This window comes from Amblyomma maculatum, chromosome 3, assembly GCF_055883805.1.
Source record: "Amblyomma maculatum isolate TAMU_Amacu chromosome 3, ASM5588380v1, whole genome shotgun sequence".
Taxonomy (NCBI): domain Eukaryota; kingdom Metazoa; phylum Arthropoda; class Arachnida; order Ixodida; family Ixodidae; genus Amblyomma; species Amblyomma maculatum.
Genome location: NC_139346.1, coordinates 160,207,640 through 160,351,818, shown reverse-complemented (window position 1 = coordinate 160,351,818; position 144,179 = coordinate 160,207,640). Strand labels below are relative to the sequence as shown.

The 144,179-nt window shown below is 48.2% G+C and overlaps 1 protein-coding gene across 1 annotated transcript; it reads left to right on the top strand.

Annotated features, from left to right (window-relative positions):
* The first annotated feature begins 37,526 nt into the window (after positions 1-37,526).
* tnc (tenectin) lies at positions 37,527-142,165 on the top strand. Its single transcript, XM_084597050.1, has 22 exons — positions 37,527-37,545; positions 38,343-38,398; positions 72,801-72,915; positions 98,788-98,826; positions 101,811-102,005; positions 111,111-111,173; positions 111,728-111,916; positions 112,720-112,776; positions 113,301-113,486; positions 114,820-115,014; positions 116,095-116,289; positions 117,058-117,114; positions 117,238-120,003; positions 122,042-125,479; positions 125,941-126,123; positions 127,182-127,328; positions 128,968-129,156; positions 130,918-131,754; positions 133,610-133,657; positions 134,599-134,778; positions 135,290-135,400; positions 136,788-142,165. Exons 1-22 carry the CDS (start codon positions 37,527-37,529, stop codon positions 136,961-136,963), a joined length of 9,441 nt encoding a protein of 3,146 aa, XP_084453176.1. The 3' UTR covers positions 136,964-142,165.
* Positions 142,166-144,179: the final 2,014 nt, after the last annotated feature.

Here is a 144,179-nt window from a genome sequence, read left to right as displayed (position 1 = left end):
AGCAGGCCGGTCTCTCTGGCGAAAGGCTGTGCAAAGCGAGCTGCCATTTTTTTCACTCTCTTTCGCTCTCCTTCACTTTATTACTTCTTGTTAATGGTCTTGCTCGAATGGCGCGTCCATCCAGGATGCAGACGCTTTCACGGGCGCCCGCCCGTCTGCCCCCGGAGCTGCTTTCGGGAGTGCCTTGCCCTCTCCTAGCCTGACTTGGCGCAACACTGCGCGCTAGGTAAAAAATGAATCCCGGAATATAGGTTGCGAGGTAAGTGGGTGATTAGAGTGCGAGCAAGCGGTGAGTAATTAATCACTCGACACTGGTCTCAGATCGAACGGCTAAGCATTTTCAAAGCGCGGCATCGCTTGTTTGCATCTGCAGCCGTGTTCGCGTTGATAAAAATGTTCTCCTTCAATACAAACCCTGATAGCAAAATCCGGGAGGGAGCATCACGCGCATGATAGCTCAGTGCTCGAGCGAAAGGGGCACGAATAGTAGAAGGCTGTTATTAACATATCACAGACTAAACATGTTGCGTAGGGGCGGATGCACATGCTCAGCTTACACGTTTAACGAAAGGTCCTGCTCTAAAGGTCTGTCGTATTTGTTTTTCTTTCAAATGTTTTATCTGGGACAGGTATGCACATCCGGTAACGCATTGTAAATAGTGTCATGATACGCCACGATGTTTTACTATTTTTCTGGTCAGTCAGCTGCGTGCTGTTCTCATGATATCGTGGGATTATTAAGGTTTCAAAACCTATTCTGTCCACCCCCGTATTTAAGTTGAATCGGTGCGCTTTCTCATGCTCGAAATGCATCAATTTCAATCTGAAAAGGCATTTCATACCTGTTAATCTATAGAGTAAAACCAATCTGAAAAAGCATTTTATATGTAGTGATCCATAGAGTAAACTGCGCCATTTTTACCACACATTTCAGCTATGACAAAAAAACAAAAACCAAATTTAGCGTGATTCGGACATATACGAATTAGGTGCGCTTCTGTTTTCACTTCGGTTTTCGGTCGTGCATGCTCATTTGCATACAATCGTAATGTGCCACGTTATGCAAAAGACCACCCGACGTATAGACATAAAGCCCCGCTTTAACTACGCCGCTCGGACACGCCTGCGTGGCACAGGAATAGCGTGTCTGAATGAGGATCCAAGGGTGCCCGTAGGCGCCATTCCTGACTTCGAAGAAGTTGGCTGCTTCTGCTTCCTGCTTCGAAGAAGTTGACCCAAGTTGACTGCTCCTGTCAGTTCGGCCATGACACGTGACCTAGCGACGTCACATAAACCATAAACCTGTCGTACGAGCCTCGCCGCTTCACGAGCCTGGAGACTTCATGCATCACGCAACGGATGAATGGCGCAGCTGGGCATCTAGTGCTAAAACACCAAAACGGACCACAATATTTTAACTCCTGAAATGTTAAAGAAAAAATTTAAGGGACGCTCCGGTTTTTAAGGCACGGCGCGACAGCGATACGGGCTTCTGTTTGCAACAACTCTTGCGAATCCTCATTCGCCTATATGCACTCTCCGATAATCGGGAAGACACCGGAGCGCAAAAAAGATACGTTGACGTAGGAAGGGAACAGAACGAGCACTCTTCCTATTCCTTTTCTACGTCCGCGTACTTTTTTTGCGCTCTGCTATATTCTTGAATACGCACCAACAAGTCCAACCAGAAGAATTAACTTATGCGCTCTGCTAGTCGCCTAATCCCTAATACCTTGAGTCTGATTTATACATCGCCATGTGCGTACAGTCTTTAACTCTTAAGCTATTATATTATGTGAAAGAGCGCCTAACATAGATGTAAAGCTCCGCTCTGACCACGTCCAAAAGTCTGGGAGGGCTCGATTCCCATCTCACCCTGTAATTTTAAAGAAGCTACCCGAGTTGGTGGCTCCTGACAGCACAGTCATGTCACGTGGTCTCGTGACGTCACGCAACCCGACGACCAATCAGTGTCAGGCTATATTCCACCTGCCAACTACAACCTGTCAGAGGCACGCTCGTGATTTTTTTGCTCACAACTCTGACGTCGACGCTATATGAGTTTTGAAGAGAAAAATTGCAAAAAAAAAACACAAAGATGTGCGGCGATTTTGAGTCTCTCAGTGAATGATATAAGATAAGATAAGATAAGATAAGATAAGATAAGATAAGATAAGATAACATAACATATTTGTTTCTATTGAACATGGTGTAGACGAGGTAAAAAGCCGCTTTTCGCAGCTTGACTGGACCTCGTCCTCTACAAACAGCAGCGTGTCACGCTGTACAAAATACCCAGCCACAACCTAATAAACAGCACAAAAATGTGTGCTGTTTGAAAAACGTTTCTAGGGACATTTACACGAGAGGAATCAACATCATAAGGTAAAAAACAGTTGCGACCTCTACACGAATATGAAATATTTACAACACAACTGATTCATAACTGCAGCGAACAGGAAAAGGAATACGGGTAAATAAAATGAAAATGCAGAGTGTGAATATTTGCACAAAACTGAATGTAGCAAGTAGACATCAGAAGGGGACTAATTAAAAAAAGAACACAAAGTACGTTCTACGTGCAATATGTGATGTTAAATATCTGAAGGGGTATTACTTTTTGTTGCGGCACGTCTGCAGAGCACTGACAGTCGCCAGGCAGTCTAGAATAGTATCCCATCAGCAGTTTATTAAATAAATAAATAAATAAATAAATAAATAAATAAATAAATAAATAAATAAATAAATAAATAAATAAATAAATAAATAAATAAATAAATAAATAAATAAATAAATAAATAAATAAATAAATAAATAAATAAATAAATAAATAAATAAATACTTGTCATACTCTAAAACGCCGAGAAATTATTGAGTGGGGTGGGCAAAGAAACAGCAAACGAAAAAATAGATATACCGCGGCAAATATGCATAGCTAGTATTTGATAATATGCAATGTTGAAATAGAGAAGAAAATTGAAAACATACCAAATCGCAGCCCTGCGGTGGTGGTGCAGTGGTAAGGGCGCTCGACTACTGTGCCCAAGGATGTGGGGTCGAATCCCGGCCGCGGCGGCCGCTTTTCGATGGAGGCGATAAGCAAGGCGCCCGTGTTCTGTGCGATGTCAGTGCACCTTAAAGAACACCAGGTGGCCGATATTTCCGGAGCCCTCTACTACAGCGTCTCTCATAGCCTGAGTTGCTTTGGGACGCTAAACCCCACAAACCGAACCAACCAAACCAAATCACAAAAGTAACACAAAACTCAATAAACTGCATGGCAGAAACAAAGCAAAGGCGAAACTAGACTAGCTAACACATGGTATTTCATAAAATGAGCCTCATCAGAGACTGACGATAATCTCAAAGTAGGTGCAATCTTTTCATGTGTGAGAAATTAAAACATATTCGATCGTGTTCGTGCGGCAAAAAGAAAAAATCGATCCTGTCTTGCGCTGATAATCGTGACACGAAGAGAGCGATAGGTGGGTGCAGTTATCTGATAGCACGTATGTGCAGCGGCTGGTGATAATAATCTTTTGGGAAAGGCATAAGCGTGAACAATTTTTCTTCTTCTAGAAAAGATAAGGAAAGAAAGATTTTATTGCTGTAACAGGCACTGTCCGGTTATAATTCTAAAGGATAAAACGAGCTACGTTATTCTGAACGAGCTCTAATGCAACCTGATGGGGGTCCCAAATGGGGACGCTGTATTCTAATTAAGGAAGAACAAGTGTTTTGTAAAGTAGTAATCTTAATGAGGCCGCGGCGGTGCTGCAATTTCGATGCAAATAATCGAACTTGAATTTAACGCTGCTAATAATTAGTTCGATGTGCGAGTTTACGAGCGACAGCCTTAGTTTTATAAGAGAGTTCTCTAACTGCGCCCCGATGGCTCCTACTATCACATTGCGTGAGAACGGGGTGCTTACCAAACTATCTTGCCATTCCGTGTACTCTACTTGTATACCTCGTTGTGAACGTGAGAGCTTTTTGTTTTGTTTTTTTTCGTCTTGCACGCACTGACTTCCATGCATGTGCAGTGCGCTCCGACATTCAAGTTGGTTTCGGGATCAGCAGGTCTTAACTGGCCTGCAGGCTACACGAATCTCTTTTTATGCTCTTGCTCCCGTCTCGGCAAGGCTTTTGGGCCAGTGACGCACGTGACTGGCCGTTCGCTACAGCTCGCCTTTCCTCGCCTTTCATCTTTATTTGCCCGGGGCTGCATCTTTCTTTTTTTTTTTTTTTCCGCAGGCGGACCGCTGAGTGAAATGTTGGGCACTTGTTCTCCGTCGAAGCAACAATATCCTCTCCACGCTAGCTTCTTTAACGGGTTCGCTTGAAGCCAAACTCTAATGCAAATGTTCAGAAAAAAAGAAACATATATATATAAGGGAGGGGAACTCGCGCATCGGCACAGGAAAGAGAGGTCGATAACTTCAACGTTCGTGGAAAGTTCTAACACCAAGATTCCGCCTATACTGAGCCAGTCGAATTCTTCCTTGACGGCGTAGCTACTTTTAAGAGGCATAAGAGAGAAGTGAAGGAAAAGCCATAAAAGATGGAAAGGAGACGTGCCCTTGACATCGCTGTCTGTAACCTACTTGCAACTCTCTAAACACGAATTACCCTACAAGGGAGTAAAAATAGAGTGGGATGTCCTGTAGCGCACTCCCTATAGGAGCTGGACAATATTTTTAAGCCGTGGGAAACATTTTCGCACACCAAATATAATAATGGTAAACTATTGACCGCCGCGGCATGTTCTCATCACATTCATTTGATTTAATTAAAATTCGCAGGTGGAAATTGCAGTCATCACTAGACCTTTAGGTTAGCGCTTTGAGGAGATTGAAAGCTCGTTTACGATACAGTTACTACGAGTCCTTCGCATGTTTTGAAGTGAACATCCACTTTAGTTACGAATCATGTTATTCCACATTTTTAATGATGTACAGCCTTTATGAAAAGTTTACAGCCCAGAGGGTTTGCTTTTAAGCCGTATAATATGACTTCTGTAAAAATCGTGGAAGTCCTAGCCATTGGAGAGGGTAGGATGAAAAATCTTGCCTTCAGCAAGTATGGAGACCTGGGAATGCATTACGAGCCACATAGTATCGCTCAGAAGTAGACCTCCTGGGCTGTAAACTTTTGATAAAGGCTGTACATTTACCCTATAGGACGTGGGAAGCATACCCTGCTTCCGATAGGGAGTTCAGTAGAGGACAGGTATTATTGGCGTATTTGTGATTATAATAAATGAGTTTATTCTTGACGATCATGCGAGGTGTGTTCCTGGACTCGCAAGAAGAAACCTCTCCTTGCGTTCACTCTGTCATTGCCCTTATGCCCATATTCTATTACGACCTGATTCGAGTGACGACCTAAACAATGAAGATTCTGTCTACTCCCCTTTATCCCCATCCATGGCCATGAGCCTTCCCATTCTATAAAGGACATTCAATCAATCAACTACGACCTACTGCTCATTCAAGGCGTATGGAATCAGTCAGTGATTCAACATAAGCAGATGACTCACTCAGTAGATGCAGTTTTATTTTCCAGGAATCCGGAAAGGTTTTCAGTGCTAAAAGATGTGCACACAGTTGGAAAACGTTTCTGGGGGCATTTACACGAGAGGAGTCAACATCATAAGGTAAAAATCAGCTGCGACCTCTACACGAATATGAAATATTAACAACACAACTGATTCATAAGTGCAGCGAACAGGAAAAGGAATACGAGGAAATAAAATGAAAATGCAGGGTGTTAATATTTGCACAAAACTGAATGTAACAAGTAGACATCAGCAGAGGACCAATTAAAAGAGAACACAAAATGCGGTTTACATGCAATGCAATCAGCACTGAGCGGCAAAATATAGCAACAGTATTTACCAGGACTGGAGACAAAGTTCAGGTCACATTAGTAAAGATGAGATATTTAAAAAAATGATATCGGTTCAATCTGCAAGATACAAATCCTGAGCTCTTTCGGATTAAATCCGGCACTGGGCCAGTATATGTAGGGCATAAATCGCACAGAATATGAGCAATAAATTGTTGGTTGGTTGGTTGTCAGTGCACGTTAAAGAACCCCAGGTGTTCGAAATTTCCGGAGTCCTCCACTACAGTGTCTCTCATAGCCTGAATCGCTTTAGGACGTTAAATCCCACAAACCAAGCAACAAACCAATAAATTGTATATTATAGTTAGTTCTGGTGAGCTGGACTTCCCATACACCAATGCACCACAATTCCTGGAATAATTTTATATTTTGCAACAGAGCTAACAGCTTGCCAGTTAGCTGACATAATCCGGAATCTCCAGTGTAACGGATTCCACGAAGCCTAAAAAGCAATGCAACACCTACTCGCTTATAGCGAGTGCAACGGTGAAGAGCCAGTATAGTCCTAATCCGCATACCGTCTTTTCCTGCTTCGAATAGCTCGCAGCCTAGCCTTATACGCGTAATACTTTCTATTACAAATGCATAAGCCAGAAAACTTAGGACACTCCATATCCTTTATCCACTGTCGCACAGCCCGACTGATCCGTCCGCGTCTCTGGCATTTGTCTCGGACTTTGATGAAACGGCCCTTACTGGCTGTGTCGAACATGCTACAGCTTTTCACGGCAGATAAGTTATTCGCCGATGTTCGATGGGTTCCGTTCCACCCTGCGCACGAAGCCGCCACCAAACGGAATTCGAAGATTATCGAACTTGGATTAACTTTATCGGGACCATCTTCAGGACCAGAGACCGAAGAAGCGAAGCGAAGCGGATTCGTGCATCCGCATTACGAAGCGACGGTCGCCTCAGTCACTCCCGAGACGCTATACTACGAAAAGCGCTCTCTCTCTCTCTCTTCCTCTCCAGCCACGTTTACGTTCGCCCGGACCGACTGGAAGAAAAGAAGAAATAAACCGCCCGGATTTTTGTGAGACGCCGCGTTTCTTAAGAGATTCGCCCGTCAAAACGTCGTTAATCTGCGACCCTAACTTGCCCCTCGACGTGATTGCAAGACGGAGGAGCGCATGGTATACCTTTTCTGGATGTGACTCTTCGGGTTGCACTCAGCCGGCTCGTGCCTTGCAACATCGTTGTTTTCAGCTACGGCGCTGTCTACTTGCCGACCGTTTGTCATGAAAGTAGCGTTTCGCCTTAGAAAGCCGCGAGTTTTCTTAAGCGTATGATTCATTACTATGGCATGAAAGGAGGAAAAGAAAACGACAGTGGAGGACACAGTAAACCCTTTTACGCTGGCAAAACGAGTCAGCTTTGTAAGGGCATACTAGACCCAACCTGTAGCGCTTACTGTTTTGAAAACATGTATGTCACTGCTTGCTAACAGCAGCTATTGAAGCTGTCTGATATAAAATTAGAAGAGATCAGTTCCTACTAATAAAGAGTGTCAAGCTATCTTTGGTAATGTTTGATAACGTGTAATAGGAATGCGGAATTATCAGCCCTGTAGCACGAAAGGGCTCTTTGGATGTCGGTGAAATAGATGCATTGCAGTGGAGGTGACCAGGACGTATAGCGATGAATCGATACTGATGAACAACGCTTGTCCACCAATCAGAAGTGTGCTCCGAATGACTTGCAAATTGCCTCACGTCGTCTGGAAAGCTGTTTGTGGGTAACGTAAAAAGAGAGCGCAGAAAGTTTTCTAAATAACTCTGCTCTGAATGTGTTGCGCTGCGTAAAAGTCGTACAGAAAGAAATAACAAACACCGTGTTATGGAATGTGGTCTCCTATTTTCTGTGGCGAGATTTATTCAGTAGCAAGACCACCGTACATCGTAAGAACTTTCCAGAATTCGCCAAAATTGTAACGCAGAGTGCTATAACTATTATTTCTTTATTACCCCAAGATGTATTCAAAGCTGGGATGTGGGGCAATGCCACGTATGGAAGCTGGTAAGAAAATTCATAACGTTGGTACGTTACAGGCAGCGTTGTGTTATATGTAAAGACTACGCGAACACGGCGTCAAACATTTTCAATGAAATAAGTGTATAATGGGGCAGGGAGCAGAAATTTCAAAAGCTTTTCATCGGGCTTTTATGTTCATATTTAACCACCTGGGCCGTTTGGAGCCAGGGCTGTCAACGAGAGATAAAAAGAAATGCGCGCGAATTCTTTTTAGAAACCAGCGCAGACGTTTGATTGACACTCACGGGAGCTACAAAAAACGTCTATATCAAATTTAATTCCGGCTGTCATGATGAACATTTTTCGACTAGTCTTATACCTGCAGCATCATGCAGGATGATAATATTTAAATCGAAGTAAATCTACGATACGGTTTGATGTCGTGTTTAACCAAGAACTTAACAAATGGTTTTATGTCTTAGTGTCGCGTATAAGTATCACGGCTCTCAGCGTCCAATGCGCCCTTCCGAAATTTGCCTCTCATTGCCAAATAGCTCGTATCGGTCTGTTCCATCATTTTTCAGGACTACTTTTCTGCATCGCCTCCAAACTGCAATGGCCTTTCCAATCTTATCACTACAATCATCGACAAGAGATAGCTGAATGTTGAAACGGACAAATTCATTTATCTAGCTATTTCTCCAAAACACTCAAACATTGCAAGGTGCCGGGTGTGACTCTCACCATAGTGATAGGTAGAGATTCTTGATAGGTTCGAGTTATTAGCGGAACCAGATTAAGAGTGTAGTTAGGTAATTCAAACCCGCTCCTCATGTCATGTCTGAATGTTTTGAACCTTTGAGGGAATGCACTAACAAGTAATATAAATTTTAAATCGTATTAGGACAAAATATTTCATTATCTTTTCTTGCGAGCGGGCAGTAACTTCATTGTAGGCAATGCCAGCTACGATAAAAACAAAATGTCGTGCTGGTCAGCTAACCCGAAAGTTATGCAAGCTGAATGCAGGAGTCAGGTACATCACTTGTTTCACCCAAGGGGTAACATTACAGTTGCCAACTGTTCCGTGATCAGAGTTGGCAGCCATGTCCAGTGTATTGGAAGTGCGAACTTAACGAAAACCAGGACGCGACGCTGGAGTCCTGCCTCGTTGATAACTCTGTGCTTTTGGATACTTTATTGCCAACCTGGAGAGGAAGCAACGTACTTTCGTTCTTCAAGATTATCTTAGGTTTTTACGCACGGCATATGCTAGCGTAAACGGGAAAGTTCAATATCGGCGACTGACCGAGATGAAGTAATGATGTCAATCGCGGTAACTTCCCTGATTCTATCGATAGAATCAGGGAAGTTGCCGCAATTGTTTTAGGTAGGGATTCAAGGTAATATGGTGTACTGAACGAGGAAGGAGGTAACCTTCCAACAAATACTGTAGGCGAATTAATACAACTTGCACGGGAAAAAAAAAACGTATACTGGTTGAAATTAGTGTAATTTTATGTGTATAGGGAAGTGCCAGTCAAAGTCGACAACTTTGAGCATCTGCTGTGAGCACTCCCCACGAGCGGGTTAGCAGAAAGTGATGTTCCACATTCTTGCAGCATGGTCGCACTGCCTTTTTTAGACTAATTTCATTTTAATAATTTCTCTGCAGATGTGACACTGCTCTCCACGCATGAGCATTTTTGGGCAGACGGGCGATTCTTGTCAATACTTCTCCTATCTATCAGCTATTCCTTTCTCCCTTCCGTCTGATACTTTCAAAACCCTTCCGTAAAATTCAACTTTATTTCGACAGCGTGCTTTTGACGGAAATGTTTACGCAAGAAAACTTCCAATCACTTCGCATAAGAGCACGGGCCAGCTGCAGCTTCACCAAACATGTGTACAGCTGTACCACCGTTACATGAAACAGAACTCTTCTCAAACAGGAAGTGCGCGAAGCCTCTCTTGCCAGAATGTTCCCCCGAAATCATACAGCATCACTACCATTCCCTTTAAAGCGTTCTGTGTAGGAGAAAATGAAGGTGCGACTTGAAGTGAAACGAGTCTTACGGCATGTATCAGGTTCCCCTGACTTGCTCCATTTCGATTCTATATGTGCGCGCACGTTTCACCGTCGCCAGCCTCATTGCTCTCAGAAGGTCACTGTTTCTCCACATCGTGGTTTCGTGAGGCAAGACAAAAAAATCATTGTGCAAATGTTTCCATGGCACCTTTCCGGTCGCTGCGCTAGTGTTGAATGTACCGTTAAGGAACTTAGTGCGTGCGATATGACGCGGAACTTACGCAAACCGACAAACCTTCTGCATCCCCTCGCGCGGTTTCGCCGCCACGATCTAGATGACCGGCGCGCGATCACGGACGCGTCCAACATCCCGCGTCGCAGAGCGCCCGGTCTTCTCCGGCGCGGACGTTCACACAACCCGCCCCGGCTGCCGCCGAACGCATCACCATCCTCCCTCCTCCGATCCCCGCCGGCCAAAGTAGGCGCCGGGACAGCGTGCTTGCTATTTCGGGCTCGCTGGCGCTCGGCGAGCGCCATCTATCGAGCGCTCTGTCGTTCCCCACAACTTCTGCCGGTGTGCTACCTGCGCTACTACTACTCTCCCCCACCACCTTGCTTCGCGCCCTCGCTCTCTACCAGCTCCCCCTCTCTCGCTCTCTTCCGGCGCGTCCAATGGGAAGCGCGCCGGGAGCCCCCCTAATTGCCCCCTGGCGGAATCCGCGGTATTTAAACGTGCAGTCTCCCCCGGACCGATCCCAAAACATCCTCAGCACTGGCCTTCCGCACGGACCCGGCCAGTCGTCCAGCACGAACCCTGTGCCCGGTCCCGTCCATCCGTACGGCCGGACCCCCACCTCACCTCCCCCTTCTCTCAGCCGCATCTCTCCTCCCCAGCGCGCGAAGGACGTTCCTCACGGATGTGACACTTGGGCCGCCGCTCCCGAGTTAGCGGTCAGTCGCAGCCCAGCGGTCAGCCAGACAACATCTCTCATCATTGGTCCCACACCGGCACAACCCACAGCCAGAGCTGGCAGCCGCGGGAAGGTGGAACAACCAGCGAGTGTTTGTGCCCCAGTGTTGAGACCCACTTGCTGTAGTCGTCATCATCGTAGCCAGCGGACTCGTGGAGTGACTTGGTGAAAAAGAAAGCATCTTGTGACTTGACCACCAGTAGCGGGAGAAGGTGTACTTCTCCGCAACACCGTCGCGTCGCGCTGTCATCCCACCACCCCGGGACAATTCCCTCATCCTTCGAGCTGAAGACAGCAACGTCACTGCAACGGACGTGGAGTTTACGAGGTAGGTTGGCAGGCCGGCTTGTAGTGCCGAGGCCCTCGAAATTTTTTTTCACATCTTGAGAGCGAGTTGTGCACTCTTACAACTAGTGGTGCTGCTTCCCGAGACTTCTCTGCGTGCGCGCGTCCTGCCAATACGAGACGCCCATGCACAATATTATTTCACTTTGCACGCGTTTAATACGCTCTGTCATCAAAACCGTTTTCTAGCAAACAAATTCGAAAAAAATATATCGGCGGACACCTCGGAGGTCCCCGCTTCTCATTTCTGTTTCCGCATGGCGTGTACGATTCAGAGCAGAGCAAAGCCATTTGAAGCCATGCGTAGGAGAATGCATACGCTCACGGTTTCCGCCTTCAGGCAAGTGTGGACTTCATTAAAAAAAAAAAAAGAAGAAACTGAAAGGATGCCTTTCTTGCATAAATTTTGCTAATTGACTGTGACAATAATTACCTACGATATTGTAGAGGGTCTATTCTCTATAACAAAATAAGCTGCGGTAATTGTTTGTCATCTGTGCCATCATTTCTGCAAATAAAACGTAGTCAACAAGCTGAATAGAATCGGGATTTAACAACGCTGAATTCCTGCGAGCTTTTCTTTTTTGCCTACCAGATGAAAAAAAAAAAAAAGAAGAAATCATACAAATTAAAAAGCTCCGTTTTTGTTTTGTTTTTTACTCGTGTAAAGATTATGTTTTTGTTCTTCACGGAACCTTCTTCTTAATATTGTCGCCTTCTTATTCGCCTTAATATTGTCGCATGTCGCGTTTTCATCAATAAGACAAGAGGAAAAAATATGTTCAACAGCGTTGTTTCCCATAACAGAAATATATTTGCGTACATAAAGTGTATCAAACGGCGATAAAATCTCTTACATCGATGTCTTAGTCACTTAGAAATATCACCCTATGAAACCTTGGCACCGTTACGGCTTACAAGATTACCGTGACGCCGAACCATGGAAGGGACACTTTCGAGGAAAATGCGAGCGCAAAAAAAAAAAAAAAAAAAAAAAAACAGAATCACTCGAAGTGAAACACGTCTGTCCGCGCGATACCAGCTTCTCCGGAATAACAATGCAGTGCACAACTGAAGGTCGGTCCGTCACCTCTTTCTCGAAGTGCACTGACTCGATTGTGGCAGGAGGACCTATTTAACCAAGGCCACCCGTAAGTCGATATTTCCACGAAGTGCAGAGGACTGCTTAAGGTCGCCCCGGTCGTCTTGAGCAATTAGGAGTAGGCGCATGAGGAAGCCGGCGTGGGAAATTTATTACACCGTCTTTTACACGGTTTAACGCGCTATTAAGCCGCCGCCTACAGGACAGCGCGGTTTTACCCGCATTTTAACGGTCTTTTCAACGATGCCGATGTGGGTTTGGTTGGAAGTGCTTCTTTTGTGCCTTATGCGGGGGTCTTCTCCAGAGAAGTTTATGCGTACATCGCACACGGGTAGAAGTTGCGCAAAATATATATAGTTTATATTTCTAGGTGTGTTCTGTTCAAATAACCACTGCTTCATTAAACGACATTAGGGAGTATGCGTAGAGGTAGGTGATGCACATGCCGAGGGAGCAGCAAAAAAAAAAAATTAATACGCCGTACCGTTTTGATAAGTGAGAAGAGAATCGCTACTGAAACAGACCGCGTGCTTAAAAAAAACTCGCAACACTGCCAGATGACGACGCTCTGCACTCCCAGCGCAACTTCCCAACTGTTATCGCGGTGTAGCCTGCATGTCCTGAGTTTACGAGTATTGCCGTCACTCATTTCATAAGAAGCTTTTGTACTATAACGGACATATCCTTTATTCTGTGCCGCTTAGTCATTGCATGAGGAGGCTTAACTCTAGAATACGGTTCACGTAAGTTAGACAGTAACATTGAAATTACTAATTTGGTACAGAAAATAAGTGAAAATTCTTCGATTCGAACAAACATGAGGTGCGCCGATAACGAAGTCCCCCATTACACTCCAAACGTTCACACCAGATCTCGAACAAACGCCTACGCGCCTGTCGTACCCCTGCAGAACTCCCCTTGTGCCACGTGCGAAGCCAGACGCATTAAGGCACGCCTGAACGGCAAGACGAGGAGGTCGGGGAAGGGGGCATATTACGTACACGCATACGTATGTATACTACACAGCGCAGGAAAAAAGTGAGCGCTCTTCTCCAACCGGCGGTTCTTCTATCATCCCACCAGGCCGTCTCCCTCTCTCGAAACTCCTTCTCATGCGAACTTCCTGCACCGTATTTCATCGCCACTCGGCCAGAATCGACCAGCGTACGCACACACAGCCGAGGTTAGGAGCCGTTGTTTCTGTCTGCCCGCCCCGAAGAGGGAACGCAGCGGCAGACAGAAAGAAAGCACAAGACTGACTAGTCGGGAGAGGAAGCCGCGCGCGCCTAGTAAGGCAAATAAAGGAGACCTGCCTCGTAAAACACGTCACAGGGCAAAAGAATAAGAAGACCGCCTCTCTCGAAGGTGCGGCACCCCTATATGTGCGTGTGAGTGAACGGAAAAGAAAGCAAGGAGGAGGGAAGCAGAAACAAAACCGAGCTGCAATGCCGGAGTCAGTGACACTGCAAACCCCCGGCGAAGCTGCCCTCCGGGACCGGTGTCGTCCACGTAGTGGGGGCCTTACAGTGAAGCCAGCCGGTCGAAAGAGCTGCGCTGTGCTCTGGTCGTGTTCCATGATTGTATATGGTTAAAACGTTTGAAGATGAGAGATTCCTTCACGTGCAGGTGTTGAGGCGGAAGAATTACTTCAGCTGGCAGTTAATATGAGTTTGAAAGAAACGTTATTCAAGCAACAAGATTTGCCGGGCTAGTTGGTTCATATTGAAATTGTGTTAACTGCGCGAAAAAGTTGGACAACAGGAAGAAACACATACGATACTTAGACACTTAAGTGTCGTATGTGTTTCTTCCTGTTGTCCAACATTTTCGCGCAGTTAACACAATTTCAAGTTATTCAAGCGTTGACGCGACAGAAAAATAAACAGTGCAAGTACGCGGTGTTGAATGAGAACGGTTTGTCGTCATGTTCTTATCGGAAGAGATTTTTCCTTGGCGTTTTCGTGTTTATTTGACCGAGAGAGACAGTTTCGCTACGTTTTTTTTTTTATTATTGAAAACGTTCTGCGTTGCCTCAAGCCATAACGTTTAGGCGTACCAGATGTTGATCGAAGTTTATTATTTCACTCTTTCTTCTGTGACTTTCACGATATTCAAACACACCCCTTGCTTTTTGGAATCAATGTTCAAAAAAGAGTCACAGGAATCACTCGCAACTGTACGTGGCAAACATTATTAACCATTCATGCATCCTAAAGCAAAATTATACGTAAAAACTATAGAGACGCACACAAGGTTGGCATGCAGCTGCGAACCCTTCCATTATCCCCCCCCCCCCCCCCCCCTCTCGTGACTTTGCATCGTTCGTAACGCGTGATTGTTGAGCGTTAACAACGAAGGCGCACTGACTAGGCTAGAGTTACGTCTTGGTTCAGCGCAGCAATTTATTGTGAGGGAACACGATAGGACAAGTGCGAAATAAAGAAATACTAATAGAAACTTGGCCGGCATATCGCTCACGTTGTGGGCGCGGACTGCAGGTGAAACCGAAGGGCGAAGACCGGCTTGCTTGTAGGTGCAGCACTTCGCGGCGGTTTTTGTGCGAGCGCATCAAAAAGGGCGGAGGACCCGGCGACTTTCTCTCTCATCGAGTGCCGGCGCGCTAACACAGAGGCTCGTTTGGGACGCTGCCAGTACGAAGTAGCGTGACCCTCTAATGAATTGCATGTTTCTTGGACGCGGATCCCGATGAGAGCGAGAGATTGGCCGTAGCAGGTGGGTAAGGCGATACGATCGACTTCTGTAACTGCAGGAGCCGGAGTGAAGCGCGCGCGGCCAGCCAGGAGAAAGAAATTAGCCGTGAAAGAAAAAAATGATGAACAGCGTTTGCTCCGGCGCGGAGTCCTCTGTGACGACATGGTGCGAACAGCAATTTACTAATTACGGTACGACGGCGTGGTAATTGACAGGTTAGGACGTTATACATGCAGAGTTAGCTGCCAAGCCGAGAACATATACGCCGCGTGCTGCTTGTTTTTGACAAATGGTGTACGGCAACCAGCTAAGGGTGGAGCTAACGCTTGGTCTCGTCTCGCTTGACGCTCTTTTCTGGGAACTTTGGAGGGGAATAACGAAAACACGTAGGAAATTCGCCTCCTTGGAGCGAATTCCATTGTAACGCAGGTTCACGAAAGTCGTTCCTAGAGCAACTCTCGCTACTCTTCACTTCATAACAAAGGAAAAGCAGCGATGTACAGCTGTAGTGATTAACTTTGGTATTACTGAGGTGAATGAGCTTTTTCAAATTTGACCATGAATTGGCGCGAGGTGGAAGCGTCGACTTTAGTCCAATCTGTTGCTTCAGTGTTCTTCGCTGTGCATCGGAAAGAACGTGCGTGTTCTTTGGTAATATGAAACAAATGCGCCAAAATAGCTTGTAGTGTGCTTCTCTGACGCTAGCTTGAGAGTCCCTTACCCTCTTCTGCAGACCCGTGCTATGGAGGCAGTGGCGTGAGATCTTCCAATACAGACGTTACTCGCACCACTAAATTATCACGGGTGGGTCATGGAGTCGATAATAGTAGTAGTATTAAACTTGAAAAAAATGGGGTTAAAAACGTCGCGAAAACAAGGACGTTACGACACATCACAGACGCTGACAGGGCAGCCAAAACAAAACCGAGCTGCAATGCCGGAGTCAGTGACACTTCAAACACCCGGTGTTGTCCTCGTAGCGGGGCCTTACTGTGCCTGTGTTGTGTCACCACATCCATGTTCTCGCGATGTTTATATCCCCATTCTTCACGCAAGTAGCCCGTCAGGATTCTCTCTTGTAATAAACTTGTTTCATATGCAAGAAAAACGAAATAACCGGAGGACGCTGGCAACATGCAAACGCGGAAAAACAAATTCGTGCGAATTATTCCTGTTACCCGAAGATAGGTCAGCGTCGCAGAAACGGGAGCGAAGCAATCGCGTGCACGTTTCCGCAACTGCAGTCAGTTGTACCACGCAGACACTACCACGGCTCAGTGACTTTCCTTGAGACGTACGCTACTGACCGGTATACACTTGCGGCCAGCGATGATGATAAACAGCTGCAATATACAAACCTTGAATCATTTTCTGTTTGTAAAAGCCTGGAAATACAGCGCTATGGAGTTTTCCTGACCTTAAAGGCGCTTCCTGAATGCAGCGGTTATTGATCAGAGTCGACCCTGGACAATGCCGATGCTCGAAGTCAATAACCATTCAGAACAAAACTTAACGCCAGTGAACACCGAATTGAGTAGGGTTGCGGTTAGGTAATGTCCCCTTCCCAACTCTGCCAAAGTGGCATTGGTGAGGAGTGAGGACCTTCCGGTTATTGTATCGCGGAGCGAACAAGCCATCGCCGGAGCGCTCAAAGTCTTTTTCTCAGTGCTTCCAACCTACAAGCCAAGCCGCTTCCCCTTTGTACGTGCGCGGTAAGAGGCATCTCGCGCCGCGGAGCGAGAACGGGCTCAGAAGGGCGCCGCGCAGCCATTCGGAACCCCTCCCCTTCTCTCCTGATTAGCCTGGTGCCTGAAAAAAAAAAAAAAAAAAAAAAAAAGTACCCCTTGATCTTTGCAGGTATTCAACCGAGTCAGTAAGCCATACAGAAGGAATGCTCGCACACCACGGTTGTGGCTATACGCCAGAAAAAAGAAATAAAGAAAGAAAATGAGGGCGATCCATGAGCAAGAACAGCAGGGGCAGCAGTCCACACACTGCATAGCTCGGTATTATACTTTGTCCTTTACGGGAGATCCCTTGCCGTTTGCGGCAACCCGGTGAACTGGGAGAGATAACGCAATTGCACAATGCGAAACGCCGCCTCCGGCGGTACAACGTCTCCATTTGAGTCTTTCGCACGCTTCGATTCTTTTGTTGTTTGTCTCTGCTGTGTTTGTTTTTGATCGTTGCGGATTACTCTCCTATTGGTTGTGCGCCCCCTACGACACGCAACGCTGCTCTAAATCTGTAGCTCGGCAGGCGGTAAACCATCGGAGCCACGGGGATTACCGATGCGCGCGCCCCGGTGTGCCGACTGCTGCTCGTGTAACCTGTAGGCCAGCAGTGCAGTACAGCAGGCGTGTCTTTGTTCGTCACAAGGCAACGAGAATCGACAGATAAAAAGAGAAGACACGAAGTTCTTCGTGCCTTTTAAACTGGAGCCAAAGCGGTTGCCATATCAGTATAGGGCGCATGCTTACGCGACGCTAGCGATTAAGAGATATCGCGGCACTTGCTACAAGCGCAAGCAATCAACTGCGAAGCCGATTAATAATAGCGTCTGTCTGGTCGGTGTCTGCCGGGGGGTTGTCGTCCGAGACCCCTGCAAATTATAGCTGATCAAAGCACGTGGCTGAACCTGAACCCGAGGGGAAGAAACACGCCGTAATGAATCCACTTTTTAATTAGATGTAAGGGGATCGCGATTTTAACCTACTTTAACGAAATTGCATAAGCTTACTCTTGCTGCACTATACCAGTTACATGATGTCGACTTTCTCCGCTCTTAGCGAGATTTAACTGCTTGCCTTCGTCGGTCGTGATCGCCATACTGTGTTAGAAAAGCTGAATGGTACTTGCATGCTAGCTTCTCTTTCGGTTGCTTGATCAAAAGTCTCTCCGAACATGTACTAGCAAATACCAATCCAAAGAAAACACGTAATTAGTTTCAAATTCAATAATATAATCGGTTTATAGCCTTTGAGGCCTCATCAAGACTTTGAAATGTCAGTATACCTAACCGATGACAACGGTACGCAATAAACCCGCTCCCGTCCCAGAAACTCAAGACCGATCGAAGCGTACGGAGCCCCTACAGCCTCACCATCTTCTCATTCTGCCTCCGACGTCGGCAATTCGAAAGCGCGTACTCGACGGATGACTCACGCCGTAGGTAACTTACGTCACATCCAGACGCGAGCGTGCGTCTTAAGACGTCGCAGCAAGCAGTCTGTTGCCGACGCAGACTCTTGGTCGGAGCCGATGTATATACGCACTTCGTGTACCAGACGCCATATACATACACGCACATAAGAAACACGGAGCTCAGCGCGGGCTTGTCCACGTCACGAGACAACTCTGACCGTTAATTCAATACCTCCGTCGGCGAGAGCCAACGCGGCCACAAGACGAACTACTACACAAACGCGCGCGGTGCAGCGGCTGTCGTGCTCGCGGTAGCCTGAGCGAACAAGCGGGCACCCCCCGTCAAAGGTCGCTCTCTCGCTACGGGGCGAAGAAGCCACGACCGGCCGGCTGGCTGCTTGGGCTGCTGCAGACATTTTATTCCCCTCCTGTAGTGAGCACGGCCAGGCCAGCTGTGCGTCTCCGCCGGCTTCTGTGACGAATGCATTCGCTAAGATTCCCGTCTGAGTTCCTGCCGATCTTCGGTGGCGCCGTCGGCGACTCACGGCGGCACGCCGTCGAACGGGCCAAGAGGAAGGAGAGGAAGGGAAGGGATCCTTCGGCTGGATTAACGCGAGTCCGCCGCCTCTGCGCCGGAATGCTGAATTCCCACTCGTCGTCGTCCCGCGCGCGCTGCTGTTGCTTCTTCTGGTGCCTGCGGTTCCGCGGTTCAGCCTGTTCGTTAGAGTGCAGCTCTTCTTTGTTGTTTTCCCCTTGCCTGTTTGTCTCTCTCCTACCGTCTCGGGAGACGAAAACGCTTCTTTTTTTTTCCATTTCTTTTTACGGCACTCTGTTGCTTTGATCTTTCCTATTCGTAGCGGGTCCATCTCGGCAGCCAGACTCTCGCTCGTCGCTGTCGCCGTCGCAGGGGTCTTCGATAACCGAGCCGAGTCTGTGATGCCCCGCCAGGCTGCTGCAGGCGCAAAGAGATAACAGGAAGGGTAGCCGCTGCAGGTTCTTCCTTCGGCCGTGTACACGTCGGCCGAGAAGTGCCGTTTCGTAGCGGTTTCCAGCGCCTCGGTGGCATCTCAGCACGCCACCTCTCCCGCTTTCTCACTTCGCCGACACTCCATCGCCCTTGCCTCTGTGCTAAAGCGGCGAATTGTGATGGCAAGTCTTGAGCCTGCCGCCGACAACTCAGGGGCAGAACTTTTTCTGTTCTTTGTTTTATCCGCATGCCCCTCCTTTGAGCTGCTGTTTCTCTCTGTCCGGCTATCTTCCTCTGCTCTTTTTCCCTCGCATCTTCCCTCCGCGATCGACTCTTGGACCGTGTATTTGCACCCACGCAGGGCTCGCCGGAAGCCGTCCAACTCCAAACCTGTTCGCGGAGTACGTTAACAGTGTTGCCACCTGAAGTGCCCCGGTATAGGGCAATACACTCCCAGCTCTGTGCTTGTGTGTGTATGGACACAAGAGTTGAATGAGGAGGGCTGGGTCTTCTCTCCGTTTCTTTACCTTTGGCTGCCACGCTCTGTTCGGCTGAAAGCGGCCGCCTTTCCTGTCGCGGCGGTTCCGCGAACTCGTTCACAAAAGGCGGTTCCCGTCGATATATGCACAGGCGTGCGATGTACGTAGGTCATTACACCGCCCTACAAGTACGGTTGGCGCTCTATGCCGGGCTCCTCAATGAAGGTCAATACGTTCGTGTCCCGACTTGAGCCCGGTTGGTTTCTCACACGTCGTCGAAGCGTGTTACGGTATGTCTCGTCTGCAGCAGTTGCGTGCGCGAACCATATTGTGTGGAGGTTTTGTAAACTTTTGTTCATTCTATGTTTCGTGGCCTTAAACTAGTTCGAACCATTCACACGAAAAGAACATCTAGAAAGCTGAACCGGAAACCCGAGTAAATAGCGAACAACGCTTCCGTGACTCCCAAGTGGTTGTATTTTATAGCCGTTGTCGATTGTGCTGTGAGCTACTACATTGCATCACACAGGAATCGCCGCTTCGGTTTGTAAAGCTCGTGTACGTATGAATAAGCGTTGCATGTAGTTAAAGCATAGTGCCAGTATATCCCAATGTGCTCGAAAGTTTGCGTGCTGAACTGCTTATAGTTTATAGGTTTTCCACTTATAGCACTGCTTTTGAACTTAAAAATGGCCTTTCATTGTGGATAAATATAGTCGCTAAGCAAGACAATTGTTTTGAGACCGAATAAGAAATAATGCGTATTATATTGGCCTCATGCTATGGTCTATGGAATTATTACCATTGATAAAGAATGAAGGAAAAAAAAACGTGTAGCGAACGCGGAAGTACTTAAAAATGCACAGTTATTTTTTATATGCATTCTTTTGCCGCCTGCGCGCACGATTCATATTTCACGTTTGTCATAATCACGAGAGCCTCCGCCACCGCACCCACAACCTCCACTGGCAAATGGCTGCCACAAACGCGTCCATAACCATAACGCTTTGACATTACACACCTGTAAACGGGCCACGTATAAAAACAAATCGACGAGGCTTCCGAATTCTAGGGTGACGTAATGGCCAGCTGACTCGTCCCCGGGTCGGAACAAAACCAGGGCGGTGAAATCACGCGGACGAAGGGTCACCATCGTCAAATAACAAAGAATAACAAAAAAGAAACAAAACAACAAAGAGATACGAAGGAATCTCGGCTTATTTTCGCGTCTGGCTCGACAACTGCGATCAGCAATTGCCGAGAGGTCGGCGTGTAACAGCATCTCCCGATTCTGCGAAGAGAAGTGGCACTTCCTCGTATGACGTAATCATTCCCCAAGAGCGCTAGCTTTGCGGAGACCGCGCGGTCAGAAAAGCAGTAGGGGGGAAAATCATCGACAGAAGAAAGAACAACCGCACTGGGGACAAATAGGAATCCCCCGTTTCCTCAATACGCTGACCCGTTTCACGCGGACGTTCAAGACCTCTACAGAAAAGAAAAACAGAAAGCGTGATGGAACGTACAGAAGGCAGGAGAAGAAGGGGGAGGGGGGGGGGGGGGGTACATGTGGATTGGGGCACTCGAACACACCGTCTAGTCGGTGACAGCTAGCCGCCGGGAGGGCCGAAGAAAAGCGCTCGGAACTTAGCGATGATGATCGCGTGCGGTGAAGCGTTCGTATGTATACTTACCGCTGTCGGGGCAAGGGAGCGCCTGCCGAGCGTTTTCATATCGTGTCTTCTTTTTCATCCGTAAATTTTTGCACGCGGCCATGTCAGGAACCTCACTGCTGCCACAGGCGCATCTTACACACGTCGCTCGGGCCCACTACCGAGCTGACCCTCATTCTGAGTTTATGGGTGCGCTCGAAGATCCTCATGGGTTTGCGGAAAACGCGCGAAGCACAGCTGTCTAAAAGCACGAGGAATGCGGCCAGCTAGCTACTGTCGAGGTGGAAAGTCCGGACGTATGATTTCCCGCTCTTATTGCACTTCAGGAGAAAGAAAACAAAATAAGAAGCACGAATGCAGGAAGCGTTTCGAATGCACAATCGTTCCGTTAACCCGGACCGTAGGTCGTGCAGAGCATCGTCAACATCCTCTGTCAAATTGTCGTGTTGACCAGCAGTAATTTGTGGCTGCATGACAGCGCCGGTTTACGACACATGTCAGGTAGCGTTTTAAATTGAGCGTCAAGTGTCGTTTCGGATCAACAGAAGCGCGAGCCCGAATGGCACAGCGAGATAATTCTTTCGTTTCAGGGTTCTGCATAAAGCCAGAAATTTACAAGGTCAGTGTGACCTGGTCACTTCAAGTACCAGAAGCTGCAAAAAAAAAAAAATGATATTTAGCGCGAGCTCTCGCTTACAACGCGAGGAACTGACAAGCAATACCTCCTGATGTAACGCTGTTGATAGGGGTCACGGGGTGAAGAAACTTAAGCTGACCTTAGTTCGATAACGTCTATGCAGCCGCGACCTTCAGCAGAAGATGCCACTGTCACCCGGGATTCTCCGTAGAGATTAATTATTAAGGCGATAGCCTTTAATGGCTCATGCTCGCGGATCGTGTCCGTCTGTCTGTAATGCTTCCGTTACGTGGGAGGATTTAGCTGGCAGCTGACATGGCCGATCACTAACTGGACGTAGGGCTTCCTGACATTACGTCTGGCAGGAGCGGTCAACTCGGGGTTCTCTATTCATATGGGAGGGTGATGTCAGTATCAGCCTGCCAAGACCTTTGCATTCACGTTATCTCTAGGCCACGCAGGCACGTTCATACGACTCGGTTAAAGCGGGGGCTTTATATGTTGGCTGGTAGCTTACGCTATCGCATAATCACGAAGGTGATCAGTGAAAACAAACAGAAAGAGGTGCCGTAGTGGAGGGCTTCGGTCCATCGCGCGATAGAGGCTTATACCTCATCGCAGTTCAGTGGTCAAAAGTGCCCCCTCGAATTTTTTTTATGCTGCTCACATCATGGATGTGTAACAAGGAAGGCTAAGTCGTATGAAGCCACTATAGAAGCGGGCTGCACAATTCATGAGGGGAGCCTCAGTCTGCTCATCTCCGGAAGCTGCATCAGCGGATTGCTGCTTAGAGTTTCGTAACTAAAACGATTAAATGGAGCACACATTACTCTCGCGACATTGTTCTATAGACTCCCACCGAACGAACACTTTCAAAGATGGGGGCTGCCGGTTTACTGCGTTATCTTCACGGCGTACACAGGGACGCGCATAAAAAAAGAACGAGGCGACCAAGGAGGAGGAGGAGGAGGAGCAAATCTCGCGTCGGTGGCAGAAAACAAAGAAGAGCGCGCACCCGCTCGGCGTGGAAGGCCACACACTGCTTCACCTTCCTCGATTGTCTGGGGTGTCGACTGCGGCACTCTGCCTGCTTCTTCTTTGCTTCCTTCCTCTATACTGCCGCTGCCTCCTGTACCGGTGCACGCTGAGGTGCCGCTGCTTCGACCGCTGATTCTGCCCTCTCACCGCCGCCGAGCCCGTAATACCGCGGCCGCTAAGCCTCTTTTCTCTTCCGAAGAGGTCGCCCTTTTCAGAGTTGCCGAGGTTGTCTGGAAGAGGGGGCGAGAGGGAGGAGGATGTGACTCCTAGCGAACTTCCTCCGTGAGGAGGACGTGCATAACCTCCGTTCCTTTCGCGGTCGCCTCTTCTGTTGTCTTTCAATTCGCGTTGTGTACGTGCCTGCGTGCTTGATACTCCTAATTGCGGCCAGAAGCGGCGAAATTAATTGGCCGCTGGCGCGATTGTGCCCCACCTCTCTCTCTCTCTCTTTCTCTTCGTCTCCCCTCTGCAGGCGTCCAACACGGTAGGCGCTGTGTCATCAGTGCCGCGACATATTGAGCCTTAATGCGGACGCCGCACACTCGCCGACCTCGTGCCGTGCCAGACAATGCGAGAAAACAGGCACGAGTGCATGACGACTCCTGTCGCACAGACGCCGGTTACTTCGCTTTCCCCAGGCTGAAGGCTAAGAAAACGTCGAGACATCCCTCCCGTTCCTCCTCCTCCTCTCGTCTCATTAATGTCCGCAACCGTGAATAGTTCTGGCCTGTCCACGCCGCAATGTGTGCACGGTGGGTATGCACCTGTCCGTCCATCTGTCTGTCCGTCGGAGGCACTACAAAGGCGGGTCGAGGTTGACCCGCCTACTCGTAGTCTTTGCGTGTATACAGTATTGAAGCGCGCGCCATATAAACACGCCACTTGACGTTTAATGTCCTGTCCGAGGAGGAAGCGCGTAGTCAACAACACGAAGTGATTTAACCCTAATTAGCCCTGGGGGGTCACGTAAGAGAAATTGACAACGCGCTTACGGTAACGCATGTGTCCTTCGCCGGCGTCACTCAGATATCTTCTCTCCTTCCTTTCGTAAAGCGGGTATGACTGTGGCTAGTCCTCAATTACGCACGAATTAATTGCATGGATCTCCAGCTGTTGCACGAGTTCTATATATAGCTGTCGGAACCGCGTCGTTTTGTACGCTGGCTTCGGCTTGGCACTGAAGTAACAGCGCCGTTCTATATATATATTTTTTTTTCTTGTCCGGGAGGAATTATACATTGCATGATGACGAGTATCAGTGTGTTTTGACAAGAGGGTTTTTGTTGATACGTGTGATCAGAAAGGGAGTCACATGCCGAGTGACGTGCGCTCGACAAACGAAAACACTCATAGCTCTATAGCTTCCCGCGAAGAAGCTTGACTTTCTGATATTTTTTTTCGGCCGACTGTCAACTTGATTATGTATGCTGTGCGTGTTTCACTACAACTGTCAGTTGCTGAAGGACTACCCCGCACAACGCCAGGCATCGGCACAAATGGTTTGTCCGAGTAACAAGTCCGGAACCTTCTCTCGGCTATGCTTGCCAGTGAAGTTGCACAGTACAGGTAATTAAGCGTACTGGTGTTTTTCTTGGGACACGTGAGCTAAGTCACATGAAGAGGAAGCTTGCCTGTGAAGTTTGCTTATCTCAATTTCTTCTTTTATTTTTGGATGAACGTCGAGGTATTCAGAACAGCAGCTTAGGCAAGTTGGTTATCCATTTGTGACAAAGCAGCGCGGAACAACGGGACAATACACAGGCGTTGCTACGCTTATTCTTAAACGCCATCTCTATATGGCCAATAAGTATTGCTGTTCTCCCTATTTAGATTCGACAGCGCTGTTCCAAGCAGTTGTTGAATATAACGTACGAAATCCGCAAATATGGGTATCGCGTAAACGTCATACAACCAATGATATTGGAATGTTTACGCAGAGGATCTGACCTTCATATTTGCGCAACGGGATTTTATTTCCTGACATGGTTTGTTCTAGAAAGAGCATGTGGCCTTTTTGTGGAAGAGTCCTCAATTTCCGTATTTACCATGTATCTCGGGCATGCACGCTCCTTATTCAATGAACCTGAAACTTGGAAGGTTTCAAACGGGTTAAACTCGCATAGGCGTGCACCTTCTCAGTACAAGGCGTTTTGCCTGACTCAAGCACCACAGGCAAGGTCACACTGTCCACTGGAAAGCAAAACTAAAGACATTCATTTGCTAAATGGGCGTTTGCATTAGGGCCCTGTAGAGCACCAACGGCCAGAGCACAGCCGCAGAGCGAGTCTTTAAACCTCCATCCAGTTGCTCGACACTCTCCCGTAATGCATATGCGCTGTAAAGAAACTCGTAAAAACAAATCTAACGGTCGAAATAACGCTCCATGTTGTCAGGGGGCCAGGCGAGAGTACCACCACACATCGTAGGTGCGCGAAGCATGGCGCGAATGTCAAGTGCTCCTTAAACAGTGCTTTGTTTTAGTTTTGAAACAAAAAAGAGAGGAAGAGGAGGAGGATGTTTCAACCAGCAAGGCAGCGCTACTGCTTCTGCTACTCTCGCAGAACCACGGCGCGAGACCAAGAAAGAAAGAAAGAAAGCCAGGAAGAAGTTAAGGTGTGCAAGTTAAAGCGTGGCGTGCGAAGACCTGCGGGTCGGTTGCGGCATGTCTCCCGTGGCGCTGGTCAGGTGGGAAGGAGTGAGTGAGGGGGGGGGGGGGGGGGGGACGTTGTGAGGGGGGGGGTAGCCGCTTGTTGTGACGCGGCCTCGAAGGCGAGAAAAACACGAGAAAAAAAAAAAGAAAGACAGTAAAGTGAAACGTGCCAGCAGCCGCCACTCCTTGCCCCCCTGGGCACGCAGCGTCTGCAGACGCCTGTCTGTGATGACCCGGTCGGAGCCAGCCAAAGGCCTGACCGTTGTGTCCATGACGGGTCGTGAGTCCCGCTTCCTTTTGCCTACCTCCGCGGTCTGCCATGTGCTGCTCGGCACCGCGGACGCGCCCATACTTTTCCGATAGCTGCTCCGCTGGCTCTCCGTGCCGCCGCGTTAAAACCGTTGCTGCGGCTTCTGCTTTGCGCTTCGCTTAGTTCAGCCTACGTGTTTCGTTGTGAATTTAAGGGTCGTGCATGGCCGAAAACAACGGAAATAAACTTGGTCGTTCTGACTTCTTTCTTTCTCTTTCTCTCTCTCTTCCTTTTGCAATAATTCAAATCCAAATTAGAAGCAAATAATAGTGAGCCCTTGGTGAAGCCGTTTTTTTTTTATCTCTCTCTCTCTCTTTCGTTTGCTTACACGTTCCCGAAGCATGCGGAAAATCTGTCTTAGCGTTGGATGAATGCGTTTCCTAGTGCAATCACTGATTTTAGAGATTACTCATGCCGTTTCAGTCCACGGGCCCAGCAGGCTAAAATTTTAACGTTGAGAGCTGCAGTTTATAAGTTCTGAGACTATGTAAAATCCACTGATTTGGTTTGGCTTACGTTGTTTAACGTCTCAAAGCGGCTCAGGCTATAAGAGGCAGTGAAGGGTTGCGGAAATCGTCCGACTGGGGTTCCTTAACGTGCACTGACATCGCACAACACACAGGCACCTCGCTTGTCGACTCCATCGAAAAGCTGCCGCCGCGGCTGAGATTCGATCTCGCATCGTTGGGCACAGCAATCGAGCGCCCTAACCATGCACTGCGCCACCGCGGCTGGTGACGCAAAGTCCACTCTGCGACGAGTGAACTTATACGAAATCCCGACGAAGATGTTTGGAGGAGTGCCGGTGTCACAGCACGAACTAATATCAAAGATCATCGCATCCTAATCCATCAACGGATAAGTATTTGGTGATTGTGAATCGTCACCGACGTACTCGAACAAAATCCCCAAGGACTGCAGCCCACTGCATAACGCTTCATCTTCAAAGTCTCCTTTTGCATGCCTCGAATAAATTGTGCACGCAACCACGTTACCCAAAGGAAAGGGGGGGTTAAGCTACATTTTCAGCCAAGCTGTCAGCGCCTGAAATATCTCACCGCACACGCGTAACGTCTTTTTATAAAACTCACTCGGCACAGCGTACGGGCAAAGTTATGCAGAAAGCCGTAAATAAGCTTGCACCGGTGCTGGAGGACATGCCGGTGTCGCTTTTGCTTCTTGCTCGCGCGTTTTCGGAGGCGAACGTTCTCAGCGCAGCGCGGCTCCATTAACCTAACCTCGCCAGACGAGACCATGCAAGCAGCGTGCCTCATTCTCCCCCTCGCCCAGGCACCTCCATCTCCAGCAACAACAGGAAGAGTGGCAGTGCGGAAGCTAGGCGTCCCCTTTCCCCGCCCCTCCGTTAACGCTTTCCTTCGTCGTCACGCATTGTATACTTCGTGTCTCGCGCAGCATTCAAGCCACTTCTCGCGCGCTTCTTTCTTATTGCTTCCCTGGCGTCCTTCTTGTTTTCTCTGCCGCGCGCCTTTTAAGTGATGGCGGTGCTTCGTGAGCGGCTTGAACGATTCTGGACGGAGGAGAAAGCACGCGGAGGCGGAAGCCCAACTCGCTCAGAACGTGTCTCCGCCATCCGACACCTACCGCAGTGCGGAAAAGAGAGAAATAGCAAGAGTAGGGGGGACGACGGCAACGACAATATGACCGTTACCGCATCTCTGGCATGCGGGAATGCCAGAGGTGTATGCACCGACAGAAGCGACGCGCAGCGTTCGATAGGGGCGTCGGAGTTTATCTCGAATAAGGCGACTCGGCTAGAACACTGTAACTCGGCAAAGAGAGAGCATTCTATCAAAGTTCCGAAAATATATGTTGCACAGGAGGTGAGAGTTGAGAAGAATTCAGCTATGCGAGGCAAAAAGAAAGGGTGTCGGGGGTGGAGAGAGATTCGGTAGAAGTTGCTTTAGTTTAAGCGGTATTTTATTTTATTTTCACCTAACTATTGCGTACAGATGAACGTCAATATAAGAGGCAATTGCTTAGAAAGAGGTAGTTTTTAAATCAGTACATTTTTTTGTGTGTGTCCACTAAACTGTCTAGGATAGTGGAGGGCCATTTCTGCTAGGAAGGCGAATTAACAAATCGTAGCCTGTACAGCACGCGGCCTATACTTCCTCTGCAGTTGTGACAGAACGCTTTTTCCACTCACGTAGTCATCGGGAAGGTAAGAGCGCGGCAGAGATTACAGCTCAGGTTTGTATTCACAGTGGTAGGGGGCGCGGTCATGGAGTGCTCGTGGTGGCACTGATGCTCTGGATTACTTCGGCTAATTAACGAGCAGACAAGCATAGCCCTTTCATTAAATCTAATAAAGCGTGCATAATTCCACCTTAATCATATGCTAGAATAAAATATAGTGTACAGTCACGTGGAGCTCCTGCATAGACTTTGACATTCAGCGAGCAGTGGTAGCAAATATGCAATATTACTCGAGGCCCAATGCGTGAATGCTATCGGCAGTTGTAGTGCGCAGTTTCGAGCAGTGCACGTTAAAATACAAAATAAAACTTCGCAACTGGAATGAAGATTAGCTATAGGAAATTTCACCAAGGACGTTGCGACGTCCTCCACTTGAAATAAGTCGAAAGAGTGACTGCTCCAGCTTAAAGACTAGCGCACAAAAATTCAGTAGCCCTTGCTGTGGGCCTTTAAGCGCTGAACTAAGGGAGTAAAGCGCGAAAGCGCGAAAGGCTCTTTGGTCGCCAGGAGCTGCAGCGACTGATGGAAGAGGCGACGCTGTCAGAATGTGTTTGAACGCTGGTCGACCGACCAGTAAGCGCTGCACAGCGCGTCAGCCTTGCCCGCTGCAAGTCTCTTTCCCCTCAGCGATTCGCCAGTGCGGTCACTTCCTAGACGGCTTCGAGGAAGCCGGCGTCTCGCAGGAGCGACTTCCCAGCTCGTGCTGGCGCTGCTCCGAAGGGGAGGTAGGAAAGGGAGAGCTCCATCCTTCACGGCGCTCTCGCTGAACTTGACATTGAGGCCGCGGCGCGGTCCAAGTCGGTCACTCTCCTCTCAGAGCGCCCGCCTTTCCAACGCTCAACCCTTTCCCTGCTCCGCCGCTGACGGCATTCCTCGCCTCTTCCACTGCACCGTCTTCCTTCCTTCCTTGTGTTTGTCATCTACATCCACACTTTCTTCCTCTTCGCGCTCCTTCTCTTCCGCCTTATCGTCCCGCCTTGTTCCGTTTCCTCCTCCGCTGCCCGTGGCTGCGGCAGCACTCGCTCGGAATGGTTCCGCTTCACATCGCGTTGCTTCCGCCGCTGCTACCGGGGAGAAAACAAGAGGCTAGCGGCGCGTCGGTGGAACAGCGTCTGAAGGCCGTGCTCCTCCTCTTAACTCATCTTCATCCTCCGCAATTGTCGGCGCTCACCCCCCATTCACGTTTTTTTTTTCTTACTTCCTCTGCGCGAATCAATTACTGCACTGCTTGTACACCGCGTGGAGATTGCCGACCACCCGTCGGCCGACCAACCACTACCTTCGCGCAGCCCTGCATTTTATTTATTCTTATTCTTATTTCCTTATAAGGTCGATCCATCTTCAGGCATGCTGCCTACGTGCATATAACGAAGTAACATTGCGGAAGTGATTTTTCTTCTCTCTTTTTTTTTTTTCCGCGTCCTAGTGTGGTGCAAAGTCGTACCACGTGAGATAAATGTAAAAATATAAAAAAAACGCGAGAAGTCTCTGCTTATTTACACGATTGGCGCTTGTTGGTGTTAGTGTTTTGTTTTGTGTTTGTTCTGCGTTTTGTTTTCGTATCGCGGCTTCTGAGACAGCTCTCCTGACACTATACACTCCTGTAAACAGCTATGAAATAGTAGCATTCCCTACTTTATACAGACTATATAGGTAGTGCTAGGGAATGTCTGTCGTGCCTTCGTCAACCAGCTTTTTCCCGTTTTTCTGAACTGGAGTTCAGACATCCGTGCTACCGTGCCTGTTCAAGGCTCTCTTGATACGCTGCTCGCGATGGTCACAACGTCAGCCCAGCATCTTCCAAGTAATAAGCCATGCTGCAAATTATGGTTCGCTACCATTTCTCTAGCCCAGAGCTGTCTATTAGTACTACCCCCCCCCCCCCCCACACACACACACACACCACAACAAATAAGTACACTGCACATGTGAAGACACTGCAACAGGTTGCCGATTAGCTAAAGTGTTTGCCTTCTGCGGAACATTTCCTTCAACACTAATGACTTTCAGCACAGAATGGGGGACTTTGAGCAGCATATGCTTGAAGAATACGGGTCTGTGCCGCTGTAATCACACATTGTAAAACCACAAGATATATTTCTCAACAAAGTAATAACAAACGCAGCTTACACGCCACACATACTTGACAAGTGGTTTCTCGGCAGACAGGAAACACTCAAACACATCATATGCACCCACTGTCAGGAACAGTGTACTGCAGACCTAAAACACCTTATATGGAAATGTCCATAGTTTTTCATGAGGAAGAAACAAAATTTCGCATATTCCACACGACGCCATGCCCACCCTAGCAGATCAGATTCTATCAAGCACCGCAACACAACATTCCATTGCTACATACGGCAGTGCGAGCGACCTGCTTCGAGTAGAGTGATAGAAGTCGGTTTACAGCGCGCAGATCGGCAGCATGGTAAGCAACGAGCAACAGCTTAAAGAACCGTGAAGACAAAGCTACACTCCCATTCCTCCTAACTCCTTAATTACCCAAACAGCGGCCGAAAGTTATCCCTTCATTCAGATAAAGGATTCATTCATTCATTCATTCATTCATTCATTCATTCATTCATTCATTCATTCATTCATTCATTCATTCATTCATTCATTTTTCAAGTGCCTCGATCATTCTGCAGTGAGTGGAGGGCAATATCGGGTACTTCACGAGCAAATTCGACAACGCTCTACATTGTATAAGATCGCTAAGACAAAGTAGAACAGCCAGATAAGAGGCGAATTAAACTAGTGTTCGAGGTCTTGACGCCACGGAAAAGAGGCCAACTTGCGATACCTTGTCATTCAGAACTTGCCTACCAGCGTGAGAAAAACTAAACCCTAGACCACGGCAGTCGACAGTGGCCCCGGAACTGACGGCGGATTGTATTTTTGATGCACCTTACGAGAGGCATTTTCCTACTGAAGGATGACCGTTCAAGCGTGCAGGGCATGCGGCACAAGGTAAACAAGGGTGAAGCGGGTAGGAAAGAAGCGAGTCTGAAGAGAGAGGAGTGCCGTGAAGTTTCGGTCAATGGAAACCTATTGCAATACGGCAGAGGGGGACCATTTTCAGGATTGGAGGGGGGGGGGGGGGGAGGCGGGTCGTCAATATCCTGCCAGGCGGTAGAGCGTGCAGAGCGCTGTGCGGACGCCTTCACCTGGGCAACGTGGTGCGAACATCATAGAGCCTCGTCTCGATCAATTTGAGCGAGGAACGAACTCCCACGCCTCGCACCTCGTAAAATAAACAAATAAACAAACGAGCAAGCAGCAGCAAGAGCGTGCGAAAGAATACAACTGCGCATTCTAGCTGTGTGAATGGGCGGTAGCGAAGACGCTGTACAGAGCTGAATGGTAGAGGAAGCAGCGGTCGGTCGACGTGCACATCAGTCCTGGTACAGAAGGAGCCGTAGGAAGAGGTGGAGTATTAGGAAACGAAAACGTGAAAATATATGAAGCTGCTGGTAGAGAGGGTGTATATTTTCTTGAAGGGGTTGCAAGAAAAGTAAAAAAACAAAAAAAAAATAAAACAGAAATGAATAGATTGGTTGAGTTTGAGGAACCGAAGCGGGTTTGCGTCGCAGAGATGCGGAGCTTAAACGTCTTCTCACGGCAAATGGCGGGTATGCTATATGCGGCGGAGTGAGAGATCGGAGGAGGCCACCATGGTCGGGATACGATGGAACGGTGCACTCGCCGTGCGGCCGGCGACGGCAGGATCCGTTGGCTCCTTCTTTTCGTTCATTCCGCTGGGAGAGCTGGGCGAGAGAGCTGCAGCAGCCAGCAGCCGCCGCGCCAATCCGGAAGCAGACAGGCGGGAATGCGCGTCAGTCAGCGACTGGTCCTCGCGACCTGCCTGCGGCTGGCAAACACTCCAGCAGCCACTGACACCGTCCGCGGCCACCATCACTTGTTGACTCGGCCCCTGTGCCGCCGCATGGCATGCACCCCGTTCGCGACTTGCACCGCCAGGTGGGCCATAGATGCACTGGTGGACGTCCCCAGAAAGACAAAAAGAGCTAAAGCGAACAAGCATAAGCAGTCGGGGCCAGCAGAGAGGGGGGCCCTGTCTGGCCGCGGGCACCGTCGTAGAGGCTCCTCGGTCCACACTCGGTGCCAAGAGCCACGCCTTCCAGCTCCGCATGCGGCAAGGCAGTGGCCGCGCGTTGCTATATACTATCCTCGACCGCGGAGGAGGCAACGGTTGCGCGAGCTGATCAGTTATACGTGCCCCGGGAACAGGTTCCATCGCGCCGCTCGGCCTCGCCTGGAGGAAGTGAGAAAGTGAACGGCGATATATAGCCTGAACTGAGGACCGCTGGTGCGTTGCCTCAGGTCACTGCGTTTACGCCTACGCACGGCTCTCTCTTTGCGTTTCTTCACCGGCGCAACCCTTGACCCGGCAGTGGTCTGCCGAACATATATTGCTGGTCAATGATCGGTTGGGAAGAGATGATGCTTTACCTTCTGGCCCGGCTACGGAAACGCCACTGCGTGCGTGGCGGCGTCCGTTGGCGGACGTTGGAAAATTGTCAGTTCTGTCCGGGCGCAAGGGCGCGTGGAGAGGACATAGCAGCACAAAAATGAAAAATCACATAAACTGCAAGCTTGTCTGCATCCCCCTCAGCCAGCACGCACATTTCAGGACATGAACGACTCCTACGCAGACGACATTGTTGATCGTGTGCAAAATGTTTGCAATCGATTACGGGGAAACCGAAAATGTCCAAACTAATATTTATTTATTTTTATTTATTTATTTATTTATTTATTTATTTATTTATTTATTTATTTATTTATTTATTTATTTATTTATTTATTTATTAATACCGCAATCCTCTACGGGATTTTAGAAGAGTAGGACACAATAACATGCATAGTAATTTGGCAATAAAGAGGCAATATAACAAGGATACAAAGGTAAATAAAAAGCAAAACTGAAACAAAATAAATCATTGCAAACAGCAACATTATAATGATTACACAGATGTTACAGATCGAGGCGTGTGCAAAACAGCTTCGTATCAGCTACTAAAGTTTCAATGCTTCCATTCTACCGAAAAGCCGTCTGGTTCGCCTCACGAGTATGTCGTTGACAGGTGGTAGTTGGCAGGTGAGCACTGATTGGGCGGCGCGTCACGTCACGTCACAAGACCACGTGTCAAGAGCTGCCAACGTGGGCAGCTCTTTTGGGCCTACCGGTGCCTTTAAACCCCGAGTCGGAAACGCTACTACTAGGCCATGATGCAGATAGCTTAATACGACTTGGTTAAAGCGGAGTTTTTTTTTTTTTTTTTTTTTTATCTTTCTCGTTCCTCCATACTTCGGTAGGATACGTAATGCGAAATCTCAACCGAAGTAAATCAGTTAAAATCAAGCAAAACCATGAAAAGTCAAGGTAAAGCATGCAAAACCAGAGCTACTTGTTCTAACTAATGATATTTCGTGGTTAACAAAGTTGAACAGCTCGGCCATGGTTTCAGTGCTTATCTAAGCCTTTATACGTGACATATAAGAGGAAGCAATAGTCATACACAGAAAAGAGAACCTCTTAACGCATTATGCACAGCCCAGCTGCCCCGCTCAAGCTAATCCGCCTAAGAAATGTAAAAAAAAAAAAAAAAAAAAGTAAAAAAAAAAAACTCCTTTCAAACGCGTGATTAATGTTCATCTTGCTGTCTCGTTAGGAACAACCTTGCAATGATTGAAGGTGGAGTACAGGCAAAGCTCCGCACTTTAACTAATGCCATGTTTGCGTTATGGCAGTTCAATCATAAGTTGCGTCACATTAGCTAGTTGTAACTAGTTTATAGATGTAATCGTGCCCCGCTTTTCTTCTTTTTTTTTTTTTTTCATTTTGCAATTTTGAGCACTCCGTTATCACTACCTACACTGCAGCAGAGTGTCCTCGAGGATGTTGCAAGCATGTCACTTTATAAACCTGCTTATCACACTCAACCGTGGTAATCATGAACTAAGGGAAGATTCCCTACTTCGCATTCGAAGTATGTATGTATACATGTATACCTTTAACCTCCAATGATCAGTTCATGCATTCCTGCACATCTGCGATAGTCCACGGAGTACGGAATATCCAAGCCAGGTCGGGGCTACGTAAGTACGTGTGAGTGAATCTCGTAGGTAGCAGCCGTGACACGTGAACATGCGCCGCTTTGAACGAAAAACAACAACCCGTGTCCATGCAGTTGGGTTGCGCCGTGAACACCAGAGCGAGTGGACACATCGTGGTTAGCAGAAAAGGTGCTACAATGTATAGCACGCGGGCCATTTCTCCGCTTCAGAGCTCGGATTCAAAAGGAAGCCACCGGTCTAAAAGAAAATAAAGGGGTTAGACGCGAAAGAAGAAACGACCGGAAGTCCTTAACGGCCTCCGTTCGTGTTTTTTGCGCGTGGCGCAGGGCTTTTTAGCGCGCATACTGTATAACTCGGTTTAACGGTGCTTTATTCGCAATGTCATTCGAATTGGAATAACCGGCTTGCGAGGCTCTCGCGCATATGCTCAGTCTGCGCGTCTAGAATGTCTGGCGTGCCATTCCACTCGTCTGCCTTGCGTGGTCGTTGCTTCTTCTATTTCTGACTATGTGCGTGTGTCGGGGGTCCATGCCGGGACTGAAGGGCCCTGAAGGCCGAGACAGACGGCAAGCGGCTGCGAATATGTCACATTAAGAGCGTCTTGAGGTGGAGGACGATGCCACAGAGACGAACGAAAAAGAAAATAAACAGGGATAAAAACAGACGAAAACCGGGGAGGGCGCAGTAATATGATGCGACACGCCGTCTCATTGCCAGCAACCGACATACGAGGGCCGGGCAAGAGTTCACTTTTTTGTTTTTCTTGCTTCCGTTTACTCTGTTCTACTTGCTCTTGAAGCCCATGACCTGTGGAGGAATGCAGCAGGTTGTGATGACTGCACTGTAAAGCTTTGTGCTTAAGGGTGCCCACTTCTAGAATACAGTTTGAAAGTTGCGTTTCGTACAGACGGTTAAATTCAGGGTATGTTTAATGTGCCTTCAGGCTGCATTAACGCAGTCGCGAAAGTGCCGCTAGGACACCATTAAACAAGCGGTGACCTTGGGCGTCCTTGAAATGCATTCAGTGCAGGGCCCGAAGCCATCTGCTAAAAGCTACAGCTAGGACACCACTCAGCAAGCGGTGACATTGCGCTCCCTTGAATTGCATTTGGTGCAGGAACCAAAGAAAACTCGTTCGAAGGTTAAGCTAGGGCCCCGCCGGGGTGGTGCAGTGGTAAGACGCCCGACTACTGTGCCGGAGTTCCCGGGTTCGAACCCGACCACGGCGGCTGCGTTTCGATGGAGGCGAAACGAAGTGGTGTCCGTGTGCTGTGCGATGTCAGCGCACGTTAAAGATCCCCAGGTGGTCGAAATTACTCCGTAGCCCTCCACTACGGCTCCCCTTTCTCTCTTTCCACTTTCACTCCCACCTTCCTCCCTTCCCTTGCGGCGCGGTTCAGGTGTCCACAGAGGAAGTGTGACAGATACTGCGCCTTTCCCTTCCTGTGAACCAATTATTATTATTATTAAGGTTAAGCTAGGACGCTACTCAGGAAGCGGTGATCTAGCGCGTCATTGAATTGCATTCCTAGGAACCAAAGCCAATTGTTTGCATTGTACTTTAATTGTAATGTATTGATATCTCACAAAGCGCGTTTTTATAGCTGGACTCAAGTTCTCAGAATACAGCATGCATAGCCCTGACGTCACGCTGCTTTGTCAGGTGTCAGCGATGACAAAACCTCACACGTGACTTTATTATTCGTTCTTTAACTGTCATGTCTAGTTTGGTCGGACCTCATACGCTGGCGGTGTAATTAAAGAACATGGTAATGAAAAACCCTATCCCTTCTGGGCCAGGAGGCGGCATTCTTTAGTAAAGTGTTTAATGGATGTTGTGTCGCCTCTAGCGGTGCTACTGGCTCCTGTGTTTTCTTATCATTGTTTAAAAAAAATGCACCCTCAAAACAAATCTAACAACCGTTTCAAAGCACTTTAAAACAAGTCTGCAACAGACCAGAAAGTTGTTCGACATCTCAGCATTTATCAAAGTTATACATATTTCTTGCATCATCTTTCCTACATTCATATATTTATGCACCTATTTTTCATGGCTACATATATAGTTATGGTAACATTTCATTATTCGCACATTTTTCTGATTACACTTCTGTCGTATACAGCCTGTGCAGCCTGTGATTTGTGGTAACAGGGTGCGACACACTCTGTTCTTATTACTGCGAAGCTGCTTCAATCCATCGTTTGCTATTCTTCTTCATGTTCATTCCAAGAATTATTCGGACGGTGTTCTATCCCGGTATTTGAACTGATTAACCATTTCTTTTATTGCTCGCTTTCGATTCCGAATTTCTAACTTCATAGGCCATCATATACCTTGGTGGTTCATCATGTATATAAATTTGGACTTATTGTAAATAAATTTCAATGAAAATTAGGAGCACGATGCACATAGTTCCTTACTTTCTTGCTGTATTCTTAGCCGTCTCAGCACTGAAATGTAATTGGCCGAGGAGGCTATTCTTTCGCGGTCTTTCGGCCTCTTTCGACACGCTGAGCACAGACGTTTATAGCGTCGGTTTGAGCAACCTTTCAAACTGTTTCTTTGTCTGAAAAAGGTGCAGAAAAATGGCAGTCAAGAAAGATGTCCAAAGTGTCATCTCACTATGAGATACCTTACGCGACCGTATACTTTTTTTTTCTCATTGTTTCTTTTTTGTCGCAACCTCAATAAAAAGAAAACAAAAACTGAAAAAACATCCTGCCATCGGCACCGGGAAATTGCGGGTGGCGGCTCAGTGATGTAGACAGTTAGCGGGCCAGCCGCGCAAAAAGAACCTGGTAACTGAAGTAAAGTAGACATCCGCATAAACTCGCAGGGCACGTGCGAGCAAGGCGCATACAGAAAATCAAGCAGAGAAGAAGGGGTCGCTGGCGCACTTCTCCATTAAGGTGCGTTTTCCGCTGAATAAATAGACTCCGAGGACAGCATAAGCAGCGCCGTCGTCTCGGCGACGCCGGGTACGCCACATTTTCCAGAGATCCCGCTCCTGGCTTCGCCGGCTGCCGTTCAGGGCATCGGCGGAAAGCACGGCGGAAGTGTGCCTCGCGTGCCTACCTGGATGAGAGGAGGGATGGAAAGAGGGGAGGCGAAGGGAGAGGTAGGCAGGGGATATAGAAATTATGCATAGCACTGCGGATGGCAAGGCAACAAGGAGCAAGCAACAAGAGCACAGCAGGCTTGGTGACAACCGCTAAACTGAAGTGGGGGAATGTGTACTCTCGGTACAGAGGGAAAATTTTCCAAAAAAGAAATGACCGAGAAGGAGGCCCGTGAGATGAGGGAAATACGAAAAGAGGAAACGAGGAAAAGTCACAAATGTGATGCTCGAGCGCGACGAGACGAAGTGGAAGAGGAGCAGTAGCAGGAGCGAGGAAGTGAGGGGGGGATGAGAAAGAGTTGAAAATGACGCGATGCTGTACGCTGCACAGGACCGAGAGAGAAACGGAAAAAACAAAGCGAAAGAGAGAGGAGAGGGGTGAGCCCGCTTCGGAATCGTCAAACCACATTCCCCAATTCGCCGTCGCGTGCCACCGAGAAGCGGCTTGCCGACGCCGTCACAGCCGCCACCGGTCTTTGCGGCGTTTCTGCTCTCCGTGCGTGTTGGTGGTAGCCCGTGCGCAGTATAGTAGCCCGTTGAGAGCGAGGAGGATAGGGAAGGGAGAGCAGCGAGGAACACTCGAGGCACGCGACCGGGCAGGGCGATATGTCATCGCGGCGGCTTGGCGCGTCGTCGTCTTGGTCTTGGTCGTCACCGAAACCCGCCGACAGCGAATAAGAAGAACGAGCAGGCAGAGCCGGTGCGTGCGTGTGTACATACATGTGTGTATACGCGCACCATGTTGAGCGGTTTTCGATAGATGGCCTGCTCCGCCGATAGACGAGGGGTGATCTGCTAGTTTGTATAACCTCGGCGTGAGAAGGAGGCGGCACAGCAGTCTCCGCCGCCAGCTCAAATCGAAGCGCCCGCCGTCGTCGTCGCTGGCGCCGGCGTTCGCGATCGGACTGGTACTCCGCATACGCTCCGCAGCCCGTCGCACCCCGGATGTCTGGCATTCCTTGTGTTCAGCAAAGGCGGCGTCGGATCGGAAGTCCCGCGTGCTGGAGTACGACCGTGCAGGGAAGGTGAGTGAGCGCGCTCACGTGCTGCCTACATGCCGACATCTGAGCCTTTGACCGAGTTAACGTGTGAGACCTTATTTTTCTACGAGTACTTCTTCCTTCGTCTCTTGCAGCGGTGGGGTGCTCTCTTCCGATTAATGAAGCCATTCTAATTTGAGCGCCATATGGAGTCAAAACCAGAGTAAATAGGTGTACCAGTCTCTGTCACTGCATTACCCGTGTAGAGACAGGAGATTAAAAATTTGACTCACTTGCGCTATAAGCCAGTGAGGATATGAACAAATATTTCCGCAAATGAAACCAATCCTTAATTGAATCGCTAACGTTGAGACACAGTGAAACCGCAGGTGGAACTTTAGCTCAAATAACTATCTGGGTAAGGTTGGCTGTTATCGCTAAAAAATACACACAAACAATTGAAGGGAATTTGTTACACCTTTTGCGAACGGGGCGGACTTGATATTACGAAAATCTTTCCGGCCGTGGCTGCACATTCTTGCTATCGTATATTAGGTTTATTTGAAGTTCGTAGTCTGAACAGATTCGCCACTGACGTAAGAAATTGGCTCTGCTTAGAGCCAGTTAGAATGAAGAGCCTTCGCCAGTGCCATTAGGATTAGGTATATAAATGATGCAATCAAAGAGTTGAATGTGCTCCGTCAATGACAAGAGAAGAAAATATTCTTCTGGAACACAAGACGCGCACGTACACATAACTGAACGAGGTACAGAAGTGAAGCGTGTATTGTATGGAAAAAGTTTCAATTCTTCACGCGGGAAAGTTGATCTTGTCTCGTTAGTAACTTCATTAGCCTCATCTGTAGGATAATGTATATATGTAGGGGTCCACACCGGCGGTGGCAGGAAACAAGATCAGAGCTCTCAAGGAGCCCAAGACGGTAGCGTTTTGCCACCGACGCAATGTACTCAACATTCTTTTTTTTTGTTGTTTTTTTTTGTTTCGAAAAGTTTGCCACGAGGCATAAGTTGAGAAAGGGGGAATGGGATGCAGGAGATAGAAAGTTAAAAGAAGGAGTGAAGTCCAGTTGCGCTTATGTATTCGCAGAGGTTGGCAGTGTAGCGATTGTCCATTGTCCTTGGCTTGCACTGCCAAATAAAGCATTCTGTGGCTGCACTCATGTCACATAGCCTGATATTTCATCGACAGTTTACTACTTTTTTTTTTCTCAGTTTACATTTATACGGCGACTTAAAAATCCTCGTTTAAAAGTAGAGCTCGCCTTCTCTAATAACAAGCAGATGGCTGTGCTTTAACCACTGACCGCAATAGCTCCTGCAAAGAAGGTAAATTACCAACTGCGGTCCCTGCGGGAACGGTGCATGTGATGGATTTGCAAGCGTGTTGGGGGGACGAACTCAAATTAAAGGACCTGTGGTGTATCATGTACGCGTGTGATAAGCTCCTTTTCGTCGTCCGAGGACGACGAAAAGGGCCAGTGAATGTGATGGAGCTGTCCGATCAATTCAGTCAGCGCCTTGCGCTGGGAAGACGAGCGGGAAGTCGTGTAAACGAAATCAAGCCGCTCCCGTAGCACCACCAATGAAGCATGCGACCACTACCTAGCTATCATGGGAGGGGTCTGCAAGGATCGAGAGACTCGGTCCACCGAGACACACCTCCCTTGGTCCCCGTCGACAGGAAAAGAGCTAAAAATGAAATTAGCACATAGTAGTGTACACTTGCTGTGATCCGGTTGGGTCCAGTAATAACATTAGACGGGAAATTGATTGCCTCCGCAGGAAGCTAGAATTGAATGAGGAGATGCAGCGAATGTGCTGTTCATTTCTTGACCGGACGCAAATCGAGGCACGTGGAGATCTGTCTTCAAGAGTAGCAAAAATTATAAGACTCCGAATATCTTCTGTGCAGTATTCCCAACGCTCTCAATCAAACTCATTTCGAGCGTCTTCTTTATTTACGTCCATCCAGATGGGGCTTGACTTGCCCGTTGACACTTCTGTACGGATGTTTCGCCTTCAGTTCTTATCCTTGTTCTGTAAAATGGCCCGTGGTCCGCCCATAAGCGCGCTTGCAATGTGTGCTTCAGTGTTCTGGACGGGTGCCTGGAAATTGTGTTGTTTCTCTATGACGATCGAGTTTTACTTTCTTTTTTAAAATGTTTCGAAATCATACGCTAACGTTGTTTGGAGTGTGCCACCACGTGTGTACAGCGATACTATTAAGGCGCACTTTGGGAAGATGGGCGAGGTGAGAGGATCTCTTTAGGTGGTGTTCTCACAGTTGAAGAACCCCCTTTAGTTATCGCTATGTCACATTTAGCACATTACTGAGCACCTTGAGGTGATGATGACCATATAGTGATGCAGACGACAAGAACAACGGCTGCAGTAGTAAGAAAACTGAGAATAATATTAATAGCAACATTGACTACAAGAAGACGCGCTCAATCATTTTGATATGTTGCCCACAGTTATAACTCGTCCTTGCGAACGCAAATCTGATGCAACCAAACGTACTTCGACCTGCGTTGCCAGGTGCGACGTTTCTCAAGGCCACTGAAGTCACGGGGGAAAATAGTAAAGAAAAGCTCTGCTCGGCGGAAACTTTTGCTTCGTGTAAATCACTGCGGTGGCTTTCAACAGCCGAATAGCTGCGCAATGTCACCGATGAATATATACCTTTAGAACCGTATTTCTAACCCAGCTCTTCAGGCGAGTATTGAGACACACACAAAAAAATAATAATAAACGAGGAAGAAGAGACAGGTTTTATGCGCCGAGAGAGGACGGACGCGACCAGACTGTCAGCAGCAGTGCGATATCGTCTCCTGCGTGTGTTTCGCAGTGCATGTAGATGTATGCGCTACGCGTGCCCCGTCCCGTGGCGACTCCTGAGAGCGTTTTCTAGCTTTTTCTCGTGCGGATCGGCATTTTTCCAGGAATACGCGAAGTGGAGGCGCCGACCCCAGTTAGTGGCCGAGCCCACGCGTGCAGGCGAGGTGTTCTAGTTAGGTTAGGTTACGCAGAATTTTCTTACGATGCGTCCCTCATTTGAGGCTGCACACTGCTAAACTTTTTGTTAACCATGAAAAAGACAAGCAGAGAGAGAGAGAGAGAGAGAGAGAGAGAGATACAGGGTAGTTAGACGCCAAAACTAACAAGAACGGAATGTTAGAAATGGTGAAAGGGATTCATAAGCCACTGAGAAAGAAACGACACACATCCCTTTGCGACTTCAGACTGGTTAGTGGCAATGAACGCGGGGTCCTTGACCACCGCTCTTTCTTCGGGCACCATGCGGCCATCTTCGCTGCGGTCAACCGCTTGCTCTGTACCGACCCCTCCTTCCGATTCGGCGGAACGGAAGGGGCCCCTGTGTTCGCCAGGAAATTAGACAATAGTTTTGTATAAAGAGTATCAATTTAGTAATGAATCTTGTTCCAAGAAAAGCAGAGTTCCGCGGTCGGTCCTGACCTCGAGGTAGAGAAACTCGTGGCGAGGTCACGGCACCACGCGCGTACCCTAAGAGCGCCTCTTCTTTCGCTTACTCTTTCTCGTGGAGTAATTAGAGCGGCGATCATCCCGATTAGCCGGAGAGTGGTCATCCGGGAGGCAGGCATGCCCTCCACTCGCGTGGAAGGTGGTCGTGGGAACAAAAATTAGGATTCCAATTAGCGCGGCTAGACGATGCTCCATCACCGACGAAGGACTCGCTCTGAAGCGGGGGAATAACCCGGTGAAGGGTGCGGCGATCCGGACAAAAGCGAGCCGAAAAACAAAAAACAAAGCAAAGCAAAGTGACTATATTTAAGGCAGGAACGCCATTGAGAGTGACCCTGAGAACCCGGTACGACTTGCGGCGCCTTTGTGGCAAGCCGACGAGCACCCCAGCTATTCCACAAACTGCTACAGACTGCTGATTCGTTTCACTCATTAAGGAGAACGCAACGGGTGTGCAGCTTTGAACATGCGTTTTTCTTTTGTTTGTTTTTTTCTCAGCTGAAAAGGATCCGCGGGCACCTTGTATATGATGGTGGTGCCAGGGCAATGACGTGCTGTGCCTTAATTTTTCTTTTCTTAGAGATAAGGGGGACGGGGGGGGGGGGGGGGGGGGGGTCCAGCTCAGTAGTTTATCCGGGAAGCGCCTTTACCTCAAAGTGTGGCGCTGTTATGAAAAGAATTTCACTATAGACCAATTTCTGAAATATCTGCTACCTAACTTTGGCTACCTGGCTAAAACCAAGACGAAGAAATGGCGCATCAGCCGGACATCCGGACATGTAATACGAAAAGAAGGCAAACGTATACGTGACGGCGGGAGGCGGAGTCACGTGACAGTAGCTGCAGATGGCATAGGACGGGGAGAATTGCAGGAATATGTGACACGCGTCTGTCCTGCAGTAGACATATGTAGGATATAGTATACCTTCCGAATGCCTGTTTTTTCTGACCGATTTGAACGAGTGTTAGGTCAGTTTTGAATGGTTTTTGTGTGGTTTAGCTTTTGGCCTTCGATTCTACTCGTCTCGACTTTTTCAACGACATATTATGACTTGACACATTAGCCTAACGTTTAATTATTAATCACAATTACCTAAAGAACGGTTATCAACTCAGACCTATTAGTATAGTACAGAAGTACTTTGTATAAGCTATCTAACGATATATGACTTAGTGATTTAGCTTAACGTTCATTTTAATCACAAGTCACTAAATAACGGCAATCACTTAAGGCCTATAATTTCTACAGTGCAATTACACTAGACATAAGCTATCGAGCGATGTAATATCTGCGTTTAATATAGTCGACATAAGTTACACAGCTACTGCGGACACATCCTATACAAGTCACGCATGATAAAAATAATGCTACGCATTAAGAAACCGGCATGCATACGGGACGGCGGCGTGCTCAGTCGGATCGAGCCCACTCACAACAGGACTCGCACAACGAAGACTCAGCGTGAAAGGTTGACGTCTCGAACAGCCATCATAGTGTGAAATTCAATAACACGGAATCAACGCACGGCGTTGCATAACGATTTCTCAGTTTAGATGTAATGCGGGAAACATAACGTTCCCGTAACTGCAAAAAATAAATAATAATAATAATAATAATATTTATGTAAGAAGTATGTCCAGAAGCTTACAACTTAAAATCAATGCGAAATAAATGCTTTCCTCTACCTAATTTCTATACCATCAGGGGACATTCTTACAGTGTGCCAAGCGTGAATCCAATGACTACTTTAGTTTTTCGCACTTTGCAAAATCATTGATGTGTTTTGTTTTGTTTTTTTTCCTCAGTGCCCGACCCAAAATTAGGTGTCACCCGCAAGTTCCTCGTACTTTATTCAGCGATTCATCACGCGAGGTCATCACAATGACCTGAATATAGCCGCTCCTAAACTGCTAGAAAGGTGCCCGAGAAAGAAACACATTAGGGCCTCGTAAATTATGCAAAGCTGTTCCTGACCAACGCGCGCGCGCCGCGCCCTTCCTAACCATTAACCTCGAAGGGTTAAACTGCCGTGCTCTGAAGCGACACTTCCCGTCCGTCAGAAGAGCAGCCAAATAATGTCAAGAGTGCGTGAAGGAAGGGTTATGAAGCACGGGAGGTGTATAGCACACTCGAGTGCAAAATATTTATACACCTCTCTGTTCGGCGAGTTCCTTTTGTGTTCCTTCCCTTTAGCGTCTGGTCGGCGGTGCTTTCCCAAACCGAAGACCATAAAACGGGTGGGTTCTAAAACTCTTTTGCGTTTCCTCTAACAGCGACATGTTTATTGAGCCGCGTATGTGTCCTTTGATTTTTTTTTTCTGTGATCCTGTGGTGTGCTGTATATTTCGTATTCTTTTTCAAATGTTTACAAAAACTACAAATTTAGCGGGAAGAACGACAAAATCCCATCAATAGATTTCCCGTGGCAATTTGCAATCGGCAAAAAGGAAACTGCTGCTTGTGACCTAACAAATCACTAATAATCAGCGTTCTAACGCTACTTCAACTGCTGTTGTGTCTAGTACGACCTTCACCGTTCGTGTTCGCCGGGCTGAACACTTGCGTGGTTCAAAGGTTAACAACAGCGGCATCAATAAGCGCACGATGTCTCCATCCCTCACTTGTGTGCTTCCGGCAAGCCAAATCAAAATTTCATTCCCCTCTCTTTAATTTCATTCCGGCGGTTCTCCGCGCCGCTTCCATCGCCTCGCAGCGTATACGTGGGAAGGTTTAACCCCATCTATCCCGAATGGGCTTTACTGCATATAAAAGAACAGTTTCGCCTCATCCATTCGGCGCGTTCGTCTTACTCCGTCTTGCCGGAGCACGCCTTTTCGGTCATAATTTTCTTGTCAGTGCTCGACTCCTCCTCACTCTCAAGTTGCTGCCGGAACTCGCATTAGTCTTCACAACTAGCCGCCGTTTAAAGCAAACAGACAAAGTTCACTGCGTCAACGATCAAGCACCAGCAGTCTCGCGCGTCCGTGAAGGATTCTCTCGAGTCAGCCGCGGCAGCGTACGCGGCGGTGGCTTCGGGGCTCAATTAAATTGAACGCGTTGACCCTTCATCTCCGCTGGACTGTCCTTACAACTTTCCCACACCCTCCCATCCACGTCCATATCCGCTTCTGTCTCCATCTTTTCTCCGGCACCGCGCCACTTAACCAGCGCGCGAGCAACAAAAAGAAAGAAGGCCGCCTTTCATATAACAGGCTTGATCGTACGGAGTGCATACGCTCGTGGAGGCTTTAAGCGGGAACGATGAAAGGGTGACTGCATCCGACTACGCAGTTCGAGTAGAGAATGTGGGCGTGCTGACAAACATACGCGACTATTCCGCGTAGACGTGAACGCATACACTACACAGCCTGTGCTGCCGGCCCGTTCCAGCTATACCACGCCGCACTATCATCGGTCGGTGCAGTCATTTTCCCATTAGATCCCGTTCGCAAGCGCTACTCGTCGGGGGACGCGGGGTGGTCGTTTGTCAAACGAGCAAACACTAGGCATTCTGTTGCGCCTCCGACACGGCTGGCAGCGCTGTGTGTGTATACACAGACGTTAATTCCTGGGCCGAGCATGGCTGCCGCACACGGCCGCAACAACTTGTGCACTCAGTCAGGGTGAACCCATTAGGCTGAAGAAGAGGGAACGGTATTTTTGTGTGTGTGTGTGCTGCCTAGCCAAACCTTAGCGAAAGGCGGTTCTCTTCTATACAGTGTAAATAGGCGCGCAACAATAGTTCTTTTTGCGTGCTAACAAGCGTCGAATGGAAAGAACTTTTTCTCCTTTCGGTGGGCTGCCCCTCCCTCTCATTCTCTTGTAAAGAATTGATGGATGTCGGTACTGCGGGCTTTGCTGTATACGAGGTAAGGGAAAACGGAGTAAGTTAGCGGGCGTAAACGTAATAAACGGAACTGAGCGACGGAACTTGGCGAGCGTTGTTACGTTGGGTGTTTTTGATAGGCATCCTGCGGCTTTTGCACCTTGCGTATATGCTGAATTTTAGAAAACTCCGAGGGCGATGTCCGGTCTTTACGTAATGGTTCCACTGATGCGCTGTTCTGTGGGCGCTGTCCTGTAAATATTTAAGAGAACAGTGGGGCGGTAACAAAAAGAGGCTCTCTCGGGACTGGTGTGTTATCCCATCTTTCGATTGTAGGAGATAATACTGTGAGCAGGCCGTTGCATTTCTCTTTTTCTTTTCTCAGCATATAAATTGCGCTCGTTTCTCTCGCAGCTGAACTCTTTAGAGAATGACTCAAACATTTTTTTTTCCCGAAATTTGTCATCTATTTACGCTCTCGGAATTCTACCGTTTCGTGCGCGTTGTGAAATCAGTTATAAGGAAGCCCCTAGTAAAGTTATAATGCATGGTAAATGCAGGGTTTAACTTGAGACGCAGCAGTGGAAGGTTTCTGTTCGCCTTTACCACGGGAGTCTCCAATGACATCGCAAAGCACTCGAGAATTTTTGCATATCGCCCCCATCAAAATGTGGTTGCTGATGTTGGGTCTCGTAACCTCGTATTCTGCAGAAGCACGCCTTAGCTACTGAACAACAGCACCCAGCACTATCCTTGGAACGTCATATTTCGATTACAACTATCATGCAGACATGACAAAACTCATGCCTACGCGCACATGAAACAGTCTGGCGTAAGTTTACATCGAAGCAAGCAGCCGTTTGTGCAGTGTGTTCATGACTTTTGCTTGAAACCAATATGAAGAAATGGATAACTCTATACGTACAGCAACCTGCCTTGTATGTTCCTTATATTCACGAAACAGTCACATAGGCAAATAACAGTGGTTATTTGGGTGATTTCTCACAGCGAAGTTATTTGTTCCGTATACTGCATCTCAGATATGGAGAACTCGTGCCACAAAAAAGACCACGAAAATCGCATTGCTCTGAGGATTTATCTGACAATATACCACTGGAGTAAAACATACCTCTGAGACTTTTCTTCGCAGCGATTTATTTGAAAAATTTCAAAGAACACGAACAACTAAATCTAACACCTCAAAGCACTTCAAGGGATGAAGAACTCTGTCAGGCACGCATGAATTATACTCTACGATGAACCTGATATTGACCGGCACATTCATGTGTACCGTGAATGTGAGGCTCTCGCATACTCGGCAAAAGCACGAACAGTGAGCAGCGCTCAAAAAGTGCTGCTACCTTTTCACTGCGATCACATTTCGTGGTACTCGTGTTCCGAATAATTCCTTCGATATTTCCCAGAAAATGCAGCTTTATTCAAAAACATCCAGATCCCGCGCGTGATTGCGAAGTGGTATATCGAATTTATACGCCGCTTCAATAACGAGAAGCGTTACCCCGCCTTCCACTAAAGAGAAGCGATATGCGCCGTAAGCCGAATCTCGAGGAAACCGAGCTGACATTGGCAGCTTGCGAGAAAATCCACTGCCAGAACGTGCACTGCCTGCCGGACATTTAAAACCAGTGCTGAAGTAACCGACTATACGTCAGGCTTCTATAGAAGGAAACCAGTTCTCGCGCATACGTGTGCTGCTTCCTCCGTATACGCTCGCGGTTGAAACTGAAATGCAGCCTGCCGGACAACGTGCAAGATCCCATACAGCATGCCTGTTCTCGCATACGCGCGTCTCGTTTCTTGGTTTCGCCTTGCCTCCTCGCCTTGTCCGGTACTTGGTATATAGAGACACGCGGTGGTGAAAGCATCTATACAGTCTTATCACCGTGCTTCCTTCCCGCGTTCTGCGTACCTGTGCGATCCTGACACCTGCGCAAAGGGTAAATGAAAGAGGCTTGGCAAGTCGGCGACAGGAGCTCACTCCCGTGTCATGGCGGAGATCATGTGTTTTTCGCCAATCCTCGAGGTCGCATCCTCGCGGAAGGAATAACAGAAAAGGCAAAAAGATCTTTGAGAGGCGCTGACAAGTAGCAAATGTCACCCCGCTTGACGCTTTTACAGGCGATGCTGGAGGCTGACTCGCTGCGGAGAGACGGGCAAGTCGACGTATAGGCGCTTTACGGGCATCGCCGGTAAGCGTCGGTGTGTGAGTGCGTCCTCGCGTAAAATCCCTGTCTAGAAGCGAGGCCTCTTCTCTGCCAAGAAGAAGACAGTCAGGTGCATCAGACTCTGCGTTCGTTCCTCGCTGCGTGGCCGCAACGTGGACGCCGTAACAGGAAATCAAATCCGACGTCTTTCGCGTTGGTATATAGCCTGCGCCCGCGTGCGCAATCGATCATTTTACGCCGAGCGCGTACTTGAACGCGCATCTCTACGCACAGGATGCGTACGTGGTAACCTCTGAGCATCTTGCATGGTTTTAAAAAGCACTCTCGAGCCTAGTAGTCAAAATTTTAGCGTAAAAGTCGGCAGCAAAAAAGTACTTAAATTTCGTCGATTTGTACAGCGTGTGCTGCGTCAGTTTCTCTCCCCGTGGTCTCAATAATTAGCGCTAATTATTTTACGTTACGCCGTACCAAAACAAAATTTGGTCTCTTGGGGTGTGTAGAGCGTTGGCATGTTTAATTTGCCCTCAAGTGTTCTTGAAAAGGATTATCGGATCATGTCACGTAAAAAGCAACACTCGAAGAACGCAATATTGAAACAGAACCGCAAGACGCTAGAACATTTCTTCGAGGCCTCCAGCATGTAGCGAAGCGCTACTATGTGACCTCACTTTGAAGCGCACTGCTTTAGTTTTGCTTTGGTAGCCACCTGAAGGACTCCGGTGGGGTTTAAAGCAGCGCCTTATAGTTTGCCTAAGTGACACACGCGCCAAGGTTGTTTTTACCGAAAAACCAAGGTAACCCAGCGTTCCTGAACGCACGTACCCAAGTGAGATATGAATGCACGCGATTACTCCGGTTAACCATCCTCTCAGCAAGCAGCTAGGCCCGTAGATAACCTTGCGCCTAAAATGCGCCGACGCGCAATTAAGAATGACTCATTTGCTTTACATTCTTGGTCCGCAATGATGGCGGCTTACCCCTCCAGTGCCTCACGGGTATCAGCGGTGGCGGCTTGTTTCAAACCAGTGTCTCTTTCTTGACGCCGCAGTCCTTGGCAATTACGTCAGCTTCCGTGAAGGAGTAAGCCACGCTGAACAACTTAATTGCGGAAAAAAGTTTACTATCGCCGTCCGCCTCGCTAGCACCAGCTTTCGCTGTGTCCTTACAGCCACGGTTGTAGGCACGGTAATATGCGCTGACAAACGCGCAAAATAAGAACAGCAGAGCCGACCGTAGCCGGTTATGGCCAACGTTTCGAGAATCCTTCCGACCCGTCATCTCTTGAAATTTTGCCGAGAAACTCATCCGCGCTCGACAGCCTAGCAGGAAACGGCCGCTAGCTATACCCGGATTCAGGAATATGTCGTCGTCCGGCATGTCCGACTGCATTGAGACTTTACTGGCTGGGCCCAAACATCCCGTCATCAGTGCCCTTCGCCGCCGCCTCTTACTCTGTAATAGCGTCGTTTGCGGGTGGGTGGGCACTGCCTAAAATACCGGCCACTCTGGTCGCGGGCGGACGCACACCAGTAATCTCGGAGCGAGACTATAATCATTCCTCCCCTCATACCTCTTTCTCCCTCCATTCGTGCACGGGGCCGTCCGGAGATGGAAGGCAGACAGTCCTGTGTGTTTACGCGATGCATTGCAAACGCTGCGACGCGTGCCGATGTCGTGCTCCGCAGTACCGCATATCTGTCGGAGAAATGAAAGATAGCAGTAGAAAAGTACCGGGAAAGAAAAAAAGATAGCCGGTGAATAGAGACACTGTGATGCAAGGTTGGACACTGCGAGCACGCTGCAAAAGGCGTTCTGATTTTTTCCGAGAACATGCTCATAAAACACTTTTATGTCTACGTCGGGTGTCCTCATGCTATTTGCGAAAGCCGCCGCCGAGGACGTGCAAGCACTGGATTTGCGCGCGTCACGAAAACATCTACGTGGGGCCTCAGTGCTCGAGCCGTAACGCCTATACGAGCTCACGAGGAGGTGGAGATGACGATTCCCGGTCTTCAGCGCCACAAATGTGGGATGACAGTTTCCGAATCGCGCTGACTAAGTGTGTATAACGATTCCATTTGATGTGGAGCCGCTCGTGTTCAAGGTGGAAGCAGAGGCCTATCGATGTTACTTTGCGACTGTGAACCTGTGGTCGTCGTCTCTCTATTGTGAGCATGTGCTAAGACTATTGCTAATCCGTATACCGGTCACACCCAAAGGGTCGAGAAATCCTTACAACTCGGTTTACACTGCAAGGATAATTAGAATCTACTGAGTGAGGTAAACGCACGATACACTCGCGCCAAGGGTGCGGCTGGCAGGTCAAAGTACCCTATCTACCCCACGATAAGACATAGCCGCGGTTAAAACAAAGACGTCAAGAAAAAAGGAAGACAGGGGATCTTTCGTTGGGGCAATGCTTCCATTTCCTCCAGCATCCTACAGAGCACATGTATAGAAACAAAGGTGTGGTTTGTCGAGCAAACAGAGTGGGGGGCAAAGTCGCACTCTCGGATGGTTGCTCCTCCGCCCGGAAGCACTCATCATCAGAGTCGATACCGCGGCTTGACAGAGGCTGTGAAAGGAAGGAGTGGATAGATTTTTTTTTTCCACCTGCCACAAGGAACAGTCTCTCTCTCTCTAGTCTCATTTATGTTTTCTTCCTGGGTCAGCCTGCACTAGCTGCCCTGTTCTCGTGTTTGCATTGGTTCATACGCAAACAGCCCATTCAGCAGGATTCGTTCCGTGCTTCGATGACATCCCTCCGCCCTGTTCACCTTCCGCAGGGAAGAGGGCATCGTACGCTGCGCACTCGGCATCAGGGAGGAACGCTGGCCCCACCAGTGTTGCCAGTTTGCTGAAGTGTGTGCAGGGTTTCTCGCGTGAAAATGCTGTTTGGCGGGGTTAAAAAAAGAAAGCTGCGCAGAGAATAGAGACTACAGGCGGTATAGCGCAGATCCGCAGCTACACGATTGCAGGTAAATATCGCAGGCTTATCGTCTTCAGTTCTAACGGACTGAAGGGGTCGGAAACTGAATCGCGAAGAAAAAGAGAGAAAGAAAATGAAAAAAGAAAAATGTTCAGGCTACTAGGTTACAAGAAGTAAGAGAATTCAAGGTCAATGGCAGCATCGACTGTTTACTCACTTGCTCAAGTTTTGAGCTAGAGGCTTAAGCTCTTTACATTATCATTTCCGGCAGCTTATTAAGTGGGAGTCATTCGGAACTCGAAATTGCAGGACTTTGTTGTCACTTACGCTTTTTATACCAACCATACTCCACCTGAGATTCATCTAATTACCCTAGGAATGTTATGAGACCCAAGTACCTTCAGCTGCGAAAACAAAAAGTTAAATGTATTTGTAAGCGGCTTAATACACACCACTGCTAGCACAATTCTTTCCTGCCGTCTCTCAACGAAAATGCGAAGTGATCACATAGCAGGGACGTACAGTCAATCCTCGCATTCGTTTCATACCGCAGAATTCTGATGTTATACCTTAGAGCGCCAAGATTTTTAGATTACATGAAGTGGCAAATACTTCACGCACCGCATTAATTACAAGAAGCAGCCGGATGCTTTCAGCGTTTAAACGCGAGAAGAAACAAAAACAAATATGCTTCCCTTACCGCGGACAGGGGACTGGAAGAGCATGCATATACTACACGGCTCCGGTTATGTAAAACACACGTGTGATTCACCTTCCCAAAGTGAGCATGACGCTATAAAATGCGAAAGATGGCGGCTCCGGCTAAACAGAGACACAATAGCCCGCAATAAAAGCCTAGCGTAAGGACAGCGCGAAGCGGTTGTGCTCAAGGACGAAAAGGTCGAGCGAAAAACGTGCTCCGGTGCGAGAAAAAAAAAAAAGCAATTTATTTCTGTTACTTAAGGAAAACCTTCGGGCTACCGTGATGACGGATTAGATCCCTCGCGCCCTCGGTGTTTATATGTGGCGCCGAAAGAACGCGGCAACGGCAGAAACAACGGAACAAATTGGCGCCCATTCATTCCTTGCCCCTTGGCACAAGATCTTCGTTTCACCGCGGAATCGAGCAGTTGTGCGGCCGAGCACGAACGTGGTTACCCGCGGAATCTTCGCCCATACCCATTCTCGTCCGATATTCCTCTTTCCTTTGCATCGTGCGAGCATTTATTAGAGCCCGGCCGTTTTGTATCTTTCCGACTTTCCTTCTTTTCCCTGCCTCGCCAAGGACCGTGCCAAAGGTCCGGGGACGCACGCAACGAGGGCTGGGCGTCACCGACTGTGACGTCACCATGAGAAGGCCGAGTTCCAGCGTCGGCAGCTGTCACCGAGCCCGTGTCTGAGCGCTCGCACATGCAGGGCGGGGAACAGTAAACTCGAAATATTTAATAGCGTCACCTTGACGTCACAACCAGGCGTCCATAATAGCAGAGAAGGCAACAATTCTTTCGACGCGAGAACGATAAGGAGCTTTTTGCACCGAAAAGCCGACGGAGTCGGCGATGTAGTCCGCCTGAAAAAGAAAAAAATAATAAATAATAATAAGTCACCATACGGACGCTTGCCTAGTAACATTAGCATATTAGAGGGACCCAGTGAATGTTTTGCGGTGTGTATGTGTGTGCCGCAGTAGCATGAGTGTGAGTGCTGCAGTGGTGCGGTATATCGTGCACTGTAATTCGTGTATCAGCCCCGTGGAGAAGGCGCTATCACGAATCTTAAGCGACCTCCAAGTTTTTTTTTTTTTTTTTTTTTCGCTTGCGGTCCCAGCGGCTAGGTATAACTTACGTCCGGTCTGGGTTAACTGGTAGTCGACAAGAGAGCCATGTGCCCTGCTGTGGATGTAGGTAGGCAGATGAGCGATGCTGATGCTGGTGTGTTTGTTGATGACGATGGCTTAGCCAGGAACATTTAAGTGAGACCCGAAGAATGTAAGCAGGTTCGACGGTCGTGCGCGATACTGACATCTATGCTGAGCGAGCCAGGGCTCCGACCGAGCAGTCATCTGTTCTCTCCTAAATGACACATCTTCTATACTGGCTTTGACGTCACGGCTACTTCTTATCGAGCATTGTTTCGTTTTAAAACGTGAGTCTACGCCACACACCTCTTCTGGAGAGTGTTTACAGATTTCCCGGAAAAGGCTCAGCGGTGTCGTTCCGTGCGTGGCACAGCGTCTCCGGCCACAATCGGGCAGCAGCTGACTGCGAGGGAGCGCCTTCTCTCGCTCGGGCTCTCTTGCATGTGGAAGCGCGTGTCCCTGGACATTCTGGGACGGGGCCAAAGGATGAGCCGCTCTTGTCTCCCTCGCTCGATCCGCTCAGCTGAGCCAGAGTGTGCAACAGTAAGCAGGAAGCCACGACCGTGTGCATGCAGATAAGGAACAAGTGGTACTGCACTCTACGTGTGCACCTCACCGCAGTGCTCTTGTACGAGAGAATGCACAAGAGTGCGGTATAGCTGCTGGTGTCTCGAGTTTTACTGTCTTTCATTTCATTTTGCTAACAATCAATTACGTGCCAACCGCCCGGAAAAAATACACCGTTGCACGAATGGCTTCTTACGTCGGTTCTTTATTTACCAGCAAAAAAGCAAGTCCTTCATCCCCCGGCCTCTTTTTTTTTTTTTTTTTTGCTGCTATAGTTCGTTGGCGAGTATACAGTCAATGGCATGGTGAAAAGTACTTCATTGGCAGCTAGTTTGTGGCATGATGAAAGTTTCGCCTTGGCATAACTACTATGTACTATGATGACAGCTGCCAACCGGCGGGAACAGTTTGACATTCTGAAAACGAGATGAAGGCGAAGCATGTATCGAAGAGGATGTGAAACTTGGTTTGCATTGATGCTGGCATTTATTATTTGCACATCTTTGCGTAATGAACGCTTCTAAAAATGTGTGAGGAAACTCAAGAGATGCCTCTTACTAGTGCTGTTTAAATATCCATCCTTATATGGACCTGGAATGTTTTGTGTCTATCCACTTTCCTTCTTGAAGTTTCTTAATGGAGTGGCGCGACGTGGTATTAACAGACGTGTGTAGTTAAATGTCCCCTTGCTGTATGGTCCTTAATATTCGAAGCTTGTGTCTACCAAAATTCTACATTTTAAGGCGAAAGCCTTCAATGTTTCATGCGTTGTCCGGTGTCGATCCTGTCCTGTACCACTATAGCTGTCAACCATCCTGGCTTAGTGACGCCGGGCACGTGAGAAATGTATCTTAGTTGTCCTTGTCTAGCGCCATGCCAGCGCGGCCACCATGGGGACCGTCACCGCCAGTTAATGGGATAAGGATAGTGGCTGTCAGTGATAGTGATGATGATAATGATAGAGGTGACTATGGCGTCACCAGGTGATTCACGCATATATGAAGCTGACCCCGTCGGGCGTCCGATCCAGGCGTCTGTGCGGCGCCTTTCGTTTGGCGCTTCTTCGAACGTCGCACCGCACAGTAAACAGAATCAGATGCAGTCCAGCAGGCATCAGCGGCGTTTCAAATTGGTTTACAGTAAAAAAAAGGTGCAGTATCTGTCACAATTCTCCGCGGTCACCTTAACCGAGCCGTAATGGAAAGGAGGAAGGTGGGAGTTAAAAAAAAAAAAGAGAGAGAAAGAGGTGCCGTAGTGGAGGGCTTCGGACCACCACGCAATAGCGGCTTTCGCCTCTTCGCAGTTTAGTGGTCCAAAGTGCCTCCTAAGAATTTTTTTCTCATTTCTTTTTTCGAAGTTATACAGCATTGGGTATCCGGAAGGTGCTGTGTTTGATGCTGAATGCTGCCGCGTAGCCACCGCTTTACAGAAAGTAGAAGCTTTCCCCTGTCCCGCGGTGCTCGTCTCCTCTCAGGTTTTCGACCCGCCGCATGCAGACCACGCCCCGACATGTTTTGAGGTGAAAGCCTTAAATCTTTATGATATGAGTGTCGTATACAGGGCCTGTTGCCAAGAACTGTGGACATAGCTTGTCACCAAAGCACAGCGTGTCCTCATTAACTCATTAATAAGCAAGAAAAAAAAATCTTGAGCCCGCACCAGGGCTCAAACCGTCAACCTTCGCGTGTCTCAGCCAAGCTCGCTAACCACTATTTTATGCTGACATCCGGCGAATCTATCCATAATTCTTCTCGTCAAGCAAAACGACGCTAGAGGGCGTTGAGGTCAGTAATGTTTGCAGTATTTATTCAGGCCAGGGCACATCGTTTGAACCCACACGTTATAAATTTGCCGGCCACCAATACATAATCATCAACAACAGCAAGAACAAATATATAACAATAAAATTAATAATCATTAAGTAGATACGAACAAAAAAATCCGAAAAGATAGAAAATAAATAATGACGCGTCTAGGGTCACAATAGCGGCAGTAGCACTGCAGCCTCCAGTGCTGGCTCTGCAGTGCCTTTTCGCTAAGGTCCTTTAGCGCAAGTGACATTAAATCATCATCATCATCATTTTCCGCAGAGTCCTCTCCCTTGAACCCTTGCTAAGCAGCAAGCCGGTGCAGCAACACAAGCCCAGCCATCGTGAATCTCCGGTAATGGCATGATGGATGCTGCGTTCAGGGCGCTTCGCCTCGAATCACTCCCACCTCGCTGCGCGGCGGTGCGTGTATACGCACACCGCAAGACGTCATCATTCCGTTCTGTGCGGGGCTCGGGTCGAGCTCGCAGTTTTCGGCGTGCAACACCGATCGTGCCCAACGGATTCGAGTCGCAGCGGGAGGTACGCACGCGCCGATCGACTACGGAGATGCGCCACGCGCATCCCGCTGAGGCGGGCGTATACGTTGCCGTGGCACGGTACACATGGGTGTTCTGCTTGGACAGGCTGTTTTGCGATGAGTGAAAGTGCAGAGTGCCTTGTCCTCTCATGTTATTCGTGACTGCGTCGCTGTCTTGCTCCTCGAACAAGCAGATGCATTGAAGCGCGCTGCTTTTGAACGCTGTTACAGACAGGAATGAGTTGGAAACTGTTTAGAAGGGTAACTTAAGGTGATTTCAAGAATCCGCGACAAATTTACGTGATTTCTGAACTACAGGCAGCAGAAAAAAGGCAGCAACTTACTCATAAACAGCAATGATTGCCTGAGTGAGTGAGTGAGTGAGTGAGTGAGTGAGTGAGTGAGTGAGTGAGTGAGTGAGTGAGTGAGTGAGTGAGTGAGTGAGTGAGTGAGTGAGTGAGTGAGTGAGTGAGCGAGTGAGTGAGTGAGTGAGTGAGTGAGTGAGTGAGTGAGTGAGTGAGTGAGTGAGTGGTGAGTGAGTGAGTGAGAGAGAGTGAGTGAGTGAGTGAGTTAATGAGATTGAGTAGCGAGTGAGAGTGAGCGAGCGAGTGAAGCCTGCAAACAGTAGCCTGAGTTAGAAATAGGTGATAAAACTCCGTTATCCAGGTACTCCAGGGCGCGGCTATCTGTACTGCTTAGTGAGCACGTGGTACCCGAATGACGCCATGAAAATTGGAAGCCTATCGGCAAGGTCACTTGCACGTTGCCAAACTTTACAATCTCCGTTAAACTGGAGGAAAACGTTTTTGCGCACGCATATAGAAGAAACACAAAGTGACGAAATGTATGGCTAGATATTTCTTGCGTTCCGGGGAAGCCAGGAGGGACTTCGTGCGTAGACTTCACAGAGGGCCCCAGCTGACTCGCTGGTCGTTGGGAAACCACTCACTTTCGCAAGCGATGAAAGAACACCGCCCGCGGCTAAATATGCCAGCTCGAGCTTGTTGCCTCCCGAGGCAGTCGTTCCACATTCTAAAGCGGCCGAATCCACGTGCGTCCCGTCGTCCGGGAGCGCAGCCAATTAACGGCGAATAAAAGGATACCCTAAGTCATCTCAGTCGCACGTATATGCAAGAGGGATGACGCATCCTCCGCCTTACATGGCGCCATGATGCTACTTTTGTTCGTATGTGCATCTTTTGTTTCCCAGCCCAATCGGGCCTAGAGGACGACTTGCGTAGTATCAGGAAGCTGGGGCGAGAAAATGAAATTACAATAAATGAAGACCACCAGACTAGTATATAGCAGACTGAACGAGACGGCGGAAAATGTGCTGGGCGCATTCATTCCCTCAGGCGAGAATGAGTGTTCGCGGAACTGACCAGCGAAAAGAGAAGACGCGCGTGTCTGCTGCGTGTGAGCGCGGGACTGGAGACGAAATGCCTAATTAACGCCAAGTAAAATAAAAAAAAAAAGAGGAAAAGACTGCTCATGTGGTCAGACGGGTAGGTACTGCCCGCCAAGGCAAGGCCTGTGATTCAGAGACAGTAAGTGGGTAAATTGAACGCTGTACCATCTTTGAACGCCGCTTTCCTCACTATGCATCCCGGCTCCACGCACATAAGGGCTTTCCTAGAGTTTTCCGACAATTTCCTTCGGAGTTCTGTAATGTCCGCCGGAAAATCATTCAGCGTATATGCGCCGATAGTTCGAAGAACGAATGGGAGTTGTCTTCACGGGCATCGCGAGTCATCGGCAGAAATTCTGAAGTTTCACATTTTTCACGCTTTGTTACAACGAGCCAACCTCATTTGCCACTCTCAACGAGGATGCGTACTTGCCTATTCTTCGAATACATTTCTATATACACGTAGTTCCATTCAGCGATGCTGACCTCAACTGCAAACGCACTCACGAGGGCCAAGCCGCGGTGGCTCAGTCTTTACGGTGCTCGACTACTGTTCCCAAGGACGCGGGATCGAATCCCAACCGCGGCGGCCGCCTTTCGTTGGAGGTGAAAAGCAAGGCGCCTGTGTACTAGTACGGAGTATGTGCACGTTAAAGAACCCCAGGTGGTCGAAATTTCCGGAGTCCTCCACCACGGCATTGCTCAGCGCCAGACACTTTGGACGTTAAACCCTACAAAGCAAACCAAACCACTCAGCGATAAAAACATCTGGTTCTATTTACCCGATGTGGAGTAGAAATAATCTTTTCTCGAATAAGAATTACTGAGGCACACCTCTTTTACAACCGCCGTCCAAAATGGGAATCTCTCATAACGCCTGTCGCTTGTGCAGCTTTGAGCATCGGACATCCAGCATGCGTTCTTTTTCGCTATCCGAAGTCTCTTCTACTAGTCCTATGGCGCGCATGTCTCACAGAGGACGCTATATGTTTTCAGCGTAGCAGATCCCCCCAGAAAAACAAATATTAAGTGCCCGTGTCCTGGTCAATTATCTTTGGTAAGAACGTTCACAAAAAATTTTATTCAGACAGCTCGTTCTATATCATCCGTCGTGTAAAATTTAAATTAAGGAATGCTCATGCTAAGTTAGAGAAAATGACGTCACGGTTGCTACCAATGCAACTAAACAGTGACGCTTTCACAGCTCAGAGAAGTAAGCCTCTACACTATTTCGCGCTAGCCGACACGGAATTCCTGGCCGTGTACGGCAAACATACTGCGTGTGGCTTCAGGCACGATGCGTCACGAGGGGCGTCGTGAGCTACGGGCCTGTCTTCGGGCGTCTTGCACGTCCGGCACGCGTGCTTGCATACGTCACGAGTGACGCTGCACGTCTGGCCAGCGGTCATTGGTGGCTGAGCGCGCGCGCGCTGGAAGGCCGAAGAAATGGAAAACGCGCCGCAAGTGGGGGCCCCAAGGACGCGTCCTTGGAGTGACTATCCGCGCCGAGAGCTGCGCACGCTCGTGCCTCCGCTTCCGATCCGCGCCGCCTCGCGCCCGAAGACAGTTCCGCCGGAAGGCTCAACTGACGGAGCTAACTGCTCGCATGCCTGAACTCTGCGTGGATTAATTTGAAGTGTGCGTCGGGGAGTTATGCGAGGAGGAAAGCATTCTCGAACTTGCGTAGGCTCAGCGCATCTGAAAGCCTGAGGCAAGAGTCCCGTTTCCAGAACTCCATAGCCTGGTCGTTGAAAAAGAAGAGGAGCCCTAAATAACTGCTGATTTGCTTTCTCCGAAAACGATGGGTGACAAGCTGCAGTCCGGCACCTACACTGTTCTGCAAACACTTGCTTCCTGTGCTTTTTCCGATGCCATTACTATTCGATTATTTTCTTTTCTTTGGTCAGTTCCGTCGGCGTTCTTTGATGCGTCAGCCAGATTAGATACTGATCGCTCAGGGTCACGGTGACGCAAAGCATCTAAAACTCCAATTACATCTAAAAATACCTCACAGCTTCATAAATTTATGCTGTCTCTCAGCCTGTGAACAGGACAAGCAGTTCGCCGCAATTTCATAAAGCCTGTTTTCTCTGTTAGGCAAAAGAGCCTTTGCCAGTTCAACCAGGCAACAGCACAGCTGGACGAGTCGTGACTCGTCCAGCGTCGTCGCAAAGTCAGACAGGCCGGAAATCCGGACTTGCCGTGGGACTGCAGTGATCTCTGAGAAGTGAACTTCATCAGTGACAGTGAACCTTTACGTCTTTCGACACGCTGGCTTAAAGCGTTTCGCACTTGAAACAAGGCATTTTCTGAGTTTTCGCGTGTGCAGGACACGACTCGTTTTCAGTTTTGAACCCCGTGAAACACGGTAACTCGAACCACCTTTGCAGGCTGAAGTGTTCGAAACTATTTTGCCCCAGAAGGAGCGCAGCGGGGGTTTGCGGAGCCTCTTCCAAGCGCACACCCCTGTGAGAGCCGGGCGCCAGGCCGGGGGACGCTTGTACCCATTTTTACCGGTGGGTGTCCGGCGGCGGGTTTCGAACGAACCACCTCCCGCAGCCGAGACGGACGCCCTAACCACTAGGCCACGACTTAATATTAATATTTAATTTTCGTTAAAAATATTAATTTTTTTTTTAGGACTGCTGCAGCTGAGGCTCTAGGGGAGCACTTCAGGTGAGGGTCAAAGGGAATACCTTTGAAAGACAAACAGAACCACCTTTGCAGGCTGCGAGGTTCGAAACTGGGTTTGGGCCCACTGCGGAGGAGGGGCGCGCAGCGGGGTTTACGGAGCTTCTCCCAAACGCACACCCCTGGAAAAGCCGAGCGCCAGGCCGGGGGACGCTTGTACCCATTTTTACCGGTGGGTGTCCGGCGGTGGGTTTCGAATTAATAAATATTAATTTTTTATTAATCTCACGCTGATGGGCACGATGGAAGACACTGACACATCCGACGCGCTGCTAGAAAGCAATGACACCGGCTGCCAAGGTAGTACTTATTTTTTTTTTTGCTAAAATCAGTATTGTTGCCGAAAAAAAAGTAACTAAATGTTACGCTAAACAAAAAAAAAAAAAGGAACACGTGACCACCCTACGTTACCTACGAAAAAGGCGAAGAAAAAAACTACGTTACTTTGCCGTTATTTCATAGCCATGCATTTTAATCACTGCGTCTTTGCTGCAAGAACTTTCGATAACAATTTTATAAAGCTCGTATTTGACGTAAAACTTCTAGCTCAAACAATGATTTTACCCGAAATACCGATTTAACGAGAATGCTTTGCACAAATGTGCATGAGCTTTGCAATGTTATATTCGCCTAAAGTACTTTCTAAGTTTGCGGCACACGGTGAGGCCATTTTCTGAATTTGACATTAAACACAAAATGACACTTCATCAATTCTAACTTCACAGAGAAAGCATTGCTCAACTCTGAAAATTATTTACAGCAATTCTGAAAAAATGTGACGTTTGAAAATTCTCGGTGTGCTTCTACTAACAAAAAAGCCACGCAAATTGTGTAGAAATAAAAAAAGTTTTTATTGGCATAGTCCCCCCAAGAAATATATTTGCGCACATAAACAATCTTTTTTTCTCGAACCTGTATAGTTACCACAAAATACGCGAGTGTTTATTTGAAGCTGTTCAAGGCCAGCCTCGCTCCCTCGAGAATTCAATTACTACAAATGTAGCCGCAGTTGCATATAGAAAAAAGAACAAAATTTGTTTTGAAAGAAAAGTTCATAAACACCGCTACAGTATTGCAGGGACTGCTTTCTAAGAAATTCAATTTGCTGTTGAATTTTAGTGTCAGGCAAGTGTGTGAATATGTGTTCGTGCAAGTGTTGCTTGCTATGTGGGTATTCTGTCTTTTTATTTTTAATCGTGTGCTTCCTCAAGGGCAGGCATTTTTTACATGCATGCGCGCCGCAACAAGGGTCGTCGAGAGCACCTGTACATTTTGCTTATTTTCAACATCACTTTAGGTGACCTGCACTTTTTTTTTTTTTTCTGAAAAAGGGGGTGAAGGTGTGGCGGGGACCCTTACAGAAAAACGTTATGTAAGTACTTTAACGGTCACAGTTCCGAAATGGTAACGATTACATTACTGATTTACCGAAGAAAGTAACGCGTTACCGCCAAAACTGGCTAAAATCCACTAAATTGTGTGGTCTCGGTCCCTTTGTTGTCCTTCCAAGTAGCCGACTAGCGAACATCGCTAAATGTAGTTCATGCAACAAGATCTGGGTGGCGCTATAACTCATACCGAAGGGGAGGCATGAGAAACGAAGCGTTTCCCCTGCTCATTGTCACCCGGCGCCTTCCTCGCGTAGGGCTTTCCCGCATTCTCGTCTTCGCTTTAAACGGAGGCAAGGAGATGGCGCAGCGCAGTCAGAGACGGATGACACCATCGCCTGCGCGCGGTCGTTTTCTCCCTCTTCGTCTTAACCCGACGGCAAAACAAAGGGCCGGGGTGAAGGCAACGCGTGCTCGACCCCCAAGGACGCCGGCGATGTGCCGCAATTACGCTTATTCCGACGCGACTGACGCCGGACTCGCCGGTGGCGGGCAGGGCTGCTGTACCCCATCGCAAGGCTTCCTGTACACGCTTGAAAACGCCCAGAAGAACGCTGATCCCGAACGCGCTAATACAGCCTAATGCAGAAACACCGTGTTCGCTCATAGGATTGCTTATGAGGAAATGGAAAGCGTAGCACTTGTTTTATTCTTTGAGGACACCTGATCCACGGCGTCAGAGAGGCGATGACGGAGAAGGGAGATGAAGAATTAAGAAAGGGAGAAAGAAACACGGTGGTGAAATAATCCGGTCTAATTTCGATCAGCTTAGCGTTTGCCTTATCCACTGACATCCCATAGAACAAGGAAATCTTACGGCTGTCATGACCGGGGTTTCGCACCGAGTCGTCGGGTCCTGCAGATGGAGGAGTCAACCGCCTTTATACTGGAGCCAGTAACACATATACCTCCGACTGTATGTCGTTATATGCAAGTGTAGGCGTCCACCGAAAAGTGAGACTGATACAGCGCCTTCCTTTCCATGTAACAACTAAACCATCCAACTAAAAAAAAATATCAGGTTAGGTTAGGTTAGGTACTTGATCATGCATTGGGCTCTTTTGCTTAAAAGGTCATACCCTGGATAGTGGACCTTAAAGCCTCCCATTGCTCATAAGGTGTATCGGCTGTAATTAAAGTATTAGGTTGTTAGCACACACCCATGAAACATAGAAAAGTGTGGTGTTATTCATATAATGTGTGTGACATGATGTAGGAGATAGTAGCTGAGTTTCTTGATGGATAAGTTTGGTTGTTGTTTTCAGAAGTTGTGCATTGAAGCCTCTGCCCATGAATTATTCCAAGTTCTTATGCGTTTTTTTTTTTAAAGAGTGGTGAACCTAGGGCGTTTGAGGGCAATCCTGAGAGCGCCGGGTTTGATGTTCGCAAAGTTCCATCACCGAATCTGTTTTGTATTCACTTCTTTCAGCGAGAGGAATAATAATAATAATAATCGGTTCACAGGAAAATTAACAAGGGGAGATACAACACGAAGCATTGCTTAGTACATTTCACTTCCATTGAATCTTGCATCTATGGTCAATTGCTAAGATGATACTCACGAAAACCAACCACGTTGACTTTCTGATCTGCTTATAATCACCATAAAGCTCCATCCGCCTGTTGGAAAGATCAAGATCGTTCACGTCCCCTCACACATGGTTGAGCGTCTTTATCTGTGTTTTCACGGACGATCTCATATTCAACGAGCCATTGCGATTCAATCTTAATGACACGTCTTTTCTGGCTGATACATACTGACCCTTTACGACGACCGCCTCCACCGTGTGTATAAATAATCGCTCCTCACGGGCGGCGTCGTTAACGACTCAATCGAGTGGCCACATGATGGGGGCGATCGTTTTGATACTAGTTAATAAATCGTTGCCAAGCCGGTAAGATTGCTACACCGCGGGTTGTATACAAGCTCGCGTGGAATCACCAGATTCTATCTGATCACCCCGCGCCACGCTTGGAGCACGCTTTAGCAGCCAGCGCTACAGGAACCTTCCGTGGCGGCAAACCTGTTTGCGCGTTCGCCGCCGCTCTGCCTGCATGCCGCGCACCCACTATGGGGCTGGAGCACGGCCAAAGGAAGAGGAGACACTTAATGCGGCGACGATAGGGCGGGGAAACGCGTCCGCTCTGGCCATGTCGCTGTCTTGGTCGTTGTGCCAATTACGTAATTGTCGGAGAACCCACCTGGACAGAGCTCGTTACTTCATTCCCCGAGTGTCTGTTTATCTTTTTCATTCGAACTTGCACGCTTTTTTCTCGGCATCTAGCTTTCTGCTTTCACAGACCAGCTACTTCTCCTCCTTCTCCGTCATCAAAGCTAGCACAATCCGCACCTCTCCCTCCTAAGCTATGTATTCTGAATTGTAATAAGAGAGAGAACGATAGTACACGCTGGGCGCCTTCAAGTCGGGCGTGTTGGCTGTTTCGTCAGCTGACAGAGACCCGCGTGCAGAAGACGGAAGGCGCGTCGGAGAAATGACAACCTGCCGCTACGTACTACGTGTACGTATAAACACACGCTCGGCGTAAAGGCGGCCACTCGGGAATGAGCTTTCTCTCTTTTTCGCAACGCGCGGAAATTTCTGGCACCAGCTTAATTTCTTCGTTCTCCTCTTTCTTTTAAATATATATTTTCTTTCTTTTCATCCTCACCTTAGGTTGCGGCAAAAACGGGCGCTGCATTTTCTTTTCTTTTTTCTTTCTTTCTTTCTTTCTTTCTTTCTTTCTTTCTTTCTTTCTTTTTTTTTTTTTTTTGAGAGGTGACGCTTCTTCCTCATTCCTCGCGGGTTCCTCTCGCTCGCCAGCGAGTGAACCACTATACTCGTGAGAAGGGAGATCGTGACGTCCGCTATGCTGGCGTCGCGAAAGTCGCAAAGGACAGTTTATGTGACAAAACAAAAGAAAGAGAGGTGAAAGTACATTTTTATTTTTGCAAACCCTTCATGGTTCTCTTTGCTTTCTCGCCGTTTATCTAGCGCAAAAGTTAATACTGTTTCGTTCCATTTAACTGTTTTTTTTTTCTTTCTTTTTTTATCTGCGAAGGCCCTCAAGGGGCTTGAATGAGGGCAGAAGTGTCCACTGCATAAACGCGCACTATAATTTTATATACGGTCGCAAGGGAATGCTTTTCGGCTCTGAGTAAACTTTGGCCCGCGAAATTCCTGCAAGCACTATCCTGTGAATGAAGTTACACTTAACTGCCCATTGCACCCTGAGGAAACTGAACAGAACATGCCCCCCCCCCCCCCCCCCCCCCCTACTCCACAACGCGAGTTTCAGCAACCTTCCCGTTTTCCCGAGACAAACAGCAGGAAAAAATATAGCTTTGAAACGCAACAAGACAATGGAATTGCTTTAACTGTTCTCGCATATTACGATAAACTGTTAAAGTGGTCGAATGCAGCTCGAGCAATGATTTGTGTGAAGCAGTATATCATCCCATTAACTATAAATTATTTTACACGTGCTTCCCCAGCCTAAGTAAATGGGAAAAAGTACCGTACATTTAGTTAGGAACCCTTCGAACTTGGAACGCTGTGGACTACGCATGCAGCTCGTAAAGGAACTTCATTGGCTGAATTCCGATTGCCACAGGTCGAAGAACGAAACGACTGCCCCGAGAGAACCTGTCGAGCTTTGACAAACAGCGCGAGATACCAAACCAAGCGCTTCGGTACGACGGCACTTTTTTCCAGGCCAGTGAAAGCCGCTCGGCTTCTGTCTCTGCTTTGCTCTCTTCCTTTCGAACTCCTCAGAGAGGTCATGCACACCGGCGGACGCATGATGCGTCCACTCGCTTGCACGCCTCTTCGGAGGTAGGCAACGCCTCGGTCATCGTCGTCTTCTTCTGCTGCCTCCTAGGAGAGGGAAAGAGAGCGGGAGTGTACAAACGGCCATCAGTGGAGCATGCGAGCTGCTCGTCAGGAAACAATTTCCGAAGTCCCTCAAGCAGAGAAAGAACGCCGGACGCACTCGAGAAAGTGAAAGTGGCCGTCTCGTTGCTGTTTCTGGTGCTGCATCTGAAGCTAAGGAGACAGGAGAGCACATATCTGTACCACCTTACCTTCCTTGCACGCAGGCAGGCCAAAAAGCGAACGCTGTCAGTGTCCCTTTTGCTTTTCTTTCAGATGAGCCTTGATTTTTTTTTTCTTTTTTTTGAGGCACTGGCAAAAACTTTTACCTCCTTTTTTGTCGCCATTGTGTCTGGAGCAGGCTGAACACTTCATAACAAAAGCGTGGGGCACCGGTTTAAAAAAGATCCATAAACAAAAACAAAGGGAAAACGAGGAGCACGAGGGTTTTCCGCAGGTTGCTATGGTGACCGCGAAATAATTCTCATACGCTCAGAATTCTCTATAACTGCTTAATAAAGCCGACATTGATGTGCAAAGTGACGTTAAGATACGGCCCGTTAAGTTTCTTTAATAAGATTAGGAAGTCATATGGAGGGTTCTTTCCTTCGGCAGTCATCTTCGGTTACATAACCACAGCCTTTACCGGCTAAAAGAATCCGACTGTCTGCAACCAAATTTGTCTAGCCAAAGACTAATTTTCGAGGAAAATACAGAAGTGCCCATAGTATCGACCGTTGATGTCTGGACACACTCGCTCACTCGAAGAGCTGATTAAACTACTTTTAGAACACCGCTTCTCCCAGGACAAAGAAAACGCAAGGACTGGATTGTCGTCACCCTGTCCCCAGACCAGGCCTTGTAACTGAGCACGTCCTTCGCTGTGGTCGGGGCAGTGCATCGGAAACAACTGAGACGTACCACCTAGCATTTCCAAGAAGAGCATCGCCTTGCACGCGTGTTTGTCCAGCCGCGACGCACCTCGTGCACTGACCGGCGGCTCTTGATTCGCATGGGCGAACAAAGGCTCTCTTTCGGCCTAGGCTCCACGTCGGTCGTCTCGAAACAAAGGACGCGTTGGCTCCTGGGATGAGCGCGCCTGCGTGCGTGTGAGCCTGTGTGCGCGGACAACGACGCCCAGACAGCAGCCGCCGTTGCGAGAGAAGAAAGAAGCGAGCGATCGCTGACCCTTCGCCGGAGACGCCGGACGGACGGACGGAGCTCCGCGCGTTCACTTTCGGCAGTGAAGTCATTCGCGCTCGATTCTTCCCGGACGCGGGATTCTTTTTCTCTCAGTTCGCTCGTCGAGAGTCTCACGCTGAGTGAGGACATCGTGATGTTCGCGCAGCAATATTCGCTATTACCTTTGCAGTGGAACTTCGCTCGCGATGATACTATGGGATGCTGCAAAGAAAGCGCAGCGGAGGCGGACCCTCGCTGAAGAAGCTTCTGGGTTCTTGTTGTTTCGGTTCTTTCCCTCGTCTACGGGTCACTGTCGATGCGCTAGTAAAAATCAAGACGACAAGCACTGTAACAATGCACGAGTTGTTATATGGAGTAAAAAAAAAATTTCAAAAGGTAAAAACTTCTAGGATCCTTTTGCTAGTGATTGGAAGATATATCACCTGGTTCCCTAAATAACTACCGGTCTGGCTCGTGCCTCCATTGGCTTGACGCTGGCTTTGCAATAATTGCTGCGCCTATAATTACTTTTGCTACTGCACATCTGAGGCACATCAGTTCATTTTTGCTTCGTAGTGGCGCTTGAAACAGCAATATATCCTGTTCCTTTGACACAGTGGCCAATTGGTCGCGGTGCCTTTTAGTTCAGTAGAACTCTAAATAAGGTTTAGTACCCCAGCGGGCTCGTTAACCACGTTCGAGAGCCCTACTGTAACGTAATTGCCTCTGTAATGAAGGTAAGCAATTTGCCAGGCCGGCCATGCTTACACGTGTAAATTATTGCCCTTACACGCGTTACGTGCAGGGAGCCAAACTCAGCGTTCAGTCTTAGGGCAACGAATTATGCATCACGGCCGCTTCTAAAGCAAGCACGATGGAGGTCAACAAACCTGCAGACATGAGGGCGAAACCTTCCAATAGAAAGAGGTACTAATCTAAACGGCGTCGGCTCATGTCCGCCTGATAGTTTTGTATAACAAAGCTAGTCGCCGTAACAGGACAGTCTTTCTAGATCATTAGACCGCCTTCAATTAACTCTGACCGTGAGCCGCGCGCCTTGGAAGCCGACAACCACTAGTACCGGAGGAGGAACGAAGACAATAAACTAATACGAAGGAAGAAGGTTATAATCCCGGAGCAGTGCACTTTCGCTTTCTTTCTGTCCACTGAGAGAGCGGAGGATCGCCTTCGCACGCAGCCTGTACGCACACGTGCAGAGGCGGTCAACAATGCGCTAAAACAGAGCGTCCGAGCACAGCCGTCATTTATCAGGCGCCGTCGCGTTTAGACTTGTATGAGCTCGCGCCCAGTGAGTGAGTGAGAGAGAAAGAGACGGTTTTTTCTTCTTTTTTTTTTTTTTGCACAGCGTGCACGTACGTGGGCGCATCCCCCTCCCCTTCCGCATCTTCGCCAGTTCCAGAACAATTTTCCTATCGCGCCATTCCCCTTTTACGTGATGTATAGCCCGTGTAATCGTCCGGCATTTAAGAGTCACGCGAACCCTCTCAGAGCTATAACATTGCGCAGCGGCCGGAAGATAGAGAGAGAGAGAGAGAGTGAAAGAGAGGAGGTTGAATGGGAGAGAACTTTCGTTAGTGGGTCCGGTATGTGCAGTATAAAATGGAGACCAAACTATCGCCGTTTTGTTCCTTCTCTCTTAAACAGACTCACTCGCAAACGACACCAGACCACGAAATGAGTATCCGTTCCGAGAGCCGCGCCAATGCGGCTTCGACCGGCGTCGAACAGCTGAAAACGCGTGTGCGTGCATAGTATATACTACAGCACCCGGCTGGCGCCGCGTGCTTTCACGAAGTGGCCGCGGCACGAAGTGGTTTCACGAGCTCCGTGGGGCGGCAGTTACAAACGCCCCGGAGGCGTCTCCAATGGCGGCAAGCTCCGTCCGATTGCGTTTCGTTAGAGAGAGATTTCTCGTCGCGCGGACCGACTCTGTTCCGCATACCGGTTTCGGTACTAAGATGCATAGAGAGAGAAAGAGGTGCAGATACCTTCAACACTGCAAGTACGTAGAGGACCTCCTTGACTCTTCCGTTCGGTGAGAAAGAACTTCCCGACCAGACAGGATATTAACGATCTTGATCACTCGGAACCCGCGGAGAGGCAGGGATATTAACGACCCCGATCACCGGACGCGCAGGGGGAGAGCAAATAGAAAAGAAAATAGCGAGGTACGGCGACAGAGTGGAAATACGAAAAGTTGTGAGAGGAAGAGAGGTGGAGTGAGAGCACCTTTAATGAATCGCCCGGTCTGAGCTTGCATTTAATTCCGAGCTGTACAAGGGAAATAGAGAGAGAGAGATGTGGAAGGCAAAGAAGGAGCGAAACGACCGAGCGCAAAATGTGCTCACGGCTGGACGCTTCTCGCTGCATCAGCCAGCTCCGTGTCGGTGCACTCGGGCATCGTGTAATGCCTTAAAGGAAGATGGGGCCACCGAGACGACTCTCGCGGCACCGGAACATCGGGGCCGGCTCCTCTCCGGAACGGGGCGGTACCCACGGCCGGCGTCGGCGGAGTTGTTATGTGGGGAACACGCGGGCCACAGAAGAAAGCAGGGCCGAGTACAGTGCGTCTGTGTGTCTCGGACGAGGAGAGTAAGGCACACGGCAGAGCACGTTGTGCTGAGCGAATGAGCGAGACTTTTCTTCAGAGGCCAGCTGGTCTGGTTCAGTGACCGATGCTTTATAGCCTCTCTCTCTCTTACTCTGTCCTGGAGAGTTACTCTGCGACATGGTGTCAGAGGAGATCGAGTCGCGCAGGGCACACTGACCCTTCTTGTCACGAACACGCACTTCAGGATACTGCGGCTACGAAGATTTTGCATTGTCGTGCATATCTCTCCTGAAGAGATTGTCAGAAAGCAAGTGCAAGTAAAATTAGGTGCTTCGTTGTGAGATACATAAGTTGGCTCCCTTCTGGAGAGCTTTTTTCGCGTACGTGTGTTTGTGATGTGTAATGTCCTCTTTGTGGCAAGCTTACCCTCGTTTTGCTTTGATGAGAGTGCATGAGCTTTGTTGCAAAGAACTTATGAACATCTTTTTGCTGCTGCTGCTGCCGATGTCGGCTGGCGTGGTTTTCAGGAAGAGTTGCGATGAATTCGTGGTGACAGCTTTCCGTGCTTTACTCGCAGATGTGCGCGGACGTTCCGCTCTGTCTGAAACGTTTGATACTTAAAAAATGCATACGGATACTTTCTGCAGTACTTTTTTTAGGGGTAAAATAAGAATAAGGGCAACAACCGGATTTGTGACTGTACGCTCCAAATGAGATACGAGCTGCAAGAACAGCGGCCTAATTAGGAGGCTTGCTTGACTTTTGTCGGGTGCATGTGTATATCGCAATCTTTGCAACCTTTATGTAACACCCCAAAGGGGGCTATTAACGAAACTGAAGTGAAGTCAGCCGTTACACAAGAAGTCAATGCCCTGCATGCTTCAACCAGAAAGAACTGCACATTACAGCCGCGAAATTCTGCTTTTTTAAGGCGAAAGCCTTCATTGCCTCATCGTTGTCGTCAGCAAAAGTGTCACGCTTTTGCGGCGACTCTGATTGGTCGAGACGGGATGACGTCATGGAAGTCTCGACCAATCACAGAGCACCACCACAGTATGCGCGAATGCGTGCCTTATATGGCCACATGCCAATCAATTAGCAATTACTAATTAATAAGCAATTAATTAATAACTTTTAGTTAATGACTACTTAATTAATTGCTACTCAATATTTATTTACTAATTAGTGACAGTTACTTCTGAAGAATTACTTGTGTGAATTAATGTTGCGCACCTGGTAAAATCAACCACATAACAGTCAAAAATACAAGGAGCGCGATCTCGTCGCTGCCAAGCTGACTTCACTGAATAAATGCACTCGCAGAATGTGAAAGAGTAGTCGCTCGCTTTAATCGTAGCAGCATTCATCGCTACATGCGCAACAGTCGCGTAGCAGAATGCAGCACTCAAGCTTTCGCTTTTCATCACTTTAGTCACCGAAGTGTTCTCGAATTGTTTTCTTTTATAAGTATACCGGGGTCGAAAGACGGGCTTGCTTGTATTTGATTCAGGTAAAAGCCTTTTATGAGGCGAATATTGCGTGTTCGTCGATGACAACTGAAAACAGTAATTGCATGCAGCGAGCGGATGAAGAAATATTAGGCGATATTACTTCTGCCCTTTTGTAAGACTTCAAGGAACATTTTATCTACTGAAAAGTGCAATGCTGTATACACCTAGAGAGAGAGAGATAGAAAGCGGCAAAAAGAAAAGAAGGTCGGTGAGGGCGATTCACGCACTGTCTCATCCCGAGACACTCGAGTGACTGCCTCGGACGAGTAAGCAACAGGCGATGCGTTTGAAGGTGAGCAGCGTCACGTCCCATGCACACCTTGCGTCGCGCTCTGCACACACGAAGCGTCGTCGCCGTCGCGTGCGCGCGCCAGAAACATCCTCAATGTATAATTCACGCCGCACTAACCTGGACAGCAAGCACTTCGTATCGCCTGCTGTTATGCCCGCCCCACAACGACTGCGGTGACACGAGGAGGGTCCTCCCTCTGTTATTTATCGCCCGGGGAAGCTCTTGGCATTCGTCGTAGTGTCGTCGAGGGGTCGTTGGAGGACCGCTGTTGTGAGCACCTGTGCCGACGCGCGACTCGTCGCAGCATAGCAATTACAAATCGCATTCAACGCCATGCGGATGGCGTCCCTGAAGAGAGAAAGCTAAGATGGCGAAAAACAGCCGATATTGAGTGCAAAGCTGTGTGTCGAAAGTCGGCGTGACAGTTCCACTTTTGACTTGCTAAAATGTTATAGCTTTCCCTTTCGAAGCAGGCTGACATAAACAGATTTACAAATCTAATGCTAGTACTCTTGATAAGTTTGCCTTTTTCTTTTTACTTTTGCATTTTGCATTTTTTGCATTTTTCTTTTTACAGTGACACTTATTTATCTGTGAACTGACAAACTGGCAGCGCAGCTACTGTCTCTCTGTAAAACCTCAATGTATTCTATATTTATTTGCTTTATGTGTATTCCGTCAAGGTTGGGCATCCGTTCAAGAGCGGGGTGGGTACAAAGACGTAGGTGACTAAAGAAACACCAAAACTAGTGTTCCGACTCACACGTTATTACCAAAAACTTCACAAGAAAAAGGTGTGTGGTTATAGGCGAGGCTGTTATGTCTTGCAGGTTAGAGGTTTAAGTCCAGGAGTATCAGTGTAAAGGTTCAAGGGCATGCTAAATTAGGGTGCTCATGACTTCATACGTTGGTGAATTAAGAATCGACCACCCCCCACCACGATTTCGTTAAGGGACAGATAATCTGTATACATGAGGAGAGTGGAGTCTTCGAAATATTGAAATACATATGGGACTGGTAACTTTGTGGTGGCGCAGCTTTACTGGCTGCAAATATAGTGCCATTATGCAGCACGCATTCTGTGGGCTGTGAAAATTAGAGAAAATAAAAAATTATAGAGGGTCAGCTATCTATGAACCAAGTTTCACGAACGTATGCTATTGGCCGCAGCCGTTGCTGCCGCTTCGATCCTGGCCCGCTTCCGCGCTTGATAAACTTCTCGGGAACGGTAGACCGTTGACTTCACTTCGTTCGATGGTCTGCCCCGCGCAGCTGCGATCTCTTTATTTAGAGGCAATGCTTTCGTCTACAGCACTTTTTTTCACGCCGCCTGGTGGATTCTCCAAACACTTAGCTCGCGGACGTCGCTCGCACTTGCCCAGGAGGCACATGTATAGGGCGCATTTTACCTACGTTCAATAAAGGGGTGGCGGAGGTAGAACTTGATGAAGACGATGATGTTCACTGCACAGCGCGAGAGTGTGTTGCAGTTTTCCACGAGGCGCGGTCCGGTGCGATCTCATAGTGCTCTCGTGCCTGGACCGGAGAAGCTGTTCTGTTAGTACTGGCGCGGGTTCCAAACCCAGTCGCGGCAATGTTTTTGCGGGGCAGCTATGGCGAGGCCGAAACTGTCGCATGCGCACTACCTAGAATGGAGACAACGATGTTGGCTGCACAGCGCCCGAGTTCAAGGTCAAATGTTCGGAGCCGACCTTGACGTCTAGCATAGGAGAAGTGGAGTGCACGCTCTAAAATATTAAATGGTCGCTACAACAATTTACAAGAACTTCCCTGGTTTGTTTTTGCTGTAATGTTGAAGTTTGTCGTTTTGAGGTCGCCATCCTGCAGCGAAATTGTTCAAGGTAGTGATATTAATGGCTTTGTGTTTGGATTCTTTATTTGCGGCTATTTCTATATATTTGTGTCTTTTTCTCTTTGTCATTGCTGTATATATTGTCCTATTATGTATCCCCCACTCCCTTCTCTCTCTTGTCTGCAGTAGCATGTCTTTCTTGTATTGATGCGATAGCATTCATACTCTCACCACCACCGACCAATCATCGGGTCCGAGCTTTGTTGCTTGTGTTTTCAGAATAAAAAAAGTACGTCAGCGGATTGACCACAGGTATTTAGTAACCGTGCGTCTTAACCACTGAGTCACCGCGGCGTGTTTTTTTGTTTTTGCCCTTTGTAACCAGGTTTAATGTTAAACTTTCGCCAGCTTTTCATCGCGAACTGCAAAAGATGTTTCACCGGTTATTTTTAACACTGTTCCTTGCCTTCTTTTCTGCAGGTGACGAAGAGACCCCCAGGCCAGGCCATGGGGCTACGACACCTCATAGCTGGGCCCACGCTGCTGGTCGGCGTGGCCCTCCTATCCGCCTTCTGTATATCCACAGTCTTATCAGGTGAGACTGAGGCCCAAGAAATCAGTTTGCCTCCATGTGTACTGAAGCACGCGCGCAGAACAGCACCTGGGACACCGCACATTCAATGCTGGCGTACATGCATGCACAACATATATAGTTAGTCGCTGCATCCCTAGCGAAAAACCCGTATGGGTCACAATAACCTAATACAGATTCTCATACTAAACTCATACATATCTCATACAATCTCATATATTTAATTCTCATACGCTGAATGATATTTGTATGAGATGGTATGAGATTTGTACGAGATTAGTATGAGGAACCTGTATGAGATTATTGTGACTCATAGGGTTCTTTTCACTAGGGATTCCACGTGTTCTCTTTTCTTCTGCTGCGCGGCCACTGCTGTATATGCATACTACTATGCTGCAGCAACGAACGGAGATGCACGATTACTGCGCCTCCACTTAGCACCTTATTATGTGCTATCCAAGCCGGTATATAGCTTGACAATTACAAGCACCTTCTCAACTACAAGAGGCGCATATCGCGATTATGTAGGTCGAGTACAATTGCAGCACGAGTCTAAATCATAGGTTATGAATGTGCACTTGAGCTGTAATTGGAAACGCCTGAATGTTTTAATGCCCCTGCATTATCGCGAGAACATAATGTTATAATAGTTTTTTCACTGGATAAAACCGCGCAAGTTGATGGTTTGAACGTCGATTTCGAAAATTCGCACTTCCATATAATATACAATCGCTGCAATCAGGCTCCCTAATTGTCGACCGTAGGGAGCTAGGATTGCGGTTTATTGCGAAACTCACTACATAGCGCCAGTTTACGCAACGTGGAATGTCTACCCCAACCACTATGAACATTCACCATCGTATACTCCGTGGCGTGAGTGAGTGAGCTTATATAGGATGGGCAATAACGATGTGCACGTCACCGAACGACTAGGCCACATTTCTCCAGCAGGTGTTGGTTCCTGGGGTGATCATTCTACGGAGCAAAAAAAGAGAGAATTCAGTTCCTCCAAAAGAGAAAACGAAATGAGGAGCGAGAAACAGAGAGAAAGTGCTGCAAGTGATGCAGGTGAGCCGCGCATACGAAGCATTTTGGGACAGAGTCGTGAGCGACGAGTCGCGCTTGTGAAGAAGAATAACTTCTCCTCTGCTTCCTGGGGCACGTATCATCGTCGTGAGTTTCGCGCGCAAACATTTCGTGACGTCCAAGGCCAGCTGAGGTCGTCGAGCGTCGCCTCCCCGTAAATGGTGCGAGGCGGAAAAAGGAAAAGCAGGAAGCGAAGGTGCGTGGTGGCAGAAGAGCTGCTGAGCGTCGGCGACCGTCTAACCTTCTTCCAACGACCATTATCGCGGGCGCGCGTTCTCTGCGACTTCTTCTTCTTGGTCGTCTTGGAGTCGCGTGTCGCCTCCTCGGCTGCTGACACGCAGAGTGCGTGACAGTCGGCCATTTTTATGCCCCGTCGACCGACGCGACCAGCCCCGAAGGCGTGCGACCGCGCCGCCTCGGTGGCACGTTCACAAGCGTTCACTTGGGAGAGACCTCGACGGGGGCGACCCATTCAGCGCATACACGGCGTGCGTGTAAGAAGCCGTTCGCACGCTACGTGCGTACACTACGCCGCGAGTTTCTGCTATCAGCGCCAGAAAACACGCCGGAGGGTTCGAGCAAGCGCCCTATCATCGCGCCCGAGAAGCTTATCAGGGCGTCTTCGGTTGCGAATGTTGCGCAATGTGTCTTAGGTTCTCGGCGAAATCCAAGGGGCGGCAGCGCGCGCGTGTGGTAGCAAACAAAGAGAGTCAAAGACGCATGTCCTCTAATTTGCTTCCGGCATGTTAATCGACCGCTCTGCTTGCATCTGCCGCACTTGACCGAGCGTGCTGCTGCGCAGATATGCGAGAGGGAAATGAGTGTTCGCCTGCCCTAATCGTTGCTCCAAATAAGACACCACGAAACGAAATTCTACACTTCGTTTTGCTATACTAGGATTGGACGTCTCTCGAAACCGAAACCATGCACATCAATTCAAGTGTTCGATAAGTATTAGTGAGGTTTAGAATTGGGGGACCCTATCATTTAGGGAGGTAGGTGAACAGCGAGCGTGCCCAGAACGGTATACGCTGAAATGAGCGGCAAGGTGTGCATTATGTTGTTAGAACAGGGAAGCTATTCTGTTAGGTGCAGCCGAATTAAACTTTCTGTCCTGAAAGGCGCACCTTTCGGAAGAATGGCGATGGACCTCGACAAACTGCCTGGCCAACTGCCTAGGGAGGCCAGAAAGAAGTTCTGGCAAACAGTCATCAGTTACAAAAAAGAAAGGTCGATGGTCGATGCACACTAATTGGATACACAGCTTGGTCAGCCCAGAAGAACGAAGAATCCTGGTTCACCGCATGACTTTCATGTAGCTCAATGATCATGGATGTAATATTTTCCTTGCCAGTACAAACAAAACAAACAAAGGTTATAACGACCATACGGCCGCACCATAAACAAGAAGTTCAAATCAAAACAACAATTGCCGGCAGCCCATTCAGGTACTTTTCCATCCACGGATGTCCTGCCAAACCCACCCTTCTCTGCTCACTTGGTCAGGTGTTCCGAGCGCGACGGGAACGACTCCGCCGTTTGGAGAATAAAGAAAAGGAGGCAGTGGAATGACCCCGTTCTCTCGGAGCAACCCAGAAACGCTCGCCAGTGGGGTGCTGATCATGGCCAAGTGCGGTACACAAACAGCTAGCAGCCGACATCCGGGGATAAGGGGGGAAGGGAGGCGTAGTGAGGAAAACCTTCCTCTTACATCGTTGTCGTTGCGGATGCGGCGTCTAATGCACTCTCGCTCTCCGTTGTCGCCTACGAAGGCCCACTGTGTGTACGGCCTGTCTCGGAATAACCCCGTCGAGGAGTCGTTACGTGGACGATGGCACCTGGTCCAGGGGGCGGCGCCTCTGCTGCGATGATGACAATGGTAGTGACCGCTGCCGCAGGGGCAAAGGGATATACCGCCGAGGCATTGACTTTATCTCGAGTTTTTCGTGCTAGCGCGTGCCTTTCTGTGTTTGTGTGTGCACTGAGAAGTAACGCGGCTGTTTTCGCAGAAAATGATGCGCGCCGGCAAAAAAAAAAAAAAAAAAAAAAAAGAAGAAGAAGACGGAGTCTAGTACACGGAATGTGACCCGTGACGCGCATTGTAGCACGCATGAGCGGATGAACTGACCCGCGCGGAAGAAGGGTGGAGTGGTGCGGCATTCTATCACGGCGCACGGTGTTACTGTGGCACGGTGTCCAAAGGCGCACTCTTTATGAGTTCTTTATGCCTTGTATTTTTGTAACTGCGCTCTGCTCCTCAGTCGGTTTGGTAATGGAGGCTCTTGGAGTGGAGTCTGTGCTGTCATCTTATGCAAGTGGTTGCTTTTTTTTCTTTTTCGTTCGCGTGTGCCGGCTAGGCGCCTTGTCACTCGAACCGTGCTAAAAATAAAATTTGCCGTTGGATGAAAATCACTGACTGAGCATCTAGAGAGCGAGAGAGAGAGAGAAGTCAGCGTACATATGTTTGGGATGTCAGAAGAATTTAATAGCACCGACATCTTCAATGCACTTATCAATTCCGAGCATAAAAATGATACTCGACTGACACGCCTTTGTGGACGTTAATCTTCGAAGGTGTATTGTTAGTGTTTGTGACTAGCAAAGGACTGCTGCAAGCATCTTTGTGTCGCCTGAAAGCAACAGAACGTCAAAGCAATCGTTGATAGCTCGTCAAAGATATGCTTGTTTCCTAGCGCGTTCATTGCACAATATTCGTTGTGTGGACCACCTCCGCTATTGCAATGCATGGTTGAACGTTTCCTTTTTTTTTTTTTTTTCCGCTTTTCGTCTCTCTGGTAATGCCTGAAGCAGCGCTGTTCTTACTTTACTGGGATTGCCAGCAACTGCAAGAACAACTCCCCAGAAATTCCAGACACGAGGATTTTTCAGCGTGAAGATGTTTATGAACGCCGTTTTCATCATCTCATCCTTTTTTTTTTTTTTTGGCATGCAGTAAGATTGCACCATAACTATCAGTATATCTGGGGATCCTCATCGGAACTGTTTAATTTCTGATCTTCGTGGTCGAAAGCTTATCCTGTCGGTTGCCCGCTCGCTGCGAGCTCAGGTCTAGGTACGCGTCTGAAGATTGAACATTCCCTACAGCATTTCCTAGCCAGTGTCGGAATATTCTGCAGTTGTTTCACAGCTAAAAATGATGTAGACTAGAGAAAGATTGGCAAAGGAAACAAACTATGAGGTGGACTGACAGTCTTATACTTATAATTATAGAAAAAGAGAAATACTTCTTTTTTCTTAATTTCTCTACCTCACAACCAAAGATGCAAAAGCTGGGCGATTAGGAAAACAAGTGACCTTGGAAGAAAGAAAAATAATTGTGGCCCTGATTCGGCTTCGATCCCGCCTCAATGTGAACTGAACAGATCAGTTTCGCTGGCCACTCACTGCAGGGGAGCCCTGTGTTATCGCCGCATCCGATCACCCAGTATGTTTACTGCCCCTCTCTTGCGCTTTTATTTGATGTCGTTTGTCTTCGTCAACTTCCATTCGTGCGCGATGGATACAGAACACACCGGTGCCGGTGGCCTGGCGCCGTAAGAACGCTCTACGTTTTCCAGCCTTAACGTGTCTCTCGAATGTGCTTTCGAAGATACTATATGTTGGCGGGGGGAGCCAAACCGTCCCTCAGTGTTTCTTTTTTCTCCCCCCTCCTCGGGCTTGCCAACGAGTGGCGCAGAAAAACGGACCCCCATGCATCGTCGTTCTGCCGAACGGTCTTGGAAAGACTCCCCCGTGCGGCGACAGCCGCTTAATCGTGAGCGCGCGCGGGGGGTGGCCAGCGGCGGCAGGCAGGTATCGAACAGGAGGACTCCCCGCGGAGCGGCCCGTCCGACGTCGTCGCGGGCGTCACTTTCCCCGTTCCGGCGGCGGTGGAGTGACGTAACGCACCGACGGGAAGAAGAGAAAGGCGCCGCGAGTGTCATGGTCGCTGCACCTTGACCCATTTGCGGGCCGACCACCGTCCCTCCTCCTCTTCCTCCTCCTCCATCGACGCGCCGCCGTCGTCGCTTTCGCTTTCAGCCCCGCTTTCGCTTTGGCCGGCCGCGGGGGGAAGTCGTCGTCAGTGCTCGTTTGTGTCGCCAAGTGGGGAGACGCCACCGATGCTGCTGCTGCTACTTCGGGCTCATGGTTCGCGACGAATTCGTGCGCTGGGACACTTGGGCGCACGGAGCTTACCCCCAGGACATCAGAGCGAGAAAGAGCTAGAGGAAAACCTACAAGAGTAGAAGAAACTTACTGAACGAACGCTGATGGCTGTCTACCGCGTGATTGTTTTTTTTTTTCTCGTCCGTTTGTATTTCTTCGCTCACTTTTGGTATCTGATTCGCGCGCACGCGTCATTTCGTTCGAGAAGGCTAGAACCGTGTGGAGTGGATGTGGCAGTTAAGGTTTAAAAAAAAAAAAAAGCGCGTCGCCTGACAAGGCGACTATGTTGGCTCATCAGCTATGCATCGAACTGTAAAATAAAGGAAAATGCAACATCTAGTCAGCTGTAAAAGCTGCTCTTTCGGGTTTCTAACGTGCCAGGACCTGATCCATACTTGTGTATTAAAGACCGTACTCGACGGCCGCCTTCCGGTGGTTGCATTACTCGATGCTTTTACAGTGGTCTAGCATATATATATATATATATATATATATATATATATATATATATATATATATATATATATATATATATATATATATATATATATATATATATATATATATATATATATATGCACTAGCTTAGCAGACATGCGCACGCTTTTTTGTAATTCAAATATATTTTATTGTTTTTCTGCACGCGCTTTTCATTCTAACGGGCAAAAAACGACGCGCTACCTTAAGTCGCTGGGAATATGAGTCTGGCGACAAAGCCGGAACCAGCGCTCCCCCGCTTGAAAATAGCGCGCCTAGAAACTATAATGGCTTGTAAATACGCCTCTTTAAATAATTTTACTGTCACCGCGTGAGCAGATTTCTGGCAGCAATTGGCAGTCCTGAAGGATCGAGAGAGGACATCCGCTAAGCGCCGCTCCCAACAATTAAATATAGGCATCCTACAGGAGTGTAAACAATAGGAAATGTCTTCGCGGAAACCCTCGCTGCCTAGTTGAAGCAAATCGCAAGAAGGAGCTCCGATCGTCTCTCCTTCTCAAGAAAGAAGAAGCGAAATCGCTGTCCCTAGTCTTAACGGATGAAGCCCAGCATTTGGCGGTTCAAGGATGTACTTCCTAATGTTCAAAGGCCTTCCGAACGTAAACCCTTGCACAGGTACCGCACGCATATGCGCCTGCAGAATTACGCATTGGGTATGTACATGCATGGTCGCCAAAACAAAGCCCCGATAGGTGCGAAAATGCGTTTTTTTTTCTTCTTTTTTCTCTGCCACGCGCGCTCGCTGAAATCTCATGCGTCACCTCACACAGACGCGAGGTCGAGACCCGGGCGTCATGTTTATTCATTCTTGGCAGCAACGATGTTGGGGCTATCCAGCACGTATTGTCCAAGGCTCTCTTTGTTTGGTCGGCGCCGCGCAGATTTTCGGGCTCTGGGTGGATTATACGTAGTACTTTCATTCCTTATCCTCCAAAGTGAGCGAACAACGTGCAGAATAGCGCGCGAAACTGCGCCCTTCCTATATAGTCTTCGGGGGTCGTCTGACGTAATGTTCATGTATATTCATGGCAAAATTGAGGTATTCTTTGTACGAGCACTACTTCTTTATCTTTTTTGTTTCAACACTATGATAGCGCTGCTTCCTCGTGCTTGACAAGCTCTTTTTTGTTTTGTTTTTCAGCATTTCTACATGACAAATATATGTCCATTTTTTTCCGCCTTTTAGGGAAAGTTGTTCGTTTATTCCGAGTCAGCGGGGACGTAGTATTACCTATGTTTGCAAGCTCTATGCGTCCAAGAACAGATACAGCCCTCAAAGTGATGGCCTTGTGAAGCACTCGAATGCGCCTTTTGGAAACCAAGCTGAAAAGAGGTGTTATTTTCTGCACCCGTCACAGTTTTCTTAGACGCTGAGTTTTGTTATTGACTCGCAAAAAGTTGAACGCCTAGCAGATAAATGTCATAGCATCCGACTAGGAGATTGTGATATTAGCCAACGCGCTCCTATATGCAGCTGTGGTAAATGTTTGACATGATCTAGCAGGAGAGGGTTCCACGAACGGACACTGAGGTTGGACACATAAAAATCGGCGATGTAACCCCTACAGCTTTCAGTTAGTCGTCCGCACTTTAAGCATTCCACAACTTGCGGTACCACATCGCCACCTCACCCGCCTCCCTACTGCACCGTATATTCCTGTTCCACGCACGTGCCAACTGCATTCCCCTTGTCCTGTCCGGGCCGAACATGTGAACGGTCCGACACACCCTGTCCAATCTCGAAAATCTATATACACCACCCTAAGCGCTTCGATTCTGTCTCTTTCGTGAAGTTGGAGATTCGGCGTCATACATTACATCCCGGCGCCAAAAAAGAAAAAAAAAAAATGAAACCTGATATTTTCCATCAGCCGACCCCTCCGATCGCCCCATACATCGGCGTCGCCCAAATCGACCTCGAGACATCGGCCTCGCCGGAGGCCAAGCGCCGGCACCGGTCGGATATTTCACGCCGAAAAGAGCAAACAACCGCGACGCTTCTCGAAGCGTCTATGTCACGGCATTCGCGTTGGACGGCCGCTTCTGCAGGCAGAGGCTAGCAAGGCAGGGTCGATCGTCCTTGCCCATGCACAGTCCGCCTGGTCGAGGTAGTTGGCTATATGCGCGTGGCTCAAGTACAGTGAGCGTTTTCATATTCATACGGAGAAAGTGGTAGTGGCAAGGAAGATGCAGGGTTGGAAATGGGAAGGCGTGAAACGGCGAGAGGCGATGGAGAGAGGGAGGGAGCTCACAGATGAGCGGCCACTGAATATCTGGCGGCCGTGGCCTAGCGAAGAGAGGGAGGAATCTGCACACCTGGGCATCTCATTTGCGATCGGCGCGCACGACCAACCTTCGGCAGCGAGGTGCTTCGGGCAAGTCTTGACACTGGCACGAGGGTCCTTCACTGCGGGCGCGAGGGAGGATGGTGCACGGTCACCTCGCTCGAACGGAAGACACACCGGGCTGTTATGGTTCTCACAGGGCCTGGTCGTGCGCAAGCATTCGTAAAAACTCTAGAACATAGCCTATATATATAGAGAGACAGTTCAATAGGCAGCTTACAGACACCTGTAAGAATAACCGTGTTAAGCACACAGGCCTGCACACAGTTGGTGACAGCCGAGGCTTTCGTTTCAAGCATACATGTTATGTCGTGGCGGTGTTGGATTCACATCAATTTAGCGCAGTCGCCTTCTTTTTCCGCCTATGCCACCGAGTTGAGCCGAGTGAGTGTGCGCCTTATCTCCTAACACTGCAGAATCAACGTAAGCCGTTGACGACGCCTTCCGGCGGCAGCGAACGAGCAAAGACCTGCCGCGGTGGCCCAGCGTTCGGCATGGAGATCTCAAAGTCGTCTGACAGAGTTCTGGCCGCGGCGGTCGCATTTCTGTGGTAGAAATAGCCATGTGCTGTGCGATTTCGGCGCACATTAGAGAACTCCATGAGGTATAAATTAATGCGGACATCTCCAAAGGGTCGCCTCATAACCCATGCATACCTGTCGCTGCGAGACGTTAAATTTAACTCCAGAATTTACAATTTTCAAGAAAAAGTAAGCTCCGGCCAGTTTTTAGTGACTGAACGTTTTGTGAGACAGCAGGATCGGATATATACCTAGCTGGTGCGTCTACCCCATATATCGCCATTTCAGGAGTTTGAATTCGTTCTTTGCGAATCGTTAGTGCGCGCAAACTTTACATGTGCTCAAATATAAACGGTTCTACACGTAACTTATAAGTTACATAAGGCAAGATAGGAATACTTTTATTGTCCAACAGACTGCAGTGCTTGTCTTGCGACCCGAGTCGCGTAAACGTACTCCGATAAAATTGGCGGGGATGGTTCACACAATGCCGGAGCTACCATGGCACAAGTGGTTGGTGCAAGGCATTCTTTGCATTGCGTAACCGACACCGAGAAGTACTGTACACCCTTGAAAGCGGCGCCTGACAGCACAGGGCTCCGGGTTGTGTAACAGAGTTTTATTACGGCTACATAGATCATTAGGCCCCGGAGGTGACAAAGAAGGCGCGGCCGGTTCGTAACGACCATTGGCGCCATCCTTCGCGTACCTCCTTTCCCAATTGTATAACAACAAATCGCTTCTGAAACACCGATGCACACCGCGTAGACAGGACTTAAGCTTTTGCGCGTCGCTCCCGAAAGAAAAACAAAAAACAATTAAGGCATTCAGGCCCGGTGGGCAATGTGGGCCGTGACAGAGCATCTTTCACGGCGTGTAATACGAACATCCGTCACTGTGCCAGACAAACTGCCATTTCCCTTGCACTTGTTCCCCGCCCTTCTCGTGCGGCTAGCTACTGGCATGGCTGGCACACTGACCAAGCCCTCGGGTGTGCCTGTTGCCCCAGAGGACTGCGCCAGAGTTCGTTGTCGGTGGGTTACAGAACGCTTCGTCCCTCTTCCTTGCTATATACGTTCACCCCTTGTGTCTAAAGCATGGAAAAGCTGAGGGGCAGTTTGCAATGGCTGTTCCACCGGCATGATAAGTAGCTGTCTTCCAGCTATCTTTATTGGCTTATGCGTTTTCTAGGTGTGTCACGTATTCGTTCAGTCTTGAGACAGAAACCTCAGACGCTCGGCGAGCCTGCCATGTCTATTCTGGATGCATGAACACTAAAAAAGAAAAAAAGGCATACGTCTTTTATATTGATGTGAGAGAAGCACAAGTCTCGAAACATCAGTCAGTACTTTAACGGCAGGAGTGCCGACATAAGCAGGTGCCTATATATCTTTAACCGGGGAGAGGATGTCTCTGATGAATATCCTTTGTTGGGGTATAAAGAAGCTTCGGTCACTGGCCATGTCAAAGAGCGTTAGTTGACGTTTTGGAGCCGGTAAGAGTTCCTAGTTCACGACGAAGAACCGGCTGTGAAAGAAGCGGTTTATGCAGCCTTAAACTAAGCGCGCAATTGCGCCTAGGCGGTTGAAAATATTATTTTGTTCTGCTGATCGTGTTCGGCGTCCATTGCATTTTTGTCATGCCGAAGTTTCTCTCTAATATGCCACTACCTGACCAGACGACATTCTGTGAAATTCTGGACTACCTTCTTCGATGGAGATATCATGAGCATAACCTGAGCATTATTACGTCTGGCAGTAACGCGATAATTAAAATTATACGGCAACCGAACGTGGAGGATTAAAAATCTGTTTGTCATGAAGAACAGGAATGCCCAGACGAGTACCCCTAGTGAAAAAGCCCTGTGAGTCACAATAACCTCATACAGATTTCTCATACTAAACTCATACTAAGCTCATATAAATCTAATATAATCTCATACAAATATCATTCAACGTATGAGTAATATATCAGATTGCATGAGGTTTGTATGAGTTTGGTATGCGTTTAGTACGGGAAATCTGTATGAGGTTATTATGACTCATATGGTTTTTTTCGCTAGGGGTAGAAGACAAGCCGGTTGCCCGAGAGAAAAAGAAAAAAAAAAAAAAGAATGATGGTGTGTGGCGCAGCAGAGCGCTATAGGGAAGCCTTAATTCAGAATTCAGGCCCAAGAACAAAAGGAAATTCTCTAACGAGCCGATGCTTGTAGCTGGTAAAACAGGATATAGCATCGTAAAGTGCAAGCGCAGTTAGCATATGCGCCAGGATTCGTGCCAGGGGATCCGACACTACAAGTGAAGAAGTGTACCGTTTTGCCGAAAGTGAGCAGGCTGTGCGGTCTGATTCTCTTAGGATATATCACAAAAAATTACTGCAGCCGCATTACTTTTGGCAGAGACGGTGCACGAAGTCATGTTTTTAATGCGTCACTTACAGTTTCTAAAATGCACGCAGCTCTACGTGAAAGAGAAGTGCCGAACAACTGCTCCCTTGCGCATTGAATATTGTTCCCGCCCGCGACAGACCAGTACGGTAGGCATCATAAATCTTCCCCGACATCACCAACGTGTTTCGAATGCGTTACAGGCGAACCCATCCAGCCAGCGCTTAGCACAACGGAAAGGGAGAAATAAACGTGAATTCAAGGAAAGAGGAGTACAGTGCTTACGTAACTGCCCGCCACCCATGTGTTTGCCAGCACTGGCCCGTCGTCTTTGTTTCGCGTAAACAGCGAAACTGCTCCAAGCGGCGGCTTTATGCCGACACCACTGTATTCAATAGCGCCGCCGGACGGTGGTGCGCAAGGAAGGCGAGACTCTCAATTAAAGCCGCGAATGCCAGTGAAAGTGTTGCGCGTCCTTTTCGGGCCAACGCCACTCGGAGCTAATGTGGAGAGCGCTGTTGCGTATACGCAAGTTCGTGCAGCAACACAGACTGCCCTTATCCTCCTTGCGGCATTTAGCCATTTGTCAAATTCTCGCGCGCTGCCGTGTATTTTGGAAGGCGCGCCGCCGCCGGGGTCGACCGAGAGAGGGCGCGGCGGGGCGGTGCTGTTTTAGGATTTCTTCTTTTTCCGTTCTGGGTGGCTAGTGTCCGAGTGTTGTGTGGTGGTTGTAACGTGCGGGTTGCGGGAAGGGGAGGGGGGGGGGGGGGGGGTCAGCTTTATAAACGCCTAGACGTATGAGTTTTGGCCGGAGAAAGTGAAAGCCAGAGGGCGCGTACGCCCCATGGTCGGCGCCCTAAGGCCGCGTCGAGCTTTCTCCATCAACTCACGCTGGGAGGTTACACAGGTAAGCCCGACTCCGGCAACAACAAACAACAGGAACAACAGGCGACGCAAGAAATGGCGTTCGAGTTCTCGTTAGGCGGCACGCCTTTCAGGAAACGGAGGGCAAGGGAGGACATAGAGAGGAAGCATCCAGGGACTTAGTTAGGGGGTGGTGTGGTGTAACGCCCGTTTGATAAATGGACCACTCGGCCACATCGTACAGCGCCGGCGATGAACGCGGATTTGAAACCAGGATGGGGAACAGCAAGTGTGTACCACTGCAGCAGAAGCGGCACCATTGCGCAAGGAGGACGTGAACGTCGGCACATAAGGAGCGTCTGGCTCGAGCGGTGCTGGAATTCCTGTCCGGCTTCGCCTGTCCAGAAATCGTGCGAGATTTACGCTGCCTTTTTTTGCGGGTAACAGTGAAAGTCAAGTGTTCGGCGTAACCGTCGGGTCAGTGCATGTTTTATTTAAATAACGAGCCAATTTGGTCCTCTGTAACCAAGACAAATCACCAGCTCGGATTATATGCACCCATGCAGAGATATGTAAAAGAAACACCTGTTGTGCAACTTTGCCACGACTACATTTGTATCAGTTAGTCTCTACTTCTCCATTGCAAGCCAGAAGACTTACACAACGTTCTGCCTTAACTCAGATTGTTTCTACGATACAATCTACGGGTGGTGGTGGAGAAAACATTTAATCTGCGGATGCTTACTTCACGCGACTTGCATTGTCAGACTCGAGTCACTGGGGAAAAAAAAAGTGACTCTTTGAATCAGGACAGAGGATTAAGAATGAACATAATTGTAGCCGCACGCCAGGCTTTACTCATAGCAGGAAAAGGTATGCTTGGTGTTTATTGCTTTCGAGGTTAATCTGGTCTCTCTATGAATATTCACGAAACAGACCCCGTTGCCCCAGCGCAGACGAGTTACCTAAGCCCTGTTTCTATAGACAGAGTTTCTATAGCACTGCTTCTATATACCTGTGCATTGCTTCTGTTGACAATCTTTCGTCTCACTGCTTTGTGAATTGCTTTTGTACTGACGCCTGAAATGGTGCACACTGGACCAATGTTTGGACACCAAATGTGCTAAAAGTTTATTGCCGACATCTATGAAATGTGCCCCGCACCTTACAGCTTCAAGCCATCAGCCTCCTTTCCCAGATCGGAAAGGAGGACCGCGCAGCCTACCGTTAGTGTATACGTCATGGCTCTCAAAAGCCAGCCCATAACCACTTCGCGCGCATGTCATAACAAAAGATGATGTCATCCGGCAAGGGTCTTACCTACCATTATAACGCAACGCGAAAAAGCCGATAAAGGTGCTCCAGAAGCTTCTTTCTTTTCCTCGGACTATTCAGGATGCAGTATGTAACGTACAGTGAATGCGTATACACGACGGCAATCCGGATGTGCCCGCCCATTCAGTCGAATCGAAGAAGACGAGACAGTCTGTGTACATATCATCGTGCCAAGCGTCCGTCACGTCTTGCGCTTTGACGAAGGAAACATAAACTAAAATAAAGATGAAATGGTTTGGGAAACCAAGAAGGAGAAAAAGAGAAAGAGAGAGGCGGAACAGGAGTCGAGGCTGCATGCAGCTCGCAGAGCGCATCGGCGGCGACTGCTTCTTCTCGGAAGGGCCCGTTAACGGAACGGGCCCCCATAGAACGCGTTGGAGCGCAATTTGTCCGATTGTCGCTGGAAGGGAGATGCTCGTGACAGCGCGTAAGCGCGCACAGAGCGCCCAACAATGGCGGAAGTGGCCACCGAAGCACGCTTTACCGCGTCTTCGCTGTTTGCAGCTTTCTTGTGCGTTTCGCCTCCTTGTATTTTTTTTTCTTTCCTTCTTTTCGGCGCAGGGGAAAAAATGCTACCAGCAGTGAGTGAAGGAAGGCATGAAAGTAGCGGTAACAGGATGCGGCTCCACCAGCGCGTGTAACACACAGAAAGAGAGAGAGAGCATCCTAGTAAGAGAGGCACGTCAAGCGAAGCCAGAAGCCTGTGGTTAGCCGACGGGGTCTCAAATTTGACATGAGCTTGTACCGCTGTACGTTTCCAGGTATATGAGAGGCGGAGACGGTGTACGCAGAAGGGGACAGGCTTCTGTGACAGCCCCTTGCCGCCGTGCGCCCTGTCAAGGTAGCTAGCTGCACGAGGCGGCCTTTTTATGAGGTTACTGGCGTTGATTCGGCGCATCGTTTGTCGTAATCGGAAAGAAACGGCATTCACTTTGTTCTCAATGGATTAATTGTGCCAGACAACGTAAGGTGCACTGGGAGGTGGTCGTTTATGATAAAAATGGATGGAATTAAACTGATGACACAGCTTAGTTCTGCGTACAAAAGGTTAGTCCGTAGGAAGATTAAATGCGGGTAATGTTCCTCTGAAATTAGTCTCCAAGGAAGCAGTGGCTCCCTTCAAAGGCACTGATTGTTGTGGAAAACCAATTAGTGCACAGACACTAACCCATCTAGCCCTTACAGTTCTTCCCGTTACATCGCAATAGGGAAAAAGGCCTGAATGTCCCAAACAAGACACAACAGTGCCACGCCTCCGTAAACTAAGGGAAAAAGAGCAATACATATTTATTTCATCCCTCGCATAAACCCTGATCCGTCTTAGAATTAGTTTTGCGACAGTATCTGACTTTGAAGAAGAAAAAACCAACTTTGGTTCACTGATTTCGTAGTCAAGTTCTGTTTAGTTAAGAAACTTTCATCTGCTTTTTGGCGCGCTGAGAGTCAAGCCATAAGCCTTTCCTTTACTCTGCCCTGCCCTTTAAAGCCCAGAAAAGCAAAGGTAGTGCTCAGAAATGGTTTGTGACGCCGGTTGCTAATGAATATTTTAAGGCAAAGTCCTTTATTGCCTTTACTGCTTTTTACTTTCCTATATAAATCAGTTTACATTTACACGTTCCGACCATTTCAGACAGAATCCGACAAAACCAGAACAGAAACTGGGGTACGGCGATGGCTTTCTGACCGGACGAGCTGCGTACGCTGTCGCGTAGAAGTGAAGGCACTGTTATTCCGCACTCGTATTCATTGTTCCTTGCGGTTAATATTACGCATTTCGAAGAGAACGGAAGTTTAACCCGTCTCATTTCAACACACAGCGGCTTCATCGGTACGGTCTTAGCCGGATAAGCCACCTCGTATCAAGCGTGTTTCTATAGGTATATTATAGCATCGGCCACAGAACAAAACTCCGTTCAATTTGCGTAGCGGTAACGTATGAACTCGGATAGCTCGCACGAGCCAAACCTAGAAGTGAATCACATCCCAGAAAACTAAGGAAATCGATCATCTCTCTCGCCCTCTGCGCCCGGCGACCACCGGCAGCAACCGTGTGAAAATCGCGCGGCTCTGGTGCAAAGTCGACGAACGGCCCAAAGCGGTTAACCGGCTGAGTCATCGATTCACCGTTCGCAGCCGCGCGCAGCGGCTGACATTTGACCGGCGACGCAGCGATCCTTCAAGGCGATTATTAACGTGGCGGTCACGCTCGTCTCGCGGCGGCGTCGCTGCTTCTCCCAAGGACCGAGGAAGTTTGCGCAAAAACACGCGGGCGATGAGCAAACGTTTGTTGAGAACTGAGCTCAGAGAGAAGTGGCTGAAGTGGGCTGGAGGTTGACACGGGATGAAGAACCGAGAGAAGGAACCGAGCCGGACAAGAAGAAAGGAACAATGCGCGGCTAGCTGACGTCACAGCGGGTCTGAGCCGGAACCTTCCTTCCCGGCTTGGAGCCTTAACGAGGTGGAAAGGGCGCTGCGTCGATGTCGTTTGTCGTCTTTCTTCGCCTGTTCACACATTCTTGTTCTTTAACGCGCTGCGAACAGGAAACATACAGTGACAACAAGAAGAGGGGAGCGGAGCAAAATGCGCTCTCGCAATTCTCTAGAGAACAAGGGATATCGAACGAAAACCGTAAATTGTAGAAATGAGAAGAAGCATTGCACGAAAGGAGGGAAAACGAGATGTGCAGCGGTATTCGAAATTCAAGTGAAAAAATGAAGAACAGGGCGGATGGAGGGAAAGGAGAGCGGAGGACAGAGTGAAAGGAAAATCAAAGAGCGCAAAGCCAATAAGAATTTAAAGACCACAGGGTGACTACCCTGAATTAGAGACGGAAAAAAAAAAAGGAAACTATGCGCTGATATATAGAACCGGACTCAGAATAATTATTCGGCAAGAAAACACAGGATGATCGTGAAAGAACTAGGGCATATATGCTCTAAACGTCAGCAAAGAAAGACAAACGTACAAGACATACAATGGTAATGGGATGGGCATCGCCACAAGGGAAGACAGTTTGTTCCAAAGTGAAACAAAGAGCCCCTAAACGATGCAGGAATGCACTTGAGCATGCATGTGCGTTGATGTAAGCGTAAAAGCATGCATATGAATCAAACGAAGCAATGACAAGTATGGCCATCACATTAACAGAGACGGTTGTCACAGGTTTCGCACGCGCAACAGTTGTGTACACTGACGCTGGCGAGTTGCACGCTATATATTCGTTGTCACACTGACGCTGTACGAGAAATTATAGTGTTGGTAGGTATAAGGAAGTAGGTAAACCACTTACAGGCTTTTCCACTTCGTTGACTATCCTGGTAGCACTGGCGCACGCCTATCAGTGCACGATACCTTGAGTCATTTTCCGGTCTCTGCGCGGCGTGGTCTTCTCGACGGACGTTCCTTCCGCTTGATCAAACTTGCGGAGCTTTCAAGCGACGCCTGGCTGAAAGGTGCTCGTTATTTCACGAATGGATTCAGTCGGAATGCAAACACAGGAAGAGCGATCGGGTAACAGCGTATCTTTTTAATGCCTTTTTCGTCTCGGTTCCCTGTCAACAACAAGAAAATACTGCCCTATAAGCTGCTTGCTCCATGAAATCTTGCTTTACTTTCATAACATTTGCTCCATGTCAGTGTAGTAGGCATACAGCAAATCACATATTGCGATATAGAGAAACAGCCATACATGTCTACGCTCTGATGCACCGCACTTCAAAGCTAGAAACAATTAAATTCAACACTGAGAGCTAACTCTATCTCTTTCAACTTTTCAACGAAAACAGCCAAGCTTTATGCCTTTTTAATACCTGCTCTCGTCGGGCGCACCCCAGATCTGCTTTACTGTGGCGCGGAGCCCGCATTGCATTATAGGTGAGTTGTCCGACCTTCGACGGCGACGCCAGAACAGGAAGGCGATCGACCGTAATAAGAAGGCTCCCCTGAGCGCAGCGCACATCAGCGCAATCAGCGCACGCCTCTTCTGCCATCTGACGGATGCCGACTGTAGCAGTGTCGACCCGCAATTAGGTGTCTGCTAAGCTTCGTAGGAGATCCACGAACACCGATGCCGAGACGGCTCGTTCGACCGGCGTGCCCCTGAACTTCCACACGTCACAGTGCGATCCTGTATACGTAGACATTCATTTCGTTCTTCCCCTCCCTCCACCAGCTTAAAAGCCTTCCTCCTTCCTCTGTGCACATCATTACTTGAATGCCACTTCCGTAAAGACAATAAGGAGAGGTACAGGATAAGGGTGCACAGATGCGCTGGGTGCGTCGATGCTGTCCCGCACGCAAACGTAGGCAGCGCCCACTGGACACGTGAGTCTCATCGTTTTACCTCGGCCGTTGACACCGAGTCGGCCGCTGTTGAGGACTGGGTGATGGTGACGGAGGCGGAGGGAGTGGAGCGGAAATGGTGATGGAAGAAGGAATCGCACATGGCGCGCACCGGATGAAAAAGGCAGCGCGAGAAAGGAGGGGAACCGAGTGAAGAGCAGCTATAGCCGAGCACGCATTCACAGCGAGGACGTCAAGACAATGGAGTGCGGCACTCGTTTAGGCGATGCTGGGAAGGGGGCTTTAGTCGGTGATACGTCTTAGAAAAAGGGGAATCGGGCACGAAGCGAAGTCGTTACGTACGCTCGCTGTGTGCGCTGCGATGAATTTAGAAGATTCATGAGGTATTTATAATCTTCGCCATTTTGATAAGTAGCTAGTTTCTTCACGGAAATGCTCGAAAGAGGTGAAGTAAGTAGAGTTCCCTTCAGAGACATCATTTATTTATTTCCGTTTACTAATATACTGGGACCACCCTGTTTCTGGAACTGGAACCGGATGTTCCTGTATACCTCTGCTCTGGCGAGTTCCGGGAATGCGGAACATATTAAGTTACGAGACGGAGTAATGATTCTTGACTGCAGTGACACTTCCGTATTGAGACGAGTGCTGCTGAACGAAACTGGGACAAGTATTCACGCAAGGATGATCTAGGAAACCAAGGCGACAGCTTCTGTAAAAGCAGATGCTAAAAGCGAGCTGTACGCCGTCATTTGGTGAAATATAACCGGATGAGCCCCGCAGTTACTGACTTCTATCCAGCCGAAAGAGGCGGCCAGGGCCACCGGGAGAACCAGGATTGTCTAACGGTGATAAGACCCGGATAGTTACGTGTGAATACTGTCACCTACCTGCGAATGTGTGCATCTGATCGAAGCTGGGACATCTTGGATCGTCCTTTTTGAACAAGATCGCTATCTCTTTTCTGCCAGCGCATGCGGAACCTCCTCGCTGTCTTTCTTCCATGATTTCAGTACTGGCGAGAAGACGAAGCTGAGAGATGTGCATCATGATTAGGCATAAGCGTTTTTTTTTACACTGCAGAACAGAGAGCTCCGGCCTCACCCATTTCATTTCGATTTGTAGTTTCTGACAAGCAATACGAAGCCCGTTGAGGTGCTCTTGCTGTGCAGCGGCGCGGTTCCAAGGCGTGTAAGCAATGATGCCTATTCTGTATGTTTCCTACCTAGTATAACTTGTCGAAACCACTTTCTTTCTTTCTTTCTTTCTTTCTTTCTTTCTTTCTTTCTTTCTTTCTTTCTTTCTTTCTTTCTTTCTTTCTTTCTTTCTTTCTTTCTTTCTTTCTTTCTTTCTTTCTTTCTTTCTTTCTTTCTTTCTTTCTTTCTTTCTTTCTTTCTTTCTTTCTTTCTTTCTTTCTTTCTTTCTTTCTTTCTTTCTTATAATCGGCGGTTCTTCGTTGTTCTCGCCCCCAGGGCCTCTCGCTTTGGCTCTGCCCACCATTCGGCTGGCGAAATCTCTGCCCCGCTTGAATGCCGAACCGTGCATGCGATCGCATCATGGCAGCCCAGCGATGAGCGCAGAGACGAATCTCGCCGATGCCCTGACCAGTGTCATTGCGCAGTCCGTTTCCAGTTCGCTCCTTTCAATCAACGAGCAGAAGCGCATCGAAAAAGAAACGCACCTCTCTCTCTCTTACCTTGCGTGAGCTGCTGTTCGTTGCTTCACCCGTCGGTTCGTGATCTGTGCAAACGACACTGCTGGGCGATGGTCGGTCATCTGCCTAGGCGATGACTTGAACGGTTCAAGGACCTCCGCGTAAGAAAGGAACAGAATAGACGAAACAGCGCCCCGAAAGTCGAGGTGAAGAAAGAGAGCCAAGAGCTGCTCCTGGGCGTCAGTGTGCGGGTGATGCAATCGAAAGTGAAGGAATGCGTCCAAAAGCCAATCGTCACAAAAGGCGGGGTGAAACGTTGCGTGAAGGAACGTTCCTGGCTCTCCGCCTCTTGCACGAACGCACACACGAAACGGCCATTTTCCTCGGACTCCGAGAGGAGTGGTCGCAGTGCCTTCGAGGCGGTGGTGCTGCTGTTGCCGAAGACAGCGGCTTTCAACGGGGCGCGAGAAGGACACGAGGAAGCGAGATGCCTTAGCGGCTCTCGCTTGGCCGCTTCCGCTTTTTGAGAGCAATAAAGAGGCCCTCAACAATAAAGGGCTTTAACCGCTGGGCAGATTTTTATTTCCTGTTTATCGCTAATATTTTTACTCGGTGTCAGGGCCGCGATCAGCGCGGAGGTTCAGTTCTGGCGGCGCTGTCGAACTTGGAACGTGCGAGTGAACGAGCGCGTTTATAACTATGCACGAGTAGTAAACAATGCCGACCAAAGAGGGGAGAGGATGTATTCAATACCGCACTCTATAGCTTGCTAACTTAAGCTAATATCCTGTAAAGCATGATTACGAAATGCAAGCTCCAGTACCAGATCGGACAGGCACACCTCGGAGACGTGCTACCGCGCTAGCGATTACGGGTGGGCTGCATTAAACATGTCTCAGACTATACAATACGCCCATTGTTCTACGCGTTTCTCTTGCTAAAGAGTTTTAGAAGTACACCTGCGTAGCCAATTCGCTAATATCAGTCACTCGAAATACATGATGAACACGAAGGGACGAGTACTGCTGCTTTCTAAAAGCCATCAAAGCTCAGATTGCTCTAAATGACGTCGTTTGTTTCTTTATTGACATCCTTGCTTGATGACAAGTTCAGTCTAACTGCCCTGATCGCTTGAAACACGGTTGCTCTGGGCAATAATTTTAAATGAACGACATGTTCCCTTAGTGCTGTGCTGTTTTACGCGGAACATGAGTTACGCCGCCTAGCGCCACGCATTTAAGCGAGCAAAGCTGAGCACATCGCTATTGTACTGGCCAAGCATTGGCGCCGAAATTGGCAGGTTGTAAATACGCCCAACAAACAGCCTCCAACGGTCGACTACCGCAGTGACTCTCAAGATCCTATCAGTCGGAAGTAGCATGTCACACGAATTGTTATGGGACTTATACGCGAGCACGAATTGCCTGCCTCGCAACCCCCATTTAAACCGTGGGCCGCAAGTTGTCGTGAGGTCGCGATTGCATCGGGCTAGTAATTCACAATGATCTCCCTGCAGAGTTAAGTTGGGGCATTTCTTGTTTTGTAGGTTGACCCACACTTTCTACTACCTCTGCCACTGTCTGACTGTCTCCGGGGAAGCAGGTCGAAGTTTCATCCTGATGGGTCCACCATGTCGTTATATATACGTCGCATCGTTCGGCGTGCAAGGTACATGCACTCGTAGGCTGCGCGCGGAAGCCGCTTAGTTCTTGGGCAAATAGGCGTTTGGCAAAGTACCCGCGCTTATCTTGGCTCGGATTTATGCTAGATCTCCGATATTTACGCCGAAAGATGCTTCCGATTGGCGAACTACACGATCGCTTCTTTGGAGTCCCAAATACCTCGACGTGCTCCATGACGCGGATTCCATTCTGCTCACGTTCAGCTTGTTCAAGAAACAAGAAGAAAGCCGAATGAAAGAAGGAGGGAGAGGGGGGTGAGGAAGGTGCGCTGGGATGCGCTGAGAAAAGTGGGCTTCTCTTTGTTTTCAATTAACCGCAGATTAGTTTCCCGCATATACTCTTCGCCAACAAAGTATAACTCTCACCGGTACCACCTCTCTATCTTCCCTTATTTTCTTCACATCCCCTCCATACATTTCCTTGCTCTTGCTTATCCTGCCTTTCCTTCTTACCACCCTCGGCTCTCCCTTCTCCGCGTGCGGTCTCAAAGTGCGCACTTGGCTCGACTTTGAGAGGAGCCAAAACAAAAACATCCGCGGACCAACGGCGGTCAGCCTACAGAAGAATCTCGCCGTGGAGACGCGCTCAGCATGCACAATGCATCGCGCGAGAGCGGCTATGTCGGGTCTGGGTCTATCGCGGCCGTTATCTCCGCGCGCATAATCTGAATGTGTTAACCGCCTTTGCGCAACCCGGCGCTGACCGCATCCTCCAAGCCGCGTATAGCCGCCGCCGCCTCGCGCGAATTGCGTGGTTTGCTGGCGGGACCCAGCAACGGCCGCCGCGCCGAAGATTTATATCACGGATGCGAAAAAGTGTTTCTCATGCGCGCATTCGTTCCTTATAGTGACTCACCGCATGTGCACACCTCATAAGGCGCAGCCGGAAGTCGGCCCGCCAGGCTGGAGGAGCGAAATTGAATCCGCTGCGCGTGAGTTGAGAAAGAAAAATCGGTTCACGGCATCGGGCCCGCCGGCAGGTTGCATAGTTCGGTCACGCACCTTCGTATAAATGAGTGAAGGGTTGCGCGAGTCTTACTAAGGTCAGGGTTCCCCTAAGGAGGCCCAAGTGAGATTGCAAAGCGTGGGGTACAGATTAAAGTTTTTCTTCGCGAATCCTAGCATCTGGGAGTATTATTCGAGGTGGCGTGAAGACGAGTTCCGCTCGTGCAACAGGAAACTAAGATTACTGTTACGCTGACTTCTCGCATTTCAATTGCATTATACTCTGTAACGCCGCAGTTTCTGCGTACGGCAATGCTAACCACTATTTGCGCTACTATCATAAAAATATAAGGATTTCATCAACTGAAAGATGCTTCGCGTTAACAGCGAAGAGTGTGAATTGAGGGCACTGCAACTCGTATTATGTTCCTAACAACAAATTGTGGCGTCTATACTGAATACAGGGCAAGCGGAGTATGTTACCAAAGCAGGCGACCTGGTGAAGCTAAGTGGTTACTCGCTTCTCATTCGCAGTTGAGCTCTTTCCGAGCTTGGTTCTAAACCTTATGTCGGTCGCACCTTAGAGAGCAACCCCAAACACCAACACACACAAGCACGCAAAAGCACGCAATCCGCGCACGACAGGCCGCAACGAAGCTCTTTGTCTCTCGCCTTAATTCCGCCATTGTTCTTTTTTTTTTCTATCTCTCCTCCACCACCCTCTTCTTTTCTCTCCCGGAAGCAGCAACGAGGGGCGCCCCAGAGCATCTCCGTGCGTGAGAGAGGGAGAGAGCGAACAGCGCCAGGTTATTACGGTCGCCCCGTAAACAGGCCGGGGCCGAGCGCTTTCTTCTTCTTCCGTCCTCGACAGTGACCTCCGAGAGCGAAGACAAGAAGAAGACCGAGAGCAACACTTCCCCCTTCCATCGCTGCTGCACTGCTATGCGGCAGGCGCCGAGTTACGCGAGGGGCAAGCACTAGGAGAGAGGAAGGGGAAGGCCGCTCGTGCGCGCGCGCGTGCTGCTGCTGCTGCTGCTTGGCGGCAAGAAGACATTGGTAGCGCACATTCCGGGCGCGTGTGGCCCCCGCCAGGACGCAGTGGACCAAAACGAGCAACCTGCCGCACCTCAGCGCCTTAGCCTTTCCCTCCTTCCTAGCCCCCTCTCTCTCTTCGCGCACTTAGCAAGCGCCGCGTAGTCGCTGCGAAAATTGCTGCTCGTGCAGCTCGAACGACCGCGTGCCTGAGCGCCACCAACCATGCGGGTGCAGGCTGTATGTACACAGTTTTCTTTGGGGAACGCTCGGAGGCAGGGCATCGCCACGTTCCGACACTGTATAAAAGCCGACCTGACACTTAGCCCGGACACGTCTCGGGAGCCCGTGTTTGTTTGTTTTTTCCCTTCTTTATTTACTCCTACTGCTCAAGAAGTGCCAGGAGTGTTCCGACGCTGGTGCCCCGCGCAGGCCAGTCTGACTAGTGGTATTTTTCGGAACTGCTGATGTTGCTTGTTGCAGTCAGAAAAACTTGCATCAGGCATGGGTCAACGGTGAATGCAATATGTGTGCAGGCGGCACATGTGCTGTTTGGTATACTAGCACGAGGCTATATGGCACGCGGCTGCCGCAGTTCCCGACCCGACATGCCGACATGCCAAAACTAAATATTACCTCGTGGCCTTATATGAATAAATAGGAAACGACCATACAACGCAGGTTTGCTTTGCACATTATTTTCGCATACCACATTTAAAATCAAGGAGACGCATGGGAATAACTGCTGGTCGTACTTTTTTGCGAGACGAAAATCCCCCCCCCCCCCCCCCCACCTCCTTTCTTGTTGCTCTCATGAATCTTCCATTAAGGAATAGAGCGCTGGCAAAAGCGCTTGGTAAATATAAATGCTCTCGTCCTGGATAACTGAGTAGTCAGTACTTCCAACGTTCCGCCTAAGTTTTTGTGCCGACCAAATCACAGCGGTGCGTTGTTACGTTCTTCTTAGCGCACATCCGAATTATGGCCGCTCTGTAATAGCCCTATTGGGATCTGTCCGAGCACAAGAGTGATTGCAGTCGTGCGATACGACGCAGAGTTCCGAGGAGGGACAAATGGTGCGACATCGTCAAAGGGCAAGCAGGGTGCAGGTTTGTGTTTTCTCTATGTCCGGTGCAATCTCGATCCATGCCAGCTTCAGAAGAAAATTGCCTGCCATGTAACAAGTTTGTCGGTGCTCTGTAAAGAGCCAGATGAATAAGTTCTTGAAGACGACGAGGCACAGAAGGGCAGAACGACGAAGTTCACTGCTGGGCATTCATAGTGTGCCCTCCTTCATACCACGCCCAGTTGCTGTGTTCCTAATGCGAGAAATCGGGAGCAAACTTCTTGCATTGCGAATAACCGTCGCCGCCACAAGGGCTTTGCACAACACTGCGCTTTGAGACACACGTGCATCACCACTGGTGACAAAAGTAGAACCGAGCAGCGACGCTGGGCACGCGCACACAGCAGCTGCAGGTCTGCGCCAGAGACGAGATGGGAAGGGTTCAACAACCCGGGCAAGTCTGGGGCTGTTCAGCCGACAACGTCGGCGGGGCACTTTACCGCCAAGATGCCGCTCGCCACGTCTCGCGGAACAGAGCCGCCGCTGCCGCCGCCACCGCTGCCACCAAGATCTATCAGAGTCCACTGTTCACGAGCAGGGATTTTTCACAAGGGAGCAATTTTCCCCTCAGCAGCCTGTCAGCCAGAGGAGCACTCGGAGCGCTGGGAGGCTCTCCGCGCGTCTCCTCCGCCGTCTCCACCTCCTCCCATCTCCCTCTATCCCCTCCTCCTAGAACAGCCCCGCCGTCTGCTGGGGCCGCTTTATTTTCCGTTGTTCAGTCAAACAACGGCCGGACGGGCGGCTTCGATGGGGAGGTTGTTGTATATTGTGTGCACACGCGTGCTCACACACTGCGTCCCTCCTCCCCCTTCCGATAATGAGCCTTATTTAGAAGATCAAACGATAAGAGTGGAAGGGCGCTTGGCGTGTGAAGTTTCGCGGCGTCGCCTCGTGGCTCCTTGACTTTCTTTCTTGCTTTCGTATAGTTTTGTTAGTTTTGTCTGGTAGCTCGGTGGCCATTTTACTGAGCGCTTTCAGGCTTTCAAGCCTGCCCGCCTGCCAGCACGTCTGCACACGATTCATATAAAAGGCGTGCTGAAGGAATGTCTGTAGGCTTAGAGGAGACCCGCGCGCAAGGCTACTCAGTCGACCCGATCCGTGCCGAGACGAAGCACTCTGAGCCGGCATTTGAAGGGAAGCTCCAAACGTGGATATTTCTTTGCTTACGTCGTCAAACAGGCTAACGCACTTCTTAGGACGAAAAAAATTGGACTGGATGGTTTGTGGACGAGCACCGTGAATTGCTGATTTGCATACCGAAAAATTGTGAAGGTGTTTCAGCCAGTGTGCACGTCCAGGATAGAGCTAGCCGCCTTGAATAACGTCTTTTCGGTCATGATTACCAGGAGCTCTTTTTAAATCGAATCTGCAGTATTAAACCCCAGTACGTACGAAAGGTTTCATGAGTTCGTGCAATTGAATTTCATCAGATATAAGCTCAGGAACCAAAGTCGCAGTGCAGCTCTAGAGACGGCTTTCTTGCCTGCGAGCTGACATGCTGACGAGAGGCGAGTCATTCTTTCAGTGATTAAGTTACTTGTAATGATTGATCAGAAGTAATGAAGAATTTTGTGGGCTCTCGCTGACATTGATAGAAGTGCGTGCATGCGTGAGTGAGTGAGTGAGTGAGTGAGTGAGTGAGTGAGTGAGTGAGTGAGTGAGTGAGTGAGTGAGTGAGTGAGTGAGTGAGTGAGTGAGTGAGTGAGTGAGTGAGTGAGTGAGTGAGTGAGTGAGTGAGTGAGTGAGTGAGTGAGTGAGTGAGTGAGTGAGTGAGAGGACGCACTGAATTTCACCTAAGAATTTACGGAACAGCGTTCTGCGCAAGCGGCACTTTCGAGCTGTATTTTTTTTTTTTAATTTCTCGGGAGTGGAAAGCGATGTTTTCAAAAAGGATGCTTACCAGAGTGTTTTTTTTTTCTTCTTTTTTTCCAGCACCACTTTCATCAGAAGTCCGGTCTCCGCGGGATAGGGGTAAGTGAAGACCTTCATACCCATGCCTGATACCCAGAAAAGACGTGCGAGTATCCTCTAGAAATCGAGACAAACAAAAGCTAACAATATATCGCTGCCGGCGGTTTCCATCATCGGCGCACCGGTAGCTGCGAAATATGTGCACTCTACTAGAAGTACGAGTCGGAGGCGGCGTGTACGTATTGAGGAACTTGAGCTTAGCTGTTGGGAGCGTGAAGACACTCGTGACTGTGCGCTGCTCTTCTACAGCTTTCTCCTCTCTTAAAGGCCTTCTTCTCGAGGAACGCAACCCGATTCGTGCTATCACCTTCGCACAAACGTGCTCGCGTCGTTGGTAATGCTTGAATTACTGTAAGCCAGGACAAGGCAGCAGTAAACTGGCGGATATCGGCTGTCGCACGTAACCGGATAGACGGAGGCAATAATGCCGAGCTTTTCTTGAGAAAGCGAAATCCGCCGGCTTTACAAAGAAGCTTGTTCTTTTTTGTTGTTGTTGTTTGTGTGTGCCTGCGTGTGAGTGCGTGTCGTGCAGACGTCTCGTAAAGTGGGCACATAGAACTCACTACTAGTACTAGGCATCATGGAAAATTTTGCGGGAATGTCTTTTTTTTTTTAACAGCGTTTTATTATCTATACGTTTATATATTATCTGGATACAGCAGTTTCAAAATTTCTGTTTCGAGTTGAAGCTCTTTTTAGATTTTTTTATCTCAGTGAAGAAGAAGAATGTCAGGCAGTATATAGTAAATTAGCAGTGGTCAACCTTAAAAGGAATAATCAGCCACTAAAATTGATTTAAAAGTTTCAGGTGAGCGTTCAGTGTTGTGAGCTAAAAACAGCGCTAAGCCAGAAAGGGTAAAAAAGTGCAGCACTTTAAAGCTACGTCATTAAGGCAGCAGTGTCTGGAAAACTGATGCCGCATATTAAGTGGCAAATCAAGTAGCGAATGAAGATTTACCACACTCGCAGCTCCTCGTCGTCGTTACCTTTTGATCAATTGCATTCGCCAGGCTGAGCTTCGCTCGAAGTGTTTGCAGGAGTCAAACAAACATATTGAGGTTTACCGCTTGAAAATTAGTACCCCCCTGCAGTTAACTGAACGAAATGTGAAAAACATTTGCTACAAAAGGTTTGAGCTGAAACACAACTGGCCATGAAGTGAAAGTTGGTTAGTATTCTTCGAGAAGTAGTACAGTTTAAGCCAAGAAAGAGACGTTTTCGTACGCTTTTTTAGTAGGAATTGAAGTTTATGCGCTTCCTATTTAATTTACGTAAGGTTCGTAGCGAAACAAGTTAAAACAAAATGTGTAATTTTCTATTGACTTGAGCGCGTATGTTAAAACGACTGAGCCAGAAGTTGTTTGTCGCGACAAAAAAACAAAAAACAAATACGAAATGCCTTTAGAAGGTAACAAGGCCTCCAGATAAACCAACAAGAAGATTCACAAACAACTGGCAAGGTCCCCTCGTTATTAATTCAAGCAATGCTGACCCTTCCTTCTTCGATGCTATTTGGCAAGTCTTCGGCTACCAGGAGCCAGCGCTTTATAGGATAAGCAACGCACGTATGACTTTTAAACATGGTGGCAGCAGCTGCGACTTGTCGAACATGCGACGACAGGTGTGCGGCCCCCCAAACAATGCCCCAATAGCGTCGTCCGGCCGGTGGCGTCGGCGCCGCGCTGCTTGATCGGTCACTATCGCGGCCGGCTGCTGCGCGTGTATAATTAATTTTGCTGACCATTGTTCCCCGCTTGACAGGTCTTTGAAGCCTCTGAAAACCTCTTACTGGCGGTCGCGAGTTTAGGGACAGTGCGAGGAAAAATAGAAGAAGCGACGACGTCGTTGGCTCATTCGTTTCAGGCGACGTGAACGGCGAAGGACGAAGATTCACTCAATTGACGCTAAGCTCCGACGCGAGTGTATAGACTCGTAAACTTTCGGATAAGCGTCAGAGGCGTGACTCAAGCGATCGTCTCGGCTCTGTTAGAAACGGCAAGAAAAGTAACACAGAGAAGCCACTGAGTGGGCACTGATAAGCTTCCCATGAAAGCATAAGGAAAGGCGCCTGTAAAATGTTTACCGCAATTAGCGCAAGTGCAGGCAGATAATGGAGGCGTCTTTTACTGCGGGGAATGCGATTGAGTGTTCTGAACCATCGTGATTTCAGGTCGAAGAACCAAAAGTGAGTGGAGGCGACGAAAGGCGCGCTAAAAGCAGACAACTGTACAAACAAAGACAAAAGAGAGAGTGTGAGAGATGAAATGGTGAAAAGCTTTGAGAGAAGCTGGAATTTTCGAGGACAAGAGACGGGGAAAGTACGGGTCTGTGTGAAGGCTTCCACTGACACAGATAAGCTCGTGCTAAGTAGCGGATGCATACCACACTGTACTCTCACAGCGTGAAAGTGGGGTCAAGAATATCCCGGGCTGAAATTAGCTGCGACTATGACGTCAGTGCAGTGTTGTTGAGCACAGTTCCACGCCCTAACCGTTCTAAGCAATAGTAAACGCCACTCTGCTGCGGCCCCTTGCTTTTGCATGAAAGCTCAAGCAGACGCTTGAGCACCCTTTCAGCGCCTCCGACAATGCCAGAAAAGTCGTGTCTCGTTATCTGCTCACATATCACACTTCACGTGGCGGGTTAGACAAAGACTCAGAGTTTTCCCGTGTCCGCAGTTCACCGAACTGACGCCGACGGAGGCATCCGAGCAAACCACTTACGCGTCCTTGTAACGGAGGTATACAGTTAGGTACCCGCAGGTTAGGTCTGGTAAACAGATCGCGCCGCGTACGTGACGAGACTTCTACGCACTCAAGTAACCGGATTAGACAAAAAATGCACATAGGAAACGTTAAGTGCAGGAGATCTTTCCCTTCCCGGCTGCTGCTAAGCACGGAAATAGAAAGAGAGAAATAGATGTTGGCTCGTGATGGGCAGGGTTTCTCCGACGTGTGGGCGATAATGATGACGCTCTGTTGCAGGTTGCTACTTCATGCTGAAGCACTACGAGAACGGAGAACAGATCGAGACGAACGAGGCGTGCCTCAACTGCACGTGCGTGAGCAGCATGCTCATGTGCTACCTACGCGTGTGCCCCTACGTCAAGCAGCTGGGCGACGACTGCACGGTGACGAAGCGACCCGGCGAGTGCTGCCCCGACATCGCCTGTCCGGCCGGTACGTCCGCCGAGCGGCCAGACACTTTGGGGGCGCATGGTACGGACCACGAAGCACGTATCTTCTTCGACTAACCTAGGTGGATCCCACCCTCCTTTCCTTGCACGCACGAAACCCCGGAGAGCGGTGGCAAAAGACGAACCCACTCCCAAATTTTCCTCTTTCTCTGTTTTCGTGCCCCCCCCCCCCCCCCATTTTTTTTATTTTTTTGCCTTCACCATCACCAGCACGTCCTCGCACATGGGGGACTAGTGGATAACTGCTGTCGCACCTTGCGCCCTGAGCGGATCTTCCATTCGTTGAAGTCCTACGACATGCTCAATGTTGCAACCTTGACGGAATGTACATTCTCCTTTGTCAGGTTAATTGAGGGCGTTCCAAATCGAGGGTTACATTTGTCCTTAATTTTATTTTGCTTAGTTCTTTCAGCTTTCCTTCTTATCGGAAAAAAAAAAAGTGAGATGCCGCATTTTAGCACTGATAATTCTTTAAAATTCAAACCGTTACGAAAATATTCTGAAATAATGGTTGTTTAAAGAATAGCGAACGTGTTTCGAAAATGCAGCTATCAAGTAGAGCGCTTAGCTACCTCACGAGCAGACATTAAACAAACTGGAAAATATCGGGCTGTTTAATCGGCTGCTGTTGCACAACAAAAGAAAAGCTAGGAACAAAATTATAACATATCTTAGTTGATCACCTTGATAGCAGTAAAAATCAAATACGCGATTAGAAAGTGAGTTAAGAATATTAGCACGGATAAAGTCAGCGACGAGACCGGACCGTGTAGCAATATTTTCGTGAAATTCAAGCAGAACATACACTTTCGGATACCTCATCTTTATATGCTAACACTAATGCAGCTTGTTCCTGTAACAGGCGTAGACAACAGCTTGCCTTGAGTTTAGCCCTCAGAACTTATGGACAGGCTCATCGGATAAAAAACACAACAAATGGAAACAAAAAAGCAGAGAGAGCAGAAGTGAGAGATTTCGTGATGATGTGCATTTCCCAGCCTCAAATCTGCTCAGGGACGTAAGGTGGCTTGCGGTGTCAACTTGCAAATCCCTCTCCCCAAAGCACAACCTCACCCTGGTGTCAATGTGCGGACCAACCCCGGGCCCGATTCCTGTGCCGACCTTTTGGGTCTTCCCCTGTCCTGGGCGGTGTCTTGCGTGAATGGATGGCTTCGAGGGAGCACAACGCTTTTGCACAAACCTCGCAGGCGCTCACTTTTCGAATCGTTTGTCGTTCTTACAGCAGCGCTAAGACAGAGTTGCATCAAGAATAAAGACCACGTCTAACCTTAGTCTCTATAATTTTAGTAATACAGTAAGCAGCAACTGCTGCAGGCAGTCACTTTGTACTGAGAATTTATATCGAATTTTTTTTCAAACAAACCAAAAGCAGTTCGACGAAATTATTTAGTTTCAAACAACTATTCAAGAAACTATTCAGTGTCAGGATATTCCTCGTTGGCATTTTTATAACGAGGACCATCTTTATTTGTTAAAGATGTAGTCAGAATGAAGGTGCATAACTCACAGTAATCGCAGCTTACTCCTTCAAAAAAAAAAAAAAAAAAAAAAAAAGAAAAGAAAACAGCGATATGATATTCTCGCCTGTGTTTCAGCAGTCTAAATTTACGAAAGCATCGTTTATAAAACTTCAAGCGTTGTGGTCCCCGAAGCGAGGTGCACTCGTGCTTTATATCCTCTGCCGGTGCACCCATTACTAACTGCATGGATTTTTATGTTACCTTTGTTTTGGCACCAGCTGGTATCTGAGCACTGTTCACCTCCCTGGCACGGCACACAGGTCTGATGTGCTGCTGGTTGCACGTATGACGTATGTCTATTGCCTGCTCTATTAAAGAAAAACAAAAGATGCTCGGCTGAAGAAACATGAGTAATACGATCGATGTGCTCGTTTTGCACTGCCAGGAGCAATTTGAGGCACGTTCTGAGAGGTTGTTTGCTATAAATTAAAACTACTATAAACTAAACAACATATGACGCGCAAATAGCAGAAATCTGCCAAATGGAATAAAAGTTCATTATCAAGCGTTCATTATCAAAACCGTGAGAAGAACTGATTCACTCATGCCTGCAATAAATCAGGAATTAGAAAAGTATCGTGCCTTAGAACTTTCGTAGATACAAGTCAAAATAGCATGATTAAAGTCATCCGTACTTCAAGAACTCTCTCAACTAATTTGGCTTCCGTATGCAGTAGCGTTGATTATTTGCAAACGAGGGTGTTCAGTCTTTCTTTATGGGAGGGGGGGGGGGGGGCAAGAAATTTTTACAATAAAATAGTAGCGGCTACAGTTGTCACATACAAGGCAGGAGTGAACGCAAATGTTTACATTAGGTATCAGTTTTAACTGAAGATTTATTTCTGTAACTCACATTACGCAGAGAGGAGAAGACACTAGGCAAAATTCTGCATAAGACAGCTTGAAGTAGCCCCCAGCGTAACTTAACTTTATGGGCAATAAGTTACAGCACGAACAAAGCGACTATCCAGTATTTATTGCTGAAGAAACTAAAAAGTGAGCGATTTAACTATGGGCCTAGTGTCTCATGCCAATCTTGCATGTGCATGCGTCGACAGTAACAAGGCATGATTCTGTTTTTTCAGCCGAGTTTGATTGTTTGCACGAGAGAGGCCACTTCCGAAGCTTACGGCTCCCCCCGCACATGTGTTAACCACGTCACCCCAGTCACAATGAGAGAGACACGGTTCCCCGCTCTGCATGAAAACTGCACTGCCAACCTAGGTACTAGTCGGAAGATACGATGTGTGGTGGCAAATCGTACTGAAAACGAAGAGAACACGCGTTTTGCAAATCATGCGTGGTTGTTTTGCAAAGCCATTGCTACCTTGACGTTACGAGAACTAAAAAGTTTAACTGAAAGAAGTAGTTTTACAGTAATCAAGCAAATTTCACAGCATTATATTCAAGCCGTGGAACGTTGATTTAAATGTCAAATTCAACTGGAACTAAGGCGTGCTACGCGCGAATTGGTAACCCTGACGTCGCTAGGGCTATAAATTGATGGTTAAATACATAGCATAACTACACAAGACGAGTGCCAACCCGCTCGCTGCTTGCAGAATCTCAGCTTTGTTACTTAAGCCCTCCTGCTTTGGCGATTAACATGATGCTGATGCGATAAAGTATACCCATGGTAGAGATAACTAATATAACCTGGCAGTACCGCTACATGATAAAAACGTCGCAAACGTGGAGCTGTCTGCACCAATGTTTGGCGCAAGGCTGCAGCTCATTTTCAAATCAGTGAGAAATCACAGTCATCACTGAGATCCACAGCAGCTTTTAACACTGCTTAGATTACCAAAGCGGTTAATACTTTAACTATTAGACTCTAATCAAGGTAATCAAGGCTTCAGCAAAACTGCCACAAACGCGATGCTTTGTTTAGAACGGTGCAACGTGCTTTGCTGCATCTCGCTGCTGCGCTAGGGAAAGTTACCGTGCTGCGATATGAGTGTAGCAATGTGTAAAGCACATTAACGATGTTGATATCGTATAAAATTAAGGTGCAAGTAGTTGGTTTGTTTCTTTTGTGCTGAGCGTAGCAGCGTAGAACAGCTTGATTCTACAAAACGTGTGTGTGCTCGAGCGCTTGCGTAAGACGTTATGCAGCAAGCACTCGTTTTCATTTTTGTCGAAGTTGGGAAAACGCCTTCACTGCGCTGAACGTGACACCTTTCAACGGTGGTCAGAGAGGTTGTTTTGCTTGTACAAGATGCTGCTAGTACTGTGAGTAGCTTTTGGCGCTGCTGATGTCCCTGCTGTGCTCTACAAGGTCAAGAAAAAAAATCGGTTTCACTAGCCGAAATTTGAGCGTGCTTGCGCAATATGTAGGTGAAAAAAAGAAGCTCATTATAAAGACATATTGACTTTGCATAACATGGAATTCATAAGAAAATTAAGAAATAAAAATCTAAAAGTACACTGAAATACACATCCGCTTCCCTGGATTCCAGAACGCTTGCGAAAGGGAGAAGACAAAAGGATCCCGCTCGCTTCGTAGTAAAGGAAAACAGTAAGTGTGAACGCAGAGCTAGAGAGGGCAGGAAGAGGAGGATTTGACTCGTGCACTACTTTCATCGCTTTTTGTATGTTATTTTATTTCTTTTTTTTTTTATCCGCCTCGTACGTGGCTGTACCGAATGGTGCAGCGAAGCGATGCAACAGGGCATCGTCGGCTTCTCGCACCCAGTGAACGACCGACCCATGGAGAGAGGCCAGTGGTGCGTCGCCACGCAACAGCCGTAACACACGAACATCGCGCCCGCCCCACACCAGACGGTCCGACAGACGCATGCCCCAACGGCACAGCACACTGAGGGCGGCAATAGGAGGAGGTGGGAGGGAGTGTAGGGGAGACAAGGAGGAGGCGTAGCAAGCCACACTCCTTTCTCCGCGAGAAGAACGCGACTCGTAGCCTATAGGAAAATGCGCGAGCCTCGTTAATTGCAGTCCGCTCGATAAGACTGCACTGACCCGAACCGCGCCGGTCGAGACGCTTAACCGGAGCTCCCATCCTCAGTGCGGCCGTGTAATGGAGGGCCGCGGACTATGAAGGTCAATGCTCTTTTCTTTTAACGCGCGCCGCCAGCGGGGCCCCACTGGCTAGGTGGAAGGAAGGAGAGCGGAGAGGGAAGATGCAAAGAGAAAGGGAGCCATAAATTCGTACCGGACACGCCACGCCAAACTTTCAAACGCCCCGCGGCCTGAGCGGCGAGGTATACACGAGAGAACGTGCCCTGTGGACGAGATAGGCATCTCGGGAACTGCTGCAGCTGCAGCATCAAATCCGCGAATGGGGCGCCGAGCTTCGCCCTGATCGGCGGCCGCAGTTCGGGTCGAGACTGGGAACAGTGTGTAGCTACAAGTGCGCACAACGCCGTGGTGCCTCGGACGCCATTCAGTGAGCAGCATTTCACAACAATGTAGAGAAAGCAGCTATGCAATCCGCGCGACTGTTCTCAGAATTGGTTGAGCTAGGCACTTCATGGTTCAAAAATTCATCGACAGCTTCTCAATTCCACCCCTATGGCTACCGATAAATCTTGGTCAATCTGTGTAACACGGAACTATGTGCAGTCAGGTCAACAGCTATGTTGCCTTGTTAAACGAACTAACCGCGATTGCTAGAAAGCTAGGGGGGGGGGGGGGGGGAGAGGCAATGGTAGCCCGCTAAGCTACTCTGAGTGAGAACGGTGGCGTTGGAGTGGAGTGCAGACAAAAAATACAGACAGGGAGAGGCCTTCGCCCTGCAGTGGGTATAGTCAGGCTGATGATGATGATGACAGACAAAGCTCACGCACACACACTTACGAACGCAGGTGAGCGACGTGATGTACTCAATTGTTAACGGCGCCATTTTGTGCAAGGCCCCCAGCGCCGCGCCTCGCAAGGCGCGACCTTCGTTTTCTGAGTGGACATAATTCGTTCACTTAGATTTTACATCATCATTAAAACTTTCCCGCTTTGATGAAGATTTCCCACGAGGTACAACTTTTCGTATGTAAGACCATCCTTACGCCAACTTGGTCGATAAATTTATATCCCGTCTTCTAGAACGTAGATACAGGTGTACTGGCCGGGTTACTTATCCCTCTAGCGGAGCAAACTTGGACAAACGGACCTGTCTTCGCATTATATGTAGAATACTAATTCTCTAAGTCTGGGCTGACAGAGAGTTCTATTCTCCTTGCTCTCTACCTACTACGCTTCTTATAGGCATGAAAAGCAAGAAAAGATGCCGTTCAACAAAGCGTCGCAACAGGCAGGTGTCTAGATCGCATTCAGTCGAAAAAGAAAACGATGAAAAGTAGAAAACTGTTGAGTATGGAAGGAGACGTGGTGAGGAGGAGTAGGAATACCGTTGGAAACGGCGGCATGCGGAGGCGAAGTTAGACGTGACGAATGGGAAATCAAACAGGCACGCCTGAAGGCACCAGGCAGGGATCTCGTGCTGCGTGCTTTCACGCCGTCAGGGACGACACGCAGGCACCGCCAAGCACAGCGCATCGTTCCCTTCCGCGAAGGCGAAAGCGCTGGCTTCCCAATCGGAATACGCCTAGCGTGGACCGGACGTAACGCGCACACTGGCCGGCTCAGGTAGCGCCATTTTCATAGCAACGATTCACTAAGCGCAGAACGGAGGTTCCTAAAGTGGACTCTGTACTCTGCACCATCTTTAAACATTTCCCGGACGAAATAAGATAGGTCCTAAGTCCTCAACGATTCTAGAAATAGCTTTTGCTGGCCTGTTTACAGCAGACAGAAACACGATCTTTGTAGCAACGTTATTTACACGTTAAGATTCTAAAGATGAAGCGCGTCTCCATTATGCATATTCGCTGTGTCTTTCACTCCTCAAAGTAATAATCACCGCACATAGCTTTTGATCACTGAACATCATCGAGCGCACTTTTTTTATTTTTATGACTGCTCTAGCACCCACGATGACAGCGCCAAGTCGAGAATCAAAGGAAAAGAAGGTTCAGTGTGAACTCATAAAGTTATATTATATGGATGGGCAATTTTTTAGGAAAACCGAAGCGAAATTATGTTCTCTTGGGAAACAGATGAAACTCACCGCGCTAATTTAAAAAATGAAAAATTCAGCGGGCCGTGTTCTGGGAATATATTTGAACAATGCTAGTAGTATTATCACTAAGATATGATTTATTATTTAAAAAAAAATGCACAAACCATCATTTCTCACAATCAGGAAACCTGGATCTTCCCCAACAAACACTAGGGGAACAGAAAAAGAAAATTGCCAAGCGTTGAATCCGCACAAAGGACTTATGCCAACTCGAGAAAGAGTCCGGCTTAAGAACCTCGCATTTCTTTAAGCGAAAATTATGAACCAATCCGTGCGATAGGCGGCAGTTTAGTTGACCTGGTGATTACAATTTTTTACCTCAACACGTGGTGCGCAATACATTCTAGTACAAGCCGGATAGTAGTTTGCATTTCTTTCACTCGTTTTGTCAGAAGAAACTTTCCTCGGAAATAAAAACAGGATAGAAAGAGAAATGCTAACTATGGCAGCGCGCTACTCTTGCTCCAGAGAGGAAGTGCTTGTGCAAATTTGTTATTTTCAGCAGAAAGTGTGATTCAGGAAACAGCAACAACAAGGAAAACCTAAGGCTGCCACTCCATTGGTAGCAATACGGCCATTTCACAGAGGGCGTTATGGAGGAAGACACGAAGATCATAAGCTGACGAGGCATGCAGCAGCAATACAGCCTCGTTGGGCGCATCTGGCCTCGCGTTACAGAATCGTTCGCATGCCGACCGCGTGGCTAAGATATAAAGCGACGTTTTATTTTATTTTTTTTTTCCAAGGCTGCTTCTGGCTTTTAAGAGGCGTTCAGGCGTATAAATGACGGCGATATTCCTCCTCTACTAATGTATCTCCAAACATTTTATAACACGTTGACAACGTTATACCCAAATGGCGTGAGTTTGTTTTGTCTAGAGCGGGGCGCTCAGTCGTGACCTACCGACCTTGTCAACGGTTGCAGGGAGACGCCCAGACGTATATGAAAAGGGCGAGACCGCCGCGGCGTGCGATTTCTAATTCACGAGAATCACGCGAGACACCTCCTTCCTTTCCCCTCTGCTCGGCGATGGCTATATTGTAATTTTGTTCCCTAGAATTCCTATTCCAGGCAGCTCCTCCGCGGTGCGCAGAGGAGTAGTGTCCTTGACATACTAAGCAGTGCAGACGGGCCGGATAAGGCCCCGTTATCACATTCTACTATTTTATACATGCACTGTCCATTAAGAATGACACGTGCAAAGTCTCTGGAACGAGAAGGAAAGGTTAGACAGTGTTGTCGTACGCAAAAGAAAAGCTCGAAAATACGACACAAAACGAACTAGGTGCAGCGCACGCAAAGATCATGCATATTTGATCTTCTAACCCTACCCTGCAGGATCACTCAGGAAAGGTCATCCGAATGAGGCGATGAAAGGTTGTAGAGCTTGCAGGAGCGGCAGCATCGCCAGCAGTAAGAGATACCATACAGTAACAGATTAAGAGATACAAGAGACATCCGTTCGGAGATGCTCGTGAAGGTGTTTGATTATGCGCCCAAATGTGATTTGCTTTTTTTTTTTTTTTTTAAGTGGAAACTATGAATGAAGTTTGCTGTTACTGCTGATTCTTGTTGTTGTTGGTGTGCCTAAAAGTGCGAGGTAAGTCACCGGCACGTGGTACATGCCGCACGCGCTCTTTCAGCTTAATGAGTCCTCAAAACATAAGCAAGCTCAGCAAATGTTGACAAGCGATTCTAGTTTGCAGGCTGCAATTGAAATTACTCCTCGAATTTAGAATATTTGATATAACCCTGTTATTTTTCATAGTCATCGAATATTATTGTGTGAATGCAGGAAGCAATTTATATGCCAGATGTCGCATCCAGGAGGAAAATTCGGCCATGATGGTCACTATTGTCAAGCAGAAATCTCTCGCAACTACGACAGATTTCTCAAAATTGCAAGTTTTAATATAAAGACTGCGTTGTCCGCGTTTCGCTACGGACACCCACCAGATGACGCAGGATTACCAATGTTAAATGAAGCTGGGCATGAGTTATAGCAGTATGAAGAGACTTTTATAAAATATTAAACTAAAATTACTATCGTCCAGCTTGACCACATGCCACTACTTAATGACACTCATTTGACAATGATGTCGAAGCTACGATCGACTGATCGACCAATCAATCAATCAATCAATCAATCAATCAATCAATCAATCAATCAATCAATCAATCAATCAATTCCAATATCTAATTGCTTTCCCGAAATGTTTTGCTAGTGAAAGTAGCAGCATGAGTCTGAGCCCCAGTTATACGTAGTAGAATGCAAGGGTACGTTTTTTACCCCAAGTTACGCAGTGTAAATACCACCAGCAACGTCCATTGATGCGACTTTCATGTCTAGACAATGCGGAGATGCGGGCGCGCTGTTTTTGGACGAGGCAATTCGGAGAAAGGAGGCAAGCGTCTGCAATCGGCAGTTGCGCTGCTGCGTTTTCGTTTCAGTGCCGGTACCTACCGCCCTCTACGAGCCAGAAACAGAAGCGCCGTTCACCGACGAAGGAGCAGGTACGGTTGCCAGTTTTCCTCTGCCTTTCTTTCTATTTCCAGCGCTAATTAATGGAAAGCGCTTTAATGAAGAGCTGAGCAGGTCGACCACTAGTTTCAAGGAACTCAATGTGCTAATGCCCACTTCTTTTAGAGAGGTGTACGAAAACGTTCGTTTAGCAAAGCGACAAGAAAGGAAATTCAGAAATGACCTCCCGAGCTGGAAAAATCTCTTACCGGAAACATTCCTACGTAGTCAGGAGTACCACGGATATCATTACATGCTCTCGACGTAATGTGCTTAAGTCGCTTTTTAAGTTATTTACGAGTGCCGTGGAACGGCATCCTAAAGAGAGTATCGCTCGTCTCCTAGGTTACGACGCGCGAGGCAAATAAAACATCGGCTAGCATTTTGACCTAGAAGAATAATTAACTGCTTATCGTGTACCAGAAAAAAAGTTTTTTGCATGATTCAGCTTTCAATGTGGAAGTAATGCATGCAAAAGAGAACACGCATTACACTGTTAGGACGCGCAGCAGTGCTGACAGCCGTTGCGCCTGACTTGCCCGTGCAGGGTGCTACATCGACGGCAAGCACTACTCGGAAGGAGCCCGCATGCCCAAGGACCCCAAGAAGCCATGCGAAGTGTGCTACTGCATCAGAAACAGCAGCGCGTGCGTGCTACAGGACTGTGAACTTCACGTGGACGGCTGCTCTCCCGTGTTCTCCAGGCCAAGTTGCTGCCCTACCAGATACAACTGCAGTGCGTTTGCTTCTTTCGTCGCGTTCTTCTTCTGTCTTTTTTTTTTCTTTGAGAGCTAAAGCTGCTTTTCGCTAATGGAGAGGTTTTAAGGCTTATTTTTATCTGGAGACTAGTGACCAAAAGAATGCAGAAGAGGCTGATCTATTGAATGAATGTGGCCACATAAAAGCAAGTAAAACTATCGTTGGCACTACAGCGGCAGCGCATTTGTTACAAACGAGGAAGGAATGGAAGTTCACAGCGAAAACTGGTCGGTGACGAGTGAGCATCGACGAAAAAAAGAAAAAAAGAAAACTTTTTTTTCTACAGGTCACCAGTCTATATAATACATTGATTGAAATAGATAAAATAAATTATACTAAAATTGAAATAAGAATTAAAAAGAAAACTATTACACATACTTTAGCTTCCTATTTTCCGTTGGAAGCCATGATTCTACTGCATCACTAAAAATGCCTGAAATAGACGTCCTTTAGGATGGCTTTCTTGCATAAAGAGTCATCTAAAGGAGAAGACAGCTTTACAAATGCACTTGAGCAGTATCGGGAAAAATTTAGTTACCGGATCTAGCCGACAGCCTTCCATTTGTGTTGGTCAGGTAGCAGCCTACACTTCAGACACTGATTTTTATCGAAGTGCATAAGAAGAGCGCAAATAATGCCGTCTTGTACAAGGCCAGAGGCAAGGGTAGTTTTACTCCTAGCTCTAAGTCCAAATGAACACATCAGAAGTAAATAATTGTGTCTACAGCCCGGTTAGCTTTATAAGGCGTTAAACGAATCACATTTTTTTTACTGAAACAGGCACAGAAGCAGCCACTACAGTTCCACCAGGCCTGCTGCCAACTGAAGCTCCAACAGGTGAGTTGGCGGCCAGCGTCAGCCATGCTGCGACATGTTGTCCACATTCGACTACACATGCATGCTCAACAAAATGCCAACACGGCGCAATATGCGTGGCTAGGCCCTGCAAGAGTAGGCACAAACTCTTTTTTTAAGCTTTGGAGTGCATTTTGAAGCGCTGCCAACATCATTTGTGTCATACTTCAATATTTACACTTGGACCTTTCGTTATACTTTATTGCTGGTATGGAGCTCAGTGAACTTTTGCTAGTTGTTTTAGGTATCAAGTAACAATAAAATATAAATTTCGTATGACAGTACTAAAACCATTAGGAATATACTTGAAGAGCAAAGCAGAAGGGGACATAAACCAAGGAGACAAGGTTTCCAAATTCCAACGGTTGCACCTGTTTGGTTAAGCCACATGTCAGTCAGGAGAAAAATGCGGGCCGTAAGCAAATATATCACTAAGAGGCTCTCAAAAACTCGCTCTAATACCATTTCGCTTCTTTTTTTCACCCCCCCCCCCCTTCCTTGGACAGGTTGCATGCACGATGGAAAGTTCTACGAAGACGGGGCGCAGGTTCCCTCTACCGAGCCTTGCAAGCACTGCTACTGCATGCGTCACGAAGTGGTCTGCGCCGTGCAGGACTGCAAAGCACCATCGGACGGATGCGTAGCCATGCCATCCGAACCAGGACACTGCTGTCCCATGCGATACGAATGCCGTGAGTGTTACGGGGGCTCTGAAAAACTCTCTCGCGCGCAGACTAACTGTTTAATAACTCGGCAAGAGAGCCAAAACTAGGTCTGAGTTGCGGCCGCTCTGTACATCGCAGTTGATGAGGGAATAGAGTGGCGCAACTACAAAGTGACAAGCCGAGACAAAAAGATTAGAAATGACTCCAGAAACTGCATTGGGAGGATGCGAAAGCATTAGCGTCGACGCGACATTGGTGGGTCCTAGTAGACGCCTTTCTACGTATATCTGCCCACATGGCATGACTCGGCACTCTATCTCATGACCATGACTCGTCACTGACGACTCACATGACTCATGTTACATGGCTCGACACTTTCATGTCACATGACTAATAACTCATGACTCGTTGACAATAGAGCACTTCTTTATACCATGGCTTACAACTCTCATCCGCTCATTGAGTGATGACGTCACAAACGGGCCGACTTCCGGCGACACATTTTGAGAACACATGCGGCGCCAACATAGTCTAATGATGCTTTCGCATCAATCATGCAATGAGTATCACCTGAAAATAGCATACGATGGAAAAAGACGTTGCGGAATGCAGACCATGCAATTCGACGGGGACTCGTTTCATCGGTGGTTTAAACGTACAGAGCTGAAAGTGTTGCCCGAGGTGTGAAAATATTGACTGAAATGATTATGCTATGTTTTATATAGCTTCGTGGCACGATTATTTATTGTCCCCGTATTTCTTCCCTTATGTCGGCGTCCATAAATTACTAGTTTCGTGCCATGAACTCAATATATGGCAAAAAGAAGCCACAGCTATAAATGGTGATATTAAATTGCAGAGAAGATCGAAGAAAAGGCGCATCACATGACAAGAGAAAAAGCGACTTAGCATGATTAATATCAAGCGCAAAAAGCCCAGTGGTCGATGGAGCTGTTTGGCAGTCTCTCTCTCTCTCTCTCTCTCTCTCTCTCTCTCTCTCTCTCTCTCTCTCTCTCTCTCTCTCTCTCTCTCGCTGATGGTCCGCTGCCGAAGCGGTAAAAAAAAAAAAAAAGGAAAGAAGCGGTGGCCTTGTGATAGAGCATCCGCCTCGTATTCGATAGGTACGAGGTAAAAACAACGCGCCACCAACGGCGCGTTGTTTTTCCTTCCTTTGCATTTAATATTTTTTCTCTCTAAAATCATCACAAGACTCATTCTTGGCAATATCGACAACAAAACATAAAAACATAAATATCCCTAACCGTTTGCCATCGACTCGTAGACTGTTCGTTCATTTAAATTGTATGTATAACCGACGTGTTGTAATAACCGACGTGAACGCTCTCCTATTCTTGCACAGCATCCGACATGACCACGACAGTGGGCCCAGAGACGACGAGCCTTGCGGCCACGACTCCGTCGACGCTTGAAACCGTGGAGGGCAAGAAGGGCGTGCCGGGCGAGGGCTTGACGCCGACCGCTGCTACCACAACTGTTGTTCCTTACACAACAACTACAATGGCTGTCATGTTCCCATCGGGCATTCCCGGCGAAGGTACGTGGAACCGCCAGAGTGAGCGCCAGTGCTCAGATTGACCGAAGGGTCCTAAAATATTTTGGGTAACCGTTTCTCCTACTTAGTTCCGTTCTTCAACATTATAAGTAACTTAATCTTCGTCCTTTAGTGAAACTTAGGGTCACCGTCGGTTTCAGTCGTTCTCAAGTGCATTAGAGAGGATAGTCAGAAGCGCGTCTTCAAAAGCTTAAAACGAACCAGCATCACTTAGTTAAGCATGCAAGTTACACCAAGCATGTAGCTGTATCTTCTAGCTTCATAGCATTTCCGAGTAGCAGCTCAAAATCTCACATACAAAAAAAAAAAGAAGAAGAACAGCGAAAAGAATACAGACAGATTTAAATACAGATGTTTCGGGGATGCTTTGATATGGGAGTCTAAAGACAGGGTATGAGTTTATTTTATTTGGCTTTGAAAACCAATATTGAAGAGCGAAGGCAGGGATCTTGACGAGACTGATGTCTCGGAGGAAACTTTCCGGGATAGGGAGCGCACTGCCACAAGCGACACGTACCTGAAGGAAAAAGCAAACGTGTATGCTTATCACGACGGTTTCAGAATCACGCCATTAGGCTGCGCGAACATGCCAAGTCGGCAGAACTTCACTTTTCCCGACGCTGAAGACGATGGTAATAACAGGCTGCTACGCTTGGCTAAACTTTCGCGTTGTTTTCATTTTGTTTTAGTCACTGTTGTCCTTTAATAGCCGTAAACGTCACTGTGATTATGCTTTGATTTTTTATGCATTTTACTCCGACCGCTGCCTCAAAGTGTTTTGACGTAAGCTCATCTTTAGCTAGTGCAGGAAGTCTAGTTGAATGTGGTCTTCACATTCTTTGACGCTTTTTTTTTTTACTTTACTGCAGCTTTGGTCGCATCAACAAAGTTTCTTCGGCACACACTTGAAGTACTGTTTTCTTCAATTTGTTTTCTTTTGCCGTATGCCCCTAGGGGAATGGAAATGGCGGAAGGTCTCGTAATTATGCACCGAGACGAGACGAGCACACAACGAAAGAAACAGTTACCGTTTTTTGATAGCGCATTTTATTGCCATTTCAGGCCAGTGCCGCTTCGAGGGCCGCATGTACAAGCCGGGAGACGAGATCTTCTCCCAGGACCCGTGCAACGTGAACTGCACGTGCGCCAACAGCATGGTCAACTGCGACCAGATGAAGTGCCACGAGCCGGAAGAGGACGTCAGCAAGTGTCGTGTCGAGCATCCAGAGGGAGCCTGTTGTCCGCACTACGAGTGTCGTGAGTATCCATCATCATAGAGAATAATTATTCAAAGGACGGTGCTCTAAGATTAGAACCATGCGCCCACCAGATGTCGTTTAGTTTGTTCCACTGTGCGTCTTTGTGGAGGACACAGACGGACATACAAAAAATAGGCAACATTTTGCAACAACAGTCGTCACGTCATTCACAACATGCGTCGGATTAGTTTAACGAACATATTCCGCTTATGCCCATATATTGAAGTTCTGGTGAGATCCGCACGTGCCGCGGTACATGCGATAACAGGCAGAATAGCAAAAGCAGACGTAATAATACCGAGCAAAACTTAGTCAGCTTATATGCTGCGGTCCTTGTCTACACAAACAGCCTGCGCTCAAGTTCTTAACAGCAGTTAAAAAAAGGAAAGCCAGGGAAGAACTGGGGAGCATACGAGCTTGAAACTTACTTGCTCTGCGCTGTGCCAGATACAGTATGTAAATTACCACATAGAGTGAACCAGAACACCTGCAGCTGTCAAACGCGAAAAGTGACACTCCGGGTACGGTTTTAATGAACCACTCCATAATGCGAATGCGTGATGCTTTTCGACACCGACAGCACAGTCTACATTTAAATTTTTAGCTCTCTGTGTTAGTGCGAGATACACAGACGCGTTCCCGTCACGCTTAAAAAAGTTATATAAGCTTTATTTTTCCACAGCAGAGTTCCACAGCAATCGTCCTTCAGCGTACCAAAAGAGCGTTGTATTCTAACTAACAGAGTTGCTTCTTTTTTTCCTAACAGCAACGACCGCTGCACCGGGAGTTACCACTGCCACTGCACCCACTCTCGGCGCGAAGGGTAAGTGTACGGGGCATAGATTCTGCCGCCTTACTTTTCTGCGCTTACGTGTCTCTACTGCGTTATACATTTGTATCTTTTTTTTTCATTCTTAGTCACTAAGCCTTCTGTTCTTTTTTACAGAAACGACTGAACCTTCGGTATCAGAGGTATCGACGGAAGCCTCGAGTACGACTGCAGAGACTACCACGAAGCCACCAGTTACTGAGGAGACGACGCCTGAAACCACTGCCAAGTCAGAAGCAACCACGGAGCCCGTGACTCCGAGTAGCGAAGTGCCATCGACCGAAAAGCCGATCACTGCCGAAGGGCCACGCGAGGATGAGGGACCGCAGACCACCGAATCGCAGCCGGCCACCTCTACTCCTGCTGTGACCACAGAGGGTGTAACAACAGTGGCAACCACAGAAGGTGTCATGACGTCCAAGGAGGAAGAGGTGACCTCAACTTCACCCGCAGTGACTACTACCTCACCCGAAGCCCCAACTACTGCCGCTGAAAGCACGACGCAGGAAGCAGGAGCTACTACAGCGCCGTCTACGTCAGCGGAGGCGGAAGGTACTACTCCATATGAGGCCAAAGAAACTACGCCAAAGATAACTGAAGAAACGCCAGTGACACCAGAAGTTACGACAACGCCGGCTACGGCTGCTACGGAGGAGGCTTCTAGCGAAACTCCGGAAGTGAGCACAGTACCCAAAGCTACGGAGTCGTCGGAGGCCTCGACCACTCCTGCTCCTAGCACCAGTGTCACTGAAGAAGGCACAACGGCGCACACGGAAGGATCAACGACGCCAGAGACAGTCAGTACGGCGACAGAGGCCGGTTCTACAACGCCTTCAGAAAAGGTCACCGAAGAAACCAGTACCAGGGAAGCAGAGGTCACCACGGGTTCAGCCATTTCCACAGAGCCCTCAACAACAGCGGCTCCTAGCACCGGTGCTACTGAAGAAACAACAGCGGGACCTACGCAGGTGTCTACTACGACAGAAGCGGTCAGCACACCAACAAAACCTGAAACTACCACGCCTTCCAAAGCAGTCACTGAAGAAGTCACAACTCCGGCAGTGGAAGTCACCACAGGTCCTGCCGCTTCCACGGAAGGAACAGAACAGGCTACTGAGGGCACTACGTCTAAACCAGCCGAAGAAGAAACAACCGTCTCTGAACTTGGAAGAGAAGATACGCCCAGGACTACGCCACTGTATGCAGCCGGCACAACCATAGCACCTTCAACGGTTACAACTCCGCATGAAGTCACAGAGGGCACCACGAGAGAAGGCACCACAGTTGAACCGGTCACATCTGGCGTTCCAGAAACTTCAGCTACAACAGAACGTGTTAGCGAAGGAGAAACAAAACCTACAGCGGCAGCCACGACGCCATCAGGAAGTGCCACCGAAGCTTCTTCAACTCCGGCTTCGACAGCAGAGGTTACTACACCATCCGCGGCAACAGAGGGAGAAGTGACAACAGCGCCAGTAACCCCGTCTACAGAGGCTACTACAGCGCCTGCGAAAAGTGAAGCAACGACAGTTCCGGGTACTGTTCGCGAAACCGAAACGACGTCGGAGGTATCAGAAAGTCAGACACCGGAAACAGTGACAACAGGAGAGCCTACGACTCCGCATACAACCGAAGAGGCGTCGACCTCACCGTCCACCACGGAAGTCGCTTCTACGCCGGAAAGCAGCACCCCTGGTATCTCAACCACTGTACCGCCAGAAGTCAGCGAGAGCGTTACTACACCGTCAGAAACAACAACGGGGGCAGAAGTAACAACGCCTACTGAGGTGGAGAGAACGACCACCCCAGCAACCGAAGAGACGCCCGCAACATCGGCGACTACGGAAGGAAGGACCACGAGCGCTGCCACTGAAGGATCTACCACTGAAGCTGTGACTGGCCCAACGACGACAGGAAGTGCCACACCTGAAGCTACGACAACGTCGTCTGGAACCACTCCAGAAGCGGTTACCACGCATGAGACTCCTGAAACAGAAGCAACATCTACAGAAACTCCATACTTTACGACAGGGACAAGGGCGCCAGATGCTGGTCGAGATGAAGAGGCCCCGGCTACGACTCCAGTACCTCCCGAATACACGCCATCGCAGCCCCCTGCAGAATCCACCACCGAAAAAGAGGAGGCATCGACCACTCCTGCAGAGGCAGCTTCCACTACCGAAGCGTCTGCCAAGCCGGAGACTACTACTACTGTCGCAAGCACCACCGAGGTGCCTGCGACAACGGCACCAGTGACGCCGAGTGACATCCTCACAACTCTAGGCACTGAGGCTCCCGAAGGACCCACGGCTGAAACACCAGAAAGAGAGAAGGGCGTGGAGTCATCAACAGTAACGCCAGCTGCAGAGACATCCAGCACCACGGAAGGTACCACTCCGTTCGCGACAAAGGAAACACCAACACCGCCATCGGAGTTGCCGACCACTGGCGCGGAGACTACTCCCGCTGAGGCGACGACGGCTAAGCCAGAAACTACAACCGAGACGAAGACACCACCTGCTTCTGTGGAGCCGACAAGCAAGCAACCAGCGCCAAAGACATCTGAAGTGCCCGAAGAAATGGAACAGCCCACAACAAGGCCCGTGGAGGTGACCACCACTGCCGGGCCTGAGACGACGCCAGAGGCAACTACGACACAAAAGCCTAAACCCACCATCGTCACTGAAGCTCCCGTCACTGGCACTACCGGATTTGAGACACTCGACCACAGGAAGCTGCCAACAACGACGGAGGCACCGGCTTCGACTCCGGAAACGACTTCAGAAGCTGCCACGACGCCAGCAGAAGCAACGACACCAGGAGAAGCTACTACACCAGAAACAACCACGACACCAGAACAACCGGCTACTACACCGACCACAGGCAAGTGAAAATTTATACGAAATCGCTAGGTACACACGCGACAGATGGTTCAATTTTTTTTCGCAATGAAAGAACCGCGCAGACTTAGGTTCCTACCACATCCGGTGACCGATTCACCTAAGAAACAAAACACGGCACCCTTGTGTACGTCACGTTGGTGCAGGCACCAGGTAGCATTTCCCGCATTGCTTTTGTCGTAGCATCTTGTCATTTTAACGATTTTGTTCATAAAGATATCTCAGTGTGAACAACGGATTGAAAACCTCACCAGTCGACAGCAATCATAACACAAACGAGTTTTGATCATGTTTCGGACGACCCTTCTCTATACGCCCATGTAAAAAAATAAAAGGAAATCAAGGCTTCGAATTGTTGTTTGTTATCCTTCGGCAGCAGGTCGTTATATTATGCTCAAATGTTTGATGCTACTTCACAGCGTGCCAGTTTAAGAGAGCGTGTCAATTTTCTTTTCTCGCAGCTCTGCCTTCGAGCACTGAGCCACCGGTATCGGCAACAACACCGGCCGAACCAGCTGTATCGACGGCCAAGGAGGACACTGTCGGCCGGGAGGACAAACCAACTTCAGAAGAGCCTGAAGAACCTGAACCGGAGGAGGAACCTGGTATGAGCCTTTATGCGGACAACGTACTATCTAGGCCAATGCATTCTGACGTGCATACGTGAAACGGTCGACGTCAACAGACTGGGACAACATATCTGATCTTGTGAAGGATAGATGATGAATGCTCGACAATGAAATAATTTTGACTGAAGGTTACATAAAAAAACCGGCACACATATTTTAAACTGAACTTGAGACAATACTGGAATTACCGGCATGAGCAGCTGAGAGTGGTTATTTCCGAGTCACTCGACCTGTTCTTCTCAGTTACACTAATCCACATAGTATGTATAACAAACCACTTGACAATGCATTTTCATAGCATCTACCACACTTAGGCGCAAACTTCAAGCCCCGTCCTAAAAAATAACTCCATAGGTATCGTTTAGTGTGGAGTATACGCAAGAATTGGCCTCTGCTTATCTGTCACGCAGTTCCTTTATGGAAGTGGAAGCACGTATCAGTATCACTCTGGAATCATTTCGCCGCTTGCTTCATTTCATATTATTTTTGAAGTATTTCCCGAAATCAACAAGTACTAGGGAAGCCCACAGACCCTATATTGTGAAGCATGTCCAATTCCAAGGACTACAACTAGATTAAAAGAAACAAATATTTCAACTCAGCCAACAACGTCTTCCGCTTTTTTTTTCTGTTTTTCATCGACAATTTTTAGCGAGTTCTAAGTTAAAAAAAAAAATGAGGCTCTCATATTTTCCTTCGCGCTGCTTTTATGACTACTATGTGAAATAGCAAAACACCTACAGCCACTTTCATTTTGTATCTCGCTTATCTGCAGACTGCACTTATCAAGGACAAACGTTCAAATTTGGCGACGAAGTTCCACCCCCGGATGCGTGCAAATATTGCCGCTGCTTCGACGGAGAAGTCATCTGCGCGGAGAAGGTGTGTCTTCCACCGGCCCCCAACTGCGTTCCTGGACCAATACCGGACGGAGAATGCTGCCCCGAAATGTACAATTGCGGTATGTACTGTCAAAATAACATCAATACGTGCCTTCAAACTCTCACAAACCAGTGTCCCAAACAAGCAGCATTCGCAAATTGTCCTTCTTAGCTATGTAAAAAAAAGGGGGGTCTTTGCCGGGCCGCCTTATGTTTATTGAACTTCTATATAATTAGACATTAGTAGAAAGCTTGTGAGGAAGATATCTCGCATTCCTGTCTTCATTCTCTAAAGAGGCAGGTGCTTTACGCAAGGCAACTAGGCAAGACACCCATCTATAATTTAAAAGGACGCTGTACTCAAAACTTCACTGCTGGTTGCTTTTGCTGACATTTGGCTCTTCATTATTTTTTTTTCTTACCGTCACTGTAAGTCACAGGTTGGCAACTTCCTACATTATTCTCTTGAAATGCATGCCAGTTCAATGAATTGAATTTTTATTTCTTGCAGATGGCCAAGAAATGCCTGGTACCACGCAACTTCCGACAATTGTGCCATCTAGCAAGAGGACTGAACCACCAACAGCGGGAACTACACCGGAAGTGAGCGCGACATCGACTGAAGGCACATCACCGGCGTCCACTGAGCTGAGCACCGAGCCAAGTGTCACACAGCCACCGTCAACGACGCCGTCCGGCCTGTCAACAACTGCTGAAGAGACCACTGAACCTGAAGTAGAGAGCAGAAAGAAGCTGCCTTCAACAGAAAAACCAGAAGAGGGGACGACAGGTTCCACAGAAGCACCGACCGAGGGCACCACGGCAGCAACAACGCCGTCAGCGACCGAAGCAACCGAGGGTTCCACGACTCCTTCGCCGTCATCCGAAGCGTCAGAGGCGACGCCAGCGGAAACCGGTGCTACGACTGAGCCATCTGCACCAGCTTCTGAAACAACTCCTAGTGGCGAAACGTCTGCCCCAACTGAAGCCTTTACACCTGAGACAACTACAGCATCAGAGGCAGTCAGCTCAACGGAAAGTGTAAGCGAAGTAACTACTCCAGGCGTTACATCTCCCGTGACAACAGAGGAAGCATCAACGCCTGCGACCACTCTCGGTGCGTCAACTCCCGCAGCCAGCACCACTCCGGGAGAGACACCAGAGACCGGTACACCGGAAGCAACCACACCAAGCGCAGTAACATATGCGGCAACGAGTACCGAAGGAACGACTGCAGCTGAAACCGGGCCAACAAGTGCAGCACCAGAAGCAAGTACTCCGGAAACTACACCTGCTGGCTCTACACCAGAAGCTAGTACTCCAGAAGTTACCACACCATCTGTAACTTCTTCAGAGGCTACCACTCCTGAAGCCAGCACGCCGGGAGCAACCACACCATCAGCAACTTCCCCTGAAGCTACCACCCCTGAAGGAAGCACTCCGGAAACCAGTACACCAGAGGCCAGTACTCCGGAAGGTAGTACTCCGGAAGCAACGACATCTGAACCCAGCACTCCGGAATCGAGTTCTACTGAACCTAGCACGCCAGAAACTAGCACTCCTGAAGTAGGTACAACCCTTGAAGTGAGCACACCGGAATCTAGCTCTACTGAAGCCACAACACCCGCGGTATCCACTCCTGAGTCCAGTACACCTGAAGCTGGCACCTCTGAAGTCACAACTCTTGGTGCAACTACACCTGCTCCGACATCCTTCGAAGCTAGTACAGCTGAGTCAAGTACTCCTGTCGCTACTACACCTGGTGTCACGTCAGAATCGAGCACACCTGAGGCCAGCACACCTGGTGTAAGCACTCCGTCTGCAACATCTCCGGAAGCTACTACGCCGGAAGCCAGCACTCCTGGTGTCACCACCCCGGAGCCAACGTCTCCCGAAGTTACTACGCCAGAGTCCAGCACTCCTAGTGCCACTACACCTGCTGCAGAGTCTACTGAAGGCACAACGGCAGAAGTCACTACGCCTGGGGCGACCACTGGGCCTACAACATCTCCTGAAGGTACTACCCCAGAAACTAGCACCCGTGTAGAGACTACTCCAGCCACCGAAGGCGCTATACCAGAGTCCAGTAGTCCTGGCGAGACCACGCCGAGTGCAGCGACTCCAGAAGTTAGTACACCGGAAGCAAGCACGACGGGTGCTACTTCTCCGGAAGCCTCAACGCCCGAAGCCACAACACCGGAAGCTACCACTCCCGTTGCAACTTCGCCAGAAGAAAGTACGCCAGAGTCTACTACCCCTGGTGCTACTACTCCGGAGGTGCCATCTACAGAAGGCACAACACCAGAAGGCAGCACACCCGCGGCGACATCTCCGGAAGGTACTACGCCGGAAGCAACCACTCCTGGTGCAACCTCTCCAGAGGGAACCACAGCAGAGACAAGCACTCCAGCTTCAACAGCTTCCGAAGTTACAACTCCTGAAGCGAGCACACCAACTGCTGCAGCTACTCTTGCTGCAATGTCTCCAGAAACCACTTCGCCTGAAAGTAGCACTCCCGGCGCCACCACGTCTGCCGAAACTACTCCAGGCGTATCAACACCCGAAGTCACCACAGCGGAGTCGACCACGCCTGCGGAAACTAGTGCGACAATGCCGGAAGCGACTACGCCCTCTGTCATTGCATCCGAAGAACCTACTTCTCCAGCCACGCAGCCAGAATCGACAGCAGCAACACCTGGAGAGACTAGTTCTATGCCTTCTACTCCTGAAGTGTCTACTCCGGAGGTATCTACTCCCGAGGTGTCTACTCCTGAAGTGTCTACTCCTGAGGTGTCTACTCCAGAAACATCGACTCCTGAAGCTGGAACCACTGGGACACCAAGCGCTGAGGCCACAACGCCGGAAACATCAGCTGCCACAACACCTGAAGCTTCAACCCCACCTGCAACTTCTGAAGTTTCGACGACCGAAGCCGTCTCTGAGGCATCTAGTCCTGAAGTCACCACACCCACCGGAACAGCAGCTGCCACAACGCTAGAGGCCAGGACATCCGGTCTGACAGAAACAACTCGGGAGAGCACGACGCCCGCCACATCTGAAGCGACAACGCCCGGTGAAACTGAGGCCACATCAGAGTCGGCAGCTACTGAAGCTAGCACACCCGTAGAGCCAAGCTCTTCTGAAGCGACAACACCCGCATCAACTGTTTCTGCAGAAGTGACGACGCCATCAGTGACGGAAGAAACCAAAGAACCGACGACCACTTCTGCACCTACAACTGCGGCGGAGACAACGGGTGCCAGTACACCATCTAGCGAAGCGACCGAACCGAGTACTTCTGGAGCAACAGAGGAAACCTCAGAGGCATCAACACCAGCTTCTAGTGAAGCAACACCTGCAGCGACAGAGATTCCCTCCACTCCTGCAACGGCCGCTTCAGAGCCTTCTACGCCTTCAACAGAAGGTACAGAAGAGCCCAAGACACCACTTTCTACAGAGGCCACGGAAGGAACCGGTCCGACTGAGATGCGAGACGCGGCTACTACGGAAGGCGCTACGACGCCATCAGAGGCTACGACAAAGGAGGAAACCGAGGGAACAACGCCAAGTGAGGCGGCTTCTACCGAAAGTTCGACCACGCCAGCCACTCCTGCCTCGACAATGGAGGGAACAACAGAAGCAACCAAGGAGGTCACCACAGGAGCGACCAGTGAGCCTACGGAGGCGAGTCCCTCCGCTACGTCACCGGAAGTCACCACAGAGGCCAGCACGCCTGCATCGACGACGGCCGGGCCCGAGTCAACCTCAGCAGAGACACCAGTCACCGAGGCTTCCACACCAGCTTCTACAGCGGCAACCCCAGAAGCGAGCACTACAGGAACAAAGACCGAGTCTACTCCTGTAGTGTATACGGCATCTGTACCTGCTGAAACCTCTACGTCTCCAGCTCCAGAGGCTACCACAGAGTCAGAGGAGGAGTTCCCGACAGGTAACTACTTTAATGTTTCGCTTTGCCACGACAGGTAATCAATGCCTTCTCGGTTCTATTTCTGTGTCAACGATTTCAACAAAACGACAACTTTTTCCAGTATTTCAACTAGGATAAAAACACTTTCGTCCATATCCGTTCGTACATCCAGATCAGTTCAATTGTTTTGCACTTTTGCGGTGAAATAACCTGCTAAAACGACTCGCAGATGAAACGTTGAAAGCCGTGCTGATGTTCCAATATTAGTTCCTTACGCCAATTGCTTCGGTTGAAATGTGCACGCAGGAGAGAAGAAATGGCGGTGCTTACTGAAGCAGCTTCTTAAACGTCTGAAAACAACTTACCTTCAAACAAGAGCAACAAAGTCAGGCTAAAAATTATGATGTTCTTACTCTGCGCTGGTCAGTGCGAGCATTGTAGTTTGTGAGCATTTTAGTTTAACCTCTTCGCTGTTTCAACAGAATGCGATGTGGACGGAAAGCTCTACAAAGAGGGCGATCAAGTCCCAGACGACAACCCCTGCCACTTCTGTAACTGCCTTGAAGGAGAAGTTATCTGCGCCGAGCGAATCTGCCGTCCTCCCGGACCGGAGTGCAAGCCTCTGCCCAAGGACCCCGCACAGTGCTGTCCCGAGTACGACTGCGGTAAGCCGTGCATATCTTCAGATGTGGTTGTTTCTATTAGTCTAATATCAGATGGTGCATACCCAGACTGAGGGATCGATCAAGAATTGGGGTGCAGAGGGAGTTTTTCAGGTGGATATTTACGTAGTCAAAAATAAATGATTGGATGTTAAGCAAAAACTAAACAAAAAGATGAAGCCTTGTCCCGTGCCTTCTTAACTCTGGTCATCGCACTTAACACCGCTTTTAAGGCGAAAGCCTTTAATGGCTCATACTGTCGTGGACAAAATGTGTCCCGCTTTTGCAGCGGTTCTGATTGGTCGAGACGGGATGACGTCATGGAAGTAGTCTCGACCAATCACAGAGCACCGCCACAGTATGCGCAAATGCGTGTCTTATATGGCCTTATGCCACTCGATGATCAGTTACTAATTACTGACTAAAAATTTAATTACTGACTAATAAATTACTGATTAGCAATTGTCAATGACTAATGATTAATTAATCATTAATGTCTAATTGTCATTTATCCACGCCTGATGCTCAATTACTAATTAATGACTGATTAATGATCTAAAATTAGACGTTTCTATACGTTGTGTAGACAATGCTTGGAACATTGTCGAAACTCGTCACCACTTGACAGCTCAATGCAATAGCAGAATGTGAAACAGTAGTCGCTCACTTTACTCGTAGCAGCATTCATCGCTACATGCGCAACGGTTGCGTAGCAGAATGCGGCACTCAGGCTTTCGCCTTTCACTACTTTCGTCGCTAAAGTGCCTCGTAATTTTTCTTTCTCCTTCCGCTGTGACAGTAATGTACGCTTCCTGACACAGCTTAAACAAAGCTTTAGTTGCTTTAGGTGTGTGTACTAATCGAGTTTATTGTTCCAAAACGCTTCATATTAATTACGTGATCGAGGCTACATTCATGCAGCATTGCAGGAATCGAAATTACCTATTGTTGGGTTAAAACGTCTATGCCTGGCGAACATGTGGAATCTGATTCAGAGATCTAAAATGACTGAAGGCTCTCCTTACGCTCATTTTAAGCCAATGGCCTAATTTCTGCTGCAGAAGGCGTTACGACCCCGGCAGCAGTGTCTACCGTGGAGGGGCGAAAGAAGCTCCCCGAAACGACTGCGGCTCCAAGCGTAACCACACCAGCAGTGACAGCGCCCTCTGCGACAAAGGCGGAAGGAGAGGAGGAAGAAGTGCCAAAACGTGAGTATATAACAACAACGATAACGACAACAACAAATACAGCAACGTTCTATTCGAAGTGAGAAAACAACACCAACACACACTACATAGCATCTCACTTGGCTACACCCGTGTAATCCCTCGATTCAAAACACTCCCGAAGGAGTGGCATAAATATTTTCACACCTTGCAGTGGTTCAGGCGACAATCTAATGGTAGAGTGAAAATTAAAACAGAAAGAGAGAGATTGAGAGTTAAGCACAAATTAAAGAAGGCATATGCTTGTTCGAAGTGCATATCTGTTTTTACGTCATTAAATAAAATTAAGACAATATCGCCGGAAGTATTCAAACGCGCTACTAACGCCACTTATGCCGGGGCACTTCCCAAAACTCCACTCATACATTTATAGCTCGGATATATTTTGTGAAGACTCCACATGGCCGCCCTTGTGATTATCGGTCCAGAAAAGGTGGGAAATTAGTCTGCTTGCATTAAGTACATTTGATTAAGCACTCGCCGACTGTCAACGCTGTTTGCGCAACTTGATGCCTATTGTAAGCTCTTACCAAGCGAAATAACTATTGCGCAGGATGCCTGAGCTAGAACACGTTACCGTCGCTAACGGTGTTTAATTTAGGCGCAACAAAGCTTAAAAGTATCAACAGGCCGCTAGATTTGCTGCAACTTAGGGCACGACTCCCATCATATCGACAAACTTTAAACAGAGAGAGAAATAACATTAAACACATTTGCCCCGAGATAAGAGTATACGAACGTTACTTTTTTGGTGACCTGAATATGGATGCCGAAAAGACTAATTGCACTTCTTAAAAATGAAGATGCTTAACGCCGTTCAGGGAATAATGAGATGTGGTGTAAAAGTGAGATACGTGAAATAAAAGTGATTTGCACTGTTTTTTCTATCTCTAAATTCATCAAGTCGTTTATTCCTCCTGTGCATCTCTCTGAATGAAGCCATCCCCTACGTGCCTTTCTGATTGCAGGTTCTCTCATTGGTGTTACCTCTTTAATGTTAGGCCCTTATCTCGCGAGGCAAATTTGATCAAGTGTTAGTTGCGTAACGCATTCGTTAAATTCTGAATCCACCCCTACAGGAAATGGAACGTTGTAGGAGTACGTTTGGTTTTAGGTCATTCTCCCATGCAGTATAGTCAACGCCCTGAGTGCATCAGATTGTGTTTTACGAAAGTACAGTGGAGAACTCTGCGGTCCTTGCTATTCAGTGGTGATATATATATAAAAAAAAAAACATTTCCCGTTAGCGCTTTGATAGTTGTCGCAGCTGTCATTCTAGATTTCCATTTTGATGACGCCAAACAGCAGTGTTCTGCAGCATATTGAATCGCCTTCAGTTGCTAGGGGGCCGGAAATAAGTTAGAACAGACTCTCTAAAAATAAGCAGTAAAACAATTACAGAAATATGCATCCCAATAACTATTCTCATCAGAGGACAATTTTAATGTATTTTTATCAATGGACAAGAAACTATGGAACGAAGAAAGATCGGCAAAAAGACGGATACAATCCAGCGTCCGTCCCGTCGCCTTAATCTTTGCAATGCAATTTATCAGCATCACTGATCGACATGCTGAAGTAAAGGCTTTGTACGTTAACCATTTTATTCCTTCCGCTCCAGCTTGCAATGTCCAAGGCACCACGGTGGAACACGGCCAAGTAATCCAGACCGCCAACCCGTGCACATTCTGCAAGTGCACGTTCGGCGAGATGGTCTGTGCCGAGCGCATCTGCGAGGAGCCTCCGCGCCCAGGCTGCAAGCCAACGGGCATCAAACCCGAACAGTGCTGTGCCGAAGCATTCATCTGTCGTAAGTGCGCTTTTGGTGTCCGTAACTTTGAAGTGAAGTGACGTCAAACACAACAAGGCGGGACTTGCTCTGTGCCATCTATAGACTCATCCTGCTCATCCTGTATGCACCTCTACTGTACTCTGTCCTGGAATTTAGGTCGTCCTCTGCTGTTTTTCTGTATTCTCACTACATAGTTCCTCCTAGTATTTCATCGCCGCATGTCGACAGCCTATTAGGTTCAATCAACTTCCTTAAAAACAATTCAGTCGTCCCAGGTCCCGTTACTCAGATAGTCCGGAGTCTGCGTTGTGTGGGAAAAGTCACCTCCGTGGTGCTGACAAGTGGTAGTTGGCAGCTGGCATGGTCGGGCACTGATTCTTTGATGGTTTGTACGACTTAACGAGACCACGTGATATCAGAAGGTTGGGAGGAGCAGCCAACTCGGGTTGTTCATTTGAAGGTGGGAAGGTGGAATAACAATCAGCATTCTAGTGCTCTTGGGTGCTGAGTCAGGCACGATGTCCTCAGGCTTCGCAGGCACGTTCACATTGCCGCGAAACCTTCAAAACTGTATTTGCTATTTTTTACCAGCCGCCGGCATGCGGCCTTATCACTCTGATTCTGGATCGCGTATCAGTTCTGTATTCTTTGTTTGTAAATTCCCGATGTCGCGAGTCGCACCTTTATCAGTTCCGTTGTAGCGCAAGACGCACCGAGATCTGTCTCGAAGATTTCGGCCACTCGTGTGTCTTTCTACTATGTTCCAGCCTGTGCTGGTAGCTGTTTGCGACGTTATCTAGATTGTTCTGAGCAGCCTTTAAATTGAGCGTTGACGAGTGCGACGGGCATTCTTTGTTCGACGATCGACGAGCACGTTTGTTGCTATCGCTGCCGCCGAGTTGCTTAGTTCTTTTGCGGGCGCAAGTCAGCCCAATAAAGAGTTAATTTCAGTACCATCAAGCCTGTGTCTTCTTTTGGTGTCAACGGCCTTGTCACCACTACGTGACAATATGGAGCTTTGTGTGTTGAGTGGTCGACTAAGCTATCACGTCATACCCTTAAAGGCGGAGCTTAAGTGTCCTCCTAGGTGTTTTCCACATCCTCCTTTGTCCCCTCCCTTTCATTTCAATATAATAAGTAACACGTCAGGTACTCACTAACCAAGCAGACCTGTATGGTTTTCTGCAACTCTCTCTGCTTACTCTTCTCTTCGCAAACATTTCTGGTGTCATGTTTATGTTTCGTTAAGTTTTCCTTTGTAGAAAATTGGCATAGTAGCCATATATAAAGCAGCAGGTGAGGTGTGTTGAAGTCTAACGCCGAATATTTAATCGTTTAAGAGCTACTCGCAATATATAGTTTCTTTGCTACAATGCTGTCTGATCCTGTTTCATAAAATTACGCGCAATTTCCTGAGCACAGTCTGCTCAATATCGATAACTAAAGGAACATTATTTTAATTTTCTGCATTCCTTCGAGATGTGGCTATATATATTAGGAAAGCTATGATTTCTTGCAAGACGTACACGTTTGTTAAGTCAAACAATACTTTTGACGTCAGAAACAGGCGAAGTTGGCCGTAATACTCTTAATATGGATCTATAATACAAATTTGTGAGGTGGTTCGCTCAAAGACACTTTTGAAAGAATTGCGTGCTAAGGTTTTTTTATATCTTGGCATTATAGTTCTGAAGTTTATATGATGGTTTGGAGGCTTGGTTACAAAACTGCATAAATGAGACATTTTCCCCCAAACCGCCTTTCTGTAATTCTTTCCAGCATCTGACGAGGAAGGCCGGGAAGAAATGGTGACTCAAAAGCCGTCCGTGTTCAAGTTCACCACGATTAGCCCTACAACGGTCGATCTCACGAAGATATTTGGTGCGAACGCCACTACGACACCTGTGCCAGCGACGACAGTGACGCCTTTTGTCGTAGACGTTGTGACCAAGCTTCCGGGAACGCAGCCTCCGGTACACGACCTCTCTACAGGTGAGCCGGAAGCCACGTCCACGAAGGCACCAGAAGAAGGCACAGAAGCGACGACCGCAGAATCGGCCACAACAGCTGCTCCCGAAGCCACTAGTCAGCCGTCGGAAGCCACTAGTCTCACTACCGAGGCTCCGGAAGTCACAAATGCTACTTCAACCACTGCCATGTTAACTACCAAGCCACTCGTCCACTTCACCACAACCACAGAAGCCTCAACAGCGGAATCCACCACGGAACCGGAAGAGTCCCGCGAGGATAAGACGACACCTCAGGTCCCGAAGGAAGAACCCGTCGAAGGCAAGAAGGGAGAGCCGCCGACAACTGAGTCACCCTCGCTGTTCACTACCATTATGGAGTTCTTCACAGGTAGCGCGTCGACAACGGAGGCACCGGAAGTAAACGCCACCGCACCGGTGGAGCCGCCCAGCGTCACGGCGACGAAGCCGGCGGAAGAAACGGAGAAGCCAGCGGAGGCTGCTGCGACAGTCGGTGCCGCGACGGAGCCAACGAAACCGGTTCCGGAAACCACGCCAGCTACGGAAGTGACGAAACCAGGAGTGACTACTACGGAGGTACCGGAGACACCGCTGGAGGAAGGAACGACTCCTACAACGGTTACAGAAGGTAGACTTAGTACATAAAATTCACCTTTATTGAGCTAGCTCGATGTAACGAACCAAGAATGTTCCAGAAGATTTAAAAGACAACATTTCTGTTAACAATGTTCATAAGTATGCTTTGCTCCGCGAAACCTATTTTGCAGCGAGCATCTATTGTCTATAAAATGGAAGCAGTCTTCCTGACCCGGAAAGATGCGATAGCCTCGAAAATTTAGGAAAAACAAAAAATAACGCAGAATATGGCATCGTGATACAGGACAACCACGTGCCTGCAATATGTCGTATTTACAACATCCTAATGCCACTTTACAACGCTCGATCTTCAGACAACAGCCGTACATGCTACCCACTGATCACCATTAAGTTGCTGGGTGCAGTATTTCCGCTTCCGAGGCGAGCGCTAGTGAAGCCACCGGAAGTTCGATGTTCTGTTCCGGAATTCTGGTGTCTGGCGTGTTTTTCAATGAAGAAAGTCTTTAGGCCTTTCTCTGGCAGCTTGCCAGTGTTCTTCTCATACAATATCCCCTCTTATATCAAAGGAACAAGCAAACTGTAAGCAAGAGATGTACGCACTGTGGGTGAACCTTTTAAGTACACAGAACAGGAAAAAAAAATAGGCACTCAAGTTCAGCTCCACGACGGTGAGGGTTTACTTAGCATAATACGCTATATTCTTGTCTGGTTATTGTATTTTAATTGTAAAACGGCACTAATTAGTGACAATTGAGCCAATATCTTTACATCCGAATTTACGCGCAACAAGCAAACGGCGCGAGAGATGACGAAAATGTGGAAATCCATCTTTCGAACGGACCCAGTGGTGCGGTTTGCAAGCAGGCGATATGTCTTATCCTGTCGATGGTTGGTGATGACATTATTTACCGGGCAGACGCAAGCTTCTAATTAACATTATTGCGCAGTAACGTTTGTACACTTAACGTGCGCCAACAGAAGCATTCAAAATTATCGGACTGCAGCCATCAGGTGCATAGCGCGAGAGGAAAATGGCCGACGAAGGAGAGGAACGCTAGAAAACCGCTGTTCTAATTTCCCTGCACGGGCATTACGAATAAAAGTCCACTCAGACATTACTTTTTTGATGCCCTTCATTGGACAAGCCACATTATATATTTTGCAGGTCCTCATGTGAGCCGGTACCGTAGGCGCACCATTAGGTATTAGCCGCGCCCTCAATCTTGCTCGATCGAAACACAACTAGATACAGCCGTCGGCTGCCCGGATAATGTTTACATCTACCCACTGGGGGCATAACTTGTGCCTAGAGTACGGTAACGCGCATAACAATGAAGCCCAACAAATTGGCACCTCAATGACAACGGGACGACGCAGAGCAGACGAGGCCTCGCGCGCGTCGTGTGCAGCGACGCACTGTCGTCTGCTCGTGTTGCGCAATCGCAACGCAAAGGACGGTTTTCTCTGAAACCACTTTTCTGATGACTTTGCTGGTATTCTCATGCGACTTGCGATGCAACACATGCGAATTACTGAAGGAAAAGACCAGAACGAAGAAGAGAAGAAATGCGAAGTACAAAACAAACTGTAAGAGAAAAACCGCTCTGATGGCCCATTTTATTCACTGCCGAAAATTGGCTTTTGGAAAGAGGCTGCTTACATCCGGCAGCTTCATTTTCAGGCGATAGTGGAGATCGGTGGCGCCACCTTATGTCAACGCCCCAAATTTCAGTAATTTCAGTAATAAATTTCAGTGACTCTCAAAGGGCTATGCAACAGTTTGCAAAGAAACCGGAGGGAAACGCTCATATTAAATTTTCATCATTTGGCCTTTGGCACGTATCACGAGTAATTTATAACAAGGTTTCTTCTTTTTTTCTTTGCAGAGCCAGAGTCAACAACTACCGAAGGAGCAATCATAATTGAGGAAGGATGTGAGTACCACCTATAAACCTTGTGTTTCTCTTCTATAAGAATATGTTTTTATGCAGGAAAGTTAGACGAAATGTGACCTTCATTACTGACAGTTTATAGGCAGCAGCTGTTAAGTGACCACCACTCAATTTTTCTTCATATCGTGGTTCCTGAAAGTGGGCTTCTCTTTTCAGAAAATAGCGCCTGTTGAGTCAGCTTTTTCTCATAAAGAGTGTATGTGCAGTGAAGCCACCTTGCCAGCAGCTATAAAGAATCGTTCGACATTTGTTGAGTTGGCTTTCTCTCACATCAGGTCTCTGTGCAGTGAAACAACCTTGCCGTTCGCCGCATACTGTGCATTTAACAGTCAGGAGAATCACTATAGGCCCACGACGCAGATCTCTTTATTATTGGACAGCCACTCACGATTGCCTACCTTAAAATAAGCTGTATTAGTAAGTATTAGGCAAGGCACATTAGCCATCAAAAGCTATGTAGGCGGCTGCGCAAAAGAAATGGCAAATTTTTGTCTTGTTATTGTAGACACCTTCCCCTTCTGGCCTGTTATTTGTGCTCTTTCACGCTACAGCGTTGCCGTCGTGCCCCAGTTATGGCTTGGGTTTTGTCGGATTTTGTCAGTTGTTTCCGAACATGGTAGAAAAGATGGATGCCTGTAGCTAGCGAAGTCCCTTCCCTTACGGTGCGTTCAGGTGTCCACAGAGAACTGCGATACTGAGCCGTATACTAAGCCAATTTACAATTTATTTCAGGTATCCACCGAAAAGTGAGAGAGAGATACTGCACCTTAATTTTCGCAAAAACATACTTAAAAATATATTGACTATTTGATTTTTTCGCGTGTAAATACGCGTATTAGTTCCTGGCCTACCTTTATTCGCATAATCGCACGTTTCTTGTTTAACAAGAAACGTCGCTGACATTTCTTTTTCCTTGCGCGCAGCTTGCATCTTTGACGCCAAGGTATACCAGTCGGCCGAGCAGATCCCGCGGCCGGACCCTTGCGACTTCTGCTTCTGCTTCCGCGGAGACATCATCTGCCTGCAGCAGACCTGCCCGCCGCCCATCCCGCAGTGCTACGAGACGCCCATCAGCGGCTTCTGCTGCCCGCGATACGAGTGCCGTGAGTGGAGTTGTTGAGCGCATTTCCTACTTTTCGAAATAGCAGATATATACTGTTCATGGGCAGAAAATACAAAATTAACATCGCCAGGTAACAATCGCTCGTCACAAGTGGCAGATGAGGAAGAAATTACTGTGTTCAGCCTCTAATACTTCCAGCAGGACGCAATTTATGCGCCTGTGAACGTTCAGTAGCGTAAGACGCGTGAAAGGCTGACGGTTGTGAAGTCGCGGTGACTGCAGTTTATTCTCCAGAAAAAGTGTGAAAGGATTCGTGCTTGAACCCGAACATACGTTTTCTTAGTGTCATTTTGTTAAGTGACTCCTTATTTGTTCCCAGCCAGCGTGTGACACTCAGTTAGGCCGTTATCTAGGCTAGTCGGAAACTCTAGACGTGTGCGCCAGCTTCGTAAAAGCAATTTCTTTCCATCCTCTCGCTTATTTCCTGAGGTCTTTTTTTCTTATCGCAAACATTAGAAAGCGAATTCTTGTTTCGTTTTTTTTTTTCGCAGCTGTCCACATGACAGTGAAGAATGTGAGCGTTACGACAACCACGACCACCACAACGACACCAGCTCCGAGGTTTGGGCAGCAATTGCTCGAAGCTTCCATGGAAGTAAAAGGTAAGGAAACAAACATTTAGTTTAGCCTGGACTGAATGCTATCACTAACATCTGTGCAGATATTGCACAAACTTAGTATATACCGCTTGCGTTGTTTTTTTGTTTGTTTTCTTCAAATTCTGCGCATCTGATAAAACAAAAAGGCCTCAATTAGAGCGTGGTATTCGCCTACTAACGCTAAATAATTTGTAACTTAATTTTCGCTTATCTTGGCGCTGTTTGGTTTGATCAACCGAACGGTGGCTGTGACATGAAAAAAAAAAACGCAAAATAACTGCTGATATTGTTTTTGCTGCCATTCCGTGTCTTGAGGCAGGCTGGCTTACCCACTATAGTTAAAACTGTTTTTCAGTGATTATATTCCAGTTTTATTTTCTAGTCTCACGTAGCCTAATATATTCTCACACTTCAAAGCTATCGTTCGGTTGAAAAAGCTGAAACCGAAATAGCACCAATGCAAGAACACAGCAGTCGCAATGAAAACAACCTGGTGATCTCTATATTTTAATAACTAACATACAATTGGGGAGAAGAAAACATGCAACGAGTCATAGGTGTCAATAATCTCTTTAAAAAGATGTGCCTAATTTCGCATACAATACTGCAGCACATTTAGTAGCATGGGACCTTTTAACATGCCATCTTTTTTGCTGTTCTGGTTCGCCAAATTTGAAATAATAGGTAAAGGAATACAAGCGAAAGAAAGTAGCTGTGGATAAATCAGGCGAAAAACAAACACGTTTTCTTTCATGAATCATGATAATTTTTTCATCAACAGTTGGCAGTAGACGTATTCCTTGAATACTGGCCGACGCGGAAGTAATAAAATTAGGCAGTCCACGTTGGATGTTTACTCATGATTACGATATTCATATACAAAGTGTTAAGAGAAACCAAGAAAGATTCCTCAAATCGCTGCTTTAAGATTCTCTTCCACTACTCACTGTAAAAATAAGCGGATGGTTTTGATTAATCGTGCATTTTGTCTGCCTCTTCCAAACTTAGTCTACCTCGGACAGCTACTACAGACCTGATGTCTCGAATCAAATAACACCACGGAAGTTCCTAAGGCAAAATGCAGTGCCTGTATGTTACAAGTTGAGCTCAGCGGCACAGCACGCAACTCCTACTCAACACTGCAACCTCAAAGAAGGGAAAGTGCATGCAATATCTGCGTCTCTTAGAGCTAGGGGTAGGTCTTTAACGAAGTACCACGTGATCTGTGCTTCTCGAGGGCACATGACCATGACCGAGCATTATGGTCATCAATAGATGTGTGTTTATGCTAACGGTCGTAGCGTCGCAGGGCTTGTATGTTTCGCAGAGAAGACACGCCTTCCGAGGCTGTTTCCTAACCGCGCGCTTTCACCTCCCGTGGCTGGTGCAGGCTGCGACGTGAACGGCAGCTTCTACCAGGTGGGCCAGGTGGTGAAGAAGGCGAGCGGTCCGTGCTTGGAGTGCATCTGCGACGCCAGCGGCATGATCAAGTGCAACCCCAAGGAGTGCCAGCCGCAGGCACCGCTTTTGCTCAGAATGAACCGGTCCTACTTCAGGACGCGGTAGGCGGCGCCACGGCCGCCCTAGCTTCCCACTCCCGCCGCCAGGGAGAGAGACGCCTTCCTAGTTCCACCCGTCTTCGTGTATTATTATTATTATTATTAATATTATTATTATTATCACTGTGGCCCTCAGCACACCTCCCCAACGGTAGTCGGCGACCAGCAGAAAGCAGTGTTTCCAGAGTTCATTGGAAGGTTATAGTGATGCTATATAGCGTAGCGAAGTCGTGCTCTGGGCAACTTCGTATTCGATGCTCACTGAGCAGCTCACAAAGTGAAAAGAAGACGCTAGCAGACAGCGCTATTATGCTACTGGCTCGTTCACTTCCCAGTTAGCCGGCACGCTGCTTCTGTTAACTGTGCTTTATCAGAGTACGGACACTCGCCTATACGATGCGTCTGACAGTGAGGCTGAGTAAGGTTTTGACAGCAGCCATTTTTGTGTCCGTAGCCTTGCGTCGTGTTGCCATATTACACGTGTAGGCAACAAGTACGGGGCGTCTTCTTGGAGCAAGAGGCCAGCGCTCAGTCGACTGCAGTGTGGACAGCTATCACCAGCCGCAGGCCACAACAGGACGCTGAGGCACACCGAAGAAAGCCCTCCACAAAAGATTACGGGCGCGGCTTGTCAGCGCTCTCAGAAAGCCGGCACCGACCCGAAGGGTGGGCAACTCTTCTTTCCGGACGGCTCCTCAAAACTCTTTGGCTGGCTCCTGTACAGCGAGCCTTACTTGATGGCACACACTTCAAAGAACTCTGGAGACACTGCTTCGGAATTAAGGCCCTGACGGCGACACGCGGCCAAATACGAAGACTCGCCCGGCCTCCCCGACGGCAAGCAAAGAACCCGGCAGCCATCACGCATCTGGGGCGTCCGTTGCGGAAGGAAAAAGGAAGGTTTCTGTGCTGTGTCAGACTCCCAGCCTCCCCGAGTGCCTGAATCGTGCTTGTGAACTGACGACGGCACGCTCCTTTTATTAATTTTTTTTTCTACCACATGGTGGCCCTCTCGACGCGCTGAGACCGAGCCTCTTTGCAGCCGGCTGGTGTTTTTTTTTGCCGAGACTGTGTGCAAACGCCGGTTCGTGCCGGCGCGCGCGTGATGCCGAGGAGGAGATGCGACGGCGGAGGTGGGTGACGACGACGACAACGACCGGAGAGAAGACGCGTGGATTTTTCGGAACGCGCGAGTGTTGTGTGCGTGACGTATCTGCGTGTGTGTGCGTGTGTTTTTGCCCGTGTAATGTGCCTGTGCGTGTATACCGCGCTGTTTTTATCATTTTTTTCTTGCCTAATTATTATTGTATTCTTTGTTTAACTGCTACTTCGCGCCTGTCTCGTCTCCTTACAAGGCGGCAAAAAATGGCGCCTATCCGGGACGAAACAAGTGCGAGGAGAGAGCTCGACGCGGGTGTTGTTGTACGCGACTTTCACGCTTTCTTCCTTGGTCATTCTGGTCGTGTTTTTTTTTTTGTTTCCTTTTCTTTCTCTTCGGTTTTTCTAGCGTGCACGATGTGTGTCGGTCACGGTAGCAGCGCTTCACCCGTACTGTGAGCAGAGCGTGTTCACCGGGACGGAACTATGGATGCTTGAATCCAGCATTTTTACTTACACGACCGGCCTTTTAGATGTGGCAGCTACGCAGGTCCTCAACTTCCTTTGTACCACTTAAGACGCTGTCCCACTGAGTATCTTTTAGCTTGCCTTCTGTTTACATGGTTTGTATCTAGGCTCAAAGGTTATCGGACGTCGCATGGTGGGAGTGATACATTTTCGGACGGCGATCCGCAAGCGTAACGGCGTTTATGCATTCCATAGCACGCGTTTTTTCATTCCATATGGTTACTATGCAAACAAAGGAGGCAAGTGGCGCACAGTGATATACAACAGTAGGCGCCTGCATTGACCGACGCAAGGTCAACTTGAATAAACATGGAAAGCCGATGTAACTCATAAGCAGACATGGTACCACTCAGGTGCGAGCCCAGAAAAGCCGCAACGGAGTAGCCTTGCATATGCAATCGGCAAAAAATGCATGCCGAGCGACTGACCTTTATTGTCAGAAGAGAAACGAAGAAAAGCAAGTAACGAAAACATTCCTAGTGGCGTGACGCTTTTATCGGTGCATCGACCAACTTAGAGGACATTCCAAACTGACGCTTCCCCGAATGGAAGACAGACAATAGGTCCTTAGAGACCCTCCGTACGGGGGCTAGAATAGGGTATATTTTTGTGAAAGTCTGTGCTGCCCAAGATTTTAATTTTGCCAACGCAAAACAGCGATGCTTCTGAGCCTGCAGTTTTGTACTTAATGTAGCAGCACATTGCACGTCGTTCTTGCCCCCTGATGTAACTGTATAGGTTCTGTGATAGCCGCCTAGAGATAGCATAAAGTTTGAGGAGGACCCTGCTTTATTTTTTTTACCTGTAAACGACACTAAACAGCGCCTTACCTCATAAAGTAATGCCTAAACGCGATCTTGCTGTGCTGAAGGAAAAGGTCCTACAGCTATCGCACTGCTGCACGTTCCACTTTAAAAGGCTGCCGGTGGCTTGACGCCATTTCATCGCAAGTTTACTGCAAGGCTTCACTCCATCTCCGAATTTAAATACAATTCGATTATTTCCCCAACATATCTGGCTAGTAAAGCCGGTCACAAAAACTGGCTTTTCAAAGAGAACGTTTAGTGAAAATGAAGCTCACCGCTTAGCAGTCACGTGCCACAAATCACCCTCTGTAGCAAGCAATAAATATCTGATAGCCGAAGAACCAGCAGAAGCTGGTGGCGAACTCTGGGGACGTGAAGGCAGAACCGTGATATTTTTCTCCCTATGTTCAGAAGCTTGCAGGACGAATCGTTTCTGCCTTTCTGCATGGTGCCAAAATGATGACTTGCGCCACAACAGCATTATTTTTGCTAGCATTACCTTTTACACCACACAGGCGGTTACGAATCATGTTAGAGAGTTTACAGGGAAAGCAAGTAAGATACGAGAGCCAGGTTCGCGACTTCGACAAGACTGCGCTCGCCTCTCACCTTATTTTTGTACCCGCGGAGTTCGTTTTGCTTGCCAAGGAACCGTGTCAGTGACCGTATTCAAGACAGCCGAAGTGCACTTTTCGGCTACTTTTTTCGTAGCGCAGCAAGTGAGGTTAATAACTAGCCTCTAAATTAAGAGCATATTGACAAAGCACGGGAAGTTCTGCATCTAAACAGCAAACAGCGCTAACGTCCCCCCTAACGTATTCTTAACTTCTGCAAAGCGTTATAACACAGTTACGTTTTAATTAGCTTGCTCTATCACAGCATGGCTGACTTCATGGTATCCGCGAGTACCATGAGTATATTTCTTGGACCAATTCAGACCAATGAGTGTATTTTCTTCGAAAGAAAACAACAACAACAACCAAGTGCCTCTTGACGTTGTTTTACACTGTTAAATAAAAAATAAAGTGCTTTGTCATTGTAAAAGCAAATGCAAACTATACCCATTTATACCTATTCTAACTCAGCTGAAAGAAAAGGTGTACACCAATTTCCTATGACTTAATATTTGACTAAATCCTCGCGGTTGTGCCCTATTCCGCCTGCGCCAACTGCTGTGGGTCAGCCACAGCACACAGTCGTTTTCGTGCACCTACGCGTTTCACCGCTACAAAGTGTACACCAGCGCATTTTGGAGCCAAACGAGTGTAAGAGCACTCTGCACTGGGTTGCCCTGTTTACTCTGCTCGCTGCATATTCGCGACAGTGTAAGGATCCTGAAAGTAACCTATAGGTTCCAGGTATCACTCGCGCGGGGCGGTTTCGGTCAGCCATATAGTGTATTACTCATTACTGACCATGTGAGGTCGTCGCCGTGCAAGATGGTCTCCTGAGTATGCTGTGCATATTCTACATACGCCAGTGTGCCTCCATTTACTTACGCGTTGCGCCCTCTCTCGGGCGCTGAAGCAAGCCTTTACATCATCTGCACATTCGCAAATTTCGTGCAGGCACGTACTTCAGTCTTTTTTTTTTTCTTGCTCTCCTGACGTGTGATGAAAGGTGGCAGCACCTTGACGCACAAGATCTGTACCATAATGTGTGCAAGCATGACTCTTGTCACCTTCCGAAGTGTAGTATTCATTTATACTTGTTCGTTCGTGGTGGGTTTTTATTTCTCCAATATCGTCGCTGTGTTCTCGATCGCAGGACCGAAGTCTCGAGAACGACATTCTTGTGTTTAGTGTTTTTTTCTTTTCTTTCATAGGCGCATAGGAGGCAAACAATTATTTTTGGTGGTGTTGTGCGTATCTGTGGTTTTAAATAGCTGTCTGTGCTTACCTAATTGCCTCCCATTCTTTCTGTGTGCATGTGTCATTTTTTTTTTTCATTGCGAATCGTTTTTATTGTTGTTGTTTTTTTGTTTGTTTTTTACATGAGTGTATGTACATACCTTCAGCGGCTCTGCTTCTACTAAATGGCACGAATCGGAAATTTACAGTTCCGAAACGCGCCGTGCATGCTGAAGTAGCATTGCCCTAATTACAGTGCCCCACTGTCGCAAGATGAAGACTGCTCATGTCGAGGTCTTTGAGCGCTCACTGAATGCGAGGGGCAGAATTCGATGAACTGCCTGCACCCATAAGTACAGCGGTGCAGTTGTGGAACGCTCCGTAACTTGCCTTAAACTATGCAATCTTTCCCCACCTGTCCGTGAAGCATGGCTAAAGTGACGTACAGCAGTTCCTAAAGCTAAAGAAGCAGTGCATCAGTGGCCTAGTACAGAAGGAGGAAGTTTCGGGCGCATTGATTTTGCTTACAGCTAAGCAGTATCGCACAAGTCATTCCAAGCTACTGCCCCACAATCTTGCGAGCTGTTAGATAGATCAAATGTCATTAGTTAAAAGATGCCTTTCGGTTAAGCCTTTCAAGTATAATCGATATATCCCGTTCTCGTCCAGCATGTGCTTCATTAATTAGCCAAGTTCGAGAAGTATCTTATGTACACTGTGCGCAGGCGAGAATATACCTTATTTTTGTATCAGCGTGCCTTGGGACTGTAAAGATGGTGCGTGTGCGCTCAGCATTTTAGGGGTTCAGGCTGCTGAAGGTATGATCGGTACTACTTCTGCCATGTTCGGTTTCCATTTTTTTTTTATTGCTCCATGTGAATTGTGATTGTGAGTTCGTGTTTTTACTTCCATTAAACGAAAATTCTTACCAAATTTTTTCTGTTTCGTTTTCTGTCAGTGAAATTAAATGCCTGTACTACGGTAATTAAGGCGAATACTAAATGACGAACACAAACTGGGATATAAAAATGGCATTTAGGGGGAAGTTCCACGATGACACACTGTGCTAATCAAAGTACACACTTCATAATTAAGCGCCAAGAACGCTGCGAGAACTGTGCAGTGATATATTTGAATAAAAAAAGTGTGGAACCATTGAAGGCCAGCGCGGCAATATAAAAGCCAGTCGGTGAAGATCTCCAAGTATGTTCAGCAGCTGCGGGTAGGCATCATCTTCTTCGACAAAGACGCTTCGCTGGAGCCGAACACCATAGCAAATGGTTTGATTTGGTTTGGTTTACGCGGTTTAACGTCACAAAGTGACTCAGTCTATGAGAGACGCCGCCCTTTGGAGCTCCGGCAGTTCCGGCAACTTAAGGTTCATTAACATGCGCTTACATCGCGGGTTATAGAGTCGCCATACTTTTCGCCGCCAGGGAAAACCGGCCGCCATGGTTGGGATCATAAGTTCATAACCGCATCTTTGGGTTAACAGTCGAGCGCCCTAACCCTTCAGATGCCACGGCGAAGCGACAGCAAGAATTGGAAGCTGAGATTGAGATAAAGAAGTGTGCACATATGATCAGCCCTGCCTAGTACTTACGGCGATCGCTGTCTGTAGGAATTTACATAACTAATTAATGAGCACCATTTTAGGCATAGTTTCGTGACCAAGCAGTGCTTTGTCAACCCTCGCACAAGCACTCAGAGAAGTTCCTATCTGCTACTATGACCATGTGTTTAGACAAATTAGAGTAATTTAGCCTCCCACCGTAATGACTAATACATTTCGTCAGCGCGACATTGAATTACGTCAGGCCCTGTCCTGGCGTATCTGGGCACCTTTTAGCACGGTTTTAAAAAACTTAGCACGGTTTTTCAGCGCGAAATTTTGACCCGCCCGTCCACAAATACTCTGCCCCCGTTGTCTGTCCTTGGGATATTAACTCCACTTGTGACGTCTTTCGCTCCTATCTGTAATCCAGAGCCTGACTAACAGCAATGAATATCCCCACTGTTCCAGCGGGAAGGGCATTCAAGTTAAAGCCGAAGGAAACATGTGTTATGTTCCGTCAGTTTCAAAATCAGAAATAGCTTGCAATATATGATGATGAATATATATACGTGAATATTTAGTAAATACAAGATGAGGTCCCAAAGCCGACGGCTGAGACCTCCTGTCAGAAAATCACACATAAATGCACAGGGCGGTAAGGGTCGACGAACAAGACACATGATTCGCAACAGAAACTTCTGCGGGCTTTAATCTCCATAGCTCTGAAAGATCCTGGCAGTCCCTAACACGTGAGCAGAATTCGCCGGTCTTCGGGAGCGGTAGCACATCTCTTGATCGGAGCCATTCTTGAAATACGTTTGTCTCGAAGTTGAGGTGAGCGCAGCATTAAGGCCCAGTTCACATTTGCGAGCCAAGAAGGCTGCGCGACCGGTTGTCGCTCGTGAAACAAGCGGCGAAGGCAGCATCTTGCTCGCCCGGAGCATCTCCGCCGTTTTAAGGCCCCAAAGAAACTGGGTAATTTATTGCTTCCGTGGTCCCAAGAATCTATCTCGGCCCATTGCGCTCAGTAATGTTCACGCTACGGACCCTTCCGCTCCTGTCTCCCACTATCACCACTCTCTCTCACCCTCGTGGTGAAGAGTGCAACCAGACGCCCGTGTGGCCTAACCGATGAGTGCCAATTAGTTTTTACTTCGCGGCAGTTTTCAACCATCTGTCCCTTCGGCGATCACTTGGCGTCTTACATCCTGCTGCTTAGGGAATGGTTGCAACTACCCAAAGGACAACCGCATTAGGTGACCCGACTGCACAGGACACAGGAGGTCTCAGACGCAGAGTTCTTCTCAATTCTGTTTTATCTGAGGATCCGTTACGCTGGTCCAGGCTTGCCGGACATCGTCCCTTCTTTCGAGGCACTCTACAGAC

What these genes read in the sequence shown, in the direction of transcription:
- tnc (XM_084597050.1), top strand. An exon ending in CCGGTCTCCGCGGGATAGGG is followed by an intron (nt 98,827 to 101,810) that starts GTAAGTGAAGAC and finishes GCTCTGTTGCAG; the next exon opens with GTTGCTACTTCATGCTGAAG. An exon ending in TTGTCCGCACTACGAGTGTC is followed by an intron (nt 116,290 to 117,057) that starts GTGAGTATCCAT and finishes TTTTCCTAACAG; the next exon opens with CAACGACCGCTGCACCGGGA.